Source organism: Saccopteryx bilineata, chromosome 3 (assembly GCF_036850765.1).
Source record: "Saccopteryx bilineata isolate mSacBil1 chromosome 3, mSacBil1_pri_phased_curated, whole genome shotgun sequence".
NCBI classification, from domain to species: Eukaryota; Metazoa; Chordata; class Mammalia; order Chiroptera; family Emballonuridae; genus Saccopteryx; species Saccopteryx bilineata.
The window spans coordinates 148725409-148869587 of record NC_089492.1 but is presented as its reverse complement, the minus strand read 5'-3'; the positions used below and the strand labels follow the sequence as shown (position 1 = coordinate 148869587).

At 45.3% G+C, this 144179-nt stretch overlaps 2 protein-coding genes across 7 annotated transcripts; one reads left to right on the top strand and one right to left on the bottom strand.

Moving 5' to 3' along the window:
* Positions 1-24576: 24576 nt before the first annotated feature.
* BCL2L11 (BCL2 like 11) lies at positions 24577-69982 on the bottom strand. 6 transcript variants are annotated; one of them, XM_066267704.1, is made up of 5 exons: positions 68274-68591; positions 67323-67459; positions 67065-67154; positions 40895-41001; positions 24577-27997 (listed from the first exon to the last, which is right to left on the bottom strand). In XM_066267704.1, the coding sequence occupies exons 1-5, from the start codon at positions 68540-68542 to the stop codon at positions 27899-27901; spliced, it is 702 nt and encodes a 233-aa protein (XP_066123801.1). In that variant the 5' UTR covers positions 68543-68591; the 3' UTR covers positions 24577-27898. The 6 variants fall into 6 exon arrangements, with proteins under 6 accessions (XP_066123801.1, XP_066123804.1, XP_066123803.1 ...); XM_066267707.1 differs by lacking the exon at positions 68274-68591 and adding an exon at positions 69757-69982 and having other exon boundaries at positions 67065-67459; XM_066267706.1 differs by lacking the exon at positions 67065-67154.
* Positions 69983-70199: 217 nt separating this feature from the next.
* On the top strand, positions 70200-142215 carry LOC136330624 (uncharacterized). Its single transcript, XM_066267708.1, has 5 exons — positions 70200-70450; positions 70578-70738; positions 135641-136027; positions 136949-137096; positions 140106-142215. The coding sequence occupies exons 3-5, from the start codon at positions 135882-135884 to the stop codon at positions 140448-140450; spliced, it is 639 nt and encodes a 212-aa protein (XP_066123805.1). The 5' UTR covers positions 70200-70450; positions 70578-70738; positions 135641-135881; the 3' UTR covers positions 140451-142215.
* The last annotated feature ends 1964 nt before the right edge of the window (positions 142216-144179 follow it).

Here is a 144179-nt window from a genome sequence, read left to right as displayed (position 1 = left end):
TGGGGGTTGAGAATAAAAGGAGGGGGGCTCGTGCGGAGCCAGGCACCCAGATTCTGCAGGAAATGCTGGAGCCAATGGCAGGACAGGGCAGGAACTTCCTGCAAGAAAATTGGGGTTGGATGTCCTGAAAACCGGTGTTAAGAGCCAATGTCAGGCTGAGAAAGGCCTGACGGAGGAGGGACTAGAGAACACAGTGAAGGGAGGGGCCGTCAGGGGAGGAGAAAGAGATGGTAGTGGTGAATAAGAAACAGGTTTTTGAGAAGAGGGGGGGCTCTCAGAGGGAAGAGACCCGAGCACAAAAGAGGTCCACAGAGGAACTAGAGAGAAGTCCCGAGAGAGGGGTGTCCCCAGGGGTCAGGCAGGAGGGAGAGAGGGTTGGGAGTCTGCAGAGAAGGAAAGATCAGGAGTGGAGGTTTTAGGTGAGGTTTCTCTGGCCAGAAAAAGGCCTGCGCGGTGGAACAGGCAGCACAGAGATTAAGGACAGGTGCTCGAATAATTAGAAGCCATGCATGTAAGAGATCTCCAATCAGTTCCAAGCTTTTTTGGCGATAAATTGGTGAGGGTGTTAAAACTGAAAGTCCCTTCAGGAGGCTAATTGAGTGGGTTCTGTGGCTTGGCCACAGTGGAGAAGAAGAACAGTTTCTTCTTCTTTAGGGAGGGAGATTCCTGTGCCCCCAGAGCTGCCCTCAGTCCTCGAAGTGGTCAGATTTGAGTATTAGCGTCCTAAAAACTCAAGGTCTGGCCACGGATGGAAAAGGTAAAGTGGATGTGCTCGGGATGTCTCCGCGGGCACACACACACTCGGACGGAAAAACTTCCCTGATGTAGCTATGGTTTCGGACAGGGAGTCTCGGAGGAAAGAACTGAAAGGAAAGCAGAGGCAGGGGATTTGCCGCACCATGCACCGAAGTGGGTGGAAGGTCGGAGATTCTGGTTCTTTCTCCTGGTTCTTTCTCGGAGGGAATGAGGAAGAGGAGCGGTCCTTGTGGACTTTTACTCCTCCCAGGTTTTCGGCACCAAAATGTAAGGTATTTTTCCCTGCCTAGAAGGAAGGAACGGGGCCGGAGCCACAAAGTGTGGAATAATAAACGGCTTTATTGAGTACAGAGTGCGCATCCTGCCCGGTGAGGTTCCCTGGCCCCGAGGTAAGATGGAGGCCAAGGAAGTCACATGGATTAAACCGCGTGGGAGATATTTAAAGGGGTCTCTCTAAGGAAGTTGGGCTAATATGACGTGGTGAAATCTCACTGGCTGGAAGACAGTCGCTTTTTTCCAAACGTTCCTGCGAAGCCTCTTTTGGTGCGCTTGGTTGTGGGCGGTCCTAGCCAAAGTTCGTGGGTCTCAGTTCCCCACATGACCATCCCCCATTATCCACCGACCTTACAGTTTAGTTATGCTAATGTGTGCTGAAGGAGGGATTTTCGTGCCGAAAAGTTTTAAAAGGAGGAGCTAGGAGGCCATTTTAAAAAAGAAGAGACCACATTGTTGCAGAACGGGGAGGAGTCCACGTTGTTGCAGGGGAGAGAGACCACATGGTTGAAGAGGAGACAGCCAGCAAGATGGAGGCGTGCAGATGAGAAAAAGGAGGTGGCTGAGGCCTTTGATTCTAGAAAAAACCAGAAAGATTCTCCTGGTTGTGGAACAGGAGAACACATGAGAAGGTTTTGATGCCCTGTGTGTTTGTTTTTACTTGTTGGCCAGTACAAGTCTAGAATAAAGGAAAATGGCCCACCATTTCTTGGCTCCATTGATTCATTACTGTCTGTCTGAATTAAATGGGAACCTGCATGTGAATGGCCATGGTGGCGTCCCCTGGCCTTTCAGAGGGGAAGAGGGAGAGAAAGGGGAGAGGATGGGGGAAAGAAGCAGATGGTCATTTCTCCTGTGTGTCCTGACTGGGAATTGAATCCAGAACATCCATACACTGATGCTCTAGCCACTGAGCCAATCAGCCAGGAACTCTATCTGATCTTTATATCTATACATGCATACATACCTTTAAAAAATGTACACCAAAATGTCAGCAATGGTTATCTCTGAGTGTTTCATTTTTTTTTGTTTATATTTATTTTCCAGGTCTTGTATCAGAGATGTATAAATTCTTTTCACGTTTAAAAACAAAAGTTTCCACAAAACACTGAAGGAGCTAAGAACCCCAGGGGAATAAACCAGCTGGTGCATCTTCACAACTTTGATTTGAAGAACAGCTCCTCCGGCAGGCAGCCCACAGGGGCAGGTGCTCTCTGAGCCCTCCCCCAGCTGAGGCCTGAGGGCTGAGGTGAGTCAGCCTCCTGGCTCTATGATCAACCTCAGTTACTGAGAATATTCTTGATGTTTTCACATCGTGTTTTCTTGATTTATTTTCTGGAGAGAAAGCATGGCTTGAACACTGGCAGGTTCAAAACCAGACACTGGCATGGGCAGTCCACTTAGGCTAGGTGATAAGTGACCTCCCAACTTGTATCTAGGCACAATAGATACATGGACACCCTGGGCAGGCACATCTTTTGGTGGTCCTGCAAACAAACAGCCTTCTCATCACGATCCAGCTTTTATCTGGAGCAGAGCTTGTGACTTGTTTCTGAGGCGAGCAAATGGTGGACTTCCAAAGAGTGGGTGCTGGATGACTGGAAGAGCTGATGGGGTGCCCCTAAAAGCATAGCTCTTGGGTGGTGGCCAGTTCACCTTTGCCCAGTTCTGTCTGCCTTCCACCTTACAACTGAAAGGAGACCAGGCAGCTAGGTAGGGCTAAGTGAGACAAGTACATGTCAGCAAAGCAGGTTCACTTTATCACTTGCAAATGGGATCTTAGAGAAGCCCCTGCTGCACTAGGGTGTCACAATTAAGGCGTGCATGGAAAAGGCCCCCAAACCCAGCTGTTATTGAGTTACACTTTTGCTAGAGGACAGACAAGACAGGAAAACACTTAGTAGAAGGTGACTTTCTCAAGGGTGGTCTGTTTTGTTCACTATTGTCTCTCCAATGCCTGCAACAGTGCCTAGCACAGGATGGGCACCCAGTGACTCAGTTCATCACTGAATGAATGAATGAACGGAACTTGCTAGTATCAAAGAAATGCACACGACCACAGTGCTGTGGCATTCTTTTGCATCTTAAGCTGCCACAAATAGCTGACTGAGAAATATACAGTCCTGGTGAAATTTCATGAGATTGGCCATGTATCTAGTATTAATGCCTATATATAGTAAAATGACTCTTTTGAAAAAAGTTTGGTAATAGAGTCATTTAAAAGTTCCCATTTCTTAATTCCAGTTCTATAAATTTATGTTAAAAATATGCCAGAAAAAAGGAAAAAACCACAAGTATAAAGTATTCTTTGAAATGTAATTTATAGCAGTGAAGAGATGGAGGTAGTCGAAGTGCCTAGCAACAGTGGATAGTCAGATAGCATGTGGTTATTGAGGCCTGAGTAGCAATGAGGCAAAGGGATAAGTTTTTTAAAAAGTAGGATGCGAAACTATCTATACACAATGAGGTGATTATAAAGTATATTCTGGGGAAAACCCTGAAAGGATGAATAGCTTACAAATTCTCTCCCCTCTAACTTTTGTCATGAAAATCTTTTTGTCTAAAAAGAGCTCAACCAAATAAGATCTGCCTACAGTGCACTATGCAGCAGTAAGCGCACACATTCTTGAGTGGTCTGCTGTTCTCTCCCACCCTGCCAGCTTGGCTGGGCCCCCAGCCCGAAGGTTTCATGCCTCTGAACAACTGAGCCAGGGAAGTTTTAAGGCAGAGTGTGTCATGGGGTCACACACCCTTGAGCACCAAGCAGGTGCAGCTGTGGGAGCATTATTTAGCACCATCTGATCACAGATTGCAGAATGTTTCCCAGAAATAATCCTTGGAGCTTTGGCAAAGCTGGTATTGAGTTGTACTTTCTGGTATGGTGATGGAGTGGAGAGTGGGTGAAACCACGCATGTGTTAAAGCACTTCCCTTCCCACTGCAGGAGGCAGGAGCCAGTCCCCCTACAGGGGTGTCTGGGGGTTAAATGTAAAAAGGGGTCATACCCCTGAAGAGCTTCAAGTCTAGCTGATATAGGCACAGGTGTGGTTTTCAACCATGATGCACTTAGGAATCATCTGGAGAGCTTTAAAAATCATTGCTCCTATGACCTGACTGGTGGTGGCGCAGTGGTAGAGCATCAACTTAGGACACTGAACTCCTAGTTTCTAAACCCTGAAGTCACCAACTTGAGCGTGGGATCATCAAAATGATTCCATGGTTACAGGCTTGAGCCCAAAGGCAGCTGGCTTGAGCAAGAGGTCACTGGCTTGGCTTGAACCCCCAGGTCAAGGCACGTATGAGAAGCAGTCAATGAACAACTAAAGTGATGCAACTATAAGTTGATGCTTCTCATCTCTCTCTCTCTCTCAAAAGAAAGAAACAAACAACAGCAGCAACAACAACAAAAAAAACCCAATCATTGCTCCCTGGATCCTTCTTCTAGAGATGGAGATTGAATTGTCTGGTGAGTGGTCCAGGGCACTGGGCTGTAGAAGCTCCCAGATTGTCTATATAAGCAGCCAGGTTGAGATCCACCACCATCTGTGGTCAATGACCTACACCGCACACACTGACACTAAGCCCACAGAAGGGCTTGCTCTCCGCACAGACCAGCAAGAATCTGCCATGCTTCTTGCTGTGTTCCCTGAGTGTCACAAGAAGCAGGGCCTAGTCAAGAGCCCCAGGGGTTAAGGCTTACAGAGACAGACCCAGAGGCCGGGTGCAAACTGTTATCCTATTACCTTCCAGCTCTGCAACCTTGGGCAATTTGCTCAGTGCCTCTGGGCCTCTTTTTCCCAATCTGAAAATGGGATGCTGATCACCATGGCAACCTCCAGGGTTATTCAGGATGGGGTGAATCAATGCAGGCAATAGCAGACACCTCAGGAAATGGGAGCACGGCTGTTCTCCTAGCTGTCTGGGTGGAAACAGTATGGGTACCATGTGAATTCACTGCACCTGCGTCCTGATGGCTGGTTCTGGATGGGGTGGAGTGCCACACACCTGCGGCTCATTTAGTAAGTGATTTGGAAAGCACATGAGTCAGTAGGTCTGTAACTTGTAGAAAATAGGAAGTAGGGAAAATGGAAATATGGCAGATGTGGATATAAAACTCTCCCAATATCAGACTCTGATATTGGGGAAAATACACCAAGGACTGCCACTCAGCGGAGCATGGAGCCAGCACTGTGGGGAGCTCCTTGTGGTCCCTCTGCCTGGAGTGCACCCCTCCAGGGAGCTAGCTGGTCCAGGGACAGGAACCGCTCTTCCTTTGGTCACTTAAACTGTAGAGCAAAGACGTAAACATGGTATATTTTAGGAAACGTGTGATGGTCACTGCCACACAGATGCCAATTTATTCCCTGTCACTGGGCTGGGCTAAGATTCATAGCTGAACGAAAATAAATGGCAGAATCACAGCCTGTCTCTGGTGTGGCCTCTGGCACTGCAAGCGGGGCCAGCAGCCGCTGCCGAGTCCTCTTGCTTCCTGGTTCAGCAGTAGAAGTGGCTTCAGGTGAAGGCCACGCAGAGGGGAATGTGGTGTGGCCTCCCTGGGGCCAGCCAACTGTGAGCAAGCTTCAGGCTGTGTTCTGTCTTGTATTTTAAAACCAAAGAAAAAAAATCTTTAAAAAAGGTATGTGTGCAGTAACTATAGAAACCCTCTGTGCATGCACGTGTGTTTTGGAAAAAACCCTCCTGTGTGTCTGTCTGGCTCACATTGTCTCCATTGAATTGTGGGCTCCCAGGGGAAGGGGCTGTGTCTTGGAGGGAAGTCTGACAGAGGCACCGGCCCCCACACAGGTGGGGCCAAGGCTCTGGCTTCAGTACTCAGGAAACCCAGAGGCGGCAGTCTCAAAAAAGCTACCCGTCCCCTGCTTTGTAGGATGTGTGGTAGGCTGAGGCTCTGGTGTAGCTACTCATTTCATCATTGTCACAGCTCTCTGATGGCACTACCATCAGTGTATCCATCTCACAGATGAGGAAACTGAAGCAGAGGTGGCTAAGTAACACACCAAAGAGCCATAGCTACTAACGGTGCAGGAAGCAAGATATAAAGCCAGGTGTGGGGCATTGGAACCCAAGGTCGTACCCATTCTGCCAGGCTGCTGTGCTCCTGTGAGGGGTGGGCCCCGAGGTCCTAAGCCTGGCTGGCCCCAGCATTCCCCAGGACATATGACATGTAGACAGACACCCTCATTTTTCACTCCCCTACACACCTGCCAAGGCAGGTTCTTGGGTTTTGAGGCCCAGAAGTCTGCACTTTATTCTCTAGGTGATTCAATGTTGGCAGAACCCCAGAAAGGTATCAGGCATCGTCATGAGGACTAAAACTAGATGGTGGGTTCTGCACGGACCTGCCCAGTCTCACTTCTCCTGGACACAGACTCACTCCTGAGAAGACCTGGGTACAAAGCTATCACGGCCTGAGAAGTGAAGCCTGAAGATTAGTGTTTCCAGTCCCTCTCGGAGGGAATAAATAGAGCCAGGGAGTCCTGCAGCTGGGCGTCTCTGCCAAGAAAACTTGACACTCACCAGCACACTATATTGAGCCTTCCCGTGGAGGGGGCAGTGTATGGGGCTCTGGGCACAGTGCCCAGCACAGAGGACAGGTGGAGCAGCCAGGCTGCTGACGGGATCGTTGATGCCCCGGCTCTCCCCCTGCAGAAAATGAAGATGCTGATTATAGAGATGCTGAAAACTAGATGCTGGTCTACTTTGCAAAGCAGTAGAAAGATTGGCCCATTTTGCTGTCAATATTAGCCATGCTCAGTGGTCCTGGGGGTAGAAGTCATCGTGTCCATTGTACGGAGAAGGTACCTAAAGGAGTAAAAACAGAGCTGAGATCACACCTGAGCCTGCAGACTGCATGGTATTCTCACTCTGCTGATTCAAACGGAACCGTAATGACAAGGACCTCAACGGGGGCAGGACCAGAGCCTGCTCTAAGGGACCCAAGGTGGGAGGCTACAGGGTTGTGGACTCTGGATTGAGCCCCCTGAAGCCAAGGTTGGAGGGGGGTATTGATGTGTGTTCATTACTTCTAGTGGTTTGAGCTTCCAGTGAATGAGGAAGAGAGAATACAATTTCAAAAGGACCCCTCTCCCAACACACACACACACATGCACGCACACACACAGTCACACATACTTTTGTTAGTGTGAGTTATGTGTGAGTTGATAATGTGGTCAAGAGGCTGCCCTGGCCACAGACTCTACCAATAGCTCCCTGGCTCCCTGCTCCTCCCAGACCTTGCTAAGACATGAGCCTCAGAGCTGCCTTGAACCCCTCTGCCCACCTCATCCCATGGGCTCCAGGCTTCATCTAATCTGCCTGGCCAGCAAAGTCCATGTAGGAATGTTCTGGGCATCTTGAGCCTGCTTTCTCTTTTCCTAGTTTCTTTCTGTCTTCGTCTCCCTTTTGTTGTCCTTCCATCCTTCTTTCCTTCTCTCCATGTTGGCATGAATCCTAGGGGGATACCACACATCCTCACCATCTTGATTTCTGTGCCCCTGTCATTTTGCCCATACGCTTTTCATTAGGTTCATAGCTGCCTGTGCTTTTGTTCTGTGTGTGTTTTTGATGTGAAGAGGAGGCCAGGGCATGTTAGAGAGATTAGGCAATGAGCAACCATTCTGCTGGACAGAAATGGAATGGTGCTAGCCCAGGAAAAAGAAGGGTTTGGTCTGGCTTATTCAGGGGTTCCTTCCCACAAAGCTGTTCACTGTGAGAAGGGCAGGGGACTCCTGGCTGTGTGGGTTAGGGCGGGGGTTCCATCTCAATAGCTGTCATGGCGGCACTGTCCAGGTAGGAAGCAGCCCCAGCTGTAGAACAAGGGCAAGAGCAAAGCTGCCTGCCAGCCTTTCCACTCAAGACTCTGGAACAGGGGGTTTGTTCATGTTGATGTAGCTCTATTAGGGAGAGCCAGAGTCAGTAAAGAGCTTTTGGCTGGGTTTAGCTGAAGGCTTAGATGGAAAATGCAAGTCAGGTGAGTTTCTTCTAACCTTGCTCCACCGAGAGCCTGAGTGAGGCCAGGCTAACTTCCTCCTAGTGCTCAGTGCTCAGCTCCACGGCATTCTGGCCAAAGGACCTCACTGCTTGTTCTAGTCCTTTGCACCACCACCCTGTCTCCCAAACCATTCCCTACTGCCCAGGCCCCCAGTGCTGGCCTCACCTCTAAATCCTAATGAAGGTGCAAGGACAGCCCCTGAGGGCACCAGGCTCCACCAGGCCAAGGGCAGAACCTTCAAGGTGGGCTCTTCCCTACACAATTCTGCAGGGGACAAATCCAATGAGCAAGGAGGTTCTACACAGAGCCCTGCCATTCCCTCATGCCCATGGGGCTCTGTTCTTCACACATGTACCTCTGCTCAGGGACCACAGAGTGGGTGTCCTAACAGTCTGGCTGGGTGAGGACCATCCCTGAGTGCTGGCCTTGCCCAGGCCTGGATCAGAGTGGAGCAGAGGTGACTAGTGCTCTTTTCTCTTCAGAGATTTCCTCTGCAGGCTGGCTAGCCCCTATGAGGCTTGAAGGGAGGTACTCAAATCTGATCATTCTTTCCTTCACTCTGGAAAGAACACCTGGGAGGCTTGTGTTGGGTGGAATAGCTCAGTGGTCCTGGGAACCAACCAGCTTTGTTTGAGTCTTTGCCTTCAAGCTATCCCAGGTCTCAGTCCATAGAGTCAGGAGCCCAGTGTGGGGTTGGGGTTGGGGGGACGTCATTGATGGAAGGAAACTGGTGGGGGATTAGTATTCACAGTGGGACTCTAATGAGACATTATTTCACTCAATTCACAGTCATTGATGATCCATACTCCACAGACAAGAAAAGGGGAAGCTCAGGAAAGCTACTTGCCTAGTCATACAGTTGAGACGGGACAGATTGGACCCATGGCTGCTCCTCTACACTACACATGGCTGGTATGTGGCAGGCCTTTAATGCCTATGTTTAAAAACTATAAACAAATAGATTGATGGATGGATGGATGGCAGAACAAACTGACCAACTACATGTTCTTAAGGCAACACATGAACTGTGCCAGTTTGGAGGGAAATTGCTGGTCATCAGAGTCCCAGGAGATGCCTCAGGGCAGGGAAAACTGTGCCCAGCAGAGTCTGCCTCAGTGGGATCCTGGGAAGGGTCCTCTCCCAGCACATCTGCATAAGGGCTGTCTCCTAGGCAGCGGCTTCACAGGGTCCCCTGGGAAAGAAATGGAACTGTCTGAGGAGAGGTTGCTCAGACTTACCTAGTGCCTTTTCCCTGCAAGCAAATCCACTTGTTCCTTGTGGCTGGGCAGCTAAGGGAGGCATTGGCCCTGGGAAGAGTTTAATAGGAGCTAATTAGTAAAGATTGTGGGACCATCAGCACCATATCAGTTATCATCATCGCCCCCAATATAGTCACCATTCCCCGCCATCCCCGCCATCCCTACCATCATCCCTGTCACCACACCCTACCTTATCACCATTTCTACCACATCACCATCCCCATCATCCACACTATCCCCACCTTCCCAACCATCATCACCAACCCCGCCATCCACACCATCCTCATCAACCCCACCATCCGCACCATCCCCACCTTCTCAACCATCATCACCAACCCCGCCATCCACACCATCCTCATCAACCCCACCATCCGCACCATCCCCACCTTCTCAACCATCATTACCAACCCCGCCATCCACACCATCCCAACCATCCTCACCAACCCCACCATCCGCACTATCTCCACCATCCCCACCTTTTCAACCATCCACACCAACCCTGCCATCCACACCATCCTCACCAACCCCACCATCTGCACGATCCACACCATCCCCACCTTCTCAAACATCATCACCAACCCCGCCATCCACACCATCCCCACTATCCCCACCTTCCCAACCATCCCCACCATCCCCACCATTATCACTATATTTGTCATCACTATCATCTCTCACATTCATGTCCAGTCTTTTCTTTGTAAGCATGTTTTCTGTAATCATCTTTGCAACAAGCATTTGCGCAGCTTTATTGGCCGTAAAGCAATTTTGCCATAAAAAATAAAGGAACAAAAAAATAAAAGAGGGACATTAAAAAGGACATAATGAAACAAAAAAAAATAACAAAATTAAAATGACTATTGAAAAACTGAAAATGCATTGTCTTTGAAATCTTTTGTTCACAGTATTTAGTGGGGTTTTTTGCTTGTTGATTCTTGTTCAGCATTGTACTGTTTCTTTTTTTTTTTTTAGTAGTGTCTTCCCTCATTAAGAGAGGTACCAGCTTCCAGCTAAAGAGTTGACCATTAATGTTTTCAGAGACTGCTGTGAATTACTCACTGCCTCCTTTATATTTGCATGGCTTGGTGAACTTGGTGTTGATGGGTGGGACAGAAACTGTGCTCACTGAAGGTTTTGCAAACTATGTGATCATTTTTTAGTAGAGGTTGCAATCAGGTGTTACATGTTGCTTTTAAATATGCTTTATATGCAGTTGTTATCATTCTATTTTCATATCACCCTGTCTGTTCGTCACTGTGTAGACCAACATGAGGGCTAAGATTGCATAATATAAGTGGGAGGGCTGTGAGGACTTTGTCAATGGAGATATTAAAATCAAACTGAAAAATACATTAAGTCTGTTAAATGTAAATCAAATTCTTAACCAATTATTTTATCTTTTATAGTGAAATTCTTTTATGGCTAATTAATTGTGCAGTAAAAATGCTTGTGGCAAAGATGTTCACGGCAAACGTGCTGATTGCAAAAATACCTGGACCCCTCTGCTTCATCATGGTCAATATCACACAGCAGAGCATGGTGTCTCAGAGTTTGGCCTGGCAAGTCTTGCTGGGTCTTCAGCCATCACTCACTAACTGGATGAGCTTGGGCACATTTTTTAAACTGCCTAAGCCTTGAAATGGAATAGTTTTAAATGATAACACATATAAAGTTCTTATCATCTTGTCTGGCACATGACGTCAGTCTCAGTTATTGTTATCACTTATTTTTATCTTTAATGAGCCTTCTGAGTGGAGATGCTTTAGGTTGTTAGGGTAACACCTGATTTACAGAGTGGAAATGAGGCTGATTCCTCCCCACTTTCAGGTGAGAAAGAGAAGAGCTAAGCAAAGATCCTTGTCCAGGCAGCAAGCTCAGGAGCCAGGCAACAGGTGGGAAGCTTGGCCAGCCCCTCCCACTGTGCCTGCCTCTTTCATCCTCCCCTTGGCAGAGTCCCAGCTCTTCCCTCTGGGTGCCCCATCAACTGGGGTGACTCCAATGTGTCCACTAGAATACTGCTGCTTTATGGTTGGTTTGTTTGCTCCTGAAGACATAAATCCAAGCTTATCAAACAGAAGTCACACTTAGCCCTGCTGTCCTGAGCCATAAATTCCGCCATTATCTATGTCCTCCAGCTCTCACAAAGAACACTTAGTTCCCCACAGAACTGGAGACATGCTCCCAGGTAGGCCTTTGGCACCGCTCCTGCCTGTGGCCTGGGCCCACCACACAGCAGGTGGGGTGGGTTTCAGACACGTGGGGAAGAGCCCAGAGGTCCACAGCTATAAAATGGACTCAGTGATCGGGCCTTCTCAGCTTGTGACAATAATCTCTCAAATGACATGCTGAAGCTCTTGCCCTGGTGGCTGGCCTCTGAGAAAGCCTCAACAGTTTATAGCCAATGAACGAAGCTGTGCTGTGTTTTCAGGGTCAGGCTGCAGACTGTCTGGGCCATGTGACTGATGTGGCACAGACGAACTGGTCCATGTTTCAGAGAGACCAGGCTGGAGTCTCAGGGTGGGCAGGGACTGGAGACCAGGAGGCTGACAGTGCGAGGGAGGAAACTGGGGTCTCTGATTAAAAAGCAGAGCTCAGAAAGGAGTGAGCTTCCAAATATGATATTTTATCCAAAACTCTGCCAGAGGCTCAGCTGTCCTGCCAGCCCAGGCACATCCCCTCATGTTCCAGAGCCCCTCAGGAAGCTGACCAGACACACTGGAGGTGTCCCTGGAGGTGGTTCTGGCTCTGGATATGGGCCATCAGCAGCTGGGCCGAGCTTTAGGTGGGCACTGCAAGGAAGAGAAAGACAGCAGGAGATGAGACATAGCTTCGGCCTTAGGGATAATCTCTAATGTTGCCATTGCTTCTGCTTCTGCACCTTAAAGGACCACACTTCCTTGTCTTCAGGTCAGGTGTGGCTCCAGCCTATAAAATGGGAGCAGGAGGGACATGTAGCATTTCTGGGTGGATACTTAAAGAGCTGATGTCATATTCCCCTCCTCCCGCCATATGCCTGGCAACACTGCAGATGGCAGAGGCTTGAATGAGGCAATAGGGCACAGCCTCCCCCAGAACTACAATGGACATGTGCTACGAGACTTGCTCCTTTGCCTATTAATGCATCCCCCCTAGGTGCCAAGCCATTGAGCACTGGGGTTTACTGGTTCCTGCAGCACAACCAAACCCATCATGAGAAGCTCCTGAGACAAAGCCAGTGTGTGTGAGACAAGCAAGGTCCTGAGACATTAGACTGTAGGGACATGCTTGAGTAGCTAGGGATCCCCAGAAAGGGCAGGGGAACGCACCTGGGGAGGAAGTGGGGTAGACTCTGAAGGCCAAACAGGACCTGAAGGCTGCTGAGGATCTGACCAGACATACTATGGGTGTAACTGGACTTGGCGGGAGGTGGGAGTGAGATGCAAGACCGGGGTGTAGAGGTACTGTGAATGTCTGGAGAGAAGGTGCTGGTGTAGTCTTAGACGAGCAGCTAGCCAGGGTCTTTCTCCCCTGGGCTGGACATCTGTGAGAGACAAGTCAACTCAGACTCAATGCCATCTCATCACAATTGGGGCTGAGTAGCATGAAACCTGGTATGATGTATGACCTGATGTCCCTCTTCCCTACAGGGAACAGGCTATGAGGGAGCCTCAGCTGTCTAGATCCATCTCCCTTCTTCTAGGAAGATGTAAATCAGGGGTAGTCAACCTTTTTATACCTACTGTCCACTTTTGTATCTCTGTTAGTAGTAAAATTTTCTAACTGCCTACCGGGTCCACAGTAATGGTGATTTATAAAGTAAGGAAGTAACTTTACTTTATAAAATTTATAAAGCAGAGTTACAGCAAGTTAAAGCATATAATAAAAATTACTTACCAAGTACTTTATGTCAGATTTTCGCTAAGTTTGGCAGAAGAAATCTTTATGAAACTTACTATAGTTAAATCTATCTTTTTATTTATACTTTGGTTGCTCTGCTACCACCCACCATGAAAGCTGGAACGCCCACTAGTGGCTAGTAGGGACCAGGTTGACCACCAATGATGTAAATGTTGCTCTGTGCTGTTGAGCATTATTTTCTTATGTATATCCTTTGCAGTGTATTTGGGATTCAATAAGAGATATTGTAACCCAACAGCAGTGTCCACTGATGGACAAGTGGATAAAGAAGACGTGGTATATATATATATATATATATATATATATATATATATATATATATACACACACACACACACACACACACACACACACACACACACACAATGCAGTATAACTCAGCCATAAAAAAGAATGAAATATTATCATTTGCATATTAAAAAAATAATACATCATGATCAAGTGGGATTCATCCCAGAATCTCAAGGATGGTTCAACATACGTAAAACAGATAACATAATATACCATATCAACAAAAAAAAAACAAAATCCACATGATCGTATCAATAGATGCAGAAAAGGCATTCGATAAAATACAACACAACTTTATGTTTAAGACACTCAACAAAATGGGTATAGAAGGAAAATATTTCAACATGATAAAGGCGATATATGATAAACTATCAGCTAACATCATATTAAATGGCATAAAACTGAGGACTTTCCCCCTTAAATCAGGAACAAGATAGGGTTGTCCACTCTCTCCTCTCTTATTTAATGTGGTGCTAGAGCTTCTAGCCAGAGCTATCAGACAAGATAAAGAAATAAAAGGCATCCATATCGGAAAAGAAGTAAAGGTATCACTTTTTGCAGATGATATGATCCTATACATAGAAAACCCCAAAGACTCCACAAAAAGATTACTAGAAACAATAAACCAATACAGTAAGGTCGCAGGAACAAAATTAATATACAAAAGTTCATAGCCTTTCTATATGCCAACAATGAAACATTAGAAAGTGAACTCGAAAAAGTAATCCCCTTCATGATTGCAACAACAACAACAAAAATACCTAGGAATAAACATAACAAAGAATGTAAAGGACTTATATAACGAAAACTACAAAGCATTTTTTTTTATTATTTATTTTTTTTTTTTTCATTTTTCTGAAGCTGGAAACAGGGAGAGACAGTCAGACAGACTCCCGCATGCGCCCGACCGGGATCCACCCGGCACACCCACCAGGGGCGACGCTCTGCCCACCAGGGGGCGATGCTCTGCCCATCCTGGGCATCGCCATGTTGCGACCAGAGCCACTCCAGCGCCTGAGGCAGAGGCCACAGAGCCATGCCCAGCGCCCGGGCCATTTTTGCTCCAATGGAGCCTTGGCTGTGGGAGGGGAAGAGAGAGACAGAGAGGAAAGCGCGGCAGAGGGGTGGGGAAGCAAATGGGCGCCTCTCCTGTGTGCCCTGGCCGGGAATCGAACCTGGGTCCTCTGCACGCTAGGCCGACGCTCTACCGCTGAGCCAACCGGCCAGGGCTGAGCATTTTTAAGGGAAATCAAAAAAGATACAATGAGATGGAAAAATATTCCTTGTTCTTGGATAGGAAGAATAAATATAATCAAAATGGCCATATTACCCAAAGCAATATACAAATTTAATGCAATTCCCATCAAAATTCCAATGACATTTTTTAAAGAAATGGGACAAAAAAATCATCAGATTTATATGGAACTATAAAAAACCCCAAATAGCCAAAGCAATCCTAAGAAAAAAGAATGAAGCTGGGGGCATTACAATACCTGACTTCAAACTATATTAAGGAGCCATGACAATCAAAACAGCATGGTATTGGCAGAAAAATAGACACTCAGACCAATGGAACAAAATAGAAAGTCCAGAAATAAAACCACATATATATGGTCAAATAGTTTTCGATAAAGGGGCCAAAAACACACAATGGAGAAAAGAAAGCCTCTTCAACAAATGGTGCTGGGAAAACTGGAAAGCTACATGCAAAAGAATGAAACTCGACTACAGTTTGTCCCCTTGTACTAAAATTAATTCAAAATGGATCAAAGCCCTAAATATAAGACCTGAAACAATAAAGTACATAGAAGAAGACATGGGTACTAAACTCATGGACCTTGATTTTAAAGAGCATTTTATGAATTTGACTCCAAAGGCAAGAGAAGTGAAGGCAAAGATAAATAAATGGGACTACATCAAACTAAGAAGTTTTTGCTCAGCAAGAGAAACTGACAACAAAGTAAACAGACAGCCAACTAAATGGGAAATGGTATTTTCAAACAACAGCTCAGATAAGGGCCTAATATCCAAAATATATAAAGAATTCATAAAACTCAACAACAAACAATCCAATAAAAAAATGGGAAGAGGACATGAACAGACACTTCTCCCAGGAAGAATTACAAATGGCCAACAGATATATGAAAAGATGCTCATCTTTATTAGTTATTGGAGAAATGCAAATCAAAACTACAATGAAATACTACCGCATACCTGTTAGATTAGCTATTATCAGCAAGACAGGTAATAGCAAGTGTTGGAGAGGCTGTAGAGAAAAAGGAACCCTCATCCACTGTTGGTGGGAATGTAAAGTAGTACAACCATTATGGAAGAAAGTATGGTGGTTCCTCAAAAAACTGAAAATAGAACTACCTTATGACCAAGCAATCCCTCTACTGGGTATATACCCCCAAAACTCAGAAACATTGATACATAAAGACACATGCAGACCCATGTTCATTGCAGCATTGTTCACAGTGGCCAAGACATGGAAACAACCAAAAAGCCCTTCAATAGATGACTGAAGAAAGAAGATGTGGCACATATATATACACTATGGAATACTACTCAGCCATAAGAAATGATGACATCGGATCATTTACAACAAAATGGTTGGATCTTGATAACATTATATGGAGTGAAATAAGTAAATCAGAAAAAACCAAGAACTGCATGATTCCATACATTGGTGGGACATAAAAACGAGACTGAGAGACATGGACAGAGTGTGGTGGTTATGGGGGGGAGGGGCGGGAAGGAGGGAGAGGGGAAGGGGGAGGCGGAGGGGTACAAAGAAAACTAGATAGAAGGCGACAGAGGACAATCTGACTTTGGGTGATGGGTATGTAACATAATTGAATGACAAGATAACCTGGACATGTTTTCTTTGAACATATGTACCCTGATTTATTGATGTCACCCCATTAAATTTAATAAAAATTTATTTAAAAAAATATTATGGCCTGGCCTGTGGTGGCGCAGTGGATAAAGTGTCAACCTGGAACACCGAGGTCACCGGTTCAAAACCCTGGGCTTGCCTGGTCAAGGCACGTATGGGAGTTGATGCTTCCTGCTCCTCCCCCATCCCTTCTCTCTCCTTTCTCTCTCTCTCTCTCTCTCTCTCTCTCAAATGAATAAATAAAATCTTTTAAAAAAATAATCATTTGCAATAACATCAGTGAACTTAGAGGGTACTAAGCTAAGTGAAATAAGTTGGACAGAGAAAGACACATACCATACGATTTCACTTATATGTGGAATCTAAAAACAAACAAACAAAACAGAAACTCAGAGATACAGAGAACTGACTGTTGCCAGATGGTGGGCTGGGTGAAAAGAAAGGGAGGAGATTAAGAAGTACAAATGATAGTTATAAAAATAGACATAAGGCTGTACGGTACAGCACAAAGAATATAGTCAATAATACTGTAATAGCTATGTATGGTGGGTACTAGACTTATGGGGGTGGAGATCACTTTGTAAGTTGTATAAATGTCTAAGCACTATGCTGTACACCTGAAACTAATATGATACTGAATGTCAACTGTAATTAAAACATAAATTAAGGCTCTGGCTGTTTGGCTCAGTGGTAGAGCATCAGCTCGGCATGTGGAAGTCCCAGGTTTGATTCCAAGTCAGGGCACACAGGAGAAGCACCACCTACTTCTCTACCCTACATCCCTCTTTCTCTTGCTCCAATGGTTGGAGTAAGTTGCCCTGGGTGCTGAGGATGCCTCCATGGCATCATCTCAGTTGCTAAAATAGCTCAGTTGCCAAGAAACAGAAACAGCCCCAGATGGGCAGAGCATTGCTTGGTAGGGGTTTGCCAGGTGGATCCTGGTCAGGGCACATGCAGGAGTCTGTCTCTCTGCCTCCCCTCCTCTCACTTAATTTTTTAAAAAGTGAAGAAAACCCACTGCTACCAATGATTACAGATTGACAGATGGCACAAGTATACATAACAGATAGATAATAAATGGCCAGAGCAGCCTCCAACATCACACAGATAATGTCCAGAGAGGGAGACTGATGTGTCTTCAGCCTGTTGCCCAAAGTAAGGCCAAGGTGACTGCGGAGGTCTGAAGCAGCTAAGCACATGGTGAGGAGATAGGCCCCTCTCCAGGATGCCACCATCCAATGGCAATGAGAACGAACTCGGAGTAGACAGATCCAGGCTGTTGACTCAACACAGGTCAGGATCTCTCCTCAACTTCAAATACTGAACCCGAGAACTTGCCCATGATAAGCGGTGATTACTGCTGTGCCGCCCTCATTGTTTCAGTCCCTTTCTGGAACACGGGAAGCAAGTCCCACTTGAGCTCCTCACGCCAGGCAAGGCTGGCTTCCATTTTGGATATTTTCAACTGAAAATCGTGGCAGGCTTAAGGAAAATGATTTTCAGTCACAGAAAACATGAAATTGAAGGTTCTTGGCATTTGGGAACATGGGTAAAGAATTCTGTCTGAAACTGGAGTTTTATTTGATGTTTCTTGGAAAGAAATCATTCGACTTTATATAGTCCTTAAGTTCTTCAAAGAGTTCAGAATCAGACAAAATAAAGCATAAACAATCTAAAAAACCGTTGTATTCCATCTTATGAATGCTTTTTCCTTCTTTTTCGTAAAGTTATGTATAAACTCTGAAAAGTAATTTCAGGGAAAAAAAATGCAATCTCAGTCCAGTTTTATGACAATGAAAGTGTTTTGTCGCTGCCTGTGGTTGACTGTTAAGTCAGTATGACATTATTTACACAGGCTGACATACACGACTTGCGGGGGCCAAATCCCTTATATGTCACATCTGCTTCTTGGTTTGGATGCTTTTAGAAATAAGAGTACGTGCGTCCAGTCAATCCATCACGGCTCCTTTCAGCTCGCTGTTACCAACTCCAGGTATTAGACTCTACCTGTGGGCCTTCCTGCCTCTCTGGTCCATAAGTACCCGGCCTTGCTGGCTGCACACTGGGTTGCAGCCACAGGGGTCACATGTCCAAACTTTCCTGACCCCACTGGCAAGTCAGTGCTATGGGCTGGACTGGGACCCATGAAGATGGTGGACAACTTGGTCCCTTTGATGCTCTGAGAACAGTTTCCAGAGGCCTCTTTGCAGACAACGGCAGGTAAGAGACAGTGCTCAGGACTGCCCTGCCCATCTGGGGGGGCAAGTATTTTAAGCCTGATTTATTTTGGAAGGAAGAGAAACTTCAGCCTCTGTGCACGGTAAACGGTCACAAATGCCAGGTCCCACAAAAGGATGCTGTTGGGGTCTGCAGGGGGATGGGGAGCCTCTCTTGTTCCTACCCAGTTTAGTCCTCTCATTACCGGTCCAGGTGCTAGGGCAGCCATGCTCTCTCCTGACTCAAGAACTATGTCATTCCACAGACGTCCCCGAGCACCCACTATGTGCTGCTGCTAGGGAAGGAACAGGTCAGACAGCCCTGTTCTCATGGACCAGGCAGCCCAGGCCTCATTGAACACTGAACCCGAGATTACGACCTGAATCCTCACATGGCACCACAGCCACTCTAAGTCCCACACTAGAGCCGGAGCTTCAGGAGGGAGTGTGAAGCCCTCCTGCCCAGAGAGTAACACTAAAGGGAGGAGTTGAATGTGGGGAAGGCCACACTGGGAAGGTGACAGTTGAGCCTCTGCTGCTGCTGAAGAAGAGAGCCCTGTAAATATGGGGGAGGAGCACTTTAGAAAGAGGACAGGAAGACTGAGACTCAGAAGGGTGCCCAGGCCTTCCAGGAAACACTTATTTTGTTGGATTTATTTCCCAGAGTAAGGAAGACTTCAGCTTTATCCTAGCACCAAGTTGAGACAGCATTTACCTGTCCAGAACACATGCCACCTAGCTGGAAGGGGCTGGGCCATCAATGGGCTCGCAGGCACTCATCCTCAAGCGGGCCTTCTTTCTCAAACTCTGCCAGCACCAGGCTGTGGACGGCAGCTGTAAAGGAAGGGGTTTAGAGGAGGCCGCCCAGCCCTGGGGCCCGAGCCAGTGGGGTGTGGAAGGGGCCACCATGAAGCCACACAGAGGCCCCCAAAAAGTAGAACCATTTTGCCAAAGGCTAGACCTGGCCTCTGAAGAAAGAAGTCTAAAATTTTAATAGGCCTGGTGTCTTCAATACTCTTTTCTTAAGTGCAAAAAAGTGCAAATCATGGTCTAGCAGTCAAGCACAGACTTGGGCTTTCCTAAAAAATGATTTGCCACAGAATCCAATTCAGACATGGAAATGAATGCACCCATCACACAGTCATGTGTGAGGGCCTATTAGGTGCCAGGTACCGAGCTGGGCCCTGCTGAACCAGAAGGATGCTGGCTTGACCCTTATAGCCCAGAGGTCAGAGAGATACAGCTTGGATAAGTTATTAAAACTCCCATGGTAGGGGACAGGAGACTACCTGCAACCCAGCTGAAGGCCAGCTCCAGGCTCAGTGACGGGAGCCTGAATCAGGAGAGTTGCTGGGGAGGCCTGCTGTCATGAAGCCCCGTGGGCTGGGTGGGTGGCAGGACATCCTGCCCTGGCAGGGGCTGTGCCTGGTGGGGCTGTCACACATGTGACTGTGATCTCTCCCCACTCTGAAAGTTCAGACCTGAATGCATATGCACAGGTCTGTTTCACAGCCTCCTGCCTTGCTTTTTAGGGGACCATAATCCTTTTCCTACTCCTGAGCTCCTGCACACATCATGTCTATTGTGGAAGGCCAGCATCAAGCAAACCGTGACTCACATCTTCATTCATTACCTGTTCTACGTCCCTCTGTGAGCCCAGCTATGGTCTTTTCTCCGTCCCTGACCTTTCTGGGCCTTGTGGGCTTGTCAGGAGGAGGCTCTGTCCTACCTGATGACTGAGGGGCTCTTCCTGAGCTCATAGCCTGGGGCTGCCTCACCTACACTTGGCCATGGCCTTGGCCTTGGGCCTTCCAGTCCACTCTGTCCTCCCACTCACCTGAATTTGGCAGAAGGTGCGGCTGCCTGTGCCAGGACAGGACAGAGGGAAACAGACATGAGAACTGAGTATTTCACAACTACAACAAAACAAACAGAAGGTACTTTATTGAGTGCTGTCCTTAGAGCACTGTCTCTGGGGCGATGCACTTGACCCAGCGATGCCACTACTGGCCCCACACTTTCTGCAGTCATTTGTGGGCATCCTGAGTAAGTTGATTCAGGGCTCCTAAACCCTGCCACACACTGTCATGAGTTAGGGAGCTTTAAAAGCTGTGACACCAGAGCACACCAGAATTTGGGGGAGGTGGGCCCTACAGGTGGGCATTTTATCAAAGCCCTGGGAAAGGTTAGCATCCTCCAGCACAGCCCCCTGTCCCTCACCCCATCTTGTCTTGACCTTCTCTATCTTTCAGTTTCCTCATATCGTGTTTCATAAGAAAGTGGTTTGTTACAGTAAATGCCTAATACTCACGCTGCAGGGATTCCTCACTCGGCCAATGGTTTACAGTCCAACTGGTTGGGATTCTTTCCAAAAACCCAACATGTTCCTTTTAAAATGAATTGATAACAGTTTCTGGGTAAACCCTGAGTTGAGCTGGCAGCTTCACAAAACAGAGCTCTCCACGAGCACTCCCTCCACCCCAGCCCGTCCCCAACCACTCCCAAACTCCCTGCTCTTCTCAGAAGTCCTGTCACCATCCCTCAGATGGCAGGCCTTCCTCCGCATGGAGTCACCTTGTTCCCTCTCCAAAGACCTCTCCTTCTCTGCCAGGTCCTAGGCCTCCTGGAGCACTCCTGACTCTCCCTACATGTCTGCTCCCCACTACCATCGAGGCACAGCCAGAGGGCCCTTAATCTTTTTTCCATTTTGATTTACAAAAAAGTTGCAAAATAGTATAAACAGTTTCCTGACATCTTCCACCCAAATTCCCCAAATATTTACACCTTGCAACATCTGTTCTGCCATGTACCCAGGACGTGATATACACATATGCATTTTCTAGGTTTGGGAGTAAATTGTAGATTTGGGGTCCCTCCTCCCTCAACCCACGGTCATGTTAAGGGGCTACTAGGTGCTGGGTACGATGCTGGGCCCTGCTGAACCAGGACACTGCCTAGACCAGGGGTCTCAAACTCGTGGCCCGCCGAACAATTTTGTGCGGCCCGCGAGTTTGAGACCCCTGGCCTAGACCCTTACAGTCCAGAGGCCAGAGGGACACAACTTCGGTTATAATTATTAAAACCCCTGTGGCCTTCACCTGCAAGCCACAGAAGTCGAACTCCAGGCTCAGTGTCAGGGAGCCTGCCTACGCCCCGCTGGCCGGAGCCCCCGTGGGCTGGGTGGGCAGCAGGAAGGACACCCTGCCCTGGCAGAGGCCATGTGGTAAAGGCGCTCAGACACAGGTTGTGACTGTACTATAATTCTGCCTTCCTGAGTGCCTTTCAGTAGTACATAACAATGCACATTAACAGGTCTAGAAACCAGGGCCTTCGACATTCTAATATGTTATATCTTCTCCTTGGTGATCAATTCTGGTAAGAACTTCAGGATTGCCTTGGAAAGAGCGTTTTCAGGATTCCCAATGGTAGGAGTTACCCCAAAGGAAGACCAGACACCATCATCACACTGTATCCTTCATCTTCGCACAGCCCCATTCTTGTCTTGCTGCTGGTGGCCCACCAACAGCCTGGCATCATGGTCAGGGAACGCCAGCATGCACTGCAGCCTTTCCTGTCCAACTTGCTCAGCTCCCAAGTGCCGGAAAGAGCATTGCATTGGCCAAGCTTAGGCTATGGGCCTGCTCTTAGCTGTACTGGGGACACGGAAAGGTCAAAGGTAGTAGGTGTGGTGAAAGGCAGGCACAGAAAGTACAACTGAATATAAGGGGGGCTGCATGCTAGGTGATCCCCACCTCTCCCTGGAGTAAAGCTCACCGAAATGTGGGTGACCATGGGAGGAAAAGTCAAGTGCACTAAAAGCATCAGAAAACAGCCTAAGAGACACCTACCTTGGAACACATCTTGTTAAAATGGCAATGCCTCTCCTTAATTAATATATAGTCACTGTCACTCCAACCAAGATCCCCAAAAAGATTTTTAAGAAATTTAAGACTGATTCAAAAATTGACATGAAAGACAAAATGTAGAATGGTCATGACTATCTTGAAAAATGACAAATTAAAAGCATGTCATGAAACTATAGTAATTAGAATAACATAGATTAAACAAAAAGATTGAGAAGTAGGACCACAACTACAAGAATTTGGTGTATGTCAAAGCCATTTCAGGTGGTAAAGAGGATGGTCTCAGCTGCATATGGGAACAAGAAAATTAGATTCATACATGTCACTAAAAAAATAAATTTCAGATGAAGATTAAAATATATTTAGAACCATGGCATGGGGAAGGGCTCTTAAAATACAAAATATTGAAATGTAACATTGATAGAACTGACCTCTAAAACAGCAGCAGCCACACCAAGTACACAACAGCATTAGCAGACATGCAGTGAAATAAAGCATATTCACAAAATGACAAGTATGAGAATACTCACGGCATCTTTTTGTTCATCCCAGCCCCAAAGGCGCATGCTCAGGTGTTCATTCATGAGACGATGCACAGTATGGTCTGTTCATACCATAGAATATAGTTTCTGATCTTCTTTTGGGGTATAAAATTACTGATAATTGGAACGTGGTTCTCAACAACCTGATGCTGAACAAGAAAGAAATAGGACATATTTCTGTATGCAAGACCACATACCACATGCTCCCATTCAAATGATCCATAGAAACTAATTTACAGCAGAAAAATAGAACAGAGGTCACCTCTTGGGGTAAAGGCACAGGTAAGGAACATTAGGGAATTTTCTGGAGTGACAGTAATCAAAGTTTGGGTGACAGCTGTGTATCCTTGGTGAAAATTTAGCAAATGCACAATTAAGGTTTGAATGCTTTATTGTATGTAAAATGGACTCTAAATAACACGCATATAAGGTATTTAGAAAAAGGGTGCTAATGATTACACTTCGCTTTGAAATACATCATAGAGGAAGATGGAATGTTGGGCGAGTGGACATGTGATGGAACAGATGTGATGAAATATGGATGGTAGTCTAGGCGATGGGTATATGGTGCTCTCTGAAAAGCCTGTCAATTTTTCTGTATGTTTGCAAATCTTCACAAAATGTTGGAGAAAAAGATACACAACAGATTGGAGAAATATTTCCAATATATAAGACTTTTATGCAGAATATATGAAGATCTAACCATCAATAGGAAAAATGAAAAAGTTGAAAATAATCGAAACTTCTCTCTCTCTCTCTCTCTCTCTCTCTCTCTCACACACACACACACACACATCCCTGCAGAAATAGTCTGAAAAAATTTACTCCCCTTCTTGGAGAGCAAGTAGGCTGGAAGCCAGAACAACTTGATGTGAAATAATAAATGTACATATGTATATTAATTGTATGGCCAGATTCATGTATTGCTTTAAAAATAAAGCTTAGCTATGGTCTTGAACCTTTCAAGTACTAAATCCAGAGTAAAAGTGGCAAGTTACGCAATTACTTATTTAGGATGTTGTAACCCATAGCCCCAAATTAATTAGCTTTAATTTCTGCATCGCTGTACTAGCTCACACCCAATGCACAGCACATGCCGAACACTCAGCGGGCCCCTTGCAGGTTGGCCGTGGTCAGCTCACAGGCAGGCCTTGCTGTTCGTTCCCTGCAGTCAGGGTAGGCGCTGCAGACAAGACCTTTCTTCTGGTGTCTAAGTAGACTTCCTATCTTTTGGGTTTTCTTCCAGTAGTAAGCGGGGTGAGGAGACAGGGTTTCTGCTATCATCACTGATCAACAAGGTCTGGAGCCAGCTCCCAATATACCCCCTCTACCAGGTGTTGAGTCATATCTGAACATGTTGAGTAGATACTGCACTGTCTTAGTCACTTCTCTCTGAAGAGTGGTTTCCTTTTGCAAATAATACACATGATCATCTCCAAGCGAGAACTCACAAAACCTATATGTAGGTGATCCACATGCAGTGACTGAAAGGGCAGGCGTGGGCGTGTACATATTCACATACAATTTCAGCTGTCCCACCACCATCTACAGAAACAAATTCAACAACTCACCAAAACCAGTTGAAAGTTTTATTTATATAAAATTCATTAAGAACATAAAAGATTGAGTTTCTTAAAAAAAAATCTGCAGTTATTTACAGCAGTATTGCACAATAAAGTGGCAATTACCCTGTCAAAATTCATCAGTGCAAAACACAAGTGAGCCAGGGAAATTGCAATACAAATGCTACATATGCTGGGTCCAGGAACACGTTAGTGATGAATCAGTATACACACAGATCAGTGCTCTTTGTAAAGGAGTACCTGATGAGTTCGGATACAGTAATGAGTGGTCACGAGACCTGGACATAGAACTTAAGAGAGGTTATAAGTCTGGAATTGCCCAATACAAGTAGTCACTTTATTTCACTGGGAGCTTTGAAGACGCTTCTTGCATGCCATGGTATTTGGAGTAGAACAGAAGCTACCCCAGCTGGTTTAGCGTCATGTGTGAACCCATCTCTGCACACAAGTGTATGTGTGAAGTACATACACACAGGCACCAGGCTAAATCAGCAGGGATGACAGACCATCTACACTGAACCATGACAAAGTCTCTTCCACATCGTAACACCACCCTAGTGGGGCCTCCAACCTCTCTTGAAGCAGAAGGATATCAACCCAAAGAAGCAGGCTGATCAAATGAGGGACCAAATAAATGGTTCAGGGCTGGGGGGGGGGGGGCTGTACAAGTAGCTCCTGAATACAACTTAGTCCTCACCTCAGAGCACAGGAAGCCACATGGAAGGTGGGGAAACACAGCTTAACAGTTGCCAACAAGGGGTTAAGTGGCATTAGGGGTCCTGAAGTTGCTCTGGAAGAGGGAACCACCCCTCCCACCTGACCCCTACCTTCTGAATACTGAGCTGTCAGGTATATATTTTCAATAAAAAAATTGGTCCCAAATGCTGAAAACACATTTTTTTTTTCCCTTAAAGACAAGGCCTAGAGTTAATAAAATTTGCTTCTATGAGAAGCTAGCTGTTTTGGAACAAATAGAAAGTCCCTGGGTGTTTCTTGGCAAACTCTGTAGCCTGCCAGATTTATGGTCTCTCAATGGTGTCTAAACATGGTCTTTATCAAAGGATCGCAAACCCCAAGAATTTAAACCCATTTGATCAGGAATACCAGGAACCGAAGCTGGAGGGCCACCCCAGGAAGACCACGTGGCCTGCAGAGAGCTGACTAGTCACTACCTCAGAGTTAAAGCAATTAATAGGACAGTGGGGGTTGAGGTGTGTCAGGGAGATCAACATTTTCCAGAACTCAAGACATTAAATAAGCAGGAAATAAATACAATATTTCTACAAGTTACAGCACTATGAACCAGTAGGACACATTACATAGAAAAGGAATCAACAGTATTTACAATCCTTAATTCTGGAAAAGTTAAGTAAAAACAGTGATTTTTTTTTTTTGCTCATTAATGCTGTACAAAATTTTACAAGAAAGGTAAAGGAAACACAATTGCACGCAGACATTTGGCTCAGTTGATAAGTCATATGATCTCCTACTCTAATAAATAGTCAAAATATGTACAATACTAAGGAAAGAAAGAAGAAGGTTCAACTATGTACATTTTTTTTAATCAGAAGAAATTTTTACCTGGTTTCCCCACAACCAAAAACAAAACAAAACAAAAAAAAAACTTCATAAACTTATTTCTAGGCAGGAGCACAGGTAACTGGAAGAATCACTCATGAAGTTATTTTGGGTATGTTTATTGCATTTCTGTGATAATCACAGTACATTTTCTACAAACCTCATATGAGAAGAGGTGGTAAAGGCACAAAACCCGCATTTCATAAGTTTTCAAAAAGGGAGCTAGTTATTTTTTCTACAAAAAAATAAAAGAAATAAAAACAAAAAGTAAAAGGTATACCATCATAGGTATACTTTCTGCAAGAAGCATCTTGATAAACAGATACATACAGTACAGAGACATTCAGTCATCTCTCAAGTCTTGGTGCAACATCCTGTTCTTAATACTTCTTTAAGTCACAGAATCCATTCCTCACAAGCTGCGCCATGGCCAGCTGCCGAGCCAGAGGTAAACCAGCACAGGCCGCGAGCCCACGGCACCAGGCTGCGTCCTGCGCTCCCAGAAACAGGGTAAAGTGCTCCAGTCCGAGAGACTGGCACGTGAGTATGGAGATCCTGGGGGGGGGGGGCGCCCCCAGAACCAAACACATCTTTGGTGTGTGTGTCCAGCAGGCCCACGGCCGCAATTCGACCACCACCTCACTTACACGTGGCCCTTGTGACCTGGCAAGGGGGTTCCAGACCTATCAAGAACACAAGCTGAGACTGAACACAGTTTTAAAAATATTCAAGACCCCAAGAAGATATTTGGGGAAAAGAAAATTTTAAAAAAGGAAGAATATTTGGGATCAAATATCTCTACCTAAAGGAAGAAGCGTATATGTAATATATATATATATAACACATATATACATATATATGTATACATATATATTTATATAAAACAATGAAGCTACACACAATGAATTTCTCCAGTCAACGTAAAAACACTGGTCTTCAATGGGCCTAAAGCAAATATAATAGTTGTTGGCACTGTTGACTCATTTGAAAATAATGTATTTCTCTTAAAAAACTATTTCATGATCTGAGGTTTCAAAAACTGGAAGAGCTACAGGCTTCTGAGATGATCTGCACCTTCCTTGCCCCTTTTCCACTCTGTCTCTCAGCTGACTGCCTTTGAAATGACTGACCACCCCAAGTGCCCACACTCACTGCAACCCTCACAGGCCAGTGTGGACGAAGACATGGATGCACAAAGGGAGGCCTGACAAGAGAAACGGGCGGCAGACATCTGTCAGAAGGGACCCTTTCAGACTTAGGCTTGGAGGAGTATTTCATGGCACTACTCAGAGCAGAATGAAGCTTCTATTTCAAAGTGGATATAGAGAAGTAGGAACCAAGTAGTGGGCATCAATTCTGAGTTGGATGAAAAGTCAGAATGCCCATTCTTGCATAAAATCCTGCCAAAAGAACCATGATTTGTACATATTAAAAAAAAAAAAAAAAGCCTCTGAGCTCTGGCCAGGTAGCTCAATTTCTCTCTCTCTAAAACCAATTGAAAATTTTTAAAAAGATAAGGGGAGAGAGAGAATTTGTTTTCATTTACACTCACAACAAACTCCGTTATAGACTTTGCCGTGTGGTAAGTCACAGTTCGGTGTGTCAGGACACACCCGCCCCTCCAGGAAGCCACGGCAGGCTGTGTCGCAATGGCTTCAGAAGGCTGTGGTGCTGGACCTGTCGGCTTGAGTAAGTGAAATGTCTGTACACGTCTTGGCTCCACGGGGAACCCGTCGTCACTGCATCCTCCACACCAGACGGAGGATGTAACGCAACAGTCTTAAGAAAACCATTTGTGGGTGGGCTTCTGCTCCTAGGTAATTGTTCAAAAAGACCTGAAATGACAAAACAAAAGCTTTTCAGTTTCTGGGCTTGCATTGAAGTGAGCAACAAACTCCGTCTCATCAGCCTTGGAATGGAAGGCAGCCCTGAGCGCCGTGCCACTGAGGCCCCATTCTCCTGGGATGGAGAAGGGAGGGAGGGCCAAACCACTCCAGAAGGAACAGGTACACTACATTATCTTCTTCAAAGACAAAGCAACCAAAAGAATATTTTTGGAAAACTCAGAATCCATCCTGGCACCTCCGTAAGCCCCCCTAAAAACCCCATGTTCTTGTCACAGGCGATGCCAACACTGCCCAGAACCACCTCCATCAGGAAATGCCCTGGCTGCTGGGAAAGGGGCACCTACCTCCACGCTGGGGAAAGGCTATCCGGGCCAACTGGAGCTGATGTGCTGGCGAGGGGTGCAGGGCAAAGAGGAAAGAGTGAATTTGGTAGATGCAAACAAGCTAACAACCCAAGTTACTGACATTCCAGGATGTTTCAGATGCCCCTGAGGGTAAGTTTCTGGGCTGTAGCTTCCACGAGAAGCCAGTGATCTGGGGTGACGTGCTCCGTGAGGATTAAAAATAGAGTAGTGAGTGTCCTGACGTGCCGCTACACCGGGGCTGTCTGCGGGCGGTTCCACTGGTTAACACTTTGGCCCAGCGCCGTGCCCATGTCACAGACACACGAGAGTCCCCCCAACCCCTGCATCCCACTGTGGGGAGCAGCACAGTGAATAAAAAGGACTCTCCACCAGTGACCCCATGTTTACAACAAGCCTAGAAACTGCGCACAGCAAGTCGCTAGGTTCCTGACAGATCCCCAGTGCTCAGGGCCCACTTCAGCTCCCCTTTGCGGATCAGTTCCAGTGTCCATTCCAGCAGCCCGGGTGATAACGGAGCACATCCAACTCCATGCCAACAGCTACGACCATGTACCTGGTCAGCTCTGCAGGCCGCCCTAGTTGAGTCCTTAACCTGTGACCAGCACTCTGTTCTGTCCAGGGAGGCGCCTCACGCCCCACTGGCCATACGCTGGGCTGAGGACGGGGTCCCGTCTCCCAGCCCGGACCGCCCACACGATGCTGCCAGGGCTGCTCCCTCCACAGCTGTTTCCACCCCAGCACCCGCCGGCCTGGCCAGGGCTGCTCCTCGGCCAGGCACTGCCCTTCTCCTTCCAGGGCCGAGGAGGAAAGCAGCGTGCTGTCAGCGATTCCTACAGAGAGCTCCCTAACCACAGGCTGTGATTTTATCTGTCACATACCCGACTGCTTTGTTTTGATTTAACTTTCAAAATTACTTGGCTCCTTCTATGTGAGAAGCATTCAGGGGAAGGTTAATTTTAGTTAGACTAATATTAATAGGTTGAAAGAGGCTTATTCAAAATAAAACCACGACTTACTAAAGTGAAGAGTGGGTGTGCAGTTCTGGGCTCAGCAATCTCTCTGAAATGGGAGATCTCACGTCAACCAGATATCAATACAGCCTCAGCACGATGGAAGAATGGGGCAAAAATGACACCAACCAGGGAACTTGGTCACATCAGGGACAGAGCTCAACTGCCCATTACTTAGTCCATTTTATATTCCAGAACGGGCAGGGTTTGCGAGAAGACACCTTCTACCCCACGTTGAGAACAGCAGGGGAAGACGGGCTGGGACAGTGCTGAGGGAAGAGTCCCATCATGAGAGGTCTGCACAAGTTTTTAGAGTTCTGCTTGCATCTCACTGTAAAGGACGTGAAGGAGATTCAGATTCAGACATGCTGGGAGAGGCTGATGCAGGATTTGTGGCAAAAGGAACACCCTCCCAACTTCTGACAGATGAGAAGATACTGCAACATCTCAGCCAGGACGCCAGAACAACCGCCCTCTCAACACGTGTGACAAGCACACACTTCTAAGCCTGTGAACAATTGCTTTTGGACAATATTCAATGGAGGAAGCCATTACCACAGATTCCAAGAGTTGTGCCAACCCAGAAAACCCCTGACAGCTGGCACAGCTGGCTGAAGTTGCTGCTGGCTCTCTGGGTCCAGCCCCTACCTCAGAAACAGCTGGACTGGCAATCTGCCTCCACATGCTCATTGCCCTCAACACCTGCACTGCACACCCAACTCGAGCACGCTCTGGCCATGATGATGCCAACACAGGGCAGGTGGCACGAAAGCCATGGCCGGGTTAGGATGCCCAGCCCCAGCCATCAGCGCCATGCATACCGTGTGGCCCAACCACTTCTGGCCCCCAGGACTGTGAAGGAACACATTTCCGTCCTTTAAGCCCTGCATGCAGGCCTCTGTACACAGCCGGAGCTGATTCCCACACCCTATCATTTCTACTCCTTCACGCTCTAAGTGAAAGACAGTACCTCTTAGATAGGGTCATGTCACATGGTTGTATATAAATCATAAAAATACTTTAGAAAGATATATTACAATGATTCATTGAAAGAACTAAGTAATCTACTAAGTACAAACAATCTGAGTACTATAGTTCTTCCCGCTGCTCACACCCACTCACAGTCACAGGTACCTGTAGGACCTATCCCTGTGGAAAAATGTATCTCCATGGTCTAGATCAGGAACTACACTATTTGGGAAAACTGACTTTATGGCCAGCCCACGTGTCTGCAAGGTGACTCCTTCAACATCCAGCTTTGTGTCTCCCTCCAGGAATCCATTCCTGATAGTCCATGCTCCTCCCTGCAGGGTCAGGGCTCCTGCAGCCAGCTGGCACTGGGTAGGGCGAGGCCCAGGCCTCCAAAACTAGGTGTGCTGGGCAGTACCTGTGTTACCTGCACCAAGTACAGCACAGCCCACCCTAAGGGACAGCAGTGGTGCTGTCCTCAGTGAGGACGGCCCATAAGAAGCTGCTGCTGTTGCCTCAACTCTGGAAGCAGAAGTGTTTAACAAGTTCCCACCTTGAGGATGGAAAACATCTACACATTCTAGAGAAATACAAACTGACAGCAAAATGGACTGAAGACACTGAGGCTCCTTCCTGTCAAAAGAGAAATGCAGGCCTGGCCGGTTGGCTCAGTGGATAGAGCATTGGTCTGGTGTATGGATGTTTGGGTTCGATCCACGGTCAAGGTACACATGAGAAGCGACCATCTGCTTCTCTTCTCCTCCCTTTCTCCCTTCTCTCTCTCTACCCCTCTTGCAGCCAGTGGCTCAACTGATTCAAACGTCTAAGGCACTGACAATAGCTTGGCTGATTCAAACATTGGCCCCAGATGAGGACTGCTGGGTAGATCTGGTTGGGGCACATGTGAGAGCCTATCTTCCCTCTTCTCACTTAAAAAAAAAAAAAAAAGATAAATAGCTCCTTTTTTTATGGGGCTCACACTCTGGTGACAATGCCAAACAACTAAACAAGATTCTAGGACAAAGCCAATACAGAAATAAATAAGGTAGCAGAGAAAGAAGAATTTGGCAGAGGTAGGTGGAGCCCTAGAGGGCTGGATGAGAAGGCACAGGGCCAATCCCATGCCGAGTCCTGAAAGAAGAAAGTTATTCAGAGGAAGGAAAGGAGGACAGGCCAGGGGGAGACCAGCGCGAGGAGAGGCAGGAAGGTAAAAGGGCCCTACAGTGGGGAAGGAGCAAAGAGCTCAGTAAAAACCGTACTTTAGACGGTGCCTAAGTATTCCACTTCTCATAATAAACTGCAAAGGAAAACAGCGCTAAATTTTAGGATGTTTTAAGAATAGTCCCTTAAAAATAGCAAGACAATGGATTCATGGGCTCCAAGTTTCCCTACGACAGGCTAGGCACTTGTCATTGAAGATATGAAGAGTATCTTTGGACAGTGTCAAGATCATTCAGTAGGAAATGGCCCACATGATCCCAGGGACACTGGCTCACCTGGGCAGCAGTGAGAGGAGCTGTGCTGAGGGCACACTTAGAGCAGGATGCCCACCCGGTGACTCACCAGGGCCTGGGAGCAGTCAGCCAGGGAGGAAGATAACTGGTCCGTGTGCAGGGCAGGAGCTGGGGCATTCCATAGCCCCGAGGCAGCGCGTGCAGCAGCCCAGTGCATGGGGATGGCACCACAGCACCAGCCACCACTGAGGGTCATCTTCAGCTTACATCTCAAGTTACACTGGGACAACCAACCAAGTACTAGGGATTTTAATTACATTTTAATGCTTCCTTGCCCAATCTAGGGAAGCAGGTGTGTGGGCAACAAGGCCTTGTACCCAGGCTGCTGGAGGAACTGGTGAGGCTGACCACTGCAAACCTGCCCCGTGCAGCTTCACCCTCTGCAGAGAGATGAGCCAGTCTCTGCAAAACTGCCCCAGCCACACCAGGCCTCCAGACTCTGTGGACCCTACGTTGGAGACAGGAAGAATCACCCACTGCCACCACCGAACAATTTGCCACACACCTTTCAGTTCTCACCTGTACTATGGAAATTAAGACTGAGCTGGGAGTGAGAAATCAAGAACCAAGTGATCCCAGCAACTCAGCTCTGGCTTGAGCACAGTGAGGAACACAAGCCCACCAATCTGTGCTCCAAAGGCAGGGCCGACGACTGAGTACTAACACAGGCACATTGAGCATTACTTGAGGGGACTCACCATACAAAGCATACCATGCGACAAAAGAGGAGAGGTCAGAAATGACCTTAAGAGAGAAACTGACCTTGGGAACCAGGCTGAGATCTGCTGTAACAGAGTTGCAGTTAAGGTAACCAGGGAAACATGACACTATCCCAATCAGCACATCAAAGAAAGCTCACACCAAACACTGAGAGACAAGCCCAAGGCAAGGCCTTCCTACAGAACTTGACTCAGGGCAATGTTTTTTTTTTGGTTTTTTTTTTTTGTATTTTTCTGAAGCTGGAAATGGGGAGAGACAGTCAGACAGACTCCCGCATGCGCCCGACCGGGGATCCACCCCGCACGCCCACCAGGGGCGACGCTCTGCCCACCAGGGGGCGATGCTCTGCCCCTCCAGGGCGTCGCTCTGCCGCAACCAGAGCCACTCTAGCGCCTGGGGCAGAGGCCAAGGAGCCATCCCCAGTGCCCAGGCCATCTTTGCTCCAATGGAGCCTTGGCTGCGGGAGGGGAAGAGAGAGACAGAGAGGAAGGAGGGGGTGGGGGCGGAGAAGCAAATGGGCGCCTCTCCTATGTGCCCTGGCCGGGAATCGAACCCGGGTCCCCCGCACGCCAGGCCGACACTCTACCGCTGAGCCAACCGGCCAGGGCCGACTCAGGGCAATGTTTTAACTTGCTCAAAAACTCATTTATTACAAGGTTTCAATACTAACGCCCAAGATGTCCTGAACTTTATCTTGTTTTAAAAATAGATATCTCTTTAAGTGGTGATATTGTAAGAGACTGAATTCTGGACTGTGAGACTAAAAAGGACCCTGACAAAGAGACGCTCCAGTTCCGGCTGGTGGGGATGCAGTGTCTGTCAGAATGGCACTGCCGTGGCACCTTCTGGGATAGGGCTGAATGCTGGCACAGTAAGACATGACAAGTTGGAGCAGGGACTGAGAAGAGTGGCCCCAGCGATCCCAAGAAAAGACCACCATCCCCTGCCCATTCATAATACACCAATCTAAACAATATTTTTAAGTGACGTGCAAATGAGACAGGTGGGAGGACAAGGAACCCTGTGTGATGAGTACAGTGTGGAGGTCTCTGGGGAGGTCTGGTCCTAATCAATTTGAGACCAAGAGCCACAGCCACGCAGCATCTCAGCCTGGACATTATGTGGCTCCACCATCCACCAGTGTTCTTGGGCGTCAGGCCGATGTTGCTGCAAAGCAGCCCAGAGACCAAGTTCACTTTCTATTTGTCACCCAGACAACAGGGGTATTTGCATAGCTTGTGTCCAACGCCAGTGCTGTCAGCACAGCTGTGAACAGGGCACCAGGGAGCCCCTACCCCACTCGGAAGCCAGGAAGGAGCTTGCTAGGGCACTCACCAGAAATCCCGAAGCTACAGCTGATCTCTCCTAGCAGTGATGTGACGTTCAAATATCACAGCAGAATGACATCTGCACGAATGCTACTTTCCTCCTATTTTTGATGCATCATTTCAAAGACACTGTCATAGTCAAGGCCTAGTATAAGACAACTAATCACTCCTCCAGTTAACCTTAGTCGGGCCTGTCACGTACTGGGTTTTTTCCAAACCATCCTGGCCCTGGCCAGAACCAGGCTAGCTGGAATGAAGTGCCTATATCACCTGGGAGGAGCTGCAGCACATGGACCAACCACAGGGAGGCTGGAGATGGCGCCACATGTCCTGTGTGCATGCCATCAGCTGCAACAGAAGACGCCGAGCAAGAACACAGTATTCTGAAATGCCCCAGCCTCAGAAACATGCTAATGACACACACACACTAAACACAGCTCAAAACTCCATGCACTGGCTCAGCTGGGCCGGGTCCAGTGAGGGTGATGAGTGAGGCAGGGTGTCTGCGGGGGGCCCGGTCACACCTCAGGGACATCTTCATTTCCTCCTCAAGAGATTAAAAGCCGCCCCCCCCCCCCCCCCCCGGGACCTCTCTAAACCCCCTCCAGCACCTGTGTCTCCTCTGGTTATGTGTTCATGGCCCACGTTGCCCAAAGGCAAGGCTGCTGTGCAGGTGTCCCCACCTGGCACTCTAAGGGAGCAATCAGCAGTATCATCAGCACGAGGCCACCAAGCAGTTTAACACGCACCAGTGCTCGACTTCACTTCATGGCATTTACCCAGACAGCACGCACTACAGGCCCGGGTGCATGATGTGTCTAACCAGCAGAGAATTTATAACCCAGACAGGTGAATAGAGGTACCAGCCCCTCTCTCTCCAAGCTCCAGAGAACTGAGAAATGTTTCAATTATAATTCAAAGTGACAGAAAACAGAATGCTAGGACAAAGAGTAACAGTGTTTTCTAGCTCTATGTCTAAATGCTCTAGTTCAACCTTCACTGCATGGCTAAGGGACTGACTGACAGTGGGGACCCCGTGGATGAATGGCTAGGAGGCAAGGTCTGACCCCAGGGTCCTCACAGCTGGCTGTGAGCTGTGTTTTCCTACATCACACTTTATCCTCAAAAGCCACAAAAAGCCTCATTCAGAAAACCTGCAATCCACCATCGTCACTGAGGCCGGCTGAGGTATCAGAGAAAGACACACAGAGCGGAAGTCACAGGAGGGACAATTCTGCAGTCCTAGGCTCGGCTTCCCCGGGACAGAGTCACTGTCTTTGCCCTCTTGCTGTTCTGGCAGTATGGACATGGCACAAGGCACAGGGTGCAAGACTCTGAAAACCAATCTCTGAAGTGCCTCTGCCAACTCCAAGGAAAACACTTGCTAAACCTGAAACCATCACAGCAGCAGGTGCCAAATGACCTGACCCGACTCATCACTCTTTTGTATGACTTGATGCAAGCCAAGTGTTGAGACTCATCATCCTCTGAGAGAGGTCTCTTTCAATGTAATATCTGATGTGCATATTTACCATTATTTATATCTCAGTAATAAAAAAGCAGTTTTACTTATTAAAATAAACTCCAATATTCAATGAAGGCCTAACTAAATAGGATGCTGTCTGAGAACATGCACCTCTGAGTTTATGTGCAGTTTATGCTATGACCAAGTAGGCTACAATGCAGACCTCACTCCCTTGTACATTAGCTATAGAAGAATGTCATTTATAGTAACATTATGAGACAGCACAGGGTTTGCACTTGTTAGGAAAGACAACATAAAAATTTCAAGTTCATGTAGAGCTCATGAAATGTTAAGGTGTTGACATGTCCATTCAACTTCTGTTTCTGTCAGAGCCAGTGTGGGAGCTCCTCTCCTCTCAGCTCTGGTTCAGTGCTGCACTTCTGTCTACAGGTCTGTCCTTTGTTTTGTTTCTGCACACGCCTGGGAAACAAGTAGGAAGTAGGCCTTGTGAACAAAACACACACTGTTTTCTTGTGATCAAGCAATGAAAGGGATTTCATCGACCTCTTGGCTCATCTATAGTCTGTCACAGCTTTGAGTGCCTGTCCCCTGCAATGTCCACCAAGGCATCCGAGTCACTGTTCACTAACAGCAGGAGAACCGTGCACTGAGTGACTAAAGCTGAAGAAGCTTTGGTACTGGGTGTAGGGGACACGTGGGCTAGAGCAGTAGTCCCCAACCTTTTTTGGGCCACGAACCGGTTTAATGTCAGAAAATATTTTCACAGACCGGCCTTTAGGGTGGGACAGATAAGTGTATCACGTGACCAAGACAAGCGTCAAGAGTGAGTCTTAGACGGGATGTAACAGAGGGAATCTGGTCATTTTTTTAAAATAAAACATCGTTCAGACTTAAATATAAATAAAACGGAAATAATGTAAGTTATTTATTCTTTCTCTGCAGACCGGTATCGGTCCGCGGCCTGGGGGTTGGGGACCACTGGGCTAGAGGATGGGCTAATTACCCCCAAGAGCATGAACGTGTTTTCATGTCTCAAGGGTCCAGCACATGCTTAACAGCTTCAGACTGCAAGCCTGCCCAGAGCCAAGAATCCTGTCCAAGGAGACGCCATCCTGAAACCCGCTGGCAGCAGACGGCACCCTGCGCCCTTGGAGGACCACAGCCCACGCTTGCTGACGTGACACTTCCTCCACTAGATGACGCGGGGACCTGGACCTGCCCTCACGCAATTTCTCAGTGGTGAAGAAACTAGCAGAGGCTATTCAGGAACAAACGGACCCCAGGTACCATCTGTGAGGAAGAGGTGGAGTCAGTGAGCAGTTGGTAAAGCACAGGCAACACACTGCACCACTCACTGCCCATAAGCTACGCCCTGTGTCACAGAGCCCTGACCGAGACCAGCCTTTCTGACAAGTCCTGACCCTGGACGGTGACTGCCAGCTTGTGCTCATCTGTGGTCTCTGCCCTCCCCTGCAAAGTCCCGGAGCTCTAACAGTCAAGACACTGTGTGGGTGCAAGTCATTTAGCCACAGATCCATCTACAGTCCCACAACATGCTGTCCGGGGCCCGTTACCAATGTGCTTTCATGCTCGATGACGTGGTAAAAATGCACTAGACCAGCGGTTCTCAACCTGTGGGTCATGACTCCAGCGGAGGTCGAACGACCAAAACACAGGGGTTGCTTAAAGCCATCGGAAAATACCTCTGCACTAGACAGTAACCAATGGCCAAATCTACAACAATTTGAACATCAAAGTAAGTGTTGAGCATAACCCATAATAACCCACTGAATTAAAAAAGGGATCCATGAACTTAAGTTGAAAAAGGAAACAAACACAGATGGGAGAGTGGAAAACTCTTCGTCCTCCGCACGCCTCCCTCCCGTTACAAATGGGAAAGTGCTGACTGTAGTTGAGAACACTACCTTCAACAAGAGCCACGGGAGCAGGACACACAAACACCCTGTGCCTTCCGATGTGACGACGCACTATGGAGGACACATGTCACTCTGTTGGCACAAGTGGTAATGAGAATAAGGCCCATGGATTACACAACATTACTGTAACATTGTTACTGTCTGATTTTGATGACTACACTTAGCAAGAGAATATTCTTAGTCTCAGGAATTAGTAAGAGTAAAGGTGTGTCATGTCTGTACTGTATGTCCATAAACTTCAGAAAAATATGTGTACATAGGTCCAAGGGGGAAGGTCTCAGAGCACATGTGACAGAAAGTTGACCGGGGGACTTAGATAGCAGACAAGAGGTTTCTTTGTAGCATTCTTGCAACTTTTGTGTAGTCTGAAATTATTTCAGAACAAGTTGTAAGAATAGCCTGGATGTGGAATGATGAGGCTCCTACCAGATGGAAGGGAGGGGGCGTGATGTGGGGCAGTCACAATGAGTCGCAGGGGGAAAAGGAACATGCAATGGACTTGAGCTCACTTGTGCCTCTCACTCCCGCTTCCTGGATTCAGACTCCACAGATCTGTGTGACTCGCTGCCCCACTGCCCTGACGTAGTCTGACCACATGACAACTACATAACAACTTCCTCTATTGCTTAACTGGAAAAACAGCTTTACAAGCTCGTGGCAATCAAAGGCCAACACTTCAGAAAAGGAACTATCATGGCATTACAGCAAATAAAGATGCTGAATATTTAAAATGCTAACATCCGTCATAAAGCAGCACAGTGTAGGACGCTCTCGCTGAGAGGTAATTAATGGCTTCTGTGTGAAGCCAGCACACAGTCAACACATCACTTTCCCAAATGGCTTCCCGTTTCCTCCCAGGTTTCTCCCCCACAACGTTAGCCATCAGTGTGACTGCAGACAATGGACTCTTTACACTACCAAGGCAGGATCTGTGGCTTTGGGGGGTCACTGCCCTGAGTTTGAGAGTCTAGTGTTTTGAACTAGCTACTTATAAAAATCTGGAAAACATATTTCTCTCCATTTTATTATTTTATTTTCTCTCCATTTCAGAAAAATCAGGTTATAACCTAGAGTTTTTCTGCCTCTATTCCTCTACCCGGTATCCCAGCCAACTTAGAAATGAGTCCTTCATATTAGCAATTGCACTCTGGCATTGATTCACAATGATAAAATATAGCAAAATACTGCAGTGAGATTTACATTTATTTTAGTAAACACAATGAGAACAAATAGGTCACACATCTCAGAAAACAGACACGACCATCTTAAACCGCAACAACATTGGGAGGAGGGGGAGGAAGGACAGGACTTGATAGATGCTGTCATCTTACCTTCAGTGGAGAGACAAGGGGATGAAGACGACCCAATGGCCTGTGTCTCATCTGCCTGTGACCAGAACTGCTTCACCCTTTCAATAGCTACATGAGGGGATGGCTGTGCTCGCCCCCTCAGCCCACGTCTTATCACTAACCCCCTCAGGCCACCATGGAGGTCCGTCACCCAGACCTATCTGGACATGCGCAGGGAAGCTTGGCAGAGTCACTGGTATTTCATGTAGGGTTAACGAGACACTTTTACACAATATCCTTAAACACAGTGGCTCTGTGGCCAGAAGCTCTGATCCAGACCCTGGGATGGAGTGTGCTGATGTATCTTGGTGTCCAGGGCTTCCAGACACTCAAGGCACCAAGGCCCAGAGCCTCATCTCTCAGGCAGCCCCACTCAAGTCTGAACTGGTCCCAATGACATCTATAACCTGGTTCTAGACAGGGAAGGAGGCAGGCCCAGCCCACTGGTCAGTCCCTTGCCTAGACTCACCCTGACTGCCTGCTACGCTCACCAGTGACCTTCTCCTGTTGGACTGTGGGCACAATCCCAGAATCAGGATTTGGATCTCTCCGGCCCACCCTCCCAAAAAAAACCTATATATATACCCCCACCTCAGTGTGAGGACTGAGATCCTGCACATATGGGGCTTGTTCCTCCTGAGTCCCTCCTCGTGCAGCAGGAGAGCCCAGCCTGGCCACATATAATCACAGTAATGCCCCTGCAGAGAAACCATGGCGGAGGAAATGGGGAAACAGTCACTATCCTGACACGTTATAGAACAGTCACTCTTACAGAAAACAATCACCGTTTGGGATCTAGGCTGAGAAGAAACTTACGTTTTGTGAACTGATATGAGGCAGGTATAGGATGCCAAGCATTTTGCCAGCTAAAGACAATAAGGAGCATAAGAAATTCCTAAGCGACAGTCCCCGTTTAATGACAGTATCATAACTGCAGAAAAATTTCCATCAAACACATACCCTCTCTTCCACAGGAAGGTATGAGGACACTCCAATGTGACTTTTCTGAAAGTCCCTAAACCCGTTAAGGAGTTTCAACGCTGATGAAACGAAAGACCCTCTTGTATTGGGAAACTGTCAACATGTGTTTAAAAAAGCTTGACAGGCATTGGTTAAGTATATGGGCAGGAAAGCAAGAATGATCAAAAGCAATGGAACAGTTCACATCCACTCACTCAGCAACAGCACTAACATTCAGTGCAGGACAGAAACACACTGGGGTACCCTAAGCATGACCTCCCTCAGAAGAAGAAAAGCTTTAAACACAGCTTTAAGAGGCAGGTACTTATAGAAAACTACAGCGTTCAGAAACAAAGGAGCCAAAAGGGAAATGACACAGTAAGAAAGAATGGTATTAACAATTAGTGCCTACAAAATATGATTTAAGTGTCTTCCTTTTAGGTAAATCAACAGAAACATCTTCATATATAGTTGCTTGGGAAAAAATTTAAACCAGTCAGAATTACACGATATCACACACTGGCTAGTGAGCCCCTTACAGAAAATAGTCAAACACTCTCTAAGAGCCCCATTTAACTCTCAGAGTTAAAGGCTACATATTTTTAAACGTCTTCACGGGAAAAAGGTGTCCAAATGGTAACATATACCGACACTGGGCATAAGAGAAAAGAAACTCTATCTACAGAATAAGAGATAGGGCTTTATTTAAAAAAATGAAAGAAAGAAAAAAGACAACAGCACACCTCAAAATTTTAAGTGGTTGTCAACTTGGGGTAAAAGTTTTACACTCCAAATTACAAATTATTAAAAAAATGGCCTCCCAATCCTGCTCTCACCCGTCTCCAGTAAATCAAAGGATCATTTCCTTGGCCAAGGATGGAAGTCATTTTAACTTTGATCCAAACTGCCTAAAATGGGGTGCAGACATGTGTGATACGGACTGAAAATGATGTTAACATTTATGTGGGACTATTTCAAAGCATATAAATAACCCCCTTTTTAGCCTGATGGTTTAAGGTTTGTGCTCAGGAACCCCTCTGCCCCCTCATACTGGGTTCTGCTGAACTACCATCACTTCAGTTCAACCATAACAAGTAGAAAATGGGAAAGGAGGAACAGTGGGAGGTCACACAAAGGCAGTACCTGTCACTTTTCAGCACCAGCATAGGATTACTAGTCATTTATGTTATATGGCTGGGAGAGGGAGGGTGTGAGGAGAAGAGGAGTAAGTAAGAAAACCTCATTACCCTCCGTGGGTAATAGGCGTTGAATTCGTCTCCAATCCGACGTAACTCTTGGGCGATCCACATCTCTGGGCGCAGGTCCGCAGGGAGGGCCTGAAACGGCCGCATGGCTGCACCAGAACAAAAACAGAGTCACATGGTTTCTATGGGTCTCTTAGATAGATTCATGGGCAGCAAGCCCCTCTTCCGTGCGCATTCATTTTTCTAGAAGCTCCTAGACTTTGAGAACTACAATAACATTTCATAGATCATCGTGCACGTCTGCCATGTAAGTCTAGTTAAAGATTAGGGATATGGAATAACTTCCTTCCTTAAAACTGGAGAGTCATCATTGCCAAATTCAAAATTTCCTGGCAGCCCTGACTGGTGGCTCAGCGAATAGAGTGTCGGCCCGGGTTCGATTCTCAGTCAGGGCACTCAGGAGAAGTGACCATCTGCTTCTCTCCCCTACCTCCAACCTCTTCCCTTCCCTCAGACAATGGCTCAATTGGTTCAAGCACGGCCTGGGACACCAACGATGGTGCTGTTGGAGCACATCTGCTTCAGGCACTAAAAATAGTTTGGTACTTGAGCATTGGTCCTAGATGGTGTAGAGAGGTAGATCGTGGTCGGGACACATGTGAAGTCTGACTCTCTATCCCCCCTCCTCTCACCTAAGGAAAAAAAAAATTTCCTGGCCAATCAATCACATACTTCCACTTCAAGAAGGCAAACACACACAAAAATGGTACAATAAATACCACTAAAGAAATACACTGGAAACACAGAATATAAACACTGCAGTTGTCAGTAAAATAACCACTTTGATCTTAATACAAGGTAAAATTCCTAGGAAAAACTTCAGACATCACAGAGGATGCTGAGGTGAAATGGTTGTTAGAATAAAAGTGAAACCTGAGAAATGGCAATAGGCAACCTGAGTGGCTTGTTTCTATGGAAGTGGGTGCAGTGACATGGCTGTCTTCACGAATGCTACCACAGGGCCAATGAAAGCTCAACTGCATGTCCCGTCTCAATATTAACGCAGCCAACAGCTTTGAGTCTGCAACCCCACACAGGGACAGAAAGTGTTTTCGGTGCAAAGGCAAAGCCCTTTTTGGTGAAGAAAAGAGGAGGCTCCCTTTACATTAAGCCAGTGGTTCTCAAAGTGTGCTCCAGGGCGCACTGGTGCACCCTAGAAGATTTCCAGGTGCGCCCTATGGTATTCCAGAGAAATATGCTGGGGACCAAAAAAAAAAAAAAAAAAACCAACAGGGTTTTTGGAGTTTAGATTTTTGGGGGACAGAGGTGTGGGGAATTGGCTGTAAGCTGACAGTCTGCCTAACCCCCCACTTCACTTGCCTGATTAGGTTGCAAAAGGCTGTTAAGCTGTGGTGCTGGATTGTTTACACTACCCCCCATGTTCCCCAGAAAGACTGGAGGCAAGTTTCTTCTATCCTTTGTTTGGTGTAAAGTTAAGATGATATGTATGGTGGGGGGTTTCTGCACTCAACACAATTAAGAGTAAAAAGAGGAATTGTTCAATGAATTGACGAGGAAATGAGTTTGCCTTTCAAATAGATGCCCAAACATTGAAATCGCTAGGGCACATCAGGCTCATGTTTCTCATAAATGCAAGAATGAAAAAACTTAACATATTCGTGCCAGGACCTGCCGAATTTACTAAATCTCACTAAGAATGTATCTATCTATATAAAAAGATAACTTTTTTGTCATTTTTTTAAGCCCTCTTTTTTACAAATTCTAAAAAGCATAACTCAAAAAACGTAACATAAAAATGTTTTTTAATGTCAGAGTAAATTTAATTTTGCCGTATTTATTTCATTTAATTACCATAAAAGCACGCTTGGACTTTATATTTTTTTCTTTAATATTTGACTTAATTATTATAACATATTTCTTAGAAATTTGTATATAGCACGCCTACAATTATTGGTAGGATTTTAAATGTGCCCCGACTTCAAAAACTTTGAAAACCACTGCATTAAGCTGTCACTAATGCCCACACCCACTCGTTAATGGAACCATTAAAAGTCATGTGACAGCTAAAAACTACAGGGAACAAAATGCAAGTCATTGCACCACCCAGTACCCAGGGAAGCCGGCTCCACATGCCGCTGTCCTCACTCCCAGGGCAGCACAGAAAGATGGCACAGGAAGCGATGAGGCTCAAGGGCAGAAACCGCTCATCGCCTGCAACATGTTAACTTTTTTTTTTTAATTTTTACATTTTATTTAGAGAGTTAACTTTAACACAGTGACATTGATCAACAAGAGTACATAGGTTTCAGATAAACATTTCTGTAATATTTGAACTGTTGATTATGTTGTATACCCATCACCTAAAGTCAAATCATTTCAGTCACCTCATATTTGTCCCTCTCAACATCCTGTCCTCCAACCCTTCCCTCACACCCCCTCCCCCACATAACCACTTCACTTTCATCCACGTCCACGAGTCTCAGTTTTACATCCCATCTATGTGTGAAATCATACAGTTCTTAGCTTTTTCTGATGTACTCATTTCACTCAGTATAATGTTCTCAAGGTTCATCCATGTTGTCATAAATGCCACTACATGATAACTTACTATTAAACTGAGCACACTGTGCTCACCGTTATACACGCATGTTCCATTTCAACCACTGCAATGTATTTAAAAACCTACAGTAATCAGCTCTTATGAAAATATGCATATAACTTCCAGCTTTGTATTTTTGTTAAAAAAATTTTTTGTATCTTATCTATTGTTATAAATAAAAGTGATCTTGACTCATAGTTTCTATAAAAGCACTTAAAAGTGAATGCTTTAAAGAGTTTTAACCAAGTGTTCTCAAAGCTCCTGCCCCATCCTATCTGTCCCCCAGCTCTCAGCCAAATGAATTCCACAGCGATCCCACAAACGCAGCTCCCGGGGTGGGGGTGGGGAATGCGGGAGAGGGTGAGCACAGGTGAACTCTCACATTCTCACATCCTCTCTGGAACACCCGCACTCTGAGGGAGGCCAGAGGGAAACTGTTTGGAAAGGAAGACATGGCAGAGGGTATAAGGGCTGAAGATGGGGAACTTAAAATAAGCCAGGTGCCCTGGAAACATACATCCAAGTACATAAAAATCACTTTGGGCAGGCAGATGCAAACTGCCCACATCTGCAGGTAGCCAGGCCAACCGGTGGGACACCTCTAGGTCACTTAGAGCCACCATCACCCACCTCTTCTGGGCTTCACAACCCACTAGGCACAGTTTTAAAACAAACCTGTTTTCAATCCTAGAGTTAAAAATGAAGAAAATGACAACTATCCAAAGAAAATCTGTGAAATACAGATTGTGTTTTATAAAGATAGTAAACTGGTAAAAATAGCTGCAAGTAACCTCCGATGCTTAAAAAATCAAAGATAGTCACTAACTTATCAGCAGCTGTTTGAACACCCACGTGCCAGAGACTGTCCTAGCAGGTGTTCCGGGCACAGCAACCTAAGAAGCCAAGACCTGCCCCCAGAAAGCTTACATTATTGTGGATTAAATGCTATTTTAACTCCATGCTGTTTCCTCTGGACAAGGACACTTGTAAGTATACTGTACTTGATATAACTACTCCCCCAGTTCCTTTCCCAGCAGTAGTGGAAGACTGTAACACGTGTATGGTTTGAAAGTTTCTGTCTGGCTCCTGCTCAGGCTGGCAACCAGTACACCCCACAGCCAGTCCAGGCAGAAGTCAGCTTATACAGAACAGGGCCCAGAGGTCTAGGGAACTGGTCAACCTGGCCAGCAGCTAAAAAGAAACACGGTTGGCTCAGTGGTAGAGCGTCGGCCTGCTATGCGCAAGTCCTGGGTTCGATTCCTGACCAGGGCACACAGGAGAAGCGCCCATCTGCTTCTCCACCCCTCCCCCTCTCCTTCCTCTCTGTCTCTCTCTTCCCCTCCCGCAGCCAAGGCTCCACTGGAGCAAAAGATGGCCCGGGCGCTGGGGATGGCTCCATGGCCTCTGCCTCAGGTGCTAGAATGGCTCTGGATGCAACAGAGCAACGGCACAGATGGGCAGAGCATCACCCCCTGGTGGGCATGCCGGGTGGATCCCGGTTGGGCGCATGCGGGAGTCTGTCTGACTGCCTCCCCGTTTCCAGCTTCAGAAAAATACAAAACAACAACAACAACAACAACAACAAAAAAAAAACATGGAACCTTGCTGGTCAAATCCAGCTGTTCCCCTTAGAGATCAAGGCCCAGCTGCTTTAGGGAAGAAGGTGAAGGAGATAAACATGCATTTCTTTTCTATGAAAAAAAAAGTTCAGTCGCTTAAATAAGTTATAAAATAAATACACAGACAGACACACCCCGCTGGGGTGAGGCAGGGTGATGGGAGGTGGTGTGTCTGTGTGCAGCCCGGGACCTGCGTGCCACAAACTCCCCACAGGACTCTGGTGCAGGCAGGCTGAGATCAGACCCTGGGAAATACTGAGCAGAATGGGAGAGGTCCCGGAACCAGACATGTCTTCAGAGAACATTTATGAGTGAGGAGTCACAGTGCCAAGGATAATGGATTAGATCAGGCTGAGCACACACCTACTGGCCAGGACATCAGGTCAGGGAGAGAGCTGCCAACCATACCCCTAAACATGCTGCTGTCTTAAAGGTGATCTAGGGGAGGGATAGACAATGTAAATTAACTTCTTCAGAGGAGCCCAATCTGTTGGAGCTACTCGGACAGCATCTATCAATCACCATTTGGCTTTTTAAAGAACTAGGCCCAGCCTGACCTGTGGTGGCGCAGTGGGATAAAGCGTCGACCTGGAAATGCTGAGGTCGCCGGTTCGAAACCCTGGGCTTGCCTGGTCAAGGCACATATGGGAGTTGATGCTTCCAGCTCCTCCCCCCTTCTCTCTCTCTGTCTCTCCTCTCTCTCTCTCCCTCTCCTCTAAAAAAAAAAAAAAAAAAAAAAAAAAAAAAAGAACTAGGCCTTTTTTTCTTTCTTTTTTCGAGAGGCAAAAACTGTTTTGGTTCCTTCAGTCTATAAATCTAAATTAACGACCGACACTCAGCCTGTAATAAAACCTAGCAAATATGTACACAGACTGTATGGTTATAAAGATACAAATTCTGTTATGAGTAACTTAAGACATCTTATTCCTATATTTTAAAAGAGCGGACAATCTCAGGTAACAGTACGTTTTTAAACATAAATTCCAAGACTATTTCTGAAGTAACAAAATATATTCTCTTTTCGAGGGTAGGAGCTCTTCCTATCATTCTTTAAAATTTTTTTCTGTGAGATCGAAGACTATGTTCTAGGCCCTGGGGATATAGAAGTAAACAAAATAGATGGAAATTCTTGCCCTCATGAACCTTACATTTCAATTAGAGAGATACAGACAATAAATATAAATAAGCAAATTATAGAGCAGCTTTAAGGTGGCACATGCTATGGCTTAAAATACTAGAACAGGGTGAGGCAGAGCAGGAGGGTTGGGGCCATGGTCAGAATAGATCTCACTTTACAGGGTGGTAGTTAAGCAAATATTTGAAGAATATATAGTGAAAAGAAAGATAAGAATGATGAGACCCACATTAAACAGATTATAGAAACAAAGTGTTTTATAATAAAATGGCTGAGAAGCTGAGTTCTGTTATGGAGTAAAAGGTCCATGTAACTCATTCTTCACTGGGAGGTCTGAGAGATGATAAAATATCTAAAACTTAATTACCATCTCAACTGTTAATCACTTTTTGAAACCCAGCATTTACTGGTCACATCATTTCCTAAGGGAAAAAAAATCCATGAGGTATATAATTAATCCATTTTTCTATATTGAGGGGGTAGGTAAAAAAGGACATTTGTCAATGCCACAGAACTTCAAGTTACTAAAAGATGTGAGTTATTTAATGAACAGACTGTTCTGGTTCAGCTACAGAACTATTTTCCAACCATACAGTAATTTCAAACCTTAAAAGCTCAGCCTCTGAAAACATTAATATTGTGGTTAAGTGGCTGATAGTGAAATTAAGCTGGGGCTTTCGGGAAGGCTTTCTGTAGCACTGCCTGCTAAGGTGGGAAATAAAAACCCAGACTGTCAGTTCACAATGAGCCCAACATCAGTCAGCCAAAACTTCTGGTTTTTACTGAACGCCCAACTGCTTCAACACCACTGTTACCAAGGCAGGTGTTTAAAGGCACTGAGATTCACTGCCACTCTTTTGACACCCAGGTGTCCCTTCCTCTGTGGGGTGCTGTGAGAAGCCATCTAATGGGCTGTGCGTGGTGAAGGATGGCATGACACACCTGCATTCCCACCCCTGTTGTCTTGGCTCAGGGATGGGACCAGTACAGCTCTCACTCCTGAGGGGTGGTGGCCATTTGAGACCGTTTGAGTCCCCATCACATCACTACAGAGTGTCAAGGGCAGAACCAAAAACCATATTAAGATTCATAGAAACACTCTACACTGTCTTCAGAAGCTCAGTAATTTACAAATACTGGGCAGAATCAAGATTAGATTTTAAAGTGACCAACATGGATGAAGCTGTGACTCAATACTTGTCTCAGAACTGAGAAAGGATGCCTGTCCCCAGAAAGACATAAAATGTATGACTTTTGAGAAATCACTGTTTTCATTTTAAATACACAACAGAATATACTTGGGTAAATAAGTGAACTCAGCAGGGACTATGGGGCTGCCCACTTTTACTCCCTGAGCAGAGTCTGATTTAGCCAAAAGCTATAAAGGACTCTCTAAAGCAGTGGTTCCCAAACCCCAGGCCGCGGACTGGTACCGGTCTGTGGGCCATTTGGTACCAGTCTGCAGAGAAAGAATAAATAACTTACATTATTTCCGCTTTATTTATATTTAAGTCTGAACGATGTTTTATTTTTAATAAATGACCAGATTCCCTCTGTTATATCCGTCTAAGACTCACTCTTGATGCTTGTCTCGGTCACGTGATACATTTATCTGTTCCACCCTAAAGGCCGGTCCGTGAAAGTATTTTCTGACGTTAAACTGGTCCGTGGCCCAAAAAAGGCTGGGGCCACTGCTCTAAAGAACCATTTCTTCGTAGGCTCTCAAACCAGCACTAAACTAATTCGAAAATAATTACTCCAAAATGTTCAGAGGAAGCACTACCTTGGCAGTTGGTCACAATCATGGGGATAAATTAAAAACCCTGGGGTGTTTGTTTACCCCAATAGTCTACTTACTTAGGTGGGCATCTGCAGAAAGATTGATTTGCTGAGAATTATCTACAGCTGTCACCTGCTCCGGAATCCCAACTGAGCCACAGGGGAGGTGAGCCACAGGGAGGAGGGCCACTGTCGTCATGGGAAGTTGTACTGCAGTCAATTCTGCAGATTCACCCCCAGTTCTATAGGTTCTGACGTCAATGAGCCAGAACCCAATTTTATACACACTTCTTTTCTGCGGGGTCTACTTCTTTGCTTGCATCGTTTTGTGTTTTTGGATAAACCCTCTATCAATTCCATGGAGCCACTGAATGAAAATGAAAGTGATTAGAAATGAAATAAAGCGACAGTAGTGAGCACTATTGCTCATGAAGTTCCTACTCAGCGCTCCCTGGTACCCAGTGTCAAGTGTGGGTGGTAGCATGAAGCTGAGACAGTGCTTTATGAATACTACAGGTGTAGGACGGAATACTACAATGGTGAAGTTACAAGACGTAGCCAGTGTTTCTCTATGTACTCTTGTGACATGCACGGCCATTGCTTTCATGTGGCCATGAGTTAAAGGCCAAAAGAGCCTGCTTTGATTAATTTCCAGGCTGGCCATGTAGAAACTGCCAGTAAACCAAGACTGTGAGGCCAGAAATTAGCGTTCAGCGTCGTTCCCCTCCCACCACCACCTGTCTCTAAAATAAACTGAAACTCTAAAAGCAGGTCAACCAACGTGTTTGGCCTTTCTCTTTTACTATTCAGGATCGGAAGACCTCGTTATCCACTCTGCTTGCATGGTCTCACACATGTTTACATTATTTGCTACAAGCCAGTGACATGCCAAGAACATACCCGGATCGAAATTTATGTTCAAAGACGTACCCAGCTAACTCCTGGTGACAGTAAAGCCCAGCATCTCACACCAGGTGGAGGCGTGTGCCAAAGCCTCTGCCCCTGACATGTGGTGGGGTCTGGCCTGGGTACCTACTTCGCAGACAGGGCACTTTTCCCCACAGTATGACAGTCCTACCTGATGGGCACAGGGTGCTACAAAGTTCTTCCTCGCAGGGAACTATAATATTCCCTTACAACCACGACCCCAATCTCAATTCTGTCCCCTGGGGCTACAAAGACAGTCTATGATCCCTCTCAATCATTACCTTGCTTTTTAATCAATGAAGCTGCCACTACCATTCCCAAACCTGGTCCTGAACCAGCTCCTTCAATGTGCCTTCTACCACAAGCACTGGGAAGACCCTGCATCACCACTCTGGTCCCCTTGTGCTCCAGAACCCTGCTGTTGAGAGGGGCACGTTGCGGGGTCAGCCCTGAGTCAGGCGAGGGTGTGACACAGAACACGACTCTGTCCTGCTTTCCCTCCACTGACCAGGGCAGCTGCGGCTTGATTTCTATAGTCCTGGGTTCCTGCTGGACTAGAGAATTTCACTGCCATCTTATTCTGAGAAATAAAAATAACCCCACACTCAGTACAGTCAAAGGAAGACCAACTCTGAGCTGTAAGACAGTCATGAATGCTGAACCCCTTCTCCTGACAGTGCAGACAATGTCCTGTACTGACAGTTTATTTCATCATTTACTTTACCACAACTATAAAAACAAATGCATTTTAGAGAGCCTTTCAAGTAAATATGCAACTCTGGACATTAATTCACTTAAGACCATTCCTCAGAAATAAACTGTTAAAAGATGTGAAGTTACTAGCTTTTGTTAACTATACTGTTGTTCTTAGCCAAAAATCAGATCTTGGGGAGGAAATGTAAATTTAAACTACAAATATAAAAATCCTTGACTACAAAGTAACTGTGACTTCCTCTATGAAATTTAACACTGGCCACAGGAAACAGGTGACAGAAATCTCTTCGCCTACATTCACATTAAGGGTCTTAAACATCACTGCATCTGAGCTCAATGATAGTGAAGACCAAGGCATGGGGCAGAAACAGAATTCTAAACAGCTACATCTTAGACAGCTTTTAAATTAACAACTGTAAAAGTCTGCCAATTTCATTTACTCAGTGAAAATGACAAGGGTATATGCCAAGTACAGCTCTGCCCAGCTGACACAGATGCCCAGGGAGTGGTCACACAGCAGGATGGGGCATGATGACCTCTTTCCTTAGATTCACATAAACGCCAACTGCCTCTCTCCCCCAAAATTGTATAAAGGAGAAACAAATTTGACACTTCAATTCCAGACACTATTTTATAAAATCACAAAGATGTAATTGTCATGTCTGAGCACTTAATGGTTTATAAATATTTGTCCTCAAAAGAATATGTCTGTCACAGTTGGGCTGTCTGACTCCTCCCTAGAAAACTCACAAAACATGAGCGTCCTGACCAAGTACACGTGTGCTGAAAGCGTGGAGCCCACCTCTAAGGGGCACAGGCGAACGCAAGCCCAATCTTTTGTAGAAATACATAATAAAAAGAAATTAAAACACTGCACCAAACAGAAGGAACCAGGAGGCTGCAGCTGCACAGCACCTCAGTGGTACAGTGGGAGGCTGGTCAGAAAGGACAGTCTGAGCCAGTTCTCTCACCCAGGGACCAGTCTGTACTAATGCACCAGTGAGGCCACCATCTAACCTCTGCTCAACGCGGCAGTTCCAAGGGAGGATCCCAGGCCCAGTCTGCAAACCACAAAACGTCATGTAAGTGGTTGTGCTCTTTGTCCCCTACAGGAAAAGAATGGAGGTTTTCTATTAGCACCAGCACCATTAGCACCAGCACGAACCTAAGATGTGGAGAACCCTCTGCAGACTGCTGGTTTTGAGGGTCTTGTATCTATCTGTTCAGGTTCACATTCTTCCTCCTCCCTGAGACCCCATGACTGAGGGCTGCTGGCCTCACTCATACTCAACGAAGTGGACTGAGAAACCCACTATGCAAAACAGATGACACCAGGGCTGTTCTCATTTAGTGCAAGCCCCCCACCTAACCCGCTCCAGGGCCCACAACCCCCTCTATCAGGACAGGACACGGGTCCCGGTCAGGTGGAGGCATTTCCCCGGGGGGCTGTAATGGGTCACTGGAAGGACCAAGACTGGACTGGGTCGCCTGATGGAACTTTCCACTCCCACAGTCATGCCATGCTATCAGGAAAAAGGATTGGAGAGAAAACAGAGCTTGCGCAGTCTGTGTGCCAGGCTTTCTGTACAGAGAACACATTTCTAAACTCCAAATGAACATGGTCAAATCCACTGACAGGAGAGGGAACTATCTCAATGGACTGAACATTACCCGGTTCTCATCAAACCTACAACTATTTGTTCTCCTCCTATACACCAATCCATTCTCTGAAGTTGGCCACTTGTTCTGACTAGCTCAGCAGAATTTATGCTCAGGTAAAGTAAAATTGAGGTCTATAGTCAAAAAGTTTAACATAGTATATATCGTAAAATACTACTATATACCCACAATTCATACTTTGTGTAAAGAAATTTCTCAAGGGACTAAAAAACAAACAAGAAAAGAAACCTTTTGGTTTTTCCTGTAGCACTCTCACTCCCTAGAAAAATAACTCACTCCAACTGAGCCGTCAGGCTCGGCTACACCAAACACCTTCACGGATGCACGTTTATGAGAGAAAGGCCCCCCTGCTCAAGCAAAGCGTCTTACAAAGTCTCAAATTATTTATTAAGTCTGTAAATAGCTTAAATCTATAAATTAGTTATACTAAAATGTTTTAGGAATTGGAATGGAATGCATCCTCTGGTCCAGAAATGTGAGTTTTTGAGGGGAAGGTCCCAGAGGAATTCAGTTGACAATGATACAGAATCTATTTCTGTTTTAACACACACACCCTCTAGAATTGAAATGGTTGATTCCACTTTTTAAAAATTTTTGCTTCAAAACCATTTGTACTCCTGAGGGAGGGCAGCAAAGCCCAGGTTAACGTGCCATGAACTGCGCTGAGTGCCCCAGGCAGGGGAAGCCCTGCTCCAGCACCAGATGCGAACCTGCTGACAAACCAGGTTCTGTTTTCTCGTTTGGACAATGGCACAAAGCCCCCACTCTCAGGTTTGCAACTACAACCCTTGCAGTCAGCTGGCCTGTGTCTACTGTGAATGCAGAAATGAGAGGAAAGGAAACATGCTGGTCCTCACCTCTGCCCCAGGGCTCACACCAGCAACTGCTCAGGGCCGGCCCTCCTAGCACTGTCAAACCACAATTCTGCTTACAAACCATGCATCTGGTCCACGGCAGAGAACAGAGGAACGCAGAGTGAGCCTGGGTTTCCCACAGAACTCACGGGACACCAATTCATTCCAAGCAAACACATAAAACCCTTATAACCTTTTTAGCTTCATATTATCACAAAAGGGGTTCAACTTGTCCACCAGGGAAACATTATCAGCACTGACAGCTGATCAGTCTGTCACCCCACAGCACATGATGAAAAGTCCCAAGTATTTAGTTAACAAACTCAGAAGCAAAAACTGCAATTTAAATCAATGATGACCAATGATGGCTCAGAGAAAAGGGAGAAACTGTTTTAAATTCTTGATTCTGTTCGAGCAAAGAATGTTTCTGATATTAAATCAATAAGCAATTATTGCCCTGTTATGAAAACAGCTGCACTGTTTTGATTTCAGGAAAAAATAGTTTAGCCTGTGTCTCATGCCTCCAGACCTCCTCCTCCAAATACACACCTTGAACTAGAGTGGAGTTTCTGTCAAATGGGCAGCGTTCCACAGGTGTCCCAACGTGGGCCCAGACAGAGAGTCGGCCAGGGTGCAGGTTTCCAGGTGTCACTCCATGGCCCAAAATTTCCCACTGAAGCCAGGGTTCTGTTCAGGGTGATGTGCGATTCACTGGCAGATTAGGGGTCAATGGTACCCCTCTCACCCTACCAGGCCAGTTTCTAGGAAAGACTTTCTTCCTTCTTCCTTGCTTGTTTTGGGACCTGGGGATTAGACTTATGGTAGCATTTCCAGACGAATTCCCTTCCCTGTGAGCTTCCTGTGCTCCTGAAATGACAGCTCCTTGCTGTGGGAAGGAGAGAACATTTCATCACTGTCATGCACCCTGACCCTCTGTGCCTGGGATGGGGCACGAGGGGCAAGGGGAAAAGAGTGCAGTCCTACCAAATGCTTTCTTTCCATCAGCTTCCGGGAAAGCTCCTCGTGATCTCGAAGGTAGGCACTTCCATCCTCACTTGATGGAGGACGACACGGAAATTCAGAGACTCAGATCTGCCCAGGTGGGTGGCTCAGCAGGTTGGGGGATGGCTGGGATCCCATCCAGACCTTGCAGAGAAGGCAGCCACAGCCGTGGATGCAGAATCCACCTAGGACCCCAGCAAGTGGAGGTGCTTCACATATAAAATACTCATTTTGCTAAGATAAAAAGCAAATCCCCAAAGAGTAGATTAGGGGGCTCACATCCACCTGCAGTAGTACTGGGGATGGCCAAAGCAGTGACCTCACTTGGAGGAAATCTCTACCAACATAAAGGCCTTGGCAGTTAAGAGTGAACCACACAAATAAGACATAAGTGACACGCTGACACTGCTAAGCATGCCAAAAGTGAAGGTTAATGGAGAGCAAAATTTAAAACATGTATTATTTACTAGATTTGTTCCACTATAAAAGCAGGTTGTAACAATTTTGCAAATACAAAACAGCATACAGAAAACAAACACCTGTAACCTGAGTGCAAAAACATTCATTATTAACGCTTTGATATACTTTCCTTCTAAGGTTTTTGTTGTGCTTGAAAACTTCTTGAACATGAAATTGTGTTATGGATGAAAGGTTTATGCCCCTCTCAAACTTCTATATTCAAATCTAAGCCTCAGGGGGATCACATTTGCAGAGGGGCCTTGGAGTGATTAGTTCACAAGAGTGGGGCCCCCATGATGGGATTAATGTCCTGATAAGAAGAGGATGGAGAGCCACCTCGCCCTTCCCATCCTGCGAGGTCACCAGGCAGAGGGTGGTCCTCACCAGAATCTGGCCAAACGGGCACTCAATCCCAGACTTCCAGTTTCCAGAACTGTTTAAATGCTATTTAAGCCTCCAGTCTGTAGTATTTTTGTTACAGCACAAATGGACTAAGCCTTAGATATAATCAACAATTTTGTAAACTTTTAAACTGTAAACATTATGCCAGAAGCATTTCCACATGTCACTATTCTAACACCAATAGGATGATGGCACCACGGAGGAGGAGGAGTTTAGAGATATTCCCAGCCCAGTAGGATGGTCAGTAGTTGTTTACCTGATAGAAATGAGGCTGTGATGAACCCTCTGGTACAGTTTGTTAACATTTTCTGCAAAAGAAGGAACTACAGGTGCACTGCTCTGTATCTGTAGAGCAGGGCTCAGGGTGATGGCTGGTAGCCCAGCACCCAGCACAGCGCAGAAACCAGGCCTTGTGGTCTTAAAGAATAGACATTAGGTTTGTGTCAACAGGACCTCCACAGAGAAAAGAAAAGTTTTAGGTCACATGCCCAGCACAGGTCCCAGCCACTAAGCAAGCAGAATGGCCAGAGTATAGTGACCAAAAGAAGGTAAAAGAGGCCAGGAATTTTGTCACATAATGACTATGTCAAGAAACTGAGGATGACCCAACAAAGAAGGAATTGAGACAGCGAGTTCTTGTGTGAGGCTGACTTAGGGACCGGAGTGATCGATGGGGAGGTCCCATCCCAGCACTGGTAAGTGACCAGACACCAGGGCTGTGAGGAGACTCAAGCCCTGGGCAAGAGCTCTAATCAGTGGCTTTCAAGGCAGGCAGGAAGCAGGGCATCAGGTTGTCAGCACATGCACACTACACATACCCCTAAATTTAAAACAAGATACATCAAGGAATGATTAATCTTTTTTTTGTCCAATCATCTGAAACCACAGGACTTACTATTTTAATAAGAAGTTCCCTATAGCACATAGCATCAGACTGAACTACACTTTGAGGACCTGTTTGTGGGCAACAATGTAGTTGTTGTATAACCCACTGACACACCTCCAGGACACCACACATGGGGTCACCATGATAGATACTATAGTTATTATTTGCAAAGAGTGGTCAGGATAATGGCTATATCTCTTCCTAATGTTAGAAGTCTTTTATTCCAGAGAAAGTAAGAATAGAGTGAAAGAGGTGATTTCTAAATTTCTGAGTGCACTTTACAACCAGAACCAATCACTACCAATCATAAATAGTTACAAGATGGAGATTTCCAGTTCCACTCAGCTGCCCCAGGTCCTCCCTTTAGGACTAAAAGCCCTGGACACAACAAGCAAGCAAACATTGACAGAGCAAAAGGATGGTGGGCTGCGTGGGGTCCCGGTTTCCTCACTGCCCTCCACACACCCAGGACAGGGCACCATCGCACTGTGGAGGCCTCTCCTGGAGCCCCAAAGGGCACTGGGAGAAAAAGCCCCAGGACAGCCTGTTCTTCCAAAGGTAACTTGGCAATGGAAAATCTTTTTGGCAACACCTGCCTGACTCCAGCCAAACTGTGCACCGTGGTTTCAGGATGGCGAGCAGAGAGAGTTGGTCTCCCAGCAGCCCTAGTCCTGCACAGCTGCTGGCACCTCTCATCCCACCACCAGGAATGTGAGGGTGGGCAGTGTCCGCAGGCTAAGCAGGTTGCTGATGCCCCAACCCCTGAGTGGCAGAAGCAGGAGAGATGATTCCACAAACCTGCCAGAGAAGTATTAGAGGGGATGCTGATCACCATACATGGTCCCCACCTCCCCATGGTGGGCCAATGATGCCTGATTCCTCTTCCAGGGTGGTATTCATGGGTGCCCTCCCAGCAACAAGATGAGCCTCCACCCTGACCTGCATGAAGAAGATTAAAGGAGAGCTCCCGCCCCAGCATCAGGGGTGGGAACAGGGCAGTGGGAGGCAGGATTAACTGGCTTCTGCTTCCTCCCCCTGGCATAAACAGGAAGCACTGGGTAGCTGAACTTTAACATCCCAAACCCCCCACTCTGTAGCAACAAGGCCTCCAGTCAGTTCTCCACGGGTTTCCCCCCTTGCAGGGGCCAGGGAGCTGAGTATACACTCCAGTGGGACACAATGAAGCAGTGCAGGTCGGTGCCTGGCTTTTGCAGGGAAGGACCGGAGGCCAAGGGGGGATCTGAACTTCCACTTTACCTGACAGAAGTAGGCAAAAAATTTAGAATTGAAAATATAATTAAAGAGAAAAAAAACACACAAAACTTCAATGGATGGGCTCAGTAACAGTGGAAGGGGCAAAGGACAGAAATCAGTGGACAAGAGGGCAAACTGATAGAATTTGCTCAGTGTGAACAGAGAAAATATAATGAAAAAAACAGAGTTAAGAGACCTGTGCAACCACAAAGTGTGAGGAAGGGACTGAAATGTTCAAAGACATAAAGGCTGAAAACTTCCTAAACTTGGAACATAAAACTATAAGAAGCTGACTGAACCCCAAAAAGGATAAACCTAAAGAAACCCAAGAAACACTATTATTAATTAAATTTCTGGAAACTAAAAGACAAAGGAAAAAAGTCTTGAATGCAGCCAGACAGAAATGACACATTAGTTATAGGAGAGGAACTCACAGGAGGGCAGACCTCTCAGCTGAAACTGTGAAGGTCAGAGGCAGCGGTATGTTTTTCAAGCATTAAATATCTATATCTACATCTATAAATCTAAATCTATATAGGTATATATACTCACACATATACATATATATAAATAAAAACAACTGCCAATGGTGAATTCTATGTCCAGTGAAAATATCCTCTAAAACAAAAGAGAAACGAAGACATTCTCTGACAAAGGGGAATTAAGAGGGCTGCTGCCAGGAGGCCGATCACTAAAGAATGACACAGGGAGTCCTCTAAAAGTAAAAGCAACAGAAGGCTGAGCACTCCAGAAAGGAAAGAATACTGGAGTGAAGAAAAATGGAAGTGATAATAACAAACTAGCCTACTTCTCATGAGTTTCCTAGCTTATATTTGATGATTAAGGCAAAAAATATCACATCACCTGATATGATACTCAACGTACATGAAGGAAATAGTTAAAACAACTGTAACTGAAAAGTGAGGCAGGTAAAGGGACCCAGCAGAAAGTAAGGTGTTTACACTCCAGCTGAAGTGTTGATGCCACTGATTCCAATGGATTAGTATAGGTTACATCTGTGTATCATTATATCTAGAAAAACCACTAAAATGATCATACAGACCAATATACTTAAAAACCCTATAAATAAATCAAGATGAACTTAAAAAATGTTCAAATAACCCACAGTAAGGTAACAAAAATGGAAAAAGAGAAAAACACAAAGAAACAAAAAAAATAAAATGACAGAGCTAAGCTTTAACTTACCAACAATTACCTTAAATGTAAATGTCTAAACACACCATTTAAGGACAAATTTAGCAGAGTAAATTTAAAAATGTTATGTAAAGACATGCTGCATACATAAAACTTAGTTGAAATACAACAGATGTAAGTCGGAAGTGAAAAGATGGAAAAAGCTACAGCAGGTAAACATTAATACACTTTAAAAAAAACACAAAAGGAGTAGCTATACTAATATCAGATAAAATGGGCTTTACAGCAATGATAAAAAGATGACTCTAATAGGAAGACAGAACAATTATTGGTACCAAACAACAGTACCTCAAAATACATGTGGGCAAAATCTGATAGACCTTAAAGGAAAAATAGACAAATCTACCATTACCATTGGTGGTTTCAACACTGCACTGTTAGTAACTGACAGAAGTACTAGATAGAAAGTCAGTAAGAACTGAACTGGATGAAGAGAAAGGAAGAGTAAAAATTGGTAAAAGAAACATCAGTAACTTTTCTTTTTTTTTTTTTTTTGTATTTTTCTGAAGCTGGAAATGGGGAGAGACAGTCAGACACACTCCCGCATGCGCCCAACCGCGCCCAACCGGGATCCACCCGGCACGCCCCTGCTCTGCCCACCAGGGGGCGATGCTCTGCCCCTCGGGGGCGTGGCTCTGTCACAACCAGAGCCACTCTAGCGCCTGGGGCAGAGGCCAAGGAGCCATCCCCAGCGCCCCGGCCATCTTTGCTCCAATGGAGCCTCGGCTGCAGGAGGGGAAGAGAGAGACAGAGAGGAAGGAGAGGGGGGAGGGGTGGAGAAGCAGATGGGCGCTTCTCCTGTGTGCCCTGGCCGGGAATCGAACCTGGGACGTCTGCACGCCAGGCTGACGCTCTACCACTGAGCCAACCGGCCAGGGCCTAGTAACTTAAGATATGCAGATGACATCATATTATTGGCAGAAAACAGTAATGACTTGAAACAACTTCTGATCAAAGTGAAAGAATGTGCCAAAGCAGGACTGCATGAGAACATCAAGAAGCTAAAAATCACAATTACAGATGAAACACACAACTGTGACACAGAAAACGAAGACATAGGAATTGTTAGAACTCTGCTTACCTTGGTTCATGCAGTCTCCAATTCAAATGGAGACTGCAGCCAAGAAATCAAGAGAAGGCCAAGACTCAGAATAGCAGTAATGGAAGAGTTAGGAGAAATCATCAAGAGCAAAAATTTGTCAATAGAGACCAAGGCTGAGACCATCCACTCCCTGGTATTCCCAGTTACTATCTACAGATGTAGTTAGACAGTAAAGACAGCTGATAACTGAAGTTGTCCTACTCTGGGCACATCATAAGAGTCCAGATTCTTTGGAAAAAACAATGGTGGGAAAAACATAAGGAAAAGAGGAAGAACAGATATGAGATGGAGAGACTCCATAATAGAAGCTGTAGGCATGTATAGGAACTGAGCAGGACTGCAGAGGACAGGACACTGAGGACATCACTCATTCATGAAGTCACCAGGAGTCTGAGACAACTCAATGGCATGTAACACATACATAATGCATGAAAAAAATTACCCCTTGACCAAACAGAATTTGTGTCAGGCATGCAAGGTAATCAATGCTCAAAATCAATCAATGTAATAATGCACCTTATCAAAAGGCTCACACATAAGCAAACTCAACCATATCAACTCATGCAGAACAAGCATTAATCAAACACCCTTTCCAATAATAAAAATTCAGTAATCAAGGAGTAAAGAGAAATTTCACCTTTTTAATAGAGCAGCTACAAAATACCTATAGTTAACATCGTATTTAATGGTTAAAGACTAAAAGCTTTCCCTCTGTGACTGGGAAAAAGGCAGGGATATCTGCTCTCGCCACTGGCTAGACGATCCAGCCAGGGCAAAAGGGCGAGAAAAACAAGTAAAATGCACATGGATCAGAAAGGAAGAAATAAAACTGCCTCTATTTACAGATTACTAAATTGTCTAGGTAGGATGCCCAAGAAATTTACAAAAACCTTTAGAATTAATGAGTCCAGCAAAGCTACAGGATACAAGATCAACATAAAAATGAACTATTTCTACATATACTGCTCACAATAATTAGGGGACAGTTTATCACTTCATATTCAATTTGAAATATCCCCTAATTTTTGTGAGCAGTGTATTAAAAATGAACATGTGGAATGAAAATTAAAAATACAACACCACTAATAATTGCTCCAAACTAAATGAAATCTAACAAAACAAGATCTGCATATGCTCTAAAGTTCAAAACCTAAATATTTGAGGAGGCCTGTCTATGGATTGGAAGATATGACATACCATATTTTCGCTCCATAAGACACACGGACATTTTCCCCTCCACTTTTGGCGGGAAAAAGTGTGTCTTATGGAGCGAAAAATATATTTTATTAAATATAAGGTCTACCGGAAAGTTCTGTCCGTTTCTATCACAAGTTTCGACATGTAAGCACATGTTTATTTGGCACATGTGTGCCTATTTTTATCACTTAATGTATACAGACTGACGTAGCAAATTAACTAAAACAAAGTTGATTCACGATAGTCTTGTGTGAAGCGATAGTGTACCCATGGCTACTGATAAAGTTCATTTACGCCACTGTAATTTTTACGAATTTCAACAAGGATGAAATGCTACAGAAGCATGTAGAAATTTATTGGAAGTGTTTGGTGAAGGAATAATACCGACTATCACTTGTTTTTGTCCTTACAAAATTTTTTGAAGGGCAAAATATTCAAAAACGAAGAAGATATCAAACAAGCACTGGTTCAATTTTTCGCATCAAAAGATCAAACATTTTTCAAAAATGGGATATACAAATTGCCCTCACGCTGGCAAGAAATCATTAATAATAATGGCAATTATATTATTTAATAAAGTTTATTGACGGTAAGAAAAATTTGTATTTTGTTTTATTCCAAAAATGGACAGAACCTTCTGGTAGACCTTATATATATATTTTTAGACCTTATATTTTAACACACCATTTGGTTCAGAATATTTTTTTTCTTATTTTCCTCCTTAAAACCTTAGGTGTATCTTACGGTGCAAAAGATATGGTAGTTAAGATGCATATTCTCCCCAAAATTGATCTACTGGTTTAACACAATTCCTATCAGAATTGCCTGTCCAAATCCCAGCAGCAGGTTTTGAAGACACAAACAAGCCTATGCTAAAATTTACCTGAAAAGGCACAGGACCTAGGCTCAACAATTTTGGAAAATACTGAATAAAATGTGAGGAATTTCTCTACTACCACGACCTAGCACATAATCTCAGTAGTGACGATGGTGTGGTGTTGAAGGAGGAACTCAAAACAAAGTATCCAAAGGAAACAGGCCTATAGGAGCATGCCCACTGATTTCTGACAAAGCTACAAAAGCAGTTAGAAAGTAGATGACCTTTCCAACAGACGGTGCTAGAAAGAACACTGACCTAAACCTCACACCTTACAAACAAATTACCGCGAATCACAAATCTAAATGTAATAAGCAAAACTATAAAATTTTTAGAAAAAAGAAAAACACGAAGCAAAAATCTCTGGGACCGGGGGCTTGATGGAGTTCTGGGACTGCAGACTAGAAACACGGTCCCTAAAAAGAAAATCTGATTAACTGGACTACATCAAATTAAAAACCTTTGCTTCAGGAAATTAGAGGTTTAAAGACAAGCTACAGGTTTCTATCAGGTCGATAGTGACACTGATGCACCTACACTGGAATACTCCTTAGCAACAAACACTGAACAGCCACTGACACATGTTGTGGATCTATGCTGAGTGAAAAGCGCCAATCTCAAAAGGTCACGTATACTATGACGCTATTTCTAGAGCACACATGAAATGACAAGTGTAGATAAATTGCACTGAAGTAAATACACACTCACATGTGGAATTGGTGAAATCTGAATAAGGTAGCTCGCTGGAGTCTATCAATGTCATTTGCCAGTTGTGAACATTGTCCTGCTGTGCAAGGACACTGTACTACATTGCCATTATGGGAAACTAGGTCAAAGATACATAGGATCCCTCTGCATTATTTTTTACAATTGTATGTGAATTTATAATTAACTCAAAGTAATGTTTTTTAAAAAGATAAAATTAGGCCCTGGCCAGCTAGCACAGTGGATAGAGCACTGGCCCAGTAATGTAGATGTTCTAGCTTCGATTCCCAGTCAGGGCACACAGGAGAAGTGACCATCTGCTTTTCTTCCCACCCCTCTCCCTCTTTTCTCTCTCTTCACCTCCTGCAGCCAGTGGCTTGGTTGGTCAGCCCAGGTGGTCAAGACAGCTTGGCTGATTCAAGCATTGGCCCCAGACAGGGGTTGCTGAGTGGATCCTGGTCTCCCCTCCCCTCACTTAAAAAAAAGAAAAAAATATATATACACATAGGCATACACAGATATAATATACACAAATGTAAAAAACTATTTATACAGTTATTATTAATCACTAAATATTATTTAGCAGTAAATAACATTTTTTTTTCTTTTTTCACTTTCTGTCCCCACTTAGGACCTACAAATTGTACTTGTTTCTCTTGATGTCCAAACTAATGAGGGCAGGAGCTGCGTCTTCACTGATACTCTACTGTCAGGCTCCAGGGCAGCCTTGAGGTGCCTGAGGAAACGAACCACCCCACCTTCCACTTTCTGAAAACCTGCATGTACCATGAATTTAAAGAGGTAAAATAAAACTCATATTCGCCTGAAGAACATAGCTATCTACAAAGTTCACGAATGGTTTACGAAATGAAGTTCATTACTCCGTTACTTTCACTCTCCTAAGTCAACAAAAGCAACCAAAGTTGCCGCAACAGGCGCAGGGAAGGGAAGACTTGCTTGGGGGCGAAGGAAAACGGACATAGATCAAGTCTGGGCCAGGTGGGACAGTGTGCTCTGATGGAGACACACTGCCTCCAGCCTGTTTGCAGGCTGGCTATCTCTTGGGGCTTCGGACCTGGGTCCTTTGTTATCCCAGTCCGATACTTTATCCATTGTGTCACCGGTGGCCCTGCTTTTGGTGTCAGTGCCATGAACAGCCTTCAAGTTGTTGCAGCGACCTTGCCCTGCCAGGTCACTCAAGGTCAAGCAGGCCCTTCCTCAGCTCTCAGCTGCAGGTAGGCCGGACGCGTTCAGATGCAGTGGCTCCCTACATAAAGTTATGAGTAAGTTTCATGCAAATGATGTGACTTGAATGGGAAGAACCAGGTCTGCTGCACTGCAGAGGCCAGCCCAGCCAGCTAACACAGAGCATCAGCCACGGGTCTCATCTAACATTTTTCTAGTAGCCACACATAAAATGTAAAAAGAAACAAGCAAAATTAGTAAGAAATATTTTTTTATTTAATGGCAAACAAACACATGAAAAGATATTCAACATCACTGATGATTAGGGAAACACAAATCAAAGCCAAAATGGGATACCATATCACACCCATCAGCATGGTTACTATCAAAAACACCACTGTGGGCAAGCATATGGAGAAACTGGAACCCTTTTGCACTATTGGTGGGAATGTAAAATGCTGCAGCCATGATGGAAAACAGTATGGAGGTTCTAACAAAACTTAAAAACAGAACAACCATATGGTCTAAAAATTCCACTGGGTATGTACCCTAAAGAATTAAAAGCAAGATCTCGAAGAGATATCTGTACATCTTTGCTTCTAGTGGTACCATTCATGATTTCCAAGAAATGGGAACCAAAACGTCCACTGCTTGGTGAAGGGATGAAGAGAATGTGGTCTATACATACAATGGAGTATTATTCACCCTTAAAGGAAGAACTGACACATGCTACAAAATGGATAAACCTTGAGGACATTATACTGAGTAAAATAAAGCAGTTACAAAAGGACAAATACTGTAGGATCCCATTTATAAGAGGAACCTAGAATAGTCAATATCACAGACACTGATAAAATGCAGGTTGCCAAGGGTGGGAGGAGGGGGAAACGGGGAGTTGTTTAATGGGTAGTTTCAGTTTTACAAGATGGCAAAGCTCTGGGAATTGGTTGCACAATAATGTGAGTATACTTTTAACACTACTGAACCATATGTACACTTAGAAATGTTAAGATGATAATTTGTTTTTTTTACCCCAATAAAAAAAATTTTAATTTTACCCACTCTTCAAACATCTCAACATACAATGACTGGGACACTTCACAGTCTTGTTCATGTACTAAGCTTTAAATTCCCAAATAAATGATACCAACAGCACATCTAACTTGGACTAGTCTCCCCTTGAAGGCTCAATGCCCACCTGTGGCTTCCCTGTGAAGCCAGTGCTGAGCTAGACCTTACCTGTCATCCCATGTGACAAACCTGATACTTAAGTTCAAGTAACTATTAATTTCTGGAGGGGGCAGGGTATTTTTCTAGCTAGCAGACGTTTCTGGACATGATACTCATTCTCAGTCAGCTCTTTGGAAAGGCTAACAGGCAGTCTTGAATGTCTCTCCCCCTTTGTCAGGCCCCCAGGATCTGCAGAACATCATGCCTCCTCTCAGTGCTCACAAACTAAAATACCAGTTAAGAGAGGAGCACAAAGGACCCTGAAGGACACAAAGAACACAACTCCTATGAGGGTGTCAGGGACAAGTATAAATTTTAAGTCATTTCCCAAAATGACATGTGGGAGTTAATTACTAGCATTCACCTCTATCCTGACTTTTCTCAACTCATACTTCTAATAGCACTGACTTTGTAAAACATTTAGAGCACATTTGTACTAAAACACATCTGGTGAAAGCACGCTCAACAGAAAAGGCACTCAACCGCCAACACTGTCAGTGGTTTTGGTTAAAAAAGTAGTTTTTCCCTAAGAGAGTTTTTCCCTAGTTTGTCCACTTTATCCTCTCGGGGTGAAAGGAGACAAAAACTTGGTCAAGTGAAGTAATGACGCTCCCTCACAGACTCTGGGCGTGTCCTCCGAAAAACCAGAGATGTCCAAAAACATGAAGACGTTTCTGATACAGATGCCTGGCTGCTGTGTGTCCCACAAAGAATGTACTTTCTCAGTAGAACAGAGATGTAAGAACAACACTAACATACACTGTTCTCTACCCCAAGTTGCTGAGCAGAAGCTGTGGACATGGGCGCCCCCGGCTAAGGAGAACCCCTTCATAACCTCACACTTGGGCCCCACAAAGACTTCTTTGTGAAAAAAATGTATTTTGCAATAAATTATCAAAAGCTTCATTGACAATATTAATGGATGTGGTTGAGAAAGGAATACTGAACACAGCCAGAAAGAAGAGAGCCAAATCTACCAACTCAGCAAATTTCAGTGGCCTTCAGGAACTGAACTATTATACAAATATTCAGGAAAATGTTATGGACCAAAAACAGGGGAAATGCTATTCTAACACTCACATCTGACTGTCCTCTCCTCCCTCCAGACCCCCAGCTCCCTCCACCCCAGCTCAACCCCTCCCCAACTAATCTCCCAAGAACAAATTCTGAAAACTTACCTTGGAACATGAACTTCAGACACACTCCTTGTAACTGATCATTTAATCCTATGCACCAATCTACTGAAATGAAGTTAATACTATAAAATTACACTCGGATCCATGGCTATACTTCATAGGCATAACCATAACTTTGCTAAATAATTTAGACTGTGATCTCTAAGTAGCAGTGCTTACACCTTATAATTAGATCAATAAGTAGTATGTCACCAAAAAAAGCACTCATGCTGCCTTTACATTAAAAGTACATTATCTCCCCCCCTACCTGGTTAACAGGGACGAAGAAAGGGTTTCTGAGCATTAAGCCACCACCTGCAGAGACTGGTTTGGTCTGAGAGTGAAAAACTGTTAACAGCTTTCGAAGGCTCCTTAAACATGTAGGTTTTTAAACACACACACACCGCTGGGCCCTGTTAACTCATTTAGTAAGAATACTGTGGACTCATGTACTTAGGAATATTTTCATGGGCAGAAAAACATCTGCAAGGACCAAGAACTTCAAAGGCTGAAATGAGTTCAGAAGCTATTCCAATAGCAATAATTAACGGAATAGCAGTAATAAAATTTCTGGCTCCTTCCCTGAGGAGGGAACCTAATAAAGTGCAGTCACTGCTTGGTATCCTGGGGGATTGGTTCCAGGACTCCGGCAGTTACTGAAACCCATGGACACTCCAGTCCCTGATATAAAATGGCATAAATATAAAATTGCACACAGTCAATATTTGCATATTGAGGTGACAGCAGGAGTTTCTCAAAAGCACTTCATGTGTGTGGACTCAGTTCAGCGTGCATGTGTGGGAAATTCAAACTCTGCTCTTTTGAGACTTTCACCCTCCTCTGGAATATTTTCCATCTGCAGTTGGTGACTCTTCTAATATGAAATCAGTGGATACAGAGGGTCAACTGTCTCTCTCAGCATTTAGCAGGAAATACATAGCCAAATGTAGCTGCTGTTGTTATCATTTGTGCCTGCCACATCCCAGGTGTGCACAACCTCTGACAAGTGACTAACCCTCTAAGGTTCTTTCTCTGACATGGGGACAGACCAGCACAGTTCTCACCTCACTGGAGGTTATGAAGACCAAAGCCTGCAGAATTGGTAAACGTGAGATCTGTCATTGTGTTCCAGCAATTAAGTGTCTCCTCTGGTGACGTGTCACTTATGTTTTAATATCATCAATACTGAATTTCTTAATCAGTAATGCTGCCAACTTGCTTGTATCTTGTAAAAGCAGGATAGGCTAATCTGGAGCAACAGTAAAAGAAAGCCAGCTGAATCGTGATGGAAGCAGGAGCCTTTCCCATCAGTGGCAACAACAATTTGAACCCGCATACAGTAAGAGGGTGACCTTACTGCCTGTACTCAAAGTCACACGCCAAGGGTCAATGATCTAAGCAAGCCTGTAGATGTTTTTTATCTGGTTTGTAGAGTGTTTTGAAAGTTCTAAATTAGTTGTCAATGTTTAAGCATCTGGATATTTGGCATCAAAATCTGCATTCTTGGATGATCTGGCAATACAGGACAATCTACCAAGACCATGCACCCACAGGGCCACAACTGGGGGTGAAGGCTTTCCAGTTTACCCAACTCCCACCAGGTCAGCTCCCTTGCTTGCTGATGGTACTGCCAGGTGTTTCTGAGCACTGATGTTTGCCACTCCTGGTTCAGACCCTAAAACTACCTTTCATCCTTGAAACAGAAACCCACAATCTAATCTTACTGGGGCTATGTTCAAACTCTCTGAGCAAACAAAATAAGCCCAAAGAACAATCAGTAGAAAACATAGCACGTTCATGGTCCTACGCTGGCACTGACTATATGTCAGTTTTGGAAGTGATTAACTTGTCTCATCTCTTTCTTCACACTTTTGGTTATGTTAAACTATTTGCTGGACCTGACTGAATCCCTTTCAAGTGGAATGTCATTAATAAATACTGTAAACTTAGCAGCACGGACTCCAGCACTGCTTCCTAATAAACGGAAGTTTAGACCTCAACTTACCGCTGTCACAAAACTTGGTGGCATTTTTTTTAATGTTGGTTTGACGTTTTATTGGACACATCCTCTACTCTGATCGATATGAAATAAAACAGTAAAAGGATTCTAAAACAAGCTATAAGTGCCACACGTACCCTTTCAGTAGATATTCAAACAATCACATGTTCAACGCCCCTTACTCGGAACTGCTTACCCATTGCATTGAGATAATGGTTGAAGGCCTGGCAAGGAGGACTCGGGGTTTGTGTTGATTTGTCACAACTCATGGGTGCTGGGCTCCTGTCTGTGTCAAAAGAGAAATACCCACTGGAGGATCGAGACAGCAGGGAGGATCTTCTCACAAAGATGAAAAGCGGGGATCTGGTAGCAAAAGGCCCAGGGCTGGCAGGTGGGGCCAGTGGGCCCTGAGGGCTGCTGTGGGGGCAGCGCTCCCCTTCGCCTTCAGGATTACCTTGCTGTTCTATCTGTACAGAGGTGGGGGCCCCAGGCCTGAGTTGAGGAGGCCTCTCCGTGGGCTGTAATTGTCCACCTTCTCTGTCACACTCAGAACTTACATCGGAAGGTTGCTTTGCCATTTGGTCTTTTTTTCTGCAAGTAAAATAAAAACTAAAATTATCTCAAGCAAAATAATCACAAGTAACTAACTATGATTTACTCATTAAAAATTAGTATCAAATATTCTAACAGTTATTACTTTGTATATTTCTGACATCCTTCCAAATAAAGAATAAAAATATACCTAATATAACAAAAGTATCGTTTGTGTTCGGAGGACTAAATTTCCTGCCACCACACAAAACACGGTGACAAGTCAATGACTTGCAGCCCACAAGCTGTGGGATTGGTGCTGGAACACAAACACAAGTTTTGGGAGAGGCAGCGTGTCTGAAGTCTATACACAGTACTCTCTGCTCAGAGCCGACTGGCCTACGCCAGAACCCTCGGAGGTCTCTGATTCCTTGGTTTCCGAGACTAGACCCTGTGCTTGGAGCATAAGAGTGCGCGCAAAGGCAGCGACTGCAGGCGGTTGGCCGCGTTCCCCGCTCCGGCCCCATTGTTCTGCGGAAAGTGCTGAGGGCAGCAAGTCTAGGGAGGTTTGGCAAGGGCCGTCCGTCGTAGTAAGTGCGTCACAATAGAGTTTGTAACTCCGAGCCCGCTCGGCCCGCTCCACTCCCGCCCGCCAGTCCGCAGTCCCTCCCCAAGGGGGTAGCGCGCCGCACCCACCCGGCAAAAAAGTCCACGCACACTGTTATGTGAACACCTCCGAATAGAGGTGTCCCCGAAGCCGGCCCCAGCGCCGGGGCAAGTCATCAACAGTAACCCCGTACGCCAGGCGACGCTGGGCGCCCGGCCTCTTCACGACATAGGTCCTCCCTCTCCCCGCAAACAGGCCGAAACTCACGTCCGCCCTTTCCCTTCTGAACGTCGCGTCCGGTCCCGGGCCCCGCGGCGTCCGGCCCGTACCCTTCGCCGACCCGGAGCCCCCAGACCGTCACCACGAAGGCGGCGCCCAAGACAAAGCCCGGGACCCGCGCTCAGAGGCCGGGGGGCGGCGCAGAGCCCGCAGCTGGCCGCGCGCCCGCCGCCGCGCTCCGCCGGGCCACCCAGGGCTCCGCGCGCCGCGCTTCTGTCCCGCACCGCCCCAGCCGCTGCTGCCGCCGTCGGGAACATCCTCCCCTCGGCCGCTCCTCCCCTTGCGCACTGCGCCCGCCGCCGCCGGCTCCGCCACCTCCCCGCGCCGCGGGCGCCGGTGCCCGCGCGCGCACGCTCCGAGCCCCAACCAATCGCCGGCCCCGGCGGGGGCGGCGCCTACTGGCTAGGCCGCCAGAGGCAATGCGATTGTTGACAAATTCGCCTCCGAGCACGGCGCGGGCTGTGGCGGCGGCTTCGAGGAGTCGGGGCCCAGGTAGCCTGGCGGCCCGGTTACCCGGCCTATCCCTGTGCCCGTCCCGACGTCGCCCGTGCCTCAGCAGCTCCCACCTCCCCTAGAAGGTAGTCACCTTGAGACAAAGCAGGAGCCGCAGGCGGTCCTCAGACTCGGGTCCTTTCTGCCGCTCGCCGCCCCCCAACCCAGGTCCGCCTAAAGGCCGCCGCCACACCCGCCCCAACTGCAGCACCCGTCCTTTCCAACTTCTTTCCGGTGCGATGCGACCACACCAAATCCGAGCGGTCAACCCCAAGGACAGGTCACCGCCAGCAGCACCGCGAGGTATCAGGCTGCGCTTGGGCATGCCCCAGTCGTTAAGACCGCCGGCCAGCCCCACGTACGGGGCAGGTCTGCTGCCCTCGCTCGTCAGACCCTAGGTCTCTCGCTGTCCCTGGCTCGTGAGCATCGTCCGCAGGGGTCTCGCAAACAGGGCAGGGTCCACGGACACGTCCGAGAAGGCGGACACAGCGGCTGCCCCGACCTCTCATCCTGATGTGTACGAGAAAAAGCCGAATCGCGTCAGTCCCCAGCACAGTTCCCAAGTCCTCAGCATCGAGCCTGCGCGCCCAAGACCTGTTCGTAGAGCGCGGCAAGAGAAACTTCCCGGCCGGGCGCGCAGCGCACACCGCAGAGCAGTCTCAGCTCCCGGGCGGGCGCGGAGGCCGCGCTTGCCTCTCCAGAGGCCCGACGCTGCACCACACCGCACGCCGCATCGCGGTCCGTCTGCATTCTACTAAACGCTAACAGCCTCTGCGCGGACGACCCCTCACCCAAGTGGAAATACTAGGGGAGAGGACCTGATCCGCTCTAATCGCCGCTTCCCACCCGGCCACAGGCGGGAAGGGGACGTGTGTCTCGGCCAGCACGTGCGCGGGAAGCGAGCAGGAGGTGGAACGTGTGGCTCTCGCGTCAGCCAACCACCAGTCCCGCCCGCGCCCGGGGATTCGGAGGTATTTACCTTGCGTTTCTCAGTCTGAGAGTTAGAGTCAGACATTGGGGGGGCGCGGGCCAGGGGAAGGCGCCGAAGTGGTGGCGGCGGAAGCTGGGCGAGCCGAGCAGCCCGAGGTGATGCTGGCCGCAGTGGGCAGGGCGCGCCGAGCGTCTGCAAGGACCCCGCGGCGGCACTGGCTGTGTCACAGGCGGGAGCGATCTGTAGAGCTTAAGAGCTTCAGACCGCGCGGAACGAAGTGAAACCTGCGCAGCCCTGCAGCCCAGCTCCGGACCGCGGCCCCGCGTCCGCGGCCAATCACTGTCGGCCCCGCCCCCGCCAAAACCCGCCCAACCTCGGCCAGCCCCGCCCCTTCACCCTGTGGCCTCCGCGCGCACTAGCTGCCGCAGGTAAAGGCGGGGAGGACGGCCGGGTTCCCGCTGCGCGCGCCGCTCGCCCAGCCCTAGCCCCAGCCCCAGCCCCAGCCCAAAGTGTTTACCAAGTGACTCGGACTGCCGGCGGCCGAGTGCGCACCCATCCCCCATCCCAATGTGCATCCTCGCTTCTTCCCCCACCCGGTGACGGCCGCGGTGTGTGCGTGGAACAGAGGGGGCGCTCCCGGCTCATTGAGCAGACCAGGTCGCTGCCGCTCGCAGAGCCTCAGAAGGCGGCCCTGAGCCCTGGACCCAGTGCTGGAGTTTCTCTCAGCCGCGTTGGGGCAGGGGTGAGAACGGGTTGGTCTCCTAGAACGCGCGAGCCCACAGCGGAGAAGGGCGCTTCTGCGCAATCCCCACTCCCAGAGTCCGGGCTTCCGGCGGGACCCTATCTTCAGGCTGCTCATTTTCCTTTAGGGGCGCACTCCTCCTGACACCTAGCTTTTCTCCCGCACCGAACCTCCGCTAAGCGACGGAGCCCTTAGAGTGCAGAGACAAGAGAACAGGGCACCGAGTGATCCCCAAGGCTTCTTTCTGCAGCCCGGGTGCGAGACGGCAAACGAGCGCGCACTGAGCAGGTAAAATAGGGAAATGAAAAAGAACTTTAAAAAATCCTTTTAAGAGGAAAAAAAGATAAAGAAACGAGAAGAGCCATGGCCTCCGGGTGGGAGAGAGGGTGGTACCTCCGATGAGTTGGGATCCTCAAGTTTTGGGGGGCTTAGGGATCCTTCCTTCGGCGTGCTGAGGCCAGTGCAAGCGGCCGTGGGGTTCAAGCGTGCGTAAAGAGCGCTATACCTCTCTGCCCCTTGGCCCTGCGCGCTTTTTTCAGGTTTCTCCTTGGAATCCGCGGCCCCACTCCCGCGCGCCACCGCGTTTTTCTGGTCTGCAGCCCCACCTGTCCTAGTGCGCGTCCTGCGCGCCCACTCCCTGTGCTCCGGAGGCTTTCAGACACCGCGGGGTGGGAGTGAGGGCAAGGTCGGTCGCGAGAAGGGACATCTCGCCGCGGGTAAATCAAGATTAGACAGATTAAAGAAAGTCCATTTCGGGGCTGCCGTAACCAGCACCCAGGAACTGAGTCGGGGGGGGGGGTCCTCGGTGCTATTTCGCCCTCTAGCCACCTTGGTCAGTTTTTGTAAACAAATATAGAGAGGCCTTGTGACAACATAGCTCCAGATTAAATTCTCAGAGCACCCTCCGGTGAGTCCTGAGTGAGTGGTTAGGGCTTGGAGGAGGGGATTTTGCTGCAGGACGCAGAGGCTTGGAGCGCCTGTTGGTGATCGTAGGTGCTGGCCGCAGTCGAACCCTGCGTGGTAGCCGCTCGGCGTGGCACCGGGAACCAACCACGGAAGCGGCTACGTCCGCTAGGAGCCCTAGCCTGCCGCGCGTCCGGGTGCTCCGCACTCTCCGTGGGTCTGGGCGAGGCAGGCAGGGGCCGGAAAAGAAATGCGGAGAAGGAAGCCCTGGTGGTGTCGTCTGCTCCGGTGCAGCTCCGCCACCCCCGCGCTGCCGGCTCTAGCGATCCGGTGAACACTTTCAAAAACAAAGGCGTGTAAGAAAGCAACCTGTTAAGCGCTCTTATCTAGCACATAACCAGGAGGTCGGGTCGGAGGCGGCTGTTTATGCCACTCAGGCTGTGCTGAGGAGCTTGGGACGAGGGCCCCGTACCGGTGACCGCGAGCCCTTCCCGCCCAGTCTCGCAGCGACTGTAGATCCTCCTAAAACCGGCCCGAGTCCCAAAAGGGGGCAGCGGGAGAGGGGCGTTGGGCAGCAGGTCTCCTCTCCGGTCACGGATGGCGCCTTTGCGGACACCGGCAGAGCGGAGCGGTGCCGCCTCCACGACGTGTGGAGCGGGAGGATGGAGGATGGCTGGGACCGAAAGGGCCACGGGGATCTGAGAGATGGGAAGTCCGCAGCCCTCGCCAGGCACACAGGCGTTGGTGGTCTCTCCAAGCTCCGAAACCTACTTACTGCAGGGTATGGCCCGACCCGCCTCCCCGCCCTCGGCAAGTCCCGGGAGAGACTTCGCGTCGCTTAATTTCTTTATTACACGTGCTATTTGCGCTAGTAGAGAGCTTAGTACAGTTAAGTTTGGTTGAAAATATTTTCCTGCGGCCGACGTGCCGCAGGCCTGGGAGGACCAACCGAGCTGGTGCTTTGTGGGCTAGCCCCCTAGCATAGGCTCCGGTCCGGCCCTGCGTTTCCTCACAGAGCCCCGGAGGCTAGGAATCACTGAAGCCGCGTCGCTTGCTGAGCTGAATCTGCCCGCACGTGTCTGATATCTGTGCTTTGATTCTTTTTTCCACCCCGCACCACAGTTTTTCAAAATCAATAGGAATCTTGAGTCACCGCGGCCAGCGGAAGACCTTGGGTGGCACCGGGTTGTGGGCCGCACTTGCAGGGAGCCCATTTAATCGAGGGCGTCCTGCCGAAGCCGGAGATGTAGCGTGGTTCGGTCGGGTTACTTGGAGAGGGCGCAGCCCCTTATTTGCACTCCCTTCGCCGCAGTCCGACACGCGCCTTGACAGCCGAGGCTGCACTTGGGCTTCGTGGTCCCGCGCGCACCGTCCCGGCCTCCACTCCAGCGTCAGAGAAGCGACATGGTGCAGCTGCGGACGGACCACCACTCTGCCGCCACGCCCGCTACAACTTGGCTCTTTGGCTCTGGGTTTGGGACTCCGAGAGCAAGTTCTTTCCTGGGCCGGGGGCTGCCGCGGCGCGGGGTAAAAGTCCCAGGAGGCCGGCGGGTTGGTGATTCCATCGATCGGCGCGTGCAGGTAAGGTGTGCGGAATGTTAAAGGCAGAGATCACCCTCAAGGCATCATCCTTCACAGAGTCACACAAAGCCAGCAACTGCAAAACAGAACGCAAAGGAACAAGTCAGGTGCTGGCTCACTCGCTGCAGCAGGACGCCCACCCTCCAGCACCTGCAGGCCCAATGACCCAATTTCCTGGGACCCGGAGGGTAAAGGCAGTCATTCTTTAATAACTCTCCAAGCCCTTTTCATCTTAGACATTCCTAACTCGGTGACACCAAGTCTGGCAGAAACTCACGTTTTCCATAAACAGGTTGGGGTGGGCTCCAAATCAGCTGGGAGCTCCCGACCAAAGCCTGAGAATTTAATTAATTTCCGCCCTCCTCTCCCTACTCCCGCAGCCCTCTCCCGCCTCCTGTTCCCTCGGTAGTGCCTGGGGTGCCACCCTCTGGCGCGCACAGGCAAGTGAACTGGCAGAAAGAGCAGGCGAACTGCTGCGTTCTCAGCAGCGCCTCCCCCCACCCTGTTCCTCCACCCACACTCCCACCCCTTACTGGCAGCAGGCCACTGCTCCTGAAACGCTGAGCGATGGTGCAACTGCTGCAGGGGGTGGGGAAGCTTTGGCACCTTTGTGCATCTTCCACCTGGCTACTGCGGGAACCCCTCACCTTCATTCAGTTAACACCAAGGAACCCCATCTGTGCTCCTCTGCCCCATTCTGGCAACCATTGGAAAGCAGGATAAGATATCCCAGCAGAAAGAGGAAGTTGCAGGCCAGTGATTTTGTAGGAGCTGCACCGGGTATATTTTATTTCATTTTCCATGGTTTAGCAGCCAGTGCAATCTTTTTATTCCCAAGAAAAAAGAAGCTACCAAAAATAATAGATTGCTTTTCTAAAATTCAAAACAAATGCCAACAGCGGGATTGCTCTCTCCAATAACCAGCTACACACTATACTTCATTTTTCAAGTTTCAGTCAGCCATAAATTTCTTTCACTCACCAAATAACAGTGCACCCCAGGTTTTTGTGGTTTATGTTTATGGTTTTAAACTTCACCGAACCAGCTACACCTTTGCCCTCATGGGAGTGGTCATCCCGGGGTTACACTAATGTTGGTAAGACCACAGTTCCTTTAAAGCAGTTCAAAATGCAATTTCAGGTGTTCAGAGAAGGTGTGTGGGGGGGGGGTGGCCAAAAAAACGAGGCAGCATTGAAGAACATGAATTTTTATAGTCTACAATACCTCTTCCTTTCAAATGTGCTCTATTACAACAGTAATTTCTAATGAAAACCTTCATTCTTTATGCACTGTGGTTAAGCACCATCAAATCAGTACTGAAAAGACTTTGATCATATTTGCAAGATGCACTGTGATGAACTTTCGCTGACCAAGATTTCAAGGTTTCTAATTAATACTCTTGACAAATCCCTGACTAATCTGTCAACTCTCGAGGTCTTTAACCACAAAGTTCAAAACCATGAGATGGGTAGTCTCTATACCTTTCACATATTGTGATGTCATTATTCAAGATAAATTTTACTTTGGGTTTGCATTAAGAAACTCAATAAATTTTTGTCATATATTCAACAGTGGGGGAAATTTAATGATTTGAATGAATGTTGTGTGGAAGAGTGGGTTTGGTCTATTTGGTGCCAAACAGAATGTGTCCAGAGGTAAAAATTATAGGAGGCAGATTTCTATTCAATATTTTTACAACTTTAAAAATAAGGATAAAATAGACTAAATTTAAAAAGAAGGAATCAGACTGTGGGTGGTTGGCTCAATGGTAAAGTGTCAGTCTAGTGTGTAAATGTCCCAGGTTTGATTCCAGATCAAGGGCATACAGGAGAAGTGATCATCCGCTTCTCCACCCCTCCCCTTCATATCCCTCTCTCGCTCTCTCTCTCTCTCTCTTCCTCACCTGCAGCCATGGTTTGATTGGTTTGACTGTATCAGCCAGGACATTAACCAGGCACCAGCACCGTGGAGCCTCTGCCTCAGGCACTAAAAATAGCTAGGTTGTGACCCTGATGGGAAAAGCATCGACCCCAGATGGGGTCGCTGGGTGGATCCCAGTTGGAGAATATAGGGGAGTCTGTCTATCTCTCCTCCTGTCACTTGGAAAAAGAAGAAAAAAAAAAGGAATCAAATAGCTGGTGCCAATTACTTCACTTGCACATGTTTGACTCACCCCTCCAGTGACACTCTGAAGAGGAATGCTGCACTGATGACAAGGACCAGAGGTTGACTGCTAAGATTTTTCTAACCCTAAACTCTGAGGCTAAGATACTCCTTTTGCTTTTCTCTGTTTCTCACAGAATTCCTGGGGCCCCCACAATTAGGGTCTAGATCAGGGGTCCCCAAACTAAGGCCCGTGGGCCACATGTGGCCTCCTGAGGCCATTTATCCGGCCCCCGCCACATTTCCGGAAGGGGCACCTCTTTCATTGGTGGTCAGTGAGAGGAGCATAGTTTCCATTGAAATACTGGTCAGTTTGTTGATTTAAATTTACTTGTTCTTTATTTTAAATATTGTATTTGTTCCCGTTTTGTTTTTTTTTTACTTTATTCTTTCTTCTTTTTTTTTTTTTTTGTATCTTTCTGAAGCTGGAAACAGGGAGAGACAGCCAGACAGACTCCTGCATGCGCCCCACCGGGATCCACCCAGCACGCCCACCAGGGGCGAAGCTCTGCCCACCAGGGGGCAATGCTCTGCCGTGACCAGAGACACTCCAGCGTCTGGGGCAGAGGCCAAGGAGCCATCCCCAGCGCCCGGGCCATCCTTGCTCCAATGGAGCCTCGGCTGCGGGAGGGGAAGAGAGAGAGACAGAGAGGAAGGAGGGGGGGTGGAGAAGCAAATGGGTGCCTCTCCTATGTGCCCTGGCCGGGAACCGCACCCGGGTCCCCCACACGCCAGGCCGACGCTCCACCGCTGAGCTAACTGGCCAGGGCCTGTTTTTTTTACTTTAAAATAAGATCTGTGCAGTGTGCATAGGGATTTGTTCATACTTTTTTTTATAGTCTGGCCCTCCAATGGTCTAAGGGACAGTGAACTGGCCCCCTGTGTAAAAAGTTTGGGGACCCCTGGTCTAGATGGAAGGATCAGGCATCATTCATGTTATAACCCATTTCATGGTGATCCCAGGTCTTCTCCCACCTCTGCCTGTGAGGATGATGATACTGATGACCATTCTTTTCACTTGTAGAGTGTGCACTGGTGTCTCGTCTCGCCTGCCTTAGAGGCAGTGCTGGGCACTGGAGGCTTCTTGGTGCACACTGTGGAAATTTTTACAAATATATTCTTTTTTTGTATTTTTCTGAAGCTGGAAACAGGGAGGCAGTCAGACAGACTCCCGCATGCGCCCAACTGGGATCCACCCGGCACACCCACCAGGGGGCGATGCTCTGCCCATCCGGGGCGTAGCTCTGTTGTGACCAGAGCCACTAGTGCCTGAGGCAGAGGCCACAGAGCCATCCCCAGTGCCTGAGCCATCTTTGCTCCATTGGACTCTTGGCTGCGGGAGGGGAAGAGAGAGAGAGAGAGAGAGAGAGAGGAAGGAGAGGGGGAGGGGTGGAGAAGCAGATGGGCGCTTCTCCTGTGTGCCCTGGCCGGAAATCGAACCCGGGACTTCTGCACGCCGATGCTCTACCACTGAGCCAACCAGCCAGGGCCTACAAACATATTCTTAATACAGAATAAACTTAGGTAGCTAATATAGCATTGATTATTACACAGTTGCAGCATTTTTTGTTACCAAGGATCTCTTCAGGAGTAACCAAGGTAAAAACTTGGAAAGAAAACTTAGCTTTCTTTCTTTCGCTTTCTTTTTTCTTCCTTTTTTTTGGTCTTTTTTATATATATATAAGCCTTAATCACTTGGCTAAGGTAGTTTTTTGGGGGGTTTTTGTGTGTCTTTTTAGATATTTTATTTATTGATTTGGAAGAGAGGAGAGAAGAGAAGGGGGGAGGAGTAGGAAGCAACAACTTGTAGTAGTTGCTTCTGGTATGTGCCTTGACCAGCAAGCCTGGGGCTTTGAATTGGGGAGCTCGGCATTCCAAGTCAATGCTTTATCCACTGTGCCACCACAGGTCAGGTGAAAGTTTAGTTTTCTTACCAAACATATGCTTCCATACAAATATAAAAATGGTGCATATTGTAGGGGCCCCAACACCCTGCCAGTATGACCCAATTATGGTGGGTAAAGCAGCCCAAGCCCACCATCACTTTAGGAAGAAAATTATGATGAATAGCTTTTGAAAAACTATCAATGAAGAGGAGGTGCCCTTTCAAAATAAAAGAATGTGAACAAGTAATAAATTCTTGCAGAACATTTTAAAAAGGACAGACACAAAGCAAAGACATCATTGCTCTAAAAACACTAGGAACCTGAGAACCACTGGAACTGCCCCATGAGTGGAATTTGAGAATATCTAAAGATAGCAGGAACACTCAGCCACAAAGGGCAGTATGCGAATATATTAATATGTGGATTTTGGGGGGAAGATTTATAACATTGTTTTGGTTTCCCAACCCTATCCAATTGCAGTAGGTTATTTCTTTTCTTCTTTTTGACTCTCCTTGCATTTCCCTTGTTCCGGTTGGGAAAGTTGGATGGGCGCTAAGCTTTGCAGGCTTATAAGCAAACTTCATTTTTCCATGGTGCTTATTGTGCAAGGTGCCTAGTGCACTTGCAGCAACACCCAGCTATTCCTAGATTCTAAATACAAGGTCTTTCTTCCTCTTTTCATGTTCCCCACCTCCGTGTGAAGTTCCTTACCGCAACTTGAAATGTCCCTCAATCAACCCCTTTCTTGTCTAGGTACTGAGATACAGTCTTGTCTTTCTCCAGCTGTTGCTTGCCTGTGACTTGCTTTGACCAATAAAATGTGAAGAAAATGACATGATGTGAATGCCAGAGGTTGGGCCTTCTGAAGCTTTGCAACAGTCACCTTGCTCTCTTAGAACCCGGAGACCACTTTCTGGGCAGGAGCCTGCTCCAGCCTGGGAGAAGAAGAAAGGCCATGTGAAGAAAGACCAAGGGGCCTTGGCCAACAGCCAGGCCTACTACCAAATATATGGTGAAGTCATCATCTTAGACCGCCTAGTTCTATTGAACTAGAATGATCACAGCCACAGTGTAACTGCAGAACCTGGTCTTGTCCTGTTTCTTAATGAGACCTGGAACCAAAGTTTCAACCTTGGATACACCACATATGAGCAACACTGTGAAGCTTTAACTGCAACCTCTTAAAACCCCACCCTGAATCCTGGAGCATGAGAGACATCTGAGCCTTGCTTCCTATCTCCTTGCCAGTCGACTCCCAAGTAAAGCTCCTTTCTTCTCTCAGAAGCTCGTGTTAGGCTTATGTGCACATCTGGCAGTGGACCCTTATTCGGTAACAACAGAGTGATACAACCTACGACTAACCAAAGAACTGCCCAGGCTGCCTACCCACGGGACTGCAAGAAATAAACTCTTAAGTTTATGCCACTGAGTTTTAAGTAGTATGTACACAGCAATTGGTAGCTGAGACAGATACCCTCCTTCAAATTCAAATTGGCATTTAGTGGGGCCAACATCAACTGCACTTTTGGTGATTAATTATCTGAGGACAATTCTATAATTACACATCTAAAGCAGTTGATAGTGAAGTGTAGCTGGCTGATAGGCTTGACTAGAAGAGAGTATTTCAGTCCTAAAAGAGTAGTTTGTAAAGCCAAATGAATGTCTAATGATGGGGTACCTGAGAGAGAATCAGAATAGTGGGCTGGAAGTCCCCTTGCAAGCCACCACACATCCCATTCCCCTAATCCAATTGAGAAGGCAAATCACCATGACTTGCCTCACAACCATCCACCGGTCCTTTGCGGTCTCTGTGAGGGGCTTTAGCTTCCAACAAAAACACAGTAAAAACAAAGTGTCAAGGATGGGAAGAAGGCAGAAAATATTTGCAACCCAGGATTAAGTCTTAGGTCCTCCAGCATTATAAATGCTCAGGCCCAACATGAGTCATCTGGTGTGAAGGAATGGACTAGCACCTCCGTCACCTTACTTCATTGAGCTGCAGCGTTTCCTTACTCCCAGAGGTTTCGTAAGCAAGGGTGGAGATGTTTCCAAGGCCTGGGACCTGCATGCTGTAGAATATGGGGTAGAAGTCTGATCTTGGAAATGGTTGGGAGGCTGGAGTGAGGTACTTATGTGAAGGCCACACTGTCAGCTGCCAAAGGCAGTAAAACAAAGGATTGTCAACTCAGTTTCCCTTATATACCATCATCAAAGTCTAGAAAGGTTTCCAAGATACTCATGAGCAGTAAATTCCAACATGAATCTGTCCGTTAACAGAAACTTGGTAACTGAGTATGACAGGAGGTAGAAGCCTGCGTATGCATGGATGTGTGACTTGCCACTTCTATCTGGTTGGATATTCTCATTCCTCTGTGGTACAAAGGCGTTTCTCATTTAAACAGCTTTGAACAGTGTCCTCTTTTTTTTTTAAGTGAGAGGAAGGGAAATAGGCTCCCACATGTGCCCCAACAGGGGTTCACCTGGCAACCCCCATCCAGGGCCGATGCTCAAATCAACTGAGCTGAGCCATCCTCAGCACCTGGGGCTGACACTCAAATCAATCAAGCCACTGGCTGCGAGAGGGGAAGAGAAAGAGCAGGAGAAAAAGGAGGGGAAAAGAAGCAAATGGCTACTTCTCATGTGTGCCTTGACTGGGGATTGAAGCTCAGATGTCTGCACGTTGGGCTGATGCTCTATTCACTGAGCCAACCAGCCAGGGTGGAACAGTGTCCTCCTTAAAGAAGGTATTCGACATCAACACATATGCCCTCATCAAATGAGTTGGAAGACTCTACTTGTGATGTGATGGCAGCCTGAAAATGACAAGCTGGCAATCAGTACAAATATGAATTATCTGATGATCTGACACCTTTCATAGTAATCGTGTGCATGAATACCACCTTCTCCAAATGGTTGCTGAAAGTATTAAAGGAGAGGATTACCAGCCTGTGTCCCTTAGGCATACGATTAGCATGTCTCGTCAAGAGAAAGGTTGATTTACCATTCTTGAGTGTCTATCATCCATGGGAAAGGCATCCCTAGTTTCCTTGCTCTGTGTTTTTGTACCAGAATCTGGTGGGAGACCCCTCTCCACTCCCTTTCATAACCCCCTTATTCAGATCTTCACCAAGTTCTTTAGATTCCTGCCTCGTCAGATACCTTCCCTCAGATTGTTTCAATCTGCTCATTCTTCTTTCCCAAAGCCCAAAGTCTCTTCCATTTGCTTCTGAGGCTAACACAAAATCACTGACTTGAGCTCAGTCCTCCCATAGCACTTGACTGTGTCCCTCACTGGTTCCTTGTCCGCCACCCACACGCAAGCAGTACTCCCCTTGGGCCAAGAAGATGTATCTGACCTTCATGGAACACGCTTCCTATCTTTCACTGAATCCCATTCTCAGTTGCCATTCTCTCTCACTGAATGCACTGTAATGGAATTAGGTCTCTTTCAAGCTTTTGGGGTTTGGTTATAGATTTCTTGCCTTCCTAAACACATCTTAAAATAGTCAGTGTTCCCTGAAAGAATATTGATAGGTCATTGAGCTTTGCCAGACCAAGGGAGTGGAGAGGGGTCTCCCCCCTACAGTCCCTTCATCTGTAGGGGGTATTCTGTAAAAATTAAATAATAACTATATAATAATATATTTGTCAGTTGATAATTATAATAATAGGCATTTAGTACTACTGACCTTGTCCCAGAGTGGTGACTAGCTAGATATTAATTACATTTGCTTTCCTATCACCTTTATTCTTCCTGAACATCTAGTTCTTATCGTATGTCTATATGTGACTTTTATATTTATATAAATATACATATGTGTATACACACACACACACACACATATATATATATTTTTCTGTTCAAAAATTTCCATTTGGCTTTTTTATAGTTTCAATTTCTTTGCTGGGACTTCCTATTTTCTGTTTCAAGTATGTTCATATTTGCTCACTGAAGCAATTTATGATAGCTGCTTTAAAATCAGCAAACAATTCTAACATTACTGTCATCTCACTGTTGGTATCTATTCACTGTCCTTTTAGTTCAGTTTGAGACCTTCCTCATTCTTGGTATGATGACCTATGTTCAGTTGAGACCTAGACATTTGGGGTATTATGTATGAGAGTCTGGCTCTTACAGACATTTTTGTTTTAAGTGACCTCCAGTGCTCTGGCAGTATCAGGTGATAAAAGAATCCATCTTTCTAGATGCTTATTAAAATCCCTCCCAAACTCTGTCTTGGGTCAGTGAGGAGATGTCAGGCCACAGGAGATGAACACACTCTCTCAGGATGTGGTATGTCACCTTTCAGACTCCTGCACTGCCTGCCAGAGGACAGCAGTGGCAGAGTGTTGGCCCCTGTTGAGATCATTTTGGCCTCAGCTGCCTGGAGGAGCAGCCAGGACCAAAGGAGGTCCCACTTATCACCTTTGCCCACAGTCTAACGATGGTCTCCCCTATCTAGGCTGTCCTTGGGGAAAGGACAACCTGCCTGACAAAACCCATTGCGACAATATTGATTTTAAAGAGTGAGATTTTGGAGCACATCTTTTAGGAGGTCACCTTTCTTACATGCCTTCTTACCACCGAGGAGCTCCTCAGATCCAGTACCCCTAATAGTAGAGCTAGATATAACAGATTAGCATACAATGTAGGGAGATGATAGAGGGGAAAGTTTATATGGAAGCTGCCCCCAGTCTTCTGACTCCTGGGGAGTCAGAAGAGAGGGGTTGGCAGATAATTTCCTCACAAAAGCTCATTGGGGAGCCGGGGTGTGGATGAGGCACCATATCCTAGTCCTGGGAGTGTGGCCAGTAACTGTCCCTGGCCTGTTCCCTTCTGTGTGAAATGACAATGTGTGTGTCCTAAAGGAGCTCAGTGAGTGTGCCTTGCTTAGGAGCAATCACAAGAGTTGGTTAGTGTACAGAAATGGAAACTTCACCAAACCAAACCATAAATAAACTTGCTGTAATGTCTCAGAGGAACCTAATTTTCAGGAGTCTCGCTCTGTAGCCAACCTTTACTTTTTAAGGGATAGTTAGATGTTGATGGGCTAGTCATGTAATTTTCTGCCCACCCTCTTTCAAATGACTTGATTTTGCATGAACAAGCTATTGAGCTGGAAACTTTAAAAGAAGGGAAACCTGAAAACAACCAACCAATAGTTTTGTTGTGTTTTTTTTTTGTTTGTTTGTTTTGTATTTTTCTGAAGCTGAAAACAGGGAGAGACAGTCAGACTCCCGCATGCGCCCGACTGGGATCCACCCGGCACGCCCACCAGGGGCGAAGCTCTGCCCACCAGGGGGCGATGCTCTGCCCCTCCCAGGCGTCGCTCTGCTGCGACCAGAGCCACTCTAGCGCCTGGGGCAGAGGCCAAGGAGCCATCCCCAGTGCCCAGGCCATCTTTGCTCCAATGGAGCCTTGGCTGCAGGAGGGGAAGAGAGAGACAGAGAGAAAGGGGGGGGGGTGTGGAGAAGCAAATGGGCGCTTCTCCTATGTGCCCTGGCCGGGAATCGAACCCGGGTCCCCCACACGCCAGGCCGATGCTCTACCGCTTAGCCAACCGGCCAGGGCCCCAACCAATAGTTTTTAATCTAAAAGAAGTGATGGGGTAATAAGATTCAAAAGATTGGTGAGATGAGGTTTCCACGTTTCTTGTTGCTGTCGTGTACAGCCTTCACTGTTGCTGGGACATGGGACATGGGACAGATCCCGCCAGTGCCTCTGGTAACCTCTGCCTGCCTTTATTTTCCCAGTGTTAGTCCATGCTTGTACTGGCCAACCCAGGCCCCCAGAGGACATTTCATAGATCAGTCCCCCAGCATTGGCCAAGGATCCCTCTCTCCCATGTGGTGTCTGTCTGCACTGTCCACATCCCATCTCAGATAGCTGGGTGTGGAAAGGCAACGAGATACAGAGAGACCCACTGGGCTGCCTTGACTGGTCACCTGCCTGTGTCTCTGATGCCTTTATCACAGTGTAATGCAGCAACACACGGCCCTGTACCCGATATCGCCCAGGCTTTCTGTGCTCTGTTCCCTGCTTCCTGGCACTGCCATTTGCTTAATGCCTACTGTGTGCTGGGTGACAGAGAAGGTCTTTATGTTAGCTGCCTCACTCAGTGCTCACAACAACTATCAGGCGTCACCCCATTTTACATATGAGGAAACCAAGGCTGAAGGAATTTAGGACTTTGCTCCAAGTCACATACCTCTCAATTGGAACAGTGAGGATTTTAATCCAGAGCTTTCTGCTTCCAGAACCCTGGTGACCTACCCTGCCTCCATATTCCCCTTCAGTCCTTACTCACTGTTTCCAGTCCCTGGAGGGTGTGGTGTGGAGCCATTGTAGCAAACGTATGACCTTGACATTCTGCCTAAGTCAGAATGGATGCCGTGTTTGCCTGCTGTAGAGAATGTGGGTCTGGCCAGCCGCACATATTCTCCAAGAGGATGAGGGCAGAAACGGGGCCCAGAGGGCATTAGGGTATCTCACCACTGGAGGAAGGTGCCAAGGACAGTGGCTTCAGAGCCAATTGCTACTATATGGAAAAGCCAGCCTGATGCTCTCAATGCTCTTCCTGAGAAAGACAAGGCTTCATCTCTCCAGAAAATGCACCTGCAAAGGAGGATCAGAAAGCAGGGTGTTCCAGAGGCCATTGGCTCTCCTCCGGTGGAGGGAAGGCCACCTGCTCGCAGATTCCCCTTCAGGAAATAAATGAACTTTCCTGCTCTGGCCTGCAGGCTTTCCCGCTCCTCCAGGCCATACCCTAAGTCATTGTTTTTCGACCAGTGTGCCGCAGCACGTGTGCCGTGAGACGGTCAGGTGTGCCATGGGGAAATTAAACATGGGTCCCCAAACTATGACCGCATGCTGGATACGGCCCGCGGAGGCTATTTATCCGGCCCGCCGCCAGCCGCCTCCACCCGAACATAAACATTCCCCTCACAATCCCTCCAGCTATCAGCGACAGAAAGAGTGGAGGCACAGGGAATGCTCACTGATCAATCATCTTCTAGGGTTCATCCCGACCACTAGCAATGAACCAATAGTAGGCCGCCTCTCATCCACACCCAGGAAGGTTCCCGCTTGGGCTGCCGTGCACTTGTCATTGTGTGGCCATGGCGAGTAGTTGAAGCTGCTACTCCTCCCCATGGTCCCGATTTCTAATCCTGGTCAGGACTGGAGGTAAATTGCCACCACTAGATGAAGCCTCAGTTTCAGCTGGTTATGTCAATCCTGATGGTGTATATAGATATTTGACCTTTTTCTTTTTAAAAGAGGCCCCTGCAGAGGGTGATATACAATGCATCACAATGTTATCTAACTTTATTTTATTTATTTATTTTTTACAGAGACAGAGAGTGAGTCAGAGAGAGGGATAGACAGGGACAGACAGACAGGAATGGAGAGAGATGAGAAGCATCAATCATTAGTTTTTCATTGCATGTTGCAACACCTTAGTTGTTCATTGATTGCTTTCTCATATGTGCCTTGACCGTGGGCCTTCAGCAGACTGAGTAACCCCTTGCTTGAGCCAGCAACCTTGGGTCCAAGCTGGTGAGCTTTGCTCAAACCAGATGAGTCTGCACTCAAGCTGGCAACCTCGGGGTCTCGAACCTGGGTCCTTCCGCATCCCAGTTCGACGCTCTATCCACTGCGCCACCACCTGGTCAGGCATGTTATCTAACTTTAAAGCTAAAGTTTGCTGATCCTCCTTTGGACAGTTTTTGGTTATCTGTTGCCAAGGAGTTCCCCATTTTGGCCAACAAAGCTATTTTGACATTGCTCCCGTTTTCAACCACATATCTATGTGAGCTGAGCTTCTCAAGCTTGACTGCGATAAAAACTAAAAACAGAGAGAGACTGAGAACTGTTGAGGAAGAGCTTCATGTGTGTCATTCTATCATTCCTGCCAGGATATCCGTTTTGTGTTTATCGAAACAGGCCCAGGTTTCACACTAAGTGAGTATAAATACATTCAGAAACTATATTATTAACTATATGTATAATATGTACTGAGTTAGAGTGTCATTTTGTGTCATTTTGATAGGTGGTGTGCCCCAGAATTTTGTAAATGTAAAAAATGTGCCGCGGCTCAAAAAAGGTTGAAAATCACTGCCCTAAGTCACCAAATTCACATCCCTTCCAAAAAGCAACATGCTGACTATCAAATTGTGATTAGTGACAATAGATACAGTCAAGTATTTTACCTGCAGCTATTACCACTTCTTGTGAAGACTTCCAGGCTCATTGAACACATGGAGGCCTTAGTCTTCTCTACATGCATCACCTCTCCTGAAGAACTAACTACCTGCACACACATTTTCTAAGGGGCCAGAATAGTAGATCTATAACAGCTAATTTGCCACCTGAGAGCAAATGCCTGGCTACTGGTCAAGATAAAGAACATACTGTGTGCTGTTATTCTAGCTCTCTTCACTTACCCAACACCTGCCGGAGAGGGGAGCTCTGCTCCTGGTTTTATTGACCACTGGCCAACTTCTCAAGGCAGGACCAGACTACCACTTGCTGGGCCACCCAGTCCCAAGAACACATACATTCTCATGGTTTCCACAGCCAAGTTTCATTAGCATGCAGTGAAATGCATGGTTCTATTAAATAATCAGGCCTCCGGCTTACTATTTTCTTTTAATTGCTATATATTACATTTTATGTTGATTAGTTCTTCTGCTCATAGAAATATTTAGCATAATCTAGAATGGAGAAATGTCCTTCCTTACCAAACAACAACAACAAATACACCTTCATGTAGCCTATCCAGAGAGTTTATTTTGAGGAGAGACAAATTTACTTTCAAGATGTTCTTCCTATTACAGTGTTTTTCAAAAAAATAGCACAAAATCCTGTTATCTGCTAAGTATTACTAAAGATACCCATTTCAGTAAAGGAGCGGGACCTTGAACCCTGATGCTATGACTTCCAACCCATAATACCTTCCTTCTTTCTAAAATATAAGGATTGAGTTTGAAAAAGTATTTATAAATATTAGTAGTATAACGTGTTCTTCAGTTAGTAATGAAAATAATTTTTTGAAAGATCTGGCATTTTTCATTACCAAGTCTGCTTAATCACCAGCACCTCAAACAAGAATGCTGACACAGAGGCATCCACGTTAACCACTTAATAAGAACTTCTGACATTTATTCATACTGTGACTGATTCATAAGAGGAAAAGTTTAAAAAGGAAACGAGTGCATATAGCCTTCCCTTTAGAATACAGGAAACCATATAAAAGTATTGGCAATGGAATTAAAGTAACCACAATGCCGTTCTTAGTAGCATTTTCTACAGACAAAGACATTTACATGAAATGAGAAAGAATATGAAAATAGGTGGTTATAATAAAGCTTCACTATTATCTTCACACCCTTTCATATAAAAGAATATGGTATAAGCACACAATATAGTGTATAGATGATATACTATAGAATTGTGAATCTAAAACCTCTTAAATTTTATTAACCAGTCACCCCAATAAGTTCAATAAAAAGGAATAAAATATATCAGTTGATTTTCATCAACTGATAGTTCAGCCTTGTAAGTATAGACTCAAAGAAAGGTGAACAGGCCCTGGCCAGTTGGCTCACTGGTAGAGCACTGGTCCACTGTGTGAATGTTTCAGGTTTGATTCCCAGTCAGGGCACACAGGAGAAGTACCCATCTGCTTCTCCATCCTTCTCCCTCTCCTTTCTCTCTCTCTCTTCTCTTCCCTCCTGCAGCCATGGCTTGAGTTGGCCCTGGGCACTGAGGATGGCTCCATGGCCTCTGCCTCAGGCACTAAAAAATGGCTCCAGTTGCAACGGAGCAAGGGCCCCAGATGAGCAGAGCAGCGCCCTCCAATGGGCTTCCTGGGTGGTTTCCAGTTGAGGCACATGCAGGAATCTGTCTCTGCCTCCCCGCCTCTCACAAATAAAAAAGAAAAGAAAAGAAAAGTGAACACAGCCAAGAAGGTATAATTTTCAGTTCAAAAATTTTCTTTCAAGAAGCAGAAGCCCAACAAACTGCCAGAGCTAAATAGATGGTAGGAGTCCAAAGTTACTACAGAGAAGTTCTGAGGAACCTACAGGTTTTAATTTTAAGGACCTAAGTTATTTCAAAAGCAATTTGGGAGAACTTCTAGTTGGGATGTAGGAAGATTCAGGAGAGTTTTGCTCCCATGGTAACAACCAAAAGTTAAACCCGAAGATTAATCAAAGATTTCTGAGACTCTAGTCCAACATCCTCCCAGCTTAAGTACTGAGAGGGACCAAATGTGCAGAATGGGAGTGGGGGTGGGACTGGGTTGAGCTCTGACCTTAGTCTAATTAAAGCAGCCCCTACTCGACTTGACTTGAGCAGAAATCTTAACATTCAGCCCCTCACCTTAACCACAAGACAAAAGAAAAGGAAATAAATAAAAGAAAATAGAATATTTCATACCCAATGTCTGGAGTGCCATAAAAGTTACAAGATCTGCAAAGAAGCAGGAAAATGTTACTCAAAATCTAGAGAAAGCACAATATCATGGGATAGTTCATGACAGAATTGAAACCTCTAAAATGAGATCACAAGAAAAATTTTAAAGCTAGAAAATGGAATATTTGAGATAAAAATTTACTGATGGGTTTAATAGCAGAAAGAACATTGTAGAACAAAGACAAGTAAACTTGAAAACAAATCAGTAGAGATTATTCTAAGTGGGGCAGAGGAAAATAAAGAAAAGAAAATATGCGGAGAGCATCAGGCCCTATGGGATTTTATTAGCAACCTCACATACATGCAGTTGGAATTCCAGAAGTCAGAGAATAAAAAATAACATTCTAGAAGATGTAATGGTTGAAATACTTCCAATGTGGATTTAAAACATTTCCACATATTCAAGGAAATTGAATTGGTAAACTGGACTTAATCAAAATTAAGAATTTTTACTCTGAAAAAGACTATGTTAAAAGGATAAAAGGACAAGCTACAACCTGGGAGGAAATATTTGCAAGCTATGCATATGACAGAGGACTAGTATCTAGAATATATAAAGAACTCTAAAAACTCAACAATTAAAGAAAAACCCAAACAATCCAATTGGAATATGGACAAAAGGACATGAGCAGATGTTTTGCCAAAGAAGAAATACAGATGGTATATAAACACGTAAAAAACTAATGTTCAACTATCAGGGAAACATAAATTAAAACCACAATGAAATGTTTCTACATACCTATCAGAGTGGCAAAAACAGAAAAACAGTGACACCATCAAATGCTGATGAGGATATGAAGGTCACTGCTATAGTGATGGTGGAATGAAAATTTTATACAACTCTGAAAAATAGTATGCCAATCTTTAAAAAGAGCAACATGTACCCACCATACAACTTATTATGGGGCATTTACTCCAGAGAAATGAAAACCTATATTCATACCACAGCCTGCAAGTGAATGTTTATAACAGTATTATTCCTAATAGTCAAAAACTGGAAGAAAACCAAATGTCTTTCAGTGAGTGAATGGTTAAACAAGCTGTGGTACATCTATACCACACAGAATACTACTCAGCAATGAAAAAGAAAACACCACTCACACATGCAGGAACCTGGATAAATCTCCAGAAAATTATTCTGAGTGGAAAAAAAACAACCCATAAAGGTTGCACATTATTGTAATTCCCTTTATACAACATTCTTGAAAAGACAAAATTATAGAAATGGAGAACAGATTAGTAGTTGCTAAGGATTAAAGGGGAGGTGAGAGAAGAGAAGGTATGATTGTAAAAGAGCCACATGAGGAACCATGTGGTGAGGAAGAAGCTCTGTCTCCACTGTGTCCCTGTGGATACCCTGGTGGTGGCATTGTGCTTCAGTTCTGCAGATGCTACCACTCGGGAAACTAGGTAAAGGGACTCAAATTAGTGTGGTTTTTTACAAGCACATGAATCTGTGTTTCTCTCAAAAGGAAAAGGGTGACTACTATCAGAAAAAAATAAAAGCAACTACAAACACATTTTATTTTATAAAAAATATTGATTTCTAGCTAGAATATTTCTATTTAAATGGATGGAGTAGGGATCATTTCTGTTTCAATTTCAGTTATTCATTTAATTTTTTTAATTAATTTTTTTTTTAGTTTATTCATTTTTAGAGAGAAGAGAGAGACAGGGGGGAGGAGCTGGAAGCATCAACTCCCATATGTGCCTTGACCAGGCAAGCCCAGGGTTTTGAACCGGCGACCTCAGCATTTCCAGGTCGACGCTTTATCCACTGCGCCACCACAGGTCAGGCCTCATTTAATTTTTTTAATGTTTTTTTTCCATTACAGTTGACATACAATATAATATTAGTTTCACATGTACAACCCAGTGATTAGACATTATATAACTGGTCCTGGCTAGCCGGCTCAGTGGATAGAGTATCAGCCCGATGTGTGGACATCCTAGGTTTGATTCCCAGTCAGGGCACACAGGAGAAGTGAATATCTGCTTCTTTCCCCCTCTCTTTCTTCCTTCTCTCCCTCCTCCCCTCCCACAGGCAATAGCTTCATTGGTTTCAGCATCAGTCCCTGGGTACTGAGGATAGCTCAACTGGTCTGAGCACATCAGCCTTGGGCATTAAAAATATACTGCTCATAAAAATCAGGGAATGTTTTATAACTTCATATTCATTTTGAAATATCCCCTAATACTTGTAAGCTGTATAGCTTGGTTGATTCGAGCATTGGCCCTAGATGGAGTTGCTGGCTGGATTCCAGTCGGGGTGCATGTGGGAGTCTGTCTCACTATCTCCCCTCCTCAAAAAGAAAAAAAAAGGAAAAGACATTATAAGTGTCTTACTAAGTGATCATCCAGATAAGTTTCATATCCATCTGAAACCAAACATAGTTATTAGAATATTGTTGACTATTTCCCTATGCTGTACTTTACACCCATCCCCATGACTATTCTCTAACAACCAATTTGTACTTCTTAATCCCTTCACTTTCTTCAGCTATTCCCCCAACGCCCCTCCCATTTATCAACTGACAAAATATGCTCTGTATCTATGAGTCTGGTTCTGCTCTGCTTGTTTATTTGTCTTTTTAGATTCAATTGTTGATAGATATGTACGAATTGCCATTTTATTGTTCGTAGTTTTAATTTTTTTCCCCTTATTCTTTTTTTTTTTTTTTTTTTTTTTTTTTTTTTTTTTTTTTTTTTTTTTTTTTTTTTTTTGCATTTTTCTGAAGCTGGAAACAGGGAGAGACAGTCAGACAGACTCCCGCATGCGCCCGACCGGGATCCACCCGGCACGCCCACCAGGGGGCGACGCTCTGCCCATCCTGGGCGTCGCCATGTTGCGACCCTCCTGGGTGTCGCCATGTTGCGACCAGAGCCACTCTAGCGCCTGGGGCAGAGGCCACAGAGCCATCCCCAGCGCCCGGGCCATCTTTGCTCCAATGGAGCCTCGGCTGCGGGAGGGGAAGAGAGAGACAGAGAGGAAAGCGCGGCGGAGGGGTGGAGAAGCAAATGGGCGCTTCTCCTGTGTGCCCTGGCCTGGAATCGAACCCGGGTCCTCCGCACGCTAGGCCGACGCTCTACTGCTGAGCCAACCGGCCAGGGCCCTATGCTGCCATCTTGATTTAAGTGGCTTATTTAAATTTTATACAGGAATCCTGATAAAACCTTGTCCTTAACTATGACTGGGGGCTGCCCTGTCTGCTGACACAGCTGAATTCCATCACCTAACAGTTCTTTTTTGTGTAACACGGCTACTTTTTTCTTTTCTTTTCTTTTCTTTTCTTTTCTTTTCTTTTCTTTTCTTTTCTTTTCTTTTCTTTTCTTTTCTTTTCTTTTCTTTTCTTTTTACAGAGACAGAGAGAGAGAGTCAGAGAGAGGGATAGATAGGGACAGACAGACAGGAACAAAGAGAAGCATCAATCATTAGTTTTTCGTTGTGACACCTTAGTTGTTCATTGATTGCTCTCTCATATGTGGCTTGACTGTGGGGCTACAGCAGACTGAGTAACCCCTTGCTCGAGCCAGTGACCTTGGGTCCAAGCCGGTGAGCTTTGCTTAAACACTCACTCAAGCTGGCCTCCTTGGGCTCTTGAATCTGGGTCCTCCTCATCCCAGTCCAACGCTCTATCCACTGCACCACCGCCTGGTCAGGCGTAACACAGCTACTCTTAAGAATGAAGTCCACCAGTAGGAACTTCTCACCATGCACCCTGGAGGAGGGGACAAAGTGAAGACCCCAGTGGAAAAGGACACCCCAGGACAGAGCAGCTGCCCAAAGGTCTCAGAGGCTGGAGCTCAGGGAGGCAGTCACTCTCCTGAGGCTATGACAAGTTATCCTTGAATGAAGGAACAGAATGACCCCAGGTACTCCCCAGATATACAAAGCTGCACTGTGGGGCACAGTCTGAGGGTCAGCCAGGTGGTTGCCACTCGGAAACTAGCACTGCAGGGTGGTGACCTTAGGGTCTCTTTTACTGGCCCAACTGAAGAAACCACGTCCCACTTTTGTTTTCTTAACCTCACTCGAATGGCCTGCATTTTTATGTTCAACAGTGTAGTATATCCCACTGAGAGCTGCCTTGGGCCAGGGAAGAGGGGGAGGGGAGGGACAGAGAGCCCCTCTTTCCTAAGGGCAGCAATCTATCTGTACTGATATTGCCCCGTCTCTCTTGGAGGGTCTCTGGCTCAGAGAAGAGAAGGTGGACCAGGGTACACTCATATAGGTCCCTGCTGTCTCCTGGAGGTGAATCAAGAGTCCTGCAGAGCGAAAGCAGGCTAAAGCCAGTTCCGGGAGTGCTTTCAAATAAAAGATTTGCTTAAAGGCTTTTAATCACTGTAAAAAAAAATATAGGACTGGATAAAGAAGATGGGGCACATATACACCATGGTATACTATTCAGCTAGAAGAAATGAGGACATTGAATCACTTACAGCAGAATGGTGGAATCTTGATAACATTATGCGGAGTGAAATAAGTGAATCAGAAAAAAACAAGAACTGCAGGATTTCATACATTGGTGGGACATAAAAGCGAGACTAAGAGACATGGACAGGAGTGTGGTGGTTACGGGGGATGGGGGGAGGGAAAGAGGGAGAGAGGAAGGGGGAGGGGTACAAGGAAAACTGGATAGAGGGTGACGGAGGACGATCTCTCTTTGGGTGATGGGTATGCAACAGAACTAGATGACAAGATGACCTGGAAATGTTTTCTTTGAATATATGTACCCTGATTTATTGATGTCACCCCATTAAAATAAAAATTTATTTATATAAAAAAAAATTTGATTCAGTTGTTTTTCCCATGTGATCCCTCCATTGAGATGTCATTTCAGTAATACTTCTGTCCTCTTGAGCAAGGGCCATCATACAGGAGATGTCCATCCCCACCCTAACGGGATGGGTTTCTGTGCTTATACCTCACACCAGCTATTCCGCCCAGTCTGGAGGACACAGCCATTCTCACAATCTTCCCACTTGCTTGTAGCCAAGTCAGATGGGCCTACTGGGTGGGTGGGATAGGGGTAGGCAGCCAGTGATCTTTCTCCACTTCCTTACAAAGAAAAACAAGAATCTGTGGTGAGGCCAGGGGACTGAGAAACCTGACCTTCCCTTCCCAATCCAGCAAGTGTTTTCAACATCCTGTGCCTAAACCTCAGTTCATGTTGCCTTTGATTCCAGCATCTGGACATCTGTTAAGCTGCCTCTATCCAGGTGTTTTGGGGAAAGGGAAATAGAAGGTTGGGAAATCCAAGTGTCCATTAAAACGAAACATTTCCTGCAGTGTGGAATAGTCACCGCTGCCTTTGCAGGAAGTGAAGGGCACATGTAGTTTCGAAGCCTCATGGGTACAGGTGTGGCGTTTGCATTCCTGAAGTTAAGATTTGTGGAGAAGAAAAGCTCACATCCCAGCACCATCTTTCCAGCTTGGAATGCTCCCCTAAGCTTTTCCCCTGTTGTGTTTCTTCCGCCTCAAGCCGTTTTGCCTCAAAGCAATGACTGCATTTGTTTCTGTACTAGTTCAAAACAGTAAATGAGTATAATCCATCTTCTAAATTTGAGGCAGCCAAGTAGCATCCTGGCTTTTGGGGTCTGTGCATTTTTACTCCAAGCCACATTTCCTAAGAATAAATCACTGTGTCAGTGGCTGTGTCTGCTCAGAACTACCTACATGACCCATCCATCCATCAACAGACTTGAATGTTTTCCCCTTCACTGATGCCACCATTTTATTGACTACACTGACACTAAAACCCAAACCTTAGTGGTTGTTTTAGATTTGAGTAGATATAGTCTAAGAGCCAAGGTTACTTGCCATAAACAGGTTCCCACTGCTTCCTGGCTGCACCTGGGTCCCTGAGCAACACCCATTCAGGGAGAAAAGGGATGATTCCTTTCGATGGTGCTGGGTCTGCTCCTGTGGCCTCTTGCCAACAAAGGTATAAGCAACACTTAGGCTGTGCTGGTGAACTGGGGCGTCAAATCAACATGAACAGTCTCAAGAGGCATGGGGCTGGGGGTGGGGGGATGGGCTGTTCAGGGGGCGGAAACACCATCGCCTACTGCTCCCACAGAAACAGCACTTGGAAAATGTCAACAGGTCAGGACATAAACAAGATATCCAGGCAATGTTTGGGAGAAGGGGTAATAGCTAAGGGTATAAAGTGATCAAATATCAGGGGGATGTTAAGATGGCTTGGACATGGTCATGATCTGTATTTTCTGTCTTCCTGAACAAGTTTTTGGTTTTTAACACTGTTATTCATACAGGCAATGACCATGACCTGGGCTATGCAGCCCTACTTCACCTCCCTCCAGGCCCTATATGAACTGCCTTATCACGTGGTTCCATTATTCGGGTTCCGGGCAGGAAGTAGAACCTGATTCAACATTTTGCTAAGTATTATTTTCACCACATTGAATAGGGTCTTTTTTGATCTGCAACCCACAGCTGGGCTGCGGTTCTCTCAACCCACTGACTAAAAAGCATCATCCTGTGTTGATTTCTCAGTATGAGCTGACCACACATCCACGTGTATTTGCTTCTTCTCTCTGTGTTGCTGAACGCTGCTGTTCCAGGGTGGTGGGCACTGACAGAGCCAGACAGCTGTGCCCAGGAGTTCAGGGAGCAAACACTCCGATGAGAAAAATAAGGCTATTTTGTCTAAAACTTAAGTTTACTTTAAGGGCTGGTGTAAAAAAGTACAGTAGAGAATTCAAGGCCAAATGCTACCATGCATTAAAATACACCATTTTAAGAGGCTGAAATTTTTGTTTGGTTTTCTCTTGTCTTTTCTGAAAGCAAAATGTAATCAATGTTAGTGGAGATCCACAATTGTTAACTGTTAGGTTGTTTTGAAAGGCTTTCCTCCTCAAAATGAGCCTAGGCTGATTGTTACTCCTTCATGCTGATAATCATCTAAAGCCAAATAAATACAAATGTCTAGGCTAATGAAGACTGAAACAGGATAATGCCTGGACACTAAATTTTTCAGGAACAAAGCACACAATTGTTCTATTTGTACCCTGCAAAACCCTTCATGGGAAAGGAACGGAAACCTTTTGCTTGGGGGCCTTGTTATGACAGAGCCCCAGGGGACACTGCTACTAGGCTGCCTTTGAGCCAAGGTCCCAAAAGTAGGGCACAAAGGTGAAGCCAGCTCACCCGAGAGTCCAGGCTTGGGAGCAGGAGACTGGAGGGGAACCAGAGCCCAGGACCTCACCTTCACCAGCAGCTTCCCACTCCATAAAGCGGATGAACAGCTATGCACCCTCATGGGGGCTAGTCGCGATCGCACAGGATCATCAGTGTGGACCAGCTCTGTCAACATTGAAGTTTAGACAAAAGAAAAGAGTAGTCACAGCTGAGAAGGGCTGGCTGTGGGGGATTAGCTTGAATTTAATAAAAAACCAGAATCCAGCCCACCTCCTCTAACTTGTGGGCCTCAGTTGGACAACTGATCAATCATGCTGCTTTGGGGACATGTGGGAGGGTTTTGCCCACCCTAGGACGTCAGGCAGGGCTTTGTGAAGCTGTGGAACCCAGGCCTTTAGTGCTGTAGTGCCCCATGCGGACAGTAGGGCTGCAAATGGACAGTGCCCCTTGCATGACCCTCCCTCACCAGGGATTAGAGAGTCTGGTTTCTAGGCTCAGCTAGAATCCTGAGCAGTCGTATAACTGCCCTGTTTCTTAGTTTTGCTCATTTTCTACATGGGGATTATCTCAGCCTCATTTACTCTGAAGATCTTTATGAATATGAAATGAGATTTTTTAAAAGTATAAACATATACATTGCTAATTATCATTAGACTGGAGCTTCAGCATAATTCCTAGTTGTTCTGAGACATTTTATTATCTAGAATTATCCCAAGCTGATTGCTATTCCTGGATGCCGACTCTTTCTAGTAAACTTTTTATTTTGGAATACTTTTAGATTTATAAAAAAGTTCCAACAGAGTCCCATTTGCCCTTTACCCAGTTTATTCTAATGTTAACATCTTACATGGCTATGGTCCATTATAAAAACTAAGAAGGCAATACTGGTCCAATTGTGTTACCAAACTATAGACTTTATTCGGATTTCCCCAGCTTATCTATTAATGTCCATTTCCTGTCCTAGAACTCAAGCCAGAACACCATATTGCATTTAGTCATCATGTCTCATTGGTCTCCTCTGGTTTGTGATGGTCTCTCAGTCTTTCCTGTCTTTTATTCATTGACAGTTTGAGGTCAGGCATTGTGTACCATTGTCCATTTTCTTTTCTTTCTTTCTTTCTTTCTTTTTTTCTTTCTTTCTTCGTTTCTTTTTACTCTTTCTTTTTTAAGAGTAGGGAGAGAAAGAGAGAGAGACTCATCCCTTGGTTTTGTCTGACAGTTTTTCTCACACTTGGACTGGGGTTATGGGTTTTGAGGAACAACAAAATACTCTTCTCATCACATCATATCAGATCAACATGACTCACTGGTTAAGGTGGGACCTACCAGGTTTCTCCATTGTAAAGTAACTATTTTCCTTCCCATACTCTAGTCTTTAAAATAAAAGAAAGTCACTAACTCCAGCCTGCGCTCAAGGGAAACAGAATTTAGCTTGACCCCCTGAAAGGAGGACTATAATCTCCAGGACATACAGTCTCTGGAATTCTTCTGTAAGGAAGACTTATCTCTTTCCCCCACTTATTTGCCTGTTTAATCATTTATTTATATCATTATGGACTTGTTTTAAATTATTTTCTACTTTAGGTTATAATCCAATACTATGTTACTTATTTTGTTGCTCAAACTGTTCCAGCTTTGGGTATTGGAGCTCTTCCAGAGTCCCTGTGACATGCCCCTATAATTGTGTGGGTTTGGCTTGGTTTTGACCACTTTCTGACATATTGGCTCCAGAAGATGTTCCAGGTTTGTCTTACATATTCACGGTCCCAGCCCTAGAATCAGACATTTCTCCAAGGATTCTGGATCCTATTGTTGGAACATGGTACTGAAAACCGAGAACTGGGCCCTGGTGTACTTACTGTGACTTGCTGATGCAGATTTTCATCCTAATAAAATAGATGAACATGTTTCACATCAGAGAGAGATGGGTTTTTACTAGCTGTGTTACTTTGGGCAAGTTACTTGGGTCTTAGTTTTCCTCTTCCATGTGTAAGGAAAATGAAAATCACTCAAGGAGTTGTTGTGCGGTCAAGGGGGATAACACTGAAGGAACTTTCTGTTTCTGACACTAGAGGGCTATATTTTTTTAAAAAAATATCTTCAAAACATCTGTGATCTGATAAAACATTGATATTAAAAGTTACAGGAAAATGGGAACCAAGACAAATAAACAAGTAAGTAAATTGCATTTGCCTTGAAGGCATTTGCCATTTCCAGCAAATCTGAATTTTCACTTTGACAGCCTCATGGTGGTTGGAGTGAGGCAGGGAGTGAAGACAAAGTCAGGGCCAGCACTAGGCAAGAAATTGCATAGACAGTAGGTTGACTGTTAAACATCTATAACTCTTTTGGAGGGTAAAGAAATTAGTGCCCTTATTTGAACACTCTGAGTCTTCTAGGCAACTTCAAGCCTTGAATTTGGTTTAAGGTGAGATTCAAACCAAGAGTACTTTCAGATGCCTCACAGGGAAAAGAAGAAAGTACCTTCAAGTTGGCCTTCATGTAAATCTTACAAATCATTTTTCAATAACAATGATTAGAACACATTAAAAGATAAGACATGTAACATAAACAATGGACAAAAATAGACTTGTAAAGAGTTGAAATATTGGAATTATTAGTTTCAATGTATAGAGAAATAAAAGCCAAAATTGACTATATCTTTGGGGAACAGGAAACTAAAAAGTGACACAGATGCTAAATTTTTTTTTTTTTTAAATCTTAACAATTGGGATTAAAAATTTATGGGATCAGTTAACCAGTATATTAGATGAGCCTAAAGAGAAGATCAGTAAACTGAAGCATTATCATGTGAAAACATCCAAATCAGAGTCAGTACCATGGATCACACCAGTCCTGCCTTGCTCCTTCCCAAGTACACTTCTGTTTAGCACCTTCAATTGGCCAAGGGTCCCTGATGTTATAGTGAAGAGAAATTACCAGTAATACTTCTGAAACCTGAGATTCCTGTAAAGGGCTGAAGTAAAAATGGGAAATAAGCATTTATGTCAGCTCTACTAGATACCCTCTTCCTTTGGGAATTGTAAGAAGCCCAGAGAAGGAGGAGTGCTCATGGTTGGTAGCTCAGAGATCCGAAGAAGGCCTCTATGTTCCATAGACCCAAGCAATCCAGATTTAGCCCCACAGAAACAGCTGACTCCCTCTTACTTCCCAGGCTGCTATAAGGACCCAGTAGATAAAAAGTGGGGAAAGTAAGTGTAAGGTATTTTTCCATGCCGAGAAAGAAGGAAGGGGCCGGAGCCACAAAGTGTGGAATAGTAAAGGCTTTATTGAGTACCACGCTGCCCGGACAATGTTCTCTGGTCCCGGAGGTCAGGGGTCAGAGAAGTCGCAAGGGGTGACCTGCATGAGAGATATTTAAAGGGTCCTTAGGGTGGTCGAGCTAATATGACGTGGTGAAATCTCACTGGCTGGCAGATGGTCGCTCTTTTCCGAAGGGCTCTTGGGAAGTTTGTTTTGGCGCGTTTGGTTGTGGGCGGTCCTAGCCAAAGTTCCTGGGTCTGGGTTCCCCACATGACCTTCCCCCATTGCCCACCTACCTTACATTCTGCCCTTCTGTGTTAAATAGAATAGGGGTGCCGTTTATTCATCTGGCTTCCTGCTGATTAGGGGCATCGTGGGGAGGGGGAGATTGGAAGGTGGTGGCTTTGAGGGGTGTCAGGAGGAACATCTATTTTGCCGTGAGTTGAGAAACTTCACAGATGCGGTCCTGTAAAGATTTTTTTTTTAAAAAGAGGAGTAATAGGAGCATTTGCAGGGTCCAGCCTTTTGGTGAGATGGAAATGGATGGAGACCAGTGGTTCTGACTGCCAGTGGTCCTGCATGGAGGCAAGCATGAGGCAAAACTGCATGTCAGGAGTGGTGTGCAAAGAGGAAAAGAAGGTGTGTCCTATTCATCCCCATAACCGAGACCTGTGAGGGAATTAGAGGTCCAGAGTGTGATGGCAAAACAGAGAAGGCAGCTCTTGTGTCCATAAGAAATGAGATGGACTTACTCATTCTTGTAGCATTACCCTGGGTTTTGGTGAGGCTGATGAGGGTCTCCAAGTCCAGGCTGTCAGTCGCAGGAGTTCGAGCGATGGACCCGTCTGGCTAACTTGGCCTTCCCATTCGGGCAGCTTGTCCTCCACGTAGAGACACTGAGGAAAAGCCTGTTTCCCAAAGGGGCAATTGCTCCACCAGTGACCGGGCTGCTTGCAGTTAGGGCAGGGCTCAGTGGGCAGCCGTGGGCAGGGGCCCTGTCGGGCACAGTGCTCCTGTTGCCACACTTAAAGCAAGCTCCTGGTGGGGATTTTCTCTGTGGCCCGGACTTGGGTCGGGCACCTCATGTGTCTTGCCGCTGTTGCTCTGCCATCCTCAGGGCTGCCACAAGAGCCTGGTTTTTTGGAGTGTTACCTTCTGCTGCATGTGGGCCTGGCGAACAGCCTTGGCCTGTTTCTACTAGTTGGGACCATTAAAAACTTTAAATGCCGTGTTCACAGGTCTCGGATAGGGGGTTGGGAGTTGAGAATAAGAGGAGGGGGCTTGTGGGGAGCCCAGCACCCAGATCCTGCAGGAAACACTGGAGCCAAAGGCAGGACAGGGCCAGAACTTCCTGTAAGAAAATTGTGATTGGGCCTTGGTGTTCTGCAAACCGGTGAAAGAGCCAATAGTAGGTGGAAAATAGCCTGACGGAGGAGGGGCTTAAGAACACAGTGGAGAAGGGAGGGGTGCCTGGCCAGCAGGGGAGGAGAAAGAGAGACCAGTATTTGCAGGTGAATGAGAAACAGAATCCTGGGAAGGGGGGGGGGCTCTTGGAGGGAAGAGACCCAAGCGAAAGAAGTCCGCAGAGGGACCAGAGAGAAGTCCCGAGAGAGGGGTGCCCCCAGGGGTCAGGCAGGAGGGGAAGAGAGTTGGGAGTCCGCAGAGAAGGAAAGATCAGGAGTGGAGGTTATAGGTGAGGTTTCTCTGGCCAGAAAAAGGGCCTGCATGGTAGAACAGGCGGCACAGAGATTAAGGACGGGCGTGCGAGTAATTAGAAGCTGTGAATGTAAAAGATCTCCAATCAGTTCCCAGCTTTTTTTGGCAATAGTTAAATTGGTGAGGGTGTTAAAACCGAAAGTCCCTTCAGGAGGTTAATCCAGTGGGTTCTGTGGCCTGGCCACAGCAGAGAAGAACAGTTTCTTCTTCTTTAGGGAGGGAGATTCCTGTGCCCCCACAGCCACCCTCAGTCCTTGGAGTGGTCAGAGTTGAGAACTGGTGTCCCAAAACTCAAGCTCTGGCCCTGGACAGATAGGGAAAGTGGATGTGCTCAGGATGTCTCCACGGGCACACGCACTCGAAATGGAAAGAGGTCCCTGATGTAGCTACGGGGTCAAGCTAAATTCTATTTCCCTTGAGTGCAGGTTAGAGTTAGTGACTTTCTTTTATTTTAAAGACTAGAGTATGGGAAGGAAAATAGTTACTTTACAATGGAGAAACCTGGTAGGTCCCACCTTAACCAGTGAGCAGAAAAGCCATCTGGCTGAACTTTGTCCAGACTGGAGAATCATGAGAAATAATAAATGGCTATTGTTTGAAGCCACTAAGTTTAAGGGGTCATTTGTTATGTGGCATAGATAACCGGGACATAATTTTTTTGTTTTTGTGACAGAGATAGAGAGAGGGACAGATAGGGACAGATAGACAGGAAGAAAGAGATATAAGAAGCATCAATTCTTCATTGCAGCACCTAGTTGTTCATTGATTGCTTTCTCATATGTTCCTTAACCGGGGGGCTATAGCAGAGCAAATGACCCCTTGCTCAAGCCAGCAATCTTGGGCTTCAAGCCAGTGGCCTTTGGGCTCAAGCCAGTGACCATGGGGTCATGTTTATGATCCCACACTCAAGCCAGCGACCCAGCGCTCAAGCTGGATGAGCTCGCACTCAAGCCAGTGACCTCACGGTTTCAAACCTGGGTCCTCTGCATCCAGTCTAACACTTTATTCACTGTGCCACTGCCTGGTCAGGCTGGGACACGTTACATGCACTTTACTTCATAATCTCTGCTCTCCGGAAAAGAAGAAAAAATTTTCAAGGTTATCCAGGGTCCGTGGTCATCTAGCTCCTGCAGACTTCTTCAGGTTTTACTAGCATTTGAGAGTTCAGTTTCTTAATGTGTCTGTCCTATGGTCACCCATTTCTTTGACTTTGTTCATGTCATCAACCCTGCCTGGAGGCTCAGCTACACTGCCCCCTCTTCAACTGAGTTACCATCTCCACTTTGAACTGTCCCCTCTTCAAGGTCTAGCACAAGAATGACATTCACTCCTACGTGGCATCTGTCCTGTGAACTCTGAGCTTATCTTGTGTCCCAGTTCATCAGAGAGCCTCTGCTTCCATATACTGTTGTGTCTTAAAAGTCAGTTTTGTGTCCCATATAAAATGAGCTCCCTCGAATGCAGAGGCTGAGCCTGCACCTGTTTGCATATCAGCACCCACCAGCCTGGGAAGGGGAGAAAGCACTTTCTAGAAGATTGTGTCATTTTATCATCTTTTTCTTTAGAGCAGCATTTTGGTGGTAATTCACGGAACCCGCCTTCATTGTCAGGTGCTCTGTTACTGTCATACTGAGTTCCTGTTACTACCACTGACATAAAAATAGAACAGGTCTTTTTTCAGAATATGAAGAATGAGTTAATTGGTAAGAAGTAGAGAAATCACTTTATATATATATATATATATATATATATATATATATATATATATATATATATATATATAATTATTTGGCCATGATAAGAAAAACACTCTTGATTCCCTCCTCTCCTTCTCATGTCACAAAGTTCATGCACAGTATATCATGTCCTTGTCACTTAACTCTGAAGTGTAACATGATCCTGGCAGGCAATGAAAACACATATATGAAGTCCCAGAGGCATAAAACCCCATGAGTGGAACCTGATAAAAGATTCACAGGACTGTTTTCTAAGAAAGCCAAGAGCTGACAGCTGATCCACAAAGAGTTTCTTCTGCACAACGGGGATGCTTACCTGACTCCTAATCCTCATGCTCACCAAGGGACTCAGATATTTATGTTCTAGGTACCAGGCTTACTCCAGGAACACCAGCTTGGTTCCATATAACAGACAGAACTAAGGGTGGGGGAGGAGGAGAGAACTAAACAAATAGTAACATATTAGAAAATGCAGAATCTAAGGAGGGGAAAGAGAAATAGCACCCTGTTACATGTCATATCATCATAAAAGGTAATACTTCCTTAATTAAAACGGTCACATTTGGGGCATATGGTATGTGTTTAATTTTTTAAAACCATTCTATGGAAAAAATTAAAGCATATACAAAAGTAGAACGAACAGCATAACCAGCTCTCATGTCTCCATCCCCCAAATTCAGTAAATATTAACTCCTGGCCAGTCTCGTTTCGTCTCTCATCTCACCAATTCTCCCCCATTCTAGGCTATTTAGATGCTAAGTCCACTCATAACATATGTTAAAACGTAAATTAACATTTCTGTTTGCTTTCCTTCTAAGTTTAAGATGATTGTTATTCAGAATGTTCATTTATAGTTTCACAAATTGAGAAGGAAAGCAAACATTTGAGCATGTTTTGGTTAAACTTTCATAAAAATAGCATTACTCATTTACATTTTGTTTCAGTATGTTTTTCCTATTCTGTTTTTGAAACCACACAGAACTCCTTAGTGACACAGTGGTATCAAGCAATTAAAAAACGAATTTTCCTGAAGCAATAAGTAACTATTCATTTAGCTGTTAATATTCAATAATTTCAAAATTACACAGAAGAAGAGAGAACATAAAGTGAAGCAAAAATAGGCTTATGGATGTGAGTGTGCAAAACAGACTCAATAAGTAAGAATATTCTTGTATTCTTACTTATTAATTATTGTATTACTTCCATATGAATAACTGTGACCCTCATTTGCCCACCCTGTAGTGTAATGTACCTCCATGTCTCTATTTCTCAGCTTCAATGGCTGACAACTCATGGCCAGCCTTGTTTTCTCTCTACTGTCACTTGTCCCCTTCTTTCTATGTCATTGTGAAGCAAAGCTCAATCCTAATATTTCATCCATAAACATTTCATTGTGTATCTTTAAATGCTAATGACTTTTTAGAAGATAATCTCAAAGTCAACCCAAGCAAGAGCAACAAAACTCTCTTACTCAGAGTCAGATAGAGATGGCTGTCACATTAGAAGAAAGACCCTATGTCTTCTGTGGGTCATCAGACTGAGTAATCACACAGTTCTCAGTAATACAGACAAACAAGCTGTCCTTCCCCAGAGGTTCTGGGACATCCTTGAAATAGCATCATTATGAAGATCCTCAACTCTTTAGGATTCCAGAAAGGGCCACAGTATGGCTTAGCAGCGTGTTTATGATATATATTTAAGATATAAATTATGGCTCTTTTGTGACCTTGCTCAAGTTCGGGGCAGTAGTTGCTCAGCAAGTATAAGTATCTTTTGACTCTTTCATATAATAGCAATAAAGATGTTAGCTGGTTCTTTGAAAAGATCAACAAAATTGACAAACCCCTGGCCAGACTCACAGGAAAAAAGAGAAAGGACTCATATAAACAAAATCCAAAATGAAAGAGGAGAAGTTATCACAGATATCATAAACATACAAAAGATTATTGTAGAACACTATGAAAAACTATATGCCACCAAATTCAGCAATCTAGAAGAAATGGATAAATTTCTAGAACAATACAATCTTCCTAGACTGAATCACATAAAAGTAGAAAGCCTAAATAAACCCATAAGCAGGGAGGAAATAGAAACAACTATCAAAAACCTCCCCCAAAATAAAAGTCCTGTGCCAGACAGCTATACTAGTGAACTCTACCAAACATGCAAAAAAGATTGGTTCCAATCCTTCTCAAAGTCTTCCAAAAAATTGAAGAAGAAGCAATACTTCCAAACACATTTTATGAGGCCAACATAACCTTCATACCAAAACCAGGCAAGGATGGCACAAAAAAAGAAAACTACAGACCAATATCTCTAATGAATACAGATGCTAAAATACTAAACAAAATACTAGCAAATCAAATACAACACATTAAAAAATAGTTTATCGTAATCAAGTGGGATTTGAGGAGCCACTGCGCCACTTCACCCACAGGTGTTGTAAAGTACCAAAAACTACAGAATTAATATTAATATTTTAAGAGGCTTGAAGGACATTTTACTAATTTGGGTTAAGGTGTGCAGAGAAATTGTGAGAATAGTCTCTGTACTGTGTGATTGGCATAACCAGGATGGCCCTTGACATTGTATTGTAAATGCAAAGGGGAGGAAAACATGGATTCCCAGACATTCCACCACACCTGTGGGGAAAGGGGTGAATGGCTAGCCAGGTGCAGGAAGAGAAAAGCCAAAATAAACCTTTTCTTATAGCAATGAGCCATTTATGGGCATTTGTCCCCAGGAAACTACCTCTCCTATGTAAATGCATGTGGTTAACACGTGTGACTCTGGACAGAGAGATAGCAGATGAACACTAGAAAATATAGGAATGCGTTTTAATATGTAAAAAGACATCTTTCTACCGTTGTGTTGGCTTGTAAATTTTGTTTTCTCCAAAATGATGTATGGCTTGCAAATTGAACGTGGTCCTATCATGTTAAAGGACATATGACTATAACCAATAGTGGTAAGGGGCTCCTAATTACAATTTTTGCTTCTGTACTTCCCACTTACAAAACTATAAAAACTAGGTAAAACAAAGGGCCAGCACACTCTTCCTCAGATTTCGGTTGGAGTTGCTGCCGCTTGGCCAACCTAGACAATAAAGCTTCGGTGTGTAATCGACAGACCTTGTTCATGTCTTCAATGTTTCGGGTCCCTCCAGATTGGGCTTAACAGGATTTATCCCAGAAACACAAGGATGGTTCAACATATGTAGAACAATTAACATAATACACCATATCAACAAAACAAAGAACAAAAAACATATGATCCTATCAATAGATGCAGAAAAGGCATTCGATAAAATACAACATACTTTTATGTTTAAAACACTCAACAAAATGAGTATAGAAGAAAAATACCTTAACATAATAAAGGCCATTTATGACAAACCATCAGCTAACATCATACTAAATGGTAAAAAGCTGAAAACTTTTCCTCTAAAATCAGGAACACGACAAAGCTGCCCACTCTCTCCACTCCTATTCAAAATAGTGCTGGAAGTTCTAGCCAGAGAAATCAGACAAGAGAAAGAAAGAAAAGGCATTCATATTGGGAAAGAAGAAGTTTCACTTTTTGCAGATTACATGATCCTGTATATAGAAAATCTCAAAGACTCCACAGAAAGGCTATTAGAAACAATAAACCAATACAGTAAAGTTGCAGGATACAAAACTAATATACAGAAGTCTATTGCTTTCTTATATGCCAACAATGAAACTTCGGAAAATGAACTAAAAAAAAATCCCTTTTATAGTTGCAACAACAACAAAAATACCTAGTAATAAACATAACAAAGAATGTAAAGGACCTATATACTGACAACTACAAAGCATTATTAAAGGAAATTGAAAAAGACACAATGAAATGAAAAAAATATTCCTTGTTCTTGGATAGGAAGAATAAATATAGTTAAAATGGCCATATTACCCAAAGCAATATACAAATTTAATGCAATTCTCATCAAAATTCCAGTGTCATTTTTTAAAGAAATAGAACAAAAAATCATTAGGTTTATATGGAACCATAAAAACCCCCGAATAACCAAAGTAATTCTAAGGAAAAAAAGAACGAAGCTGGAGGCATTACAATACTTGACTTCAAATTATACAACAGAGCCACAAGAATCAAAACAGCATAGTATTGGCAGAAAAACAAACACACAGACCAATGGAACAGAATTGAGAGCCAGAAATAAAACCACATGCATATGATCAAATAATCTTTGATAAAGGAGCCAAAAACACACAATGGAGAAAAGAAAGCCTCTTCAATAAATGGTGCTGGGAAAATTGGAAAGCCACATACAAAAGAATGATACTTGACTACAGTTTGTCTCCTTGCACAAAAATTAATTCAAAATGGATCAAAGACCTAAATATAAGCTCTAAAACAATAAATTACATAAAAGAAAACATAGGTACTAAACTTATGGGCTTTGGCCATAGAGAACATTTTATGAATTTGACCCCAAATTAGGGAGGTAAAGGCAAAGATAAATGAATGGGACTACATCAGACTAAGAAGCTTCTGTACAACAAAATAAACTGACAACAAAACGAACAGACAGCCAACTAAATGGGAGATGATATTTTCAAACAACAGCTCAAATAAGGGGTTAATATCCGAAACATATAAAGAACTCACAAAACTCAGCAACAAATTAGCAAAAAATATAATAAAAAAAAATAGGAAGAGGACACGAACAGATACTTCTCCCAGGAAGAAATACAAATGGCCAACAAATATATGAAAAGGTGCTCATCTTCACTAACTGTTAGAGAAATGCAAATCTAAGCTACACCTCACACCTGTTAGATTAGCTATTATCAACAAGACAGGTAATAACAAGTGTTGGAGAGGCTGTGGAGAAAAAGGAACCCTCATTCGCTGTTGGTGGGAATGTAAAGTAGTACAACCATTATGGAAGAAAGTATGATGGTCCCTCAAAAAATTAAGACTAGAACTACTATATGACCCAGCAATCCCTTTACTAGGTATATACCCCCCAAACTCGAAAACATTGGTACGTAAAGACACATGCACCCATGTTCATTGCAGCATTGTTCACAGTGGCTAAGATATGGAAACAACCGAAATGCCATTCAATAGAGGATTGGATGAAGAAGAAGTGATACATATATACAATGGAATACTACTCAGCCATAAGAAGTGATGACATAGTATCATTTACGACAACATGGATGGACCTTGATAACATTATACTGAATGAAATAAGTAAATCAGAAAAAGCTAAGAACTATATGATTGCATACATAAGTGGGATACAAAATTGAGGCTCATAGACATAGATAAGAGTGCAGTGGTTACCAAGGGGAGGGAAAGGGAGGAGATGGAGAGAGGTGGGGGAGGGGGAGGGGCTTAAAGAGAAACATAAGTTGATAGAGGATGATTTGACTTTGGGTGATGGGTATACAACATAATCGACTGTAAATGATGTGGAGATGTTTTCTCTAAATCTATCTCTGTACTCTAGTTGACCACTGTCATCTGTTAAATTTAATTGTCAAAATAAAAATAAATAAATTAAAAAAAAGATGTTAGCTAAACTGCAGACACAGTGAGAGCTACTAAAAAATACTGCAATACCTCCTGAAAACATGCATTCTTATAAAAATAATACGTCGTGTGGATTATGTGGCTAAACTGAGTCACAAGTCTCTAAGTGAACTTCATATCACTGCAAAAATATTTATTGTAGATTCATAGGTGCAGAAAGCTAATCCTTGTTCCTCTTGAGTATACAAAGATAAAGGTCAGTGGTAAGAAACCCAGAGCCACAGGAATATAAGTAAGCTTAAAAAAATAATAAAATAACCCATTAAAATTAATAAAAAATAATTAAAAAACAACCCCCCCCAAATAAGAATAAAATAAATAATCTAGTTTATCATCTCATTCAGTCCAGAATCCTGTATCAGCCAATATTCAACTAATAAACAGATCACATATTCACATTAGGATGATTCAATTAGAGTTTAATACTTAACTTATAAAGGTGGAGGAGAGCCACAGGGATATGGCAGTACTGAAGAGCTAGTGACTCTGCAGATGTAGGTTTAGAATGACAAGGGCAGAAAGTGGCTACTGGATCCTAGAAGAAAGAGCTGTGTGGACAGGAACACCTTAAAAAGATCTATGACCTTTAGCCTAAGAACACAGAGATCTCAAGGTGATCCCACATGAAGGCGGGCATGTCCCTACCTCATTCTCCTCTCCCTCTCCAATCTCTAGCTGGAGCTTTCTGTTCAGAACCTAACTAGATCCAGAAGGCAAGGATTCTACTGATGCAGGTTACATGGGTCAACTTCCTGAACCCAGAGCAGGGTAGAGAGGATGGAGAGTAGAGCTGGAGAGACAAACAGAAGATATCCAACATAAATCCCATCTCTAACACCTGTGACAGATGGTCATCTAGCCTCTAGTCTAGTCCATCTGACTTACTTCCAAGCCCATGTTGCCCCACAGAACTCCTAACAGCCCCTGACTGCTGACACCACTCCCAGGCTTCATTCTCAACTGCTGGCTTAAATCAGGGTCACACTAATTTTAAACGGGAAAAAGATTTAAACAAACTACACTAAAAAAGATATACAGATGGCAAAAACGTACGTGAAAAAGATTTTCAATATCATTAGCCAGTAGGGAAACACAAATTAAAACCACAATGAGCCCTGGATGGTTTGCTCAGTGGATAGAGCATCAGCCTGGCATATGGACGTCCTGGTCAGGCACACAAGAGAAGCGACCATCTGCTTCTCTCCCCTTCCATCTCCCCGTCCCTCTCCCCCTTCTCTCCCTCTTCCCCTCCCACAGCCAGTGACTAGATTGGTAAGAGCATTGGCCCACATGCTGAGGATAACTCAGTTGTTTCGAGCATCGGCCCCAGACTGGGGGTTGCCAGGTGGATCCTAGTTGGGGTTCATGTAGAAATCTGTTTCACTATCTCCCTTCCTCTCAAAAAACAAAAACAAAAACACATACACTAATACTTCCACATCCCTATTGAAATGATAAAAATTAAAAAATACTGATAACACCAAGTGTTGGTGAGGCTACTGACAACTGGATCACATATACTGGAAATGTAAAGTTTCTTATGAAGTTAAACACATTTACAATGTGACCTGGGAAATTCACTCCTAGGTAGTTACCCTAAAGCAGTGGTTCTCAACTGTGGATGATTTTTGTCCCCTTCCAGACATTTAGCAATGTTTGTGGACATTTTGTTTGTCATAGCTGGGAGAACTCTATGAGCATCTAAGTATATAGAGGCCAAGGATATTTCTAGAAACACCCTATAAAGAACAGAGCAGCCCCATAAAAAAAAGAAGTATCTGGCCCAAAATGTCAACAGTGCCAACATTGAGAAACTCTGCCCTAGAGAAAGAAAACATATTTACACAATATAGTAACCTATACATGAATATTTATAGCAGCTCTACTTACAATCAGCAAAAACTGAAAACAACCCAGATGTCCTTCATTGGGTGAATGGATTTAAAAATGTGGTACATCCATACCATAGGATACTACTCAGCAATGAAAAGGAATAATTATTGATTTGTGCATCAACTTATCATTAAGACATCATGCTGAATGAAGAAAGTCAATATCTAAAGATTACAAATTGTATGATTCCATTTTCTATATAACATTCTCAAAAAGACAAAGCTATAGGGATGCACATCAAGGGAGGGAGAGGATAATTTTAAAGCCACATAATAAGGGATTATTTTAGAATGGTCAATTTTTTTTGCATCTTGATTGTGATGGTAATTACAAGATTCTATCAATGTGTTTATTTTTGTAGAACTATATATCCCCAAATAAGTCTATTTTGCTATATAATAATTAAAATGTATCATCTTTATACCACAGGCTACTCCTCCTTGGTTATTTCAAACTCTAAGCTGAAATGACAACATCCTCTGAATGGTTCCCAGTATTGAACCTTTGTCCCTGATCTCCTCTCACTGAAACTTGCCTTCTTAACTTCCCCACAGCAGCATGTGTTTCCCTGTTACACATTTTGCCTACTGGTGTAATTATTTGTTCATATGATTTCCTTCACCACAACATGATCAGAAAGGCAGGACCTGTGGCTCGTGCATCTTAGAATCTCTGCAGTGCCCAGCCCAGCATCAGGGCTCACTGTGCATTTGTGAGACTGCAGAGCTTAGAGAGATTGGGTTCCTGGAGGCATAAACCCACTGGGACCAAGAACAGAAAAAATGGAGTTGCTTGCAATTTATGACAAGTAGGCAGCCTCTATCTGTGGCCCAGGCTGCATAATAAGCAAGAAGCTGAAGCTAAAGGACTGAGTTGGACCTCTAGTGTCAGAGAAGATGAACAAAGCTTATTAATGCACGATAATACCAGCGTGATATGAGGACAGCTTCCCCAGCAACAACCCAGTTCTCTCACTGTGATAAAGTGCTCTGCTTTCCACTTCAGACTTTAGCCTTTTGGGATATTCATTGCTGCCTGGTAAAATTGATGGGCAGTGGTACCATCTCTTAGTTTAAGGAAATTCTTCCACCATTAGCAAAAAGTATGGGTTTTGCAATTTCTAAGGGCATTCCTTACAATAAGAAAGTGATGAAAAATTGGAGCAGAATGGAATGATGCCCATCTCTAACACACATAGTTCCCCTGCCCAGTCTCCTCCACACCACCAGCTCCAGTGTGAGCCCATTACCTTCCACTAGTGAGGACATGTTATTTACATATAACTGGAAGTGGTTGGGTCAACTTTAGTGTCCTTTTCTTTGTTCACCTGAGGAAGTTGTTCAGATTAGACTTCCCTGCCAAATGGTCTGTGATGTTAATTTTTTTTCTAATTCAACGTGCTCAATATTTTTTGAGGCTTCTTAAAAGCCTCTCTACTCAATAAAGGTGACGGGCATGGCAGCTGGCTCCTTCTGATAGCTGAGCGCTCTGGGAGAGGAGGGTGAGGACAAAGGTGATCTTTTCATTCGGAGTCTTTGGACACTGAGAAGTCCACCCCACATCCTGTGGCAGAGAAACCAGTTTCTTTCAATGGGGGCTGAGTGTCACAGAGAAGTCATTGTGCAGAGGCGGATTTAATGGCAGGCACACCAGGCCTCGACTTCTGAGGGCCTCACAAAACCCCAACTTTACACTTTTTTCTAATGACACCAAGTTTGGTTTTATATGTACAATTTTAACATAATAGTACATAATATTTTTTATTTATTCAAAAATATGGTTAACATGTATTTTTATTTTCCTTGTCTTTCTTTTTTTTTTAAGGGGCCCAATATTTTCTTCTGCGCTCAGGGCCTCAACTGACCTTAATCCACCTCTGTCATTGTGGACCATGTGCAGACCGCATGGCAGATCACATGTGGTCATTGTAGGAGGCAGATGGGCTACAGACAGCCAGGCCCAGGGTTGTATCCTTTATATGCCTTGTTGGAAAAGCCTAAACATACTTAAATCCAAATGTCAGGAAATAAAAAGTGCTGAAAATTCATCTGCATGAAACAAAAGCTGGACAAGTTGAAAGGAGGCAGAAAGGAAAACTCTGGAGAAAGTAACCGTGAGACATCCTACACCAGCCTACGGAATGCACTTGGGCAGAGGGGAGACTAGAGTTCGGGTGCTTCTGAATGCTGAGGGTAGACTGACAAGGAGTGCTCTTTCTGACAGATGACTGCAGAACCCAAGCCTTCCTGAGATTGCTGTACTCTGGCAACCGCACCCCATTTTGTGGTGTTGCAGGGCACTGGCCTTAGCAAGTCCAGTGGGAGGGAGGAAATTCAGAAAGTACAGCTTTCGCCTGACCAGGCGGTGGCGCAATGGATAGAGTGTCGGACTGGGATGTGGAGGACCCAGGTTCAAGACCCCGAGGTCGCCAGCTTGAGTGAGGGCTCATCTGGTTTGAGCCAAGCTTGCCAGCTTGGACCCAAGGTCGCTGGCTAGAGCAAGGGGTTACTCAGTCTGCTGTAGCCCCACAGTCAAGGCACATATGAGAAAGCAATCAATGAACAACTAACGTGTTGCAGTGAAAAACTAATGATTGATGCTTCTCATCTCTCTGTTCCTGTCTGTCTGTCCCTATCTATCCCTCTCTCTGACTCTTTCTCTGTCTCTGTTAGAAAAAAAACAACAAAGAAAGCACAGCTTTGGCCCTAGCTGGCTGGCTCAGTGGATAGAGCATCAGCCTGGCATGCGGATGTCCTGGGTTCAATGCCTGGTCAGGGCACACATGATAAGCGACCATCTACTCCCTCTCCCCCCTCTCTCTCTTTTCTCCTCCTGCAGCCAGTGCCTCGATTGGTTCAAGCGTTGGCCTTGGGCACTGAGGATAGCTCCGTTGACTTGAACATTGGCCCCAGACTGGGATTGCGAGGTTGTCCTGGTCAGGGTGCACGTGACAGTCTGTCTCTCTATCTCCCATACTCTCCCTTAAAAAGGAAAACAAATCACAGCTTTGCAGGCAGACATGACTATTCCCTCCTTACACAATACTACGTTGACTGGCTCTGAACCCTTACTTTATGCACACAGGTTAGGCAACTTGAGGGGAAGCTTTCTGCTAGATGTTTCTCTTAACTTATTTTAATTTAGAATTGATCCCAACTTCCTTCCACTTCCAACTTCCCATCTGTCCTTAGCTTTGCAACTGTCACCACCACCTATCTCCAGAACTTTTTTCATCTTGTAAAACTGGAACTCGACCCATTTAAATATCCTCATTCTCTCCTCCTCCAGGTCCCTGGCAACCCCAATTCTACTTCCTGTCGCTGTGAATTTGAATTTTCTAGGTACTTCATAAATGTGAATTCATATAGCATTTATCCTTTGTGACTGGCTTATAACACTTAACATAATATCTTCAAGGTTCACCCATGTTGTAGCATGTGTCAGAAATCCTTCCCTTTTAAGGCTAAAAAATATACCTTATTTTGTTTATTCATCCATTGTTGGACACTTGGGTTGCTTCTACCTTTTGACTATTGTGAATAGTGCTTCTGTGAACATGGCAATACAGATAACTGAGTTAATGCTTTCAGTCTTTTGGTTATACATGCAGAAGTGGAACTGCTGGATCACATGGCAATTCTAGTTTTAATTTTTTCAGGAATTATCATTCTGTTTTTCATAGTGGCTATACCGTTTTACATTTCTACCAACAGTAAACTAGGATATTAATTTCTCTACATCCTTGCCAACACTTCTTATTTTTGTTTTTATAGCAGCCATTCTAATGGGTGTGAATGGTATTTCATTGGGATTTTGACTTGTAGTTCCTAATAGTTAGTGATACTGAGTATCTTTTCATACTCTTCTTGGCCATTCGTAGATCTTCTTTGGAGAAATATTTATTCAAGTTGTTTGCTCATTTTTGAATGGGGTTGTTTGCTTTTATTGCTTGCTGAGTTTAAGGAGTTCTCAACCTAGTCTGGATATTGATCTCTTACCAGATATGTAATTTGTCAATATTTTCTCTCATTCTGAAAGTTGCCTTTTTATTTTGTTGATAGTATCGTTTGTTGCAAAATGTTTTAAATTTTGATGAATTCCAAAATGTATATTTTTTTCTCGTTGCCTGTACCTTTAATATCATATCAAGAAATCATTGCAAATACAGTGTCCTGAGGTTTTCCCATGTTTTCTTCTGGAGGTTTTATAATTTTAGCTCTTATATTGAAGTCTTTAGTCTATTTTGAGATAATATTTGTATATCATGTAATATAAGGGTCTAACTTCATTCTTTTGCATGTGGATACCCAGTTTTCCTAGCACCATTTGTTAAAAATACTGTCCTTTTCCCTTTGAATGATCTTAGTACCAATTGAGAAAATCATTAGACCAAATATGCAAGGATTTATTTCTGGCCTCTGTATTCTATTCCGTTGCTTTATATGTCTGTCTTTATGTAAGTACCACACTACTTTGATTACTTTAGTTTTGTAGTAAATTTGGGTCAGGAAATATGAGATGTCCAATTTTTTTTTCTTCTTTTTAAGATTGTTTTGGTTATTCAAGGTCCCCTGAGAGACCATATGAATTTTAGAATAGAGTTTTTTATTTCTGCAAAAAAAATCATTAATATTTTGAAAGGGATAGCATTAAATTTATAGATTGCTTCAGGTAATATTGACATCTTAAAATTACTGTCTTTCAATCTATGAACACAGCATTTCTTTTCATTTATTTTATGATGTCTTCTTTAATTTTTTAAGCAACATTGTATACTTTTCAGTGTACAAGTCTTTTACCGCCTTAGTTGAGTTTATTCCTAACATTTTATCATCAGTGTTTTTGATGCTATTGTAGATGGAATTGTTTTCTTAATTTCCTTTTCAGATTGTTCATTGTTACTGTACAGAAATGCAACTGATTTCTGCATATTAATTTTTATATCCTATAACTTGGATGAATTGGTTTATTAGTTCTACTGTGAGTGTATGTGTGATCTTTAGAGTTTTTCAGATAAGATCATATCATCTATAAATAGAGATAACTTTACTTCTTTTCAATTTGTATGCCTTTTATTTCTTTTTCTTGTCTTATTGCAGTGGCTAAAACTTCTAAAACTATGCTGAATAAAAGTTGTGAAAGTGAGCTTCCTAATATTTTGTTGGGAAGTTTTATCTCTATACTCAAAAGAAACATTGGTCTGTACTTTTCAGTTTTTATTCTATCTTTGTCTGATATGGTATTAGGTAAGGTGACCAACTTTTTTAAAATGAAAAAGAGGACAAAAATAAACTGAAGAAAATAATATCGTAAATAAAAAACCCATTTTATTCATTGCAACAGTAATACACTATAATATGATAAATGCATAATAAAAACATTTGTAATATTTTATAGTGTAATTTTGCTTACATGCCTATTAATTTTTAATAATAATTGTAAGAAAAAAGTACTCATTTAGATACAAATATGTCACATCACACACAATGGATCAACTCTGCATCAATCAAATATGGATATTTACAGATTAGTCTTCCAATATCAAAAAGGAGGACACGTAGGAGGGCACTTTTTGAGGAGGATGGAACTTACAAAACAAGGATTCTCCTCCCTAACGGAGTACAATTAGTCACCTTATATTAGGGGAATATTAGCTTCAAGAAATTAACAGTAAGTACTTCTTCCTCCTGCACTTTCTAAAGAAATTATGTAGAACTGTTATTAATTCTTCTTTAAAATTTAATAAAATTATCCAGTGAATTCTGAGGCTGTAGTATTCTTTTTATAGAACTTTATTTCATTTTAATTTATAATTGAATTTTCTGAGGTGACATCAATTAATAAAATTATATATGTTTTAGGTGTACAATTTTGTAATATATCATCTATATATTGTATTATGTGTTTGTTACCTCAAGTCAAGTCTCCTTCCATGTCCATTAACCCCCCATTTACCCTCTTCTACCTCTTCCACTCTCCTTTTCCTCTGGTAATCACCATGCTGTTGTCTGTGTCTGTCAGTTTTCTTTGGTTTTTTTCTTTGGTTTTTTTCTTTGCTTAATATCATATTTTTTACCCAGCTCCCAACCTCCCTCTACCCTAACAGCTGTCAGTCTGTTCTCTGTCTCTGTGAGTCTGTTTTTATCTTGTTTGATAGTTTATTTTGTTCATTAGATTACACACATAAGTGAAACCATATGTTAGTTCTCTTTCTCTGACTGGTTTATTTCACTTAGCATAATACTCTCCAGGTTTATCCATGTTGTCACAAAGGGTAAGATTTTCTTTTCCTTTTGTTTTATAGCTGAGTAGTATTCCTTTGTGTAAATGTACTACAGCTGTTTTCTCCACTCATCCACTGATGGACAGCTGGGCTGTTTCTAAATCTTGGCTATTGTAAATAGTGCTGCAGTGAACATAGGGATGCATATATTCTTTCAAGTTAATGTTTTAAGTTTCAATAGATATATTCCCAGAAGTGGAATTGCTGAGTTATAAGGCAGTTCCATATGTAATTTTTTTAGGTAACTCTATACTGCTTTCCACAGTGGTGGCAACAATTTGCATTCCCATCAACAGCACACTCCATATTCTCACCAACACTTAATATTTGTTGATTTAGTGGTGATAGCCATTCTGACAAGTGTGAGGTGATATCTTATTGTGGTTTTCATTTTCATTTCTCTGATGATTAGTGACATTGAGCATCTTTTTATATGTCTATTGGCCATCTTTATGTTCTCTTTGGAGAAGTGTCTATTCAGGTCCTTTGCCCATTTTTTAATAAGATTGTTTGTTTCTTCAGTGTTGAGTTGTATAACTTCATAAAATTTAGATATTAAGCCCTTAGTAAATGTATCATTGGCAAATATGTTCTTCCATTCAGTGGGTTGTCATTTTATTTTGTTGATTATTTCTTTGCTGTGCAAAAACTTTAGTTTGATGTAGTCACATTTGTTTATTTTTATTTTGTTTCCCTTGTCTAAGGCAATATATCAAGAAAAAAGTATTGTTACAAGAAATGTCTGAGAATTTACTGCTTATGTAAGCTTTGAAGATTTTTATGGTTTGAAGTTTAACATTTAAGTCTTTAATCCATTTGACTTTATTCTTGTTTATGGTATAAGAAGGTGGTTGAGTTTCATTATTTTGCACATATCTGTCTAATTTTCCCAATACCATTTTTTGAATAGACTAAACTTGCTCACTCTATGTTCTTGCCTCCTTTGTCAGCTATTAATTGATAATAAAGGTATGGGTTTATTTCTGGGCTTTCTACTGTGTTCCATTGATCTATATGTCTTTTTAAAAAATACCTGTACCATGCTGATTTGATTACTGTGGCCTTGTAGTGGAGTTTGAGATAGGTAGCATGATTCCTCCAACTTTGTTCTTCTTTCCCAAGATTGCTGTCTGTTTGGGATTTTTTGTGGTTCCATATAAATTTTTGGACTATTTGTTCTAACTATGTGAAATATGCCTTTGGTATTTTGGCAAGATTTGTGTTGAATCTATAATGGCTTTGGGTGGTATGAACATTTTAATGATGTTAATTTTTCCTATCCATGAATAGAGTATATGCTTCCACTAGTTTGGATCTTCTCCAATTTTTTTTCAGTTTATAATTTTTCGAGTACAGGTCTCCTACATTCTTGGTAAAATTTATTTACAGGGCCTTGGCCAGCTGGCTCAGTAGACAGAACATTGACCTGGCATATGGACGTCTGAGGTTTGATTCCCGGTCAGGGCACACAAGTGAAGCGACCATCTGTTTCTCTTCCCTTCTCTCTCCCCCATCTCTCCCTCTTCCCCTCTCATAGCCAGTGGTTCGATTGGTTCAAACATCAGCTCCGGGCACTGCGCATAGCTCTGTTGGTCCAAGCATCAGCCTTAGGCACTGAGGATAGCTTGGTTGATTTAAGCATTGGCCCCATACGGGGTTGCCAGGTGGATTCTGGTCGGAGGAGCATGTGAGAGTCTGTCTCATTGTCTCCCCTCCTCTTACTTACAAATAAAATAAAATAATATTTATTCATAGGTATTTTATTTTTTGATGCAATTGTAATTGAGATTGCTTTCTTAGTTTTTCTTTCCAATAGATCATTACTGCTGTATAAAAATGCAACTGATTTCTGGATATTTATTTTGTACCCTGCTACTTTACTGAATTCACTTTCAGTTCTAGTAGTTTTTTGGTGGAATCTTTAGGGTTCTGTATCTACAGTATCATGTCACCTGTGAATAATAGTTTTACTTCTTCTTTTCCATGGATGCATTTTATTTCTTCTTCTTGTCTGATTGCTGTGGCTTAAAACTTTCAGTACTGTGTTGAATAAGAGTGGTGATAGCAAACATCCTTTTATTGTTCCTGAACAAGACACTTGTAGTTTTGGAAACACTTGTAGTTTTGGAAACACTTGTAGTTTTGCCCATTGAGTATGATGTTGGCTGTTGGTTTGTCATACATGGCCTTTAGCACATTGAGATATTTCCCTCTATTCCCACTTTGCTGAGAGGTTTTAACATAAATGGGTGCCAGACTTTATGAAATGTTTTTTCTGCGTCTATTAATATGATCATGTGATTTTTATCTTTCATTTTGTTTATGTGGTTGATTTGCAGATGTTGTACCAATCTTGCATCTCCAGAATAAATCCCAATTGGTCATGGTGCATGATCTTTTTTTTTTTTTTTTTTGTATTTTTCTGAAGCTGGAAATAGGGAGAGACAGTCAGACAGACTCCCGCATGCGCCCGACCAGGATCCACCCAGCACGCCCACCAGGGGGCGACGCTCTGCCCACCAGGGGGCGACACTCTGCCCCTTCGGGACGTCGCTCTGTCGCGACCAGAGCCACTCTAGCGCCTGGGGCAGAGTCCAAGGAGCCATCCCCAGCGCCCGGGCCATCTTTGCTCCAATGGAGCCTCGCTGCGGGAGGGGAAGAGAGAGACAGAGAGGAAGGAGAGGGGGAGGGGTGGAGAAGCAGATGGGTGCCTCTTCTGTGTGCCCCGGCCGGGAATCGAACCCGGGACCTCTGCACGCCAGGCTGACGCTCTACCACTGAGCCAACCGGCCAGGGCCCATGATCTTTTTAATGTATTGCTGGATCTGATTTGCTAATATTTTATTGAGGATTTTGACATCTTTGTTCATCAGGGATATTGGTCTATAATTTTCTTTCTTTGTGGTGTCTTTATCTGGTTTTGGAATTAAGGTAATGCTGACCTTGTAAAATGAGCTTGGGAGTCTTCCTTCCACTTGAATTTTTGGAATAGTTTGAGGAGGACAGGTGTTAGTTCTTTGAATATTTGGTAAAATTTACCTGTAGAGCCCTCCAGTCCAGGACTTTTGTTTTTTGGGAGTGTTTTTTATTACTGTTTCAATTTCACTGGTTGTAATCTGTCTATTCAGATTCTCTGATTCTACCTGATTCAGTTTTGGATGATTGTATGTTTCTAGGAATCTATCCATTTGTCCATATTGTCCAATTTTGGGCATACAATTGTTTATAATATTTTCTTACAATCCTTTGTATTTCTTTGGTGTCAGTTGTTACCTCTCCTCTTAAATTTCTGATTTTATTTATTTAGGTTCTCTCTTCTTTTCTCTTGGTGAGTCTGGTTAAGGTTTTGTCAATCTTGTTTATCTTTTCAAAAAACCAGCTCTTGGTTTCATTTCTCTTTGTATTCCTTTTTCAGACTCTATTTCATTTATTTCTGCTGTGATCTTCATTATTTTCTTCCTCTACTCACTTTGTTGTCCTTTTTGTAGTTTCTCCAAGTGTAAAGTTAGATTGTTTATTTGAGATTTTTCATGTTTCTTTAGATAGGCCTGTAGTGCTATGAATTTCCCTCTTATAACTGCTTTAGCTGTGTCTCATAGATTTTGGGCTCTTACGATCTCATTTCCATTTGTTTCAAGGTATCTTTTATCTTCTTTTTTTTTTAGTTCATTGTTAACCCATTCTTTCTAATTCTCACTAAGTTCCTTGAGCATTCTTATAACCATTTTTTTTAACTCTATATCTGGTAAATTGTTTGCCTTCATTTCATTTAGTTACTTTTCTGGAGTTTTTTCTGTTCTTTCATTTAGGCCCTGTTTCTTTCTCTTCCCCTTTTGGCTGCTTCTTTGTGTTTGTTTCTGTGTATTAGGTAGATCTGCAATGACTCCTAGTGTTGATAGTGTGGTCTTATATAGCAAATGTCCTGTGGGTTCAAGTGGTGTAGTATCCTTTTTTTTTTTTTTTTTTTGTATTTTTCTGAAGCTGGAAACAGGGAGAGACAGTCAGACTCCCACATGCGCCGACCGGGATCCACCCGGCATGCCCACCAGGGGCGATGCTCTGCCCACCAGGGAGCGATGCTCTGCCCCTCCGGGGCGTCGCTCTGCCGTGACCAGAGCCATCCCCAGCGCCCGGGCCATCTTTGCTCCAATGGAGCCTTGGCTGCGGGAGGGGAAGAGAGAGACAGAGAGGAAGGAGGGGGGGGGTGGAGAAGCAAATGGGTGCTTCTCCTATGTGCCCTGGCCAGGAATCGAACCTGCGTCCCCCCGCATGCCAGGCTGACGCTCTACCACTGAGCCAACCGGCCAGGGCCTGGTGTAGTATCCTTGATCACCTGAGCTGGGTGCTCTAGGAATATCCCTTTTGTGTGTTATGTGGGCTTTCCTGTTGTGTTTGAGTCTTGATGCTATTGGACTGTTCATGCATGGGTTGAACCTCAGGCTGGCTGACTGTAATGATCAACTCAAACCATAGTGTATGAGGTGATGTACAGATGCTGACCACACAAAGCAGAATTTTCTTCAGCAGGGTCTGGTGCCTGTCAAGATCTCCCATTGGATATGCCACTTGTGAGGGTAATTAGATCCTACTCAGATCTTATCTGAAGATGGCCTGTGGGTGTATTGGTTCTGGAGCTTCTTGGGAGGAACTCTTGCCAGGCCAATGTCAGTTGCTGCCTGTGACTGACCCTGAGTAACCTGTTTAGTGTTACAAAGCGATCTGCTGTTTGTGGCTGCTTCTGGTGTGCCTGGGTATACACAAAAAGGATCAAGTTGCACACCAGGGCTGCGTTTACCAGAACCAGGCCAATGGGAAGTTTATCAAAGTCTCAAGGCACCCCAGGATCCACCTCCACTTGCCACCACCTCCTGGCTGCCAGTCAGGCTCCGTTGCTGAAAGAGCCTCTGGCAGTACTTGGGTTGCATGAGGTAGGTTCACATTGAGATGTGAACCAAATAAATACAAGTTCAAACTCAGTGCTAGTGCTGGGTCTGAGGCCACTCAGCAAATGTCCCAGGGTATACCAACTCCAGTTGCCACCTGCTAGGTGTTCGCACACTTTTTGGTGGGGCATAGTCTCAGGTAATTTTAAGGGTAAGGCCAGCATAGTTTATCAGGCCCAATCAGACTAAGATTTGGTTGTGTGAAGAAAGGACTTTGCACCAAGGGAAAAATGTCCCCTGTCTTAAAGCCACACAACTCAGTCTGCTCCAGATTCTTCCCAGAGTCCAATCTCAGCAATATGAATCAGAAAGAATATGAGGCTAGTGGATCTCCCATGAGAGGGAGGTACCAGTCAGGCTTTGAAGAGAGTGGAAGAAGTGGTTCCCATCCAAGAGCCACACAATTCAGTCTATCCCAGATCCTGTCTAGACCTTGGCAGGGTGGAGCCACCAGGAGCCCAGAAGGTGGTATTAGTGAATCTCCAGTGAGAAGGAGGCACCAGTCAGGTTCACAGAAAAGTGGGGGAATGGCCCCACCACCACACAGCTCAGTAACTGACACCATCTGAGTCTTCCCAGACCTCTACACCCTGGCCAAGGCTGCTGAGTCTTCAGCAAGGCCTCCTCTAGATGGGTGACAGTAAGTCAAGAGGGTGAAGCTATTGCATTCTCCAGGCTGTCATTATATGGAGTGGAATGCTTCACTCAAGAAAGATGGTATCTGCAGAATGGGAGAATGACTCAACATAGCGATTCTGGTGGCTGTCCCTTCCATTCTCTCCCCAGAGCTACAAACCCCAGGCTCTCCTTATATGACTGTAGTCTTCTCTGCCCTCCCTTGGCCAGCATTTAGGGTGAATGGCTGCCAACAAGATTTGTGCATTGGCCCTTTAAAAGTGCCTATGTTTTCACTGGGCTTTGGTTTCTCTGGTGCATGAAAACCTCGCTGTTTTCACAGCTAGATATTATGTGGGTGCCTCTTCCTGGTTCTGGTGTTCTAGGTTAGGGAACTCAGTTAAGAGTTGAGATCCCATGCTTCTCAGAGGGAATTTTTATAGCTGAGATATTTCTCCAGAATCTCAGCTGCTGTTTGTGGAAACACGGACAGTTTTTTTTTTTTTTTTTTGTCTCCGTCCTTCCTACCAGTTGCAATGTTGTTTCTTCTGTAAGTCCTTGGTAATAAGATTTCTCTTTAGTTAATTTTCAGTTGGTTTTTCAGGATGATTATTTTATATTTTAGTTGTAATTCCAGTTTGGTCCTGGGAGGAAGTTTGTATAACATCCACTTGTTCCACTGCCATTCAGGGTCTCTTAAAAATGCTTAATATTAATATTTTCCAAAGTGTAATTAGTGAAACTATAGTCTTTCCAGAGCTACGTGGGGAAAAAGTATTCTAAGGTTAAGCACTGGTAAACTATTTATGTCTTCCTTATAGAATTTTTAAATTCCCAGTTCCTTAGTGGTTTACGACTATTTAAGTTATCTATTTCATATTAAATATGGTAATTTGTGTTTTCGAGGAATTGGTCTATTTCATATAAGTTGTAGAATGTGTAGAATGTTCTTAGTATTTTCTTATTATCATTTTATGTTTGCAGGGTGTATACTGATATAATGTGTTTCATTCCTAATGTTAGTTTTTTATCTTCTCTTTGTTAGTCTTGTTAGAGGGTTATCGACTTTACTGATCTTTTCAAATATCTAATTCTTTGCTTCATTGTTTCTCCTTTTTTTGTTTTCAATTGTATTGATCTTTGCTCTTATCTTTCTTACTTCCTTCTTTCTGCTTTTTTGTGTTTATTTTACTCTCCATGTTTAGGTTCTTAAGGTGGTAGCTTAGGTTATTGATTTAAGACTTTCCCCCTATTTCATGTAAGTTATAGATTCCTCTCTCAGTGCTGTTTTAGCTCTGTTCCACGAATTTGATATATTACATGTTCATTTTCATCCAGTTCAATGTATTTTTCAATTTTCTTTGAAACTTTAAAATTTTTGAGGTTTGCTTTATGTTCCAAGTTATGATCTATCTTGGTATATGTTCCATGGGCACTTGGAAATAGTGCAATTTGTTGTTGGGTGGAGTGTCTTATAAATGTCTTAGATTCTGTTTGTCAATGGTGTTGGGTTTTTCTATATGTTTTTATATTCCATCTAATTGTTCTATCAATTGTTGATAGAGAGGTGTTGAAATCTCCCACTATAATTGTGTATTTGGTTTTTTTCCCCAGTTTTTGCTTTACATATTTTGCAGCTCTGACATTTTTTTGTACACACTTAACAATGCTATATATTCTTGGTGAATTGACTCTTTTGTCATTATGTAATATTTCCGTCTTTCTCTGCTAATTTTCTTTGCTCTGAAGTCTACTTTATCTGATATTGATATAGGCACTGTTGTTTCTTTTTTATTACATTTTGCATAATAAATTTTTTCTAGGTATTACTAAAACAACTGATAAGAAAAGCTATTCAGAAAGACATGCTCCAAAATGCTATAGAGAAATAAAAATGATATTGTGAAAAATGCTCAAGTAGTGCATAGTAGGCCAGGGAAAACAGAAATAAAAAACAAATGACAAACAGGAAACAAAAGTAAATTGGCAGCCTTAAGTCTAAATATAACAATAATTATATTGAATGTAATGTTCTAAATGCAACAAGTAAAGACAGATTGGATTAAAAAACATGAACCACACTGTGTACAAAACCATATGTACACAAATTAAAAGTAAAAGGGTGGAAAACATTTTCAGTTTTCAGCCTGGGGTGGTTGGACATGGGCAGGGAGCTTCCTGAGCGAGGGCTGAGCACCGCCGCCTGCATAGGTCCATTCAGCATGACTCCCACATGACTTCTCTGCTCACCTCCCCTTTTGCTGTGTGCTGGGGAATCTGTTACCCATCAGCCACCTGGTAATTCTTTCAATGTCTGGATTCATGTCAGTGAAATTCACCGATAGAAAGTCCACGAGTTTAGGTAAATCACAAGAAAAGTCTACTGGGCACATCAGCATCTTGATAGGCCCTGCTCTCTTCTCCTACTAACTTTAGTCCCCTTAAGGCCAAATTTTGCTCTCTTTCCTACAGGTGGCTTTCACCAAGTCATTCTAATTTTCTTATTTGTCTTAAGCAATTTCCTCATCTGCCTTCCACTCTATCTTCCAGAACAGCCTGAAATGAAATCTGCCCCAGCAGCTGTGCACAGAGGAAATGGGGGACAGACTGTTCAGGAAGGGACAGCATCTACGTGTCCTGTGCCAGGCTTGCAAAGCCAGGAGCCCATAGCCTGTGCTTGCCAGGCTCAGGGAAGCTCACTGCTCTTCTGCACACTGGGATTTCTGCTCCCCAGCTAGTTCTCCACTTAGACATTCACTCTGATGCTTGATAAACAAGTGTCAAGAGCAGAGTGAGTGCAGTGGTCTCACGTATGCTGCCATCTATCCCTATAAATTGTTTGCTCCTCTTAGGTGACCAGGCATAGGCATTTTTTGCATGTGATAGTGTTTGGCCAGGAAAGACACTGGACCATTTCCCCTGGCGGAAGAGCTTTGCGAAGGAGATAGATGAAGTGCAGACTCAGATAGCAGAGCAGAAATCCCAGGACGTGGCTCTTCCTAATTTCCTACCACCCATCCCACTCTCTGTCCCTGGTTGCTGGCCTGAACACCATGCTCTCAAAACCATTCCAGAGCAACTATTAGCTGATGATGCTTTTTTCTGGTTATCTCTCAGAGATACCTGATTTTGACATTAACCTCTAGAAGTCAGGGAAGTCTTCCAAGCTAAAGGGAGGAATTTTGAATGTTGTAACTTCAAAATAGCTACAGCAAGTTGGGGAAACATGCACAGCCCAGCAAGAATGGAAGCTTCTGGGTACTCCCTCCCCTGGAGAGGCAGCTGTGTGGGTCCCCTGCTCTGGTAGCCAGCTCTCAGGGCAGGCACGGTGCACCTGAAACTCTTTTGATGGAAAACTCAGAACACGGCTTCTCACACTGACCCACAGTAAGCACAGTGGAGCGAGCACACAGTGCTGGTTCATATAATTTCTTGCAGAGACCTAGAGACTTAGTTCAAATGCTACCTCCTCGGCAATGCTGCTCTAAACCCATGTGGTCTTGGGCAGCCCAGCTGATCGTCTGCTATTGTGGTGCATTGAAGTACCTGTTTCACCTATTAGTTGGGGACCTAGCTGAAGATGAGGGCCAGGTCTTATAGATATTAGTACCCCAGTGCCTAGCACAGTACCTGGCACACAGTAGGCATGCATAAATATTTCTGAAGAGGCATTGTGGCAGATATGTGCAGACAACCACGAAAATAACTCTTCTGTTGACTTACTGTGGAGCCTAAGATTCTGCCATCAGGTATTTATTCCTTTGACTTAAAAGTTAGTCCTATTCACCCAAGATTCCTTTCCAAAATAAAAGTTCCACTGGGAGTTATAACTGTCGCTGAGATTTTAGAAGCCTGGATTGAGATGAGCCCTATAAATTGTCACTGAGATTTTGGAGGCTTGGTTTGAGATGATCCTTGTAGAACCTTGACACAGGGTTGGAACTTGTGAGGAATGAAGGGAAGAGAAGCATACAGATATAAGAGAAAAACATTTATTCCTAGAAGACTAGGTCTGAAACTTGATTTATATGTTACTTGTATCTCTTTTCCCTTATTAAATGGAAAATAAATTGGAACAGATTCTTCAAGCAGGCTGGGTACTAGATAAACATTTCCTGGAACATAGTAAGTATTCGGTAAACATTTAGGGGACAACTTACCTGAGGAACATTGTCAGCCACATGCTCACATCTCTCCACATGGCTCTGGCTTGCAAGGAGCAGGTGGTAGGAAAGGGACTGGAGAATAAGGACTGGGTTTCAGTGTCATGAGCCCTGCCATCCTTCATGATCTGGGCTGATAGAATATACAGCAGGGATGATGCTGTTCACCTTACACTGGGCTTAAAAAAGCATTCAAACCCCAAATAAGAACACTCCTTTTCTGTGTGGGAGGCTGATCCCATGACCAGCCCCACACGGCTGAGTGGAGGCTACGGGCATGCATGGTGCACACACAGGATATTGGCTCCCACCTGTTCCTCGGGGGCCCAGGACACTCTCAGAGTCTAGGCAGGGGCTACAATGGGCTTTGAGGGTATGAAAGAGCTCCTTGAAGAAACAGGACAGCAGAGATCACAATCCTCCCTGCACTTGATGGGCAGTGCTTGTAACTAAGTATTGAGTGCTAGATTTGGTGCTTAAACTAGCTACCACTTACACACATTGAGAAAAGGAAGAAAGAGCAGTTAGAATGTAGGAAAGAGGGAAAAACCCCACCTCGCCACTTGACAGGCTCCAACTGTCACTGCCAGCCGCCCGCAAGGCAGGGACAGTCCCCTGTGACGCCCAACTCCAGAGTCAGGCTTGCGTGGTGAGCACCTCGTCAGACTGAGAAGCTGAAGCTTCCCTTCAAGCACAAAAACAGAGACCCTGCAAGGGGGTGTGGGCTGTTCCAGAAACTGACCCCACTGCTTGGGCCTAGCTATGTGGAGGGGTGGGTGCTGAGGAGGCCTGCGGAGAAGAGCAGTAGAAAGAGATTCTGTGACAATGACAGTTTAAGGAACACTGGACACCCAGCTTGTGGGGTTTCTCTAAACCTTCTGAGGGGAAACGTGTCAGTGGAACAGTCATGTGAAAACTTCTCTTTCTCCTCAAACTCAGTCATTCCCATCGAGGATAGAGTCACCTTTTTCTTGTGAGAAACCCTCATTCTAACAGGCCAGAATTTCATTTGGCTGCTGAAAATGACTGTTTCTGGACAGAAGTTGTATTTTGTAAACTTGGAGGACTGAGGGACTATGTCACATTTGTCACTGGGACTTTTGGTTTTAAGAAGGACTCAAGTGTGTCCAATTTCCTAGAACATCATTAGACACAGAAAGGGCTCAGTCTGGCCCAACCAGAGGCGAGGGTCCAGGGGAAGCACGGCATGGCGTCCTGTCGCCCACAGCTACCCAGCACCCGAGCTCAGGAAGCATCAGTATGTGGCAGCCCCGCAGCCCCGCTCCCTCATCAGCAGGGACACTCGGGGAAGGCTGCAGCTTTCCTCCACCTGGGTGTCCACATCTGGCAATCGTGCCCATCGCTCTGATGGGCCCTGCACATGCCAGCACGCGGACAGCAGACCTGGAACTGCACTGTGTGGCCTAGGCCACGTCCCAGCAGTCGCCCCTCTGCCAGCAGTCCACTACAACGGGCCGCAGCTGGCAGCCCCGGCAAAGTCTGCAGTGTGGGGAGCAGATTCAGGATGGTGCTACTTGTTTTGATGCAGGCAGCTTGGTTCTTGATACTGTTTCTATCGTAGAAGGGTGTGATATTGGGTCCTACCATATGGAGTCTCCAGCCAGAGGCCTCAGGCCCTGCACTGGGACTGCAGCATGGGGAATGTTCTGGGCAGTCACTCAGCATTCGGGTGCGAAAGCCTTGCTCTGAGCCAAACCCTGCTTTCTCTGTTCTGCTTCAGTTCTAACAGATCACCCAAAGCTCCTTCAAGCAGCTCTCGTCTCCTGTCCAGGCGGCGGCCCTCATCAGGAAGGGCCAAGGCCCCACCCCTAACATCCTACTTGCTTGTCTAAGGGCTGAGGGGAAGCCCAGCAGGTGCTGGCGCAGGAAGGCTCATCCTCAGAAGCATCCCTGCTGGGGTTGTTGTCTCCTGCCAGAACTAGACACACTGCTGCCAGATGTGTGAAGAACTCTCTGAGAACAAAATGAGGAAGTCGATTATTTCTTTTTGATTTGGAAAATGATTGTCCAGTTGCAGACTGGCACTGGAAAGCCAGTCTTCCTGAAAATCACCCTCCCATAATTTTTAAGAGGAGACAATTCTGGTGGGTTAAGGGCTGGGAACATCTGGGCCAAGCACTGGGATCCTGGTAGTCAAAGCAAAGCCATTTGACTGAGGAAGGAATTTTGGACTTGACTCAAAACTAGGCTAACCAGATGCCCTGGTTTATGCCCATCATCCAAGCTTCATTTTTAACGGTGTCCCTTTTACTCTCAAGAGTCCAGGTTTGGATGACAAGTTCTGTGATCACCCTATTCCACAGGACAGAGAAGTTATGGCTAGAAACTAATGCGGAGAGTGGCATGTAGGACGAGGGGCTTCAAGATCATTAATTTGGAGACAGAGAGAGGCAGGCAGTAAAGGGCCAGATTAGTTCACTCTCAAGTATGCTTAGAACTGCAGGGCTGTTGGCGATGTCAGATTTTCCGAGTGTGCACGCTGGAAGGGTCTTTGAGCTAATCTAATTCACCTCTTTTACCAGAAGAAAACTTTAGGTTAAAACAGGGAACAGTGACCTGCTTAAAGCCACATCTGGTTTCCGCACAGTAGGGTCAGGAGCTGCCCCAGGGATCAAGCCCAGATGTTCTGTTCTGGGAGAGTGGAAAAGAGATGACTCTGAGAGACACTGTAGAAAGTGAATAGATGTCCTGGACCTGGCATGACAGCCTCAGGACAGAGAGCATCACAGGCTGTCCCATGGCCCTGTGGCTGAGAAGGGAGGCCAGAGACAGGGTAGAGGGCTGAGACCTGATGAGCACGCTTGGGTGTGGGACCGGAGCTTGGACCTGGAGTGACAACAGAGTGATGCATGGAGCCGAAGGGTACATGGGCTCTGCAGGGTCATGACCGTAAGGGACCAAAGAGATTCATTGCCAACAGAACTATGAAGGAGTGAAGAAACAGGGAAGGAGAGATGAAAAGTAAATGGGCCAAATAAGTAACTTATGAAATATAAAGCTTTGTACAGTTCAAAGAGCAGTGAAATCTCACTGAAAGGCAAACCCTGATGACAGCTGTCTCACCCATCAGGTGGGAGAATCTGAAGCTGTAACAGCCTTACCCTCTACTTGGGAGATGGGCAAACCGAGCCATGGAGAAGGGAGATGGCATCTCTGTACTTGGGTGTGATTGACAGCAAGCTGAGAGCGACTCCACGAGCCGGCGACAACAGCACACCTGTGGTTTCATCACAGTCACACCCCGTGTGTGGCTCTGGTGTGGCAGGGAGTGGGGTGAATCTGGTCACCTTGGTGGAGGTCCCAGGAGAAGCCCACCCCATGGGTTCAGGGACTCTCTGGTCCCAGTCCCGCTGCTCATTAACACAAGGTACGATGGTGCAGGGTCACTTCTCTCCCGCCCTGCAGTTCCTGGTCATCAGATGAAAGCTCCTGCCTCTGCCATCTCCAAAGTCTCAGACCCTGCGTCTAGTCTGACCTGGGTATCTGACCTTGACTCAGCAGGAGCACAGCTTTGCGTTCACTTTTCGCAGTTTCTCCACAGCCTACATATAGCACACCCTCGTGGGTCAGATGAATGCCTGTCCTTGGGTCTCACTTACCTCTGACAATGTGGGGATGTAACAGTTTGCATGCAAAATTCCATTTTTAAAAACATCATATTTGATCCAGATCAGTATTTTTTGCCTGCAACTACTATTCACCCAACTGAGGTTGAGTTAAAATATTTAAGTGTGCCTGCAGATAATCTCCGAAGTGAATAGCACATGGACATAAACAGACACATGACTGCAGGCTGCTTGTAGCCACAGTGTGCCGCCGTCCCCCTGAGCAAGTTCTCCCACATAACATCTGCAGAAATCCTGCACACCGCCGCCACACCCACACAGCACTCTCCAGTACATAACATTAAAAACCTCAATCTCCTGAAAAAAAAAATCACAAAATGGTTTCAGTATATGTGAACCGAGCACACATTTTTGTTCAGTGAAACTGCTTTGATGATGCCTGTTCAAATATCTGCAAATATTGAGAAAACGCCCACAGACCATCCTCAGTTGCCACAGTCTCACAGTCTGCAGAAACCAACACTGGGGACATGAACACTGATTGTCACTGCAGACAAGCACATTCCAGATGGTCAGACACAGGATTGGAGGTCTGGTCCCCTGATGCCAGCTCTGGGATCTACCCTCTCAGCCCTGCATGCCCTCAAGACACCCATGTACCCTCCGTGCTGCTCTCTAGCCGTCCAAGCTGCACACAGAAGTGTGCTCCGCGCACACAAGCACAGTGAGGACAGGAAAATGGGAGAAGGAGGGACAGCAGGAGGACAAGAGAGAAGCAAGAAAGGGCAGACAGCAGGAGACAACACTGGGCAGACAGCAGGAGACAACAGAAAGAACTCTAGGCTCTGTGTCCCTATTACATTGAATAGTGACGGAGGTGAAGAGGTGAGCATCTGGAGCTCAACTGCTATTTCAGGGCCACTGAAATCCATGTTGCCTGCACAAGAGATCCTTGGGGAATGGGCTGCAGGGTAGGGAACCAGAGCTAAGTGTAGAAAACCTCAAAATACTGAGAAAAGCTTATGCGCCTGAATTTATGCCATTCGAGGTTGGGGTACTATACCAGGTCTCCCAGATGAACCCGACAGCTTTGGTATCAGCACTTCTTTATTATAAAATTCACATCACTGAAAGCAAGAAGAAAAAAAAAAAAAAGACAGGCCAGAAATACCACATCTTAGGCAAATGAGCTGAAAATCCCTTTGAGTGACACCCTATTTTTTCCACTCATTTCTAAAGTCAGAGGACACCTGGCACAGTGTCCAGGTAAAGAAATGAAATTCCTGGTCCACAGAATTTCCTGAGGGTACAGAAAACAAAGTGACATCATGGAAATACGTGTGTCTCCAGGTCAGTGAGAATGGTTTCTGGGTGAGGACAGGCATCCGGTAGTGAGTGGAAAGGTATGTGTACCTTTGGGCTTTGCTGGTGTGTACTGCTTTCTGCCTCAGAGACAAAGTTTTACTGCAACATCTGTTAGTTGCTGGCCAAGCTTCCCACATTCGGGCTCACCTGTATGCATAGTTAAAATGTAGGTTACACCCTACCTGTGCTTCTTGGCCATTCTGAAGGAAATAAAACCTTTGTTACCAAGACGAAAAGAAGCTTGTCTTCCACTCAAGGTCAAGGAATCTGTGACCTAAGATGCCCTTTCCAGTGGTGAATATGAACATTCTCATTTGTGTAGCATTCCCCACGGTGACGACAAGTGAGGCTGTGGCAGACACTGAACGTATGGAATCCTTTGTCTTAATTAACAAGTACAGTGAGAGTCGTGGAATTTGGCCAAGCCTCATAAATCTGCTGAAAGAATCAAGACTCTGTCAGAGAAGCTTAACTAGAACCAACTGAGCCCTCTGGAGAATTTATAGATTCCCCGCCAGTGGTTGACACCCACTCTCCTGTCACTTCTCAGAGCTCCGTGGACACAGTTGTGCTCATTAACCACCAGCCCTCCTACCCGCCGATGACAAGTTTATCCCCGCCGAGTGCAAAATTCAGAGATGATAAATTTACTTCTGCTTGTAAAAATGAAGCTCTCCTCAGGGCAGAAAAAATGCTGCAGCCCTTAAGGAAATCAGGACTTCACATGATCACCTACCTTCATTAACAGAGTCCAGTCCTCTTGGTCAGGACAGCGCTTCACCACCACAAAGAACTGCTCTAAAGTAACTAGAAGGGAAAAAGTAGAGATGTGAGTGGCCACCCTTTAGACCTGAGCACCTCTGGTTCCAGGAGAATGTGGTGGTCCTTCCTTGATGACATGACAGAGCTTCCTCCGGTCCCTTGACTGGGGTGGGGTCAGCACACAATGACTTCACTATGTCAGTTAGCATAATTACATCAGAGCACGTGGCCATTATCATGAGCTAAACTCCATCCTAAACCACTGGGGAGTCCTAGGTTCAGCCATCGTATGGCCCATCCTGTCCCCCAAAGGCCACAGGCTCTCCCCTTTCCGATAATCTCCATCTCGAGGGCTGCACCTGCATTTGTAGATCTGGCAGTGCTAAATTTTCTATCTCGGTTTTCCATCACAATTACCGCAGCTTTACGTCTTCTCTTGGCATGAACATGATATGGCCCCCAGTGTTGACTCAGGCACACAACCTCCCCCACACACCCAATTTTAAATCATGTTTCCCCAAACGTTCTTCTCCCACAGAATGGAAAAGACGAACTCAGGAAGGCTTTCAAAAACTATATTTTAACAATCCCATTGAAATTGGCCATGAAAGCTCTTGCAATATTAACTTGACAATTCACACAAATTATATCCCTTTCTTCCTATCAGCAGCCTGTTCTCATCAAAGGCCCACTCATGCATGTAACCCTTTTGATTTTGGTCTAAATAAGCACCAAACCACAGACTGCCTTCCTTCCACAGTTTTGACTGTATTATTTCACTTGAAAAGGTTCCCATGTGTCCCTGCCACCCTCAGATTTAAATTCACTTCTTTCGACAGGCATTAAACTTTAACTTAGTCAACCCGTCTAGACGAACCTCTTACTTCCAGACTCAAAGCTGCTCTTCACTCTTCACCTGTCATAACCTTTCTCTTCCATTTGCTGGACACAGCCCTGCCTCTCGCCTTCGGGCAGAGCAAAGCTGCCTGTTCTTTGGAACCCCACAAGCCTGCCCATCCAGTCACTTAAAGCTATTGAATGCCTGGGAGTCCAGCCTAACTCCATAGGGCCGACAAAGGCAGTCAAAGCTACACTCAGCCTCGCTCACAACTGAGGAACACTCTCAGTTCACTGTTCTGATGCCAAGAAGGTCTGGATGTCATGTTTACAAAGGCAGGTATTTTGATGAGAATTGTATCAGCAGCAATGAATTTTTATTAGTTAAGCATTGTCTGGGTCTTTTTTGTAATTTTCAGTGTTACCTATGGAATACAATTTTTAATTTATTTATTTTTTTTTAGTTTATTCATTTTAGAGGGAGGAGAGAGAGAGAGAGAAGAAGTGGAGGAGTAGGAAGCATCAACTCCCATATGTGCCTGGACCGGGCAAGCCCGGGGTTTCGAACAGGTGACCTCAGCATTCCAGGGCGATGGTTTACCCACTGCGCCACCACAGGTCAGGCCACAACAATTTTTTATTTTTTATTTTTATTTTTTTAAGTGAAAGGTGGGGAGGCTGAGATAGACTCCCACATGTGCCCTGACCAGGATCCAACTGGCAAGCCCCGTACAGGGTGATGCTCTGCCCGTCTGGGGCCGCTGCTCCATTGCTTGGCAACCGAGATATTTCAGTGCTTGTGGTAAGGCCATAGGGCCATCTTTAGTGCTCGGGGCCAACTTACTTGAACCATTTGAGCCATGGCTGTGGGAGAAGAAGAGAGGGGAAGAGAGAGAGAAGGGGGAGAGATGGGGAAGGAGATGGTTGCTTCTCCTGTGTGCCCTGACCAGGAATTAAACTCAGGACTTCCACATATTGGGCCAATGCTCTACTGCTAAGCCAACTGGCCAGGGCCGAAATACAATTCCTTAGACAGTTTTTATATATCACCAAATTATGCTGCAGTCTTAAATATTGTCAGTTGTATCTATTGCTGAGTACTTCTTCCACGTCTAAACGTTTACTCTTATTGCATCAAAATATACTCAGGATTAGGAGAGGGGTCAGCACTCCCAATGTTACATGTATATGTCCACCCAGCCAGCAACTGGCTAAAGCTGATGTTAATTACCATATTTTTTGCTCCATAAGACGCACTTTTTCCCCTCAAAAGTGGAGGGGAAAATGCCCGTGCGTCTTAAGGAGTGAAAAATACGGTATTTTATTAAATATTTTAACACACCATTTGGTTCAGAATATTTTATTTCTTATTTTCCTCCTTAAAATTCTAGGTGTGTCTTATGGTCAGGTGTGTCTTATGAAGCAAAAAATATGGTATATAAAATCTTAAATAAAAAAAAAAGAATTGAAGCACAACACTTTGCCCATAGAAGGGGCTAAACAGAAACTTGCAGCACGAGCTAACTGCCCAAGCTCTGCTGAGATACACAAGTGCACTGGCCCTCCTGCACTGAAACACACTACCCACAGAGACCTCAGTCACCACCATTAACCCTGCTGTGGGTTTTCAATGAAACATCATTTGGTGTGATAAAATATTGAACTCTGACTATTGCCAGAGTAAAGAATAATCTATACATTCTTCAGATGATCTTTTAGAAGGTGGTTCTTTTATTTGGTGAAGGTTTGTGCGGTGACTGGCCATGAAAATTTAAATACTTGCTACTTGGCTGCTAGATTCTTGCCCTCCCCTCACTCTTCTCTGCAGTGACCACACCTCTATGGCTCCAGCTGTCCATGACTGGACTTCACTGTGACATTTCTAGCTGCTCAGAAGACATGGCACCCAGTCGAGCAGCTGTTACCTTGAACTCTGTACATCCAATCCAAACTAGCTGGCCTGCCAGCCTAGCTCACCCTTTCCCCAATTTTCCAATTTCTGTGGTACAGTCATTCACCAGCCACCAGGTCTGCTTCCCTCATGTTCCCAAGCTCGCTGACTCTTCTTGCACAACGTCTTAGGATGCACACTTGCCCCCTGGCATAGGTGCCACTTCAACTCCTGCAGAAGCCTTCTGACTTGATGCCGAACCTCGATGCCCAGCCTCCCTCTCCTGTCCCCATGTTCACTGCTGCCACCACAGAAAACGTGGCACTGCTGGTTCCCGCACGCCTCTCCTCACCTCCCCGGGCTTACCCCCATACCCTGGTGCAAACCACCCTCTCTGATGGATTCTCACTATCATTACTCCATGGCTTAGGCCATGTGCTCCCCTCCCTGTTACCTTCACATCTGCTCAAATCCTACCTCTCAGCTGATGCAGTGGTCACTGGTACAGGCCTAGAGTCAGAGGGACTGGACTTGAAATCATCATTCCACACTACAGCTGCATGTCCTTGGACAAGCCACTTCCTCTCACCGAGCCTGTCTCCTCATCAGTCCCACGTGCAGCCTGGGGTCTGCCTCCTGGAACTGGTGTGAGGAAGGTGGGGAGGCTGCTTGCCAAGTGAGCAGCCCCTGGCCTGGCTTCAGCCCCTGTCCATGCACCTGTAGAAGCTGTCTCTAACTTGCCCTGTCACATTGATTTTTTTCCTGTTGACATCTTGGTGTGATTTGTACACATTGGGTTTTTATTTTAAATCATTCTTTAATGTTTAGGTGCAGATGCTGGCCGTGTCTCAGAGGTGAACTGTGGGCTCCAGAAGAGAGCTTGGCATGCTCTTGTGGAACTGGACATGGTACATTGTGGGGTTGGAGCCCAAAGGTGGCATCTCTCCTTCACTGTCTGGCTGAGTTTTCTGGGGTGAGCATCTCTCGCCCTGTCTGAACTGCCAATGAGACCAAGCAGAGAGAGGGCACCCTGACTTAGTTCTCCCCTCACCTTAAGTGTCCATGAGCGGAATCTGTGCTCTATGACAAGAGCAGCGGACCTCTCAGCCACCCGGGTGCTCTGCTGTCCACTGAGCCCCGAACAAGAGCGGCTCGCCCCACTGGCAGCTCTGCTCCGCCGGGCCTGCCCAAGCAGCCGTGTGCACCGGGACACAGCTGACATTTCACTGACTGCTCCCTTTTCCTCCCTGATTTAAATAGAAAAAGACACTCAAAATGAAAGCATTTGTGGTATCTGCCCTGCCTCTGTTGCTGATTCAAGGGCTGGCTGCCTGATGGGAGTAGGGTGCCGCAGACAGACTCTGAAAGAACCAGACTCTGCTGGCAGGCTTCTCCTTAAAGACCAGCTGACATCATTTTCTTGATTCGACATCAGTTGCGTTAACTGCTCGTAAGTGTCCCAGTGTCATTCACTTCAGTAGGGCATGCAGAGGCTTGCATCTGTCTGAGCCTAGTTCTCCTTGGTTCAACCTTTCCACCCTGTGGAACACATTTCTAGGTGGTAAGTGCCCTCCCTTCTGAGCATGCGCTTCCATGGCCTGTACGCCATTTACGTACAACAGCTCGCTCCCTTGCAGCCACTTCTGAAAGGGACATAGGACTTTGTACCATGGAAAGACATCAAACTCGAGGCAACGGTGGTACCCAGAATAGCTTTCATTATGACATGTTGATGTAAATGGTGGTTGGGGTGGGAGGAAGACGAACCAAACGCACCATTGTACTTTCTCTTCAAAATGCTGCTGGTGAGATTGGGGTAGTGGGCAGAGCTGACCTCGACACAGGGCTCAGGGGCTCAGAAACCCTCTCTCAGGATGTCCTTTCAGCTTCTCTCAATCCCTGCAACAGGAACTTGAGAAGTAGGGGTCCTGTCCCAGGAGCCAAGCTTTAGCGAGCCCTGTTCTGCTGTTCCTCTGGCTGTAGCTTTTCCCATGCGTCCCTGCAGTACCCGCCTGGAGCCCACATTCTCTCAGTGCCCAGGGCTCACTACGGCACACTTCCCTGGCAAGACAGCCTAAGCCTCTTCCCTCGGGATGCCCTCCTCCTGCTGTGGGCACTGCCAGACCCCTGGGGTAGCCAAGGGACCATTGTTGGTGGGGTATAGACCCGCGTTGTCTACACTGGAGGACATGTGGAAAGGACTGCAGTGAGCAGGGGACACTTGGCCCCATGCTGTAGAATTCACAACTGCCAGGAGCCTGAGAATTCTAAATTTGAAAGCTGGCCTTCTGGATGAATGAAGCCACATTTGTCCAGGCAGGTAAACCAAGTCTAGTTTCTTCAACTCTTTGTAAGCTTGTCCTATCCTCTTGTCCCACAGGGAGCGTGGCAGGCTTGTGCTAGAGTGAAAACCGGATCCTCACATACAGGCTGGCCCAAGCCTCTTCAAAGCCAGGCCCTTCATTTGTCCCTGGCAAGTGTTCAGTCTGGCAGGAGTACGAGGCCTTCTCCTCATGGACCTCCTGTGAAGATGCGCACCCAGCCTCACTTAGAGAGGAACTCCACACAGGGTTCCAGTGGAGGAACGAGCACCAGGGGCCGGGTGCTGTGCTCTGTGGGCAATGTCCTCTCATGCTGAGGCTTTCCTGGCACCAAGACTGTTGGTCTCACATCTCTGGCTTGGGCCACTTCGCCGTGAAGGTCAGGGTCATCTGTGCCCACGTCCAAGGATCCTGGCTGGGACCCTGAGCTTACTCTGTCACATAAGGTGAGCCTCAGCGGTGTCTGTCCTTCAACCTTCTTCTCTTTTCTTTGTGTGGCAACAATGCCCTCAGCTCCTTTTGCAAAGCTGTCACTCTAAGCCTCTGAAGTCCCCCACCCACCTATTTACAACGGGGAAATGTTCAGAGAGAGATTGAGCAACTGGAGGGCTTTGTCTTTGCAGGAAGAACTCTTGTTTGTTTTCAGAATCAGAGCAGTGGGGGGGGACTGAGGCTTGTAGCTCCTTGGAAGTTGTGGGGTTTCAGCCTCCTGCCCATCCAGATGTGATGGAAGGGTGTGGAGCTGGCCCTCGGGGCACTGCCAAGCGAGGGCCCAGGCCCAGTGCCTCAGCCAGGCCCTGTTGTGGCTGCTCGCCCACTCTTCCTTATGGCTCACAAAATCCATTGTAGAAAGCCGGCAGGACACGGCATGTGCCACATTCCTCTGCTCCATGACCACGTCTGGGGACACAGCTGGAGCTCAGAGGGTGCCAGTTCTCTGGCAGACATGCTCTGGTTCCTGTAACTAAATCTTCCTGCCTGAGTACTGGGGCCTCAGCCCTCCACAGGCTCAGCCTCCTCCAGATGGGAAGGGAAATGCTGCTTCTCCAGTACAGACCTTCCTTTTACCCCCACATCTACTACCTCCTTGCAGAGCCTTGTCTTCTCTCTTGCTGGCTGCACTTGCTTGGTCTGCCCCCTCACCCACCCACCCATGGTCTCTTTCTCCAGTGCATCATGGTCCTTGGGCCAGGAGGATGTGGCTCATGGAGCCTGGGTGTGAAGTCACTCTCCGGCTCAGTCCCTTCACATCTTACTCTGTCTGCTACACTAAAAAGCATCCTTTATCATCCTAACCTAAAGTCTTGCAAATAGGAGGTACTAAAAGTTTTCTCATAAATAAACATCTTGCTCCACTCCTTTGACAGCCACAGAGGGGCAGTGTGGCGGGCCAAGTGTCAGTTTGGCCAGTCCCTGAGATGGAGCAGCAATGGGGTCTCACTGACATCTTGGAAGCCTTGGTCCTCGTCTGAGCCACGGGAGAGAGATGAAATGACTGACTGCCAAGTTCCAGATGTGAGCAGTTCTGGAAGGGCAGGGGGCAGCCATGGGCGGGGGCAGGGCGGCTGGCCCTGTCTGCAGCATCTGGGCCTGGAAGGACAGTGGCCTCCCTCTCTCCAAGCCTGAGCATCGTGCACCCATCTCATCTTCCTCCTCTTGGTTCTTTCCTGCAAAGCTGGTTCTGAAGAGGGCCACCTGTGGTCTTGGCTTAGGTCAAGCATGACTACACGAGAGAGCACACACTGATCACCGACTCCTAGTGGAGCCCTTTCAGCTTGTGGCAGACATGGCCGTTTACTCGGGAAGAGATGAGGGTGCAGCTTTCCTGGAGCTCTGTCTGGGCCCACGGTCCTCCTGTGTGTGGGGAGGCTGCCACCCTCCCATGAGGGGCAGTCCTTCGCTCATTCTGTGTGGCCCAGCTCACCTGGCTGCCACTTAAGAAAGAATTTCTGAGCGATTTTTCAGGAAAAATTACATTAAATAGTTTCATCAATCTCTAATTACACTGATGTTAAGTGAAATGTTTCCATTGAATTTCCAGTATCCACACCAGACCAGGGGTGCCGAGTGTCTGCAAAGGAAGGTGGACAGTGATGGACTCGATTTGTGTTATCTGGTGACCATTCCTCCACATGCCGCCCTGTGCCACTTGAAGCATATCTCAACCCTTGCTAAATGATTACCTCTCGGAGGCTTGAATGCTTTTTTTTTCCTCTTCTGTTCTCACATTTCTGAGTAAAAGCCATCATTTTCAAGTTAATAGAGCATTATGTTTTCCCTGCAAATAAAATCCCATAACTCACAAGCAGAGAGAGAGGCAAATTTACACACAGGAGACACAGCACTATTTTTCCTTCTGACGTTTGGGATCCACACTAGGTTAAAAATGATGTTTTTATCTCTGGCAATTTATCAAACTCCAGATTTCATAAAAGATTAACAGATGCACTGAAGAAAGAATACATCATCTTAATGCTTCGCTTTGACACTTTTGGTATCTAAAAAGCATGTGTATCAAAGATCTCCCCTCCAAAAACTCAATAGTTCCCATAATTTACACATTTAATTCTTGTTTTTAAAGCACACTTGAAATGAGAACACGCCAGGAGGCACCTTAAAGAAAATGGTCACATTTGAAACATACAGATTATTTATAGACAAAATACTCAAAGAACTGACAGAAACTCTGGTCACCAACAGACAGTTGCTTTTTCTGTTTTGTTTTTTTTCTGTAGTTCAGTTTGGTTTTTGTGTGGGTGGCTCATGTGAACTCAAAGGTTATTTGCTAAATGTTTTGTGAGATTAGAACATGCTGTCCTTTAAAACCTAAATTTTAGTGTATGTGAATTGCAAATATGTTTTAACTTTGCACGTGAGACAGAGGGTTATGCTTTTTAGATAAAATCATACCTGGATTTGCTATGATAGAGAAAGAGTTCCTATGCTGCTAGTTTTATTTAGTTTAGGAGGTCTTGGTCTTAACAGAAAACCCACAGTATAAAGTTATGCAATATAAATTGCTTCTTTCTTATTTCTTGTATTTCTTTTGCATGCCAACTTGGGGGCTGTTTATTTTAAAACAACCCAGGCTCCAGAAGCTGTAAGGCAGGGGTTGGGAACCTATGGCTCGCGAGCCAGATGTGGCTCTTTTGATGGCTGCACCTGGCTCGCAGACAAATCTTTAATAAAAATAATAGTAACATTAAAAATATAAAACATTCTCATGCATTACAATCCATTCATTTCCTACCGCTCATGTTCATGGTTGCGGGTGGCTGGAGCCAATCACAGCTGTCCTCCGGGACAACACCAAATTTTTATTGGATAATGCGAAAGGTACACAGGTCGTTGTATGGCTCTCATGGAATTACATTTTAAAATATGTGGTGTTCATGGCTCTCTCAGCCAAAAAGGTTCCCGACCCCTGCTGTAAGGTCAGCATGAACTGCAGGCCAGGTCTCTGCGGCGCATCACAGAGTCGGAAACTTAGGAGTATGTAAGCTTAAAAAGGAGAGAGGGCTGATTGTTCTTGCTTCTTTGGCAATGCTGAACCACCAGGTAAGGTCTAACAAGCACTTAGGGCCTCTGCGAGGTAGGCAGAGGACAGCTGTCTCTTGGGATGTGGATCCTCCTTCTGCCTTGTGACCCTGGACAACTTATTTAACCTCTCTGTGCCTCAGCTTCCTCAGATGGAAACTGGGTAGATAGTGGTCCTTCCCTTGTGGCCTTGGTGGGGGTTTAGGCTGTGCTCACCCATCACCTTCTGCACTGGCTATGTTAGTTCTCCCATGACTCTAAAGCCCTAGTGCTTCCACACATGCTTTTTTCCTTTAAGCCTCACTGAAAGCCTGTGATATAGAAAAAGAAAAAATAGGAAGCATTATTCAGGAACAAATCCAGTAAGTGTCATGAAAGGTGGTACAAGCCCAATTTTAACACAGGAAAGTATGTGCTGGATAAATATACAAAGAAAGACCTCCAGAAGTTCCAGAACACTGGAATTCCCATTCTTCCGTGTTCATCTGCAGGAAGGAAAGCCCTGGGAGCTGGGGTGGGCAGGCTCCCTTACAGTTGGATGCTTGGAAAGCCTTCTGTGCAAGGCAGTGAGGTTCACCAGGCCCGGGTCAAGTCCCAGCACCACACTTCCTGTGTGGGATCCAGGCAGTTGTTCACTCCTGAGCTTTGGTCTCCTCATAGGCTTTGTGAGGTTGTGGAAAAAGAAATGACAAGAGCCATGCACTCCGAGTAGCTCTGGCACAGAGGAAACAGTCAACGGGGCCAGCAGCTATCATCACAGTTGGCTGATATCATCTGGGGCCCCAAAATGAATGACATTTTATTAGCATCTGTGCCGAGTACAGTATGACGTTGGACAGACTACCTTCCAGAATTTCGTCTTCTCCTTTGTCTACTAGCTGATGAGGCACAAAATTAAAAACTAATGTGGCCCAGGGCAGGTTCTCCCAAGGGTTCACATGCTGCAAAGTTTCAAGTCAGTCAAATTTCTTCTTTTATATTTTTCAGTGCCATAGTTCGTTTCCGCACAAAGGACCCCCACACTCCAACTTGGCTGGCCCAATGCACCAGGCACCGCCCTCCGATTCCCCTCTGCCTCCGCCCTCGTCTCCACTTCCGGGAGGATTGTGCAGTGCCCACGGAAGCCAGGGCTCACCCTCCGCCCTCGTCTCCACTTCCGGGAGGATTGTGCAGTGCCCACGGAAGCCAGGGCTCACCCTCCGCCCTCGTCTCCACTTCCGGGAGGATTGTGCAGTGCCCACGGAAGCCAGGGCTCACCCTCCGCCCTCGTCTCCACTTCCGGAAGGATTGTGCAGTGCCCATGGAAGCCAGGGCTCACTCCTCTTCTCCTGAATGTTGCCATCTCCTGGGTTTCCAGACGGAGCCTCTTTGCTGTCCCAGTCATCAGGAATGAGGGACCTAGTGACTCTATCGCTCTCAGGAGTGGAGGGGTCTGAGGTTTGAACATGTGATCCAAACGGAGAAAACAAAGTGGACTCCTTCCTCTCCAATGTTGGGGCCTCCAACGTGCTACTGTGCCGGACCCTTGGCTTTTGAAATCCCCTCGCCTGCTTCTGCCACCCACAAATTCAAGGGGTGCTGGAAAAAGAGAAAAGTCAGCAATAGGGGCAGCTCCTCTGTCCCCAGACCACCTCAGGGCACTGGGACTGCTCTCAAGGTCGGTGCCCCTAGCATAGGGTACCCACGGGAAAGCAAGAGTTCCACTTCCAGAAGCGAAATAGTGTGGAACCTGTTATTCAAAGAACAAAGTGTGTAGACTTGCGACCTGACCCCAGAGGCCAGATTGGGGAGGAAACGGGTCTCGGGGGACTTCTGCAGCTGAATGTAAGAATTAAGTACCTAAACTCACACGGGGCTACTGGATGAAGTTGGGCGTTTTATTTTCCTGAGCTCGTATAATGTAATGCGCATTCAAGGAGGTGGGAAATATATTCCCATAATTTTCCAGAAGATGAATGCCAAACTGAAATGAAATCAAGGTGAATGTGGTTTTTATAAAGGATACAGGGTGCCGTTAACAATGGGGAGGAAGGTGCTGATCCCCTGAAGAACACGGGAACAAGCACTCATGGATCAAATACAGACATGAGGCTTTGATAACACACACAATCACATTTTTATTAACAAAGAAAGTCCTGTTTGGAAATAAAACATCCCTGAGAGGAGTCTGAAATTAATCCTCCAGTAGACAGGAATCCACTCTATTTATATATTTTAGTTATAATTACAATCTGCTCTTAACACGAACATTCTGAGTTATTAGTCCATTTATTAAGAACCGAAAAAGGGATTACTTACAGCACAATGAGCTGTAAGCCTTGAGAAGGAAAATATATATATAAGAGATGATTCTGCACGGAGTTGGAGAATGGTGGATGTAATTTATTTAGTAAAAGTGCTTAGTTGAGGAGTTGGTACACCCTTAGGGGTTCAGACAGCTCACGACTCAGAACTGCTATTTCTAGGGCAAGATAAAAATGTGCACCTTAGGAAAATAACAATTTATCATTGTAATGGTCACATCCCACTTCAGAAACCACTTGAGACTGCTTAACATTTTTATTTCAAACACTGTTTTCCCGAGTCCTCAGGTGACACAAGAATACTGATGCCAGAAAGCTTTTTCCCATTTGTTCCTAATAAAAGTAGCTAGATCCCGAGCTCATTTTCATCTGGGGTGACGTAAAGGTCTGCGCATTCACAGACTGATCCTTCCCCTCCCTCCTGTGCTCTCCTTCCAGTGTCTCCAAAGGCAATGTCAGGCAGTCATTGAAGATGGAGGGGCTCCTCCGCTCCCCCCCCCCACCTCCAGGCCTCTGCCAGAGGCTCGCGTGCTATTGGGATGCAATGACATGCTGACCACATTCTTTCTGGGTGCCGTGTGCCCAGTGCTCCTACCATGACAACCCATTCTGTATCTGACAGACATCGTTGTTATCAACAGATTTCTCTATTTCAGAACATTCCAAGATTTGTAAATGTTGCCATTGAACTAATTCTTATTACTTTTTTTTCTGTTACTTTATACTGCCAAATCTTCTTCATCTGGCATTGAACCTGAGGCCAATTTCTTAAAAATAATAACCTTTATTATGGTGGTTATCAACCAATAAAAGATATCAGTGTCTTTTGTGCTATGGCACATTAAAATCCATGATGTTTCTTCCTGGTGTTAAGACTTCATATATTGGAACCTAACCTGTCTTTTTCTTCCTTTTAATGAACAAGAATGTTCCGTGTTGATTTTATAGAGTAGTAATTAATACTAATAAGATGCTTTTACTGAACACTAACTATGGGTCAGATGCTTTCAAGTGTCTTCTCAACAGGCCTATGAGGTAAATATCATAGTATCTGGATTTTGTAAACAAAGAGGAGACTGAAGTTCAGAGAGGTTGATTAACTCACTTGTAGTCACAGAGCTGGCAGGAATGAAAATAGCCTCTGAATTCAGAGAGCCTGACTAAAGATGAGCTCTCCACCACACACTGAGCCACTGAAGCTCTCAACAAGTGGGGCAAGTGGCTTGGGGTGTGATGGTCAGTGCTTCCAAGGCAAAGGCAGGCATTCATGATTCTTTGATGCCCTCTTTGAATTCAGTCCCATCTCTGAATGTTTGCAAGCTTATTTTTAATTCTTTAATTTTTATTTTTAGTGAGAGGAGGGGAGGCAGAGAAAGACTCCTGCATATGCCCTGACGGGGATCCACCTGGCAAGCGCACTAAGGGGCGATGCTCTGCCCCTCGGGCCCTTGCTCCGTCGCAACCAGTGCCATTTTTTTAGTGCCTGAGGTGGAGGCCATGGGGTCATCCTTAGCACCCAGGGCCAGCTCACTCTAATTGAGCCATGGCTGCAGGAGGGGAGGAGAAGAGAGAGAGAGAGAGAGAGAGAGAGAGGCAAGAGGGGGAAGGTTGGAGAAGCAGATGAGCACTTCTCCTGTGTGCCCTGACTGGGAATTGAACCAGGGACTTCCACATGCTAGGGTAGGCCGATGCTCTACCACTGATTTAACTGGCCAAGACTACAAGCTTTTTACCTAGCGTCCACATGGGTCATCCTTGCATCCTGGGAAGGGTGTGATTGCTGTGTCCAGTCCACAGGGAGAGGAGCCCAGGCACCAGGGCCACACCCCCAAGAACAGAGCCATGAAAGTCTCATGAAGTGGATGAGAAAGCCCGAGTCATCCTGAGTGCTGCTTCATTTTCTAGGTAAGTTTCAGCCTGATCAATAAATCTGAAAACATAGCTCACCAACGGAAGAAGGGTGGTTTACATAAACGTCCTAGGGGTGAGGTTGGTGCTGAGTACCAGGATAGTGCAGGAAGCAGACACCCTGTGGGCTCCAGGATGAGGTCTCCAAGGCTGGCAGGCCAGCATGGACACTCAGACCCTACCAAGAACTGTGTGGACAGTCCATACCCTGCAACCTTCAGGTTATAGCTGAATTCCACAAAGAGAGTTTCTCGCAGAGAGGATAGAGCAAGAACGTGTGATTTGGCAGCTGGGGTTTGATTTGTGGTGAATACAGTATCATTCTGGTTCATACATTTGAGTTCAATTAAGGTGAGTCAGTTCCTCTGAGCCTCATTTATACTGGATGGAAAACAAATTAAAATTTTGGGTCTATGAATGAGGGAACCCTGTCATAGTCTTGAAAACCCCATAGGGAAGGAACTTCTGCTCCTCTAAGCCCTGGTCCTTGCCCCAGGGAATGGAGGTGGAAGTCCATCAGAACATGGCGCACTATAAGGCATTACACAGCTCAGCCACTGTAAAAAAGGTAGGTCCCAGGTGTGGAGTGCCAGAGGGCTCCCCAACCCCGGGGAACCTGTGATCTTGGCACATTCCCCCACACATTCTTTTTCCAGTCCTTACTCCTGACTCCGTGTCCTGAGCTCAGCAAGGTCCTGAGGGCTGGACTGTTTGTGCCTGCACAGCTCAGTGCCATCAGTCCTTGTCAGCTCTGAGGGGAGATCCTCGGAGGTGCCACAGGGTAGATGACGTGGCACTTCCTCTTCTGGAACTGCCTGGCTGGGAGGTCAGGGGCTGCAGGGGGGCTGCA

Bases quoted from the DNA above. Each gene is read 5' to 3' on its own strand.
- BCL2L11 (XM_066267701.1), bottom strand. From the start codon at position 68,542: ATGTTCCCGACGGCGGCAGCAGCGGCTGGGGCGGTGCGGGACAGAAGC. The intron at 41,002-67,064 runs GTAAGCAGTTCC...GTTCTGGTGCAG, and splicing joins CCATTATCTCAATGCAATGG to CCATGCGGCCGTTTCAGGCC. The intron at 27,998-40,894 runs GTAATGAGGTTT...TTGTCATTTCAG, and splicing joins ACGCCTATTACCCACGGAGG to GTCTTTTTGAACAATTACCT.
- LOC136330624 (XM_066267708.1), top strand. From the start codon at position 135,882: ATGTCCTCTCATGCTGAGGCTTTCCTGGCACCAAGACTGTTGGTCTCA. The intron at 136,028-136,948 runs GTGAGCCTCAGC...CTCCTTTGACAG, and splicing joins AGCTTACTCTGTCACATAAG to CCACAGAGGGGCAGTGTGGC. The intron at 137,097-140,105 runs GTGAGCAGTTCT...TATATTTTTCAG, and splicing joins CTGACTGCCAAGTTCCAGAT to TGCCATAGTTCGTTTCCGCA.